General features: G+C 37.0%; 3 protein-coding genes and 52 non-coding genes across 56 annotated transcripts; 1 reads left to right on the plus strand and 54 right to left on the minus strand.

The window, feature by feature from the left end:
• Nucleotides 1–5970: 5970 nt before the first annotated feature.
• LOC120471754 (serine/threonine-protein kinase PAK 3) lies at nt 5971–60552 on the minus strand. 2 transcript variants are annotated; one of them, XM_039661656.2, is made up of 16 exons: nt 60334–60552; nt 32739–32929; nt 30781–30881; nt 29323–29476; nt 28422–28459; nt 23710–23772; nt 20709–20861; nt 19756–19930; nt 17974–18037; nt 15972–16020; nt 15768–15880; nt 13900–14017; nt 13705–13804; nt 12898–13094; nt 12075–12212; nt 5971–9930 (listed from the first exon to the last, which is right to left on the minus strand). In XM_039661656.2, the coding sequence occupies exons 2-16, from the start codon at nt 32905–32907 to the stop codon at nt 9841–9843; spliced, it is 1722 nt and encodes a 573-aa protein (XP_039517590.2). In that variant the 5' UTR covers nt 32908–32929; nt 60334–60552; the 3' UTR covers nt 5971–9840. The 2 variants fall into 2 exon arrangements, with proteins under 2 accessions (XP_039517590.2, XP_039517591.2); XM_039661657.2 differs by lacking the exon at nt 23710–23772.
• A 7139-nt stretch (nt 60553–67691) lies between these two features.
• Nucleotides 67692–67764, minus strand: trnal-uag (transfer RNA leucine (anticodon UAG)). The gene has a single exon. It is a non-coding gene; the product is annotated as a tRNA-Leu (tRNA).
• A 446-nt stretch (nt 67765–68210) lies between these two features.
• trnar-ucg (transfer RNA arginine (anticodon UCG)) lies at nt 68211–68283 on the minus strand. Its single transcript has one exon. It is a non-coding gene; the product is annotated as a tRNA-Arg (tRNA).
• Nucleotides 68284–68618: 335 nt separating this feature from the next.
• On the minus strand, nt 68619–68691 carry trnar-ucg (transfer RNA arginine (anticodon UCG)). The gene has a single exon. It is a non-coding gene; the product is annotated as a tRNA-Arg (tRNA).
• A 131-nt stretch (nt 68692–68822) lies between these two features.
• On the minus strand, nt 68823–68895 carry trnar-ucg (transfer RNA arginine (anticodon UCG)). The gene has a single exon. It is a non-coding gene; the product is annotated as a tRNA-Arg (tRNA).
• A 131-nt stretch (nt 68896–69026) lies between these two features.
• Nucleotides 69027–69099, minus strand: trnar-ucg (transfer RNA arginine (anticodon UCG)). The gene has a single exon. It is a non-coding gene; the product is annotated as a tRNA-Arg (tRNA).
• Nucleotides 69100–69230: 131 nt separating this feature from the next.
• On the minus strand, nt 69231–69303 carry trnar-ucg (transfer RNA arginine (anticodon UCG)). Its single transcript has one exon. It is a non-coding gene; the product is annotated as a tRNA-Arg (tRNA).
• Nucleotides 69304–70263: 960 nt separating this feature from the next.
• trnaq-uug (transfer RNA glutamine (anticodon UUG)) lies at nt 70264–70336 on the minus strand. The gene has a single exon. It is a non-coding gene; the product is annotated as a tRNA-Gln (tRNA).
• Nucleotides 70337–70671: 335 nt separating this feature from the next.
• On the minus strand, nt 70672–70744 carry trnar-ucg (transfer RNA arginine (anticodon UCG)). Its single transcript has one exon. It is a non-coding gene; the product is annotated as a tRNA-Arg (tRNA).
• A 552-nt stretch (nt 70745–71296) lies between these two features.
• trnar-ucg (transfer RNA arginine (anticodon UCG)) lies at nt 71297–71369 on the minus strand. The gene has a single exon. It is a non-coding gene; the product is annotated as a tRNA-Arg (tRNA).
• Nucleotides 71370–71500: 131 nt separating this feature from the next.
• On the minus strand, nt 71501–71573 carry trnar-ucg (transfer RNA arginine (anticodon UCG)). The gene has a single exon. It is a non-coding gene; the product is annotated as a tRNA-Arg (tRNA).
• Nucleotides 71574–71704: 131 nt separating this feature from the next.
• On the minus strand, nt 71705–71777 carry trnar-ucg (transfer RNA arginine (anticodon UCG)). Its single transcript has one exon. It is a non-coding gene; the product is annotated as a tRNA-Arg (tRNA).
• Nucleotides 71778–71921: 144 nt separating this feature from the next.
• On the minus strand, nt 71922–71994 carry trnaq-uug (transfer RNA glutamine (anticodon UUG)). Its single transcript has one exon. It is a non-coding gene; the product is annotated as a tRNA-Gln (tRNA).
• Nucleotides 71995–72329: 335 nt separating this feature from the next.
• On the minus strand, nt 72330–72402 carry trnar-ucg (transfer RNA arginine (anticodon UCG)). Its single transcript has one exon. It is a non-coding gene; the product is annotated as a tRNA-Arg (tRNA).
• Nucleotides 72403–72954: 552 nt separating this feature from the next.
• trnar-ucg (transfer RNA arginine (anticodon UCG)) lies at nt 72955–73027 on the minus strand. The gene has a single exon. It is a non-coding gene; the product is annotated as a tRNA-Arg (tRNA).
• Nucleotides 73028–73158: 131 nt separating this feature from the next.
• Nucleotides 73159–73231, minus strand: trnar-ucg (transfer RNA arginine (anticodon UCG)). Its single transcript has one exon. It is a non-coding gene; the product is annotated as a tRNA-Arg (tRNA).
• Nucleotides 73232–73362: 131 nt separating this feature from the next.
• trnar-ucg (transfer RNA arginine (anticodon UCG)) lies at nt 73363–73435 on the minus strand. The gene has a single exon. It is a non-coding gene; the product is annotated as a tRNA-Arg (tRNA).
• A 144-nt stretch (nt 73436–73579) lies between these two features.
• Nucleotides 73580–73652, minus strand: trnar-ucg (transfer RNA arginine (anticodon UCG)). Its single transcript has one exon. It is a non-coding gene; the product is annotated as a tRNA-Arg (tRNA).
• Nucleotides 73653–74204: 552 nt separating this feature from the next.
• trnar-ucg (transfer RNA arginine (anticodon UCG)) lies at nt 74205–74277 on the minus strand. Its single transcript has one exon. It is a non-coding gene; the product is annotated as a tRNA-Arg (tRNA).
• A 549-nt stretch (nt 74278–74826) lies between these two features.
• trnar-ucg (transfer RNA arginine (anticodon UCG)) lies at nt 74827–74899 on the minus strand. Its single transcript has one exon. It is a non-coding gene; the product is annotated as a tRNA-Arg (tRNA).
• Nucleotides 74900–75030: 131 nt separating this feature from the next.
• On the minus strand, nt 75031–75103 carry trnar-ucg (transfer RNA arginine (anticodon UCG)). The gene has a single exon. It is a non-coding gene; the product is annotated as a tRNA-Arg (tRNA).
• Nucleotides 75104–75234: 131 nt separating this feature from the next.
• Nucleotides 75235–75307, minus strand: trnar-ucg (transfer RNA arginine (anticodon UCG)). The gene has a single exon. It is a non-coding gene; the product is annotated as a tRNA-Arg (tRNA).
• Nucleotides 75308–75655: 348 nt separating this feature from the next.
• Nucleotides 75656–75728, minus strand: trnar-ucg (transfer RNA arginine (anticodon UCG)). The gene has a single exon. It is a non-coding gene; the product is annotated as a tRNA-Arg (tRNA).
• Nucleotides 75729–75906: 178 nt separating this feature from the next.
• trnar-ucg (transfer RNA arginine (anticodon UCG)) lies at nt 75907–75979 on the minus strand. The gene has a single exon. It is a non-coding gene; the product is annotated as a tRNA-Arg (tRNA).
• Nucleotides 75980–76110: 131 nt separating this feature from the next.
• Nucleotides 76111–76183, minus strand: trnar-ucg (transfer RNA arginine (anticodon UCG)). The gene has a single exon. It is a non-coding gene; the product is annotated as a tRNA-Arg (tRNA).
• A 131-nt stretch (nt 76184–76314) lies between these two features.
• Nucleotides 76315–76387, minus strand: trnar-ucg (transfer RNA arginine (anticodon UCG)). Its single transcript has one exon. It is a non-coding gene; the product is annotated as a tRNA-Arg (tRNA).
• A 144-nt stretch (nt 76388–76531) lies between these two features.
• Nucleotides 76532–76604, minus strand: trnar-ucg (transfer RNA arginine (anticodon UCG)). The gene has a single exon. It is a non-coding gene; the product is annotated as a tRNA-Arg (tRNA).
• Nucleotides 76605–76939: 335 nt separating this feature from the next.
• On the minus strand, nt 76940–77012 carry trnar-ucg (transfer RNA arginine (anticodon UCG)). Its single transcript has one exon. It is a non-coding gene; the product is annotated as a tRNA-Arg (tRNA).
• Nucleotides 77013–77337: 325 nt separating this feature from the next.
• trnar-ucg (transfer RNA arginine (anticodon UCG)) lies at nt 77338–77410 on the minus strand. The gene has a single exon. It is a non-coding gene; the product is annotated as a tRNA-Arg (tRNA).
• Nucleotides 77411–77758: 348 nt separating this feature from the next.
• On the minus strand, nt 77759–77831 carry trnar-ucg (transfer RNA arginine (anticodon UCG)). Its single transcript has one exon. It is a non-coding gene; the product is annotated as a tRNA-Arg (tRNA).
• A 562-nt stretch (nt 77832–78393) lies between these two features.
• On the minus strand, nt 78394–78466 carry trnar-ucg (transfer RNA arginine (anticodon UCG)). Its single transcript has one exon. It is a non-coding gene; the product is annotated as a tRNA-Arg (tRNA).
• A 348-nt stretch (nt 78467–78814) lies between these two features.
• On the minus strand, nt 78815–78887 carry trnar-ucg (transfer RNA arginine (anticodon UCG)). Its single transcript has one exon. It is a non-coding gene; the product is annotated as a tRNA-Arg (tRNA).
• A 144-nt stretch (nt 78888–79031) lies between these two features.
• On the minus strand, nt 79032–79104 carry trnar-ucg (transfer RNA arginine (anticodon UCG)). The gene has a single exon. It is a non-coding gene; the product is annotated as a tRNA-Arg (tRNA).
• A 131-nt stretch (nt 79105–79235) lies between these two features.
• On the minus strand, nt 79236–79308 carry trnar-ucg (transfer RNA arginine (anticodon UCG)). The gene has a single exon. It is a non-coding gene; the product is annotated as a tRNA-Arg (tRNA).
• A 131-nt stretch (nt 79309–79439) lies between these two features.
• Nucleotides 79440–79512, minus strand: trnar-ucg (transfer RNA arginine (anticodon UCG)). The gene has a single exon. It is a non-coding gene; the product is annotated as a tRNA-Arg (tRNA).
• A 348-nt stretch (nt 79513–79860) lies between these two features.
• trnar-ucg (transfer RNA arginine (anticodon UCG)) lies at nt 79861–79933 on the minus strand. Its single transcript has one exon. It is a non-coding gene; the product is annotated as a tRNA-Arg (tRNA).
• Nucleotides 79934–80485: 552 nt separating this feature from the next.
• trnar-ucg (transfer RNA arginine (anticodon UCG)) lies at nt 80486–80558 on the minus strand. Its single transcript has one exon. It is a non-coding gene; the product is annotated as a tRNA-Arg (tRNA).
• Nucleotides 80559–80906: 348 nt separating this feature from the next.
• Nucleotides 80907–80979, minus strand: trnar-ucg (transfer RNA arginine (anticodon UCG)). The gene has a single exon. It is a non-coding gene; the product is annotated as a tRNA-Arg (tRNA).
• Nucleotides 80980–81110: 131 nt separating this feature from the next.
• Nucleotides 81111–81183, minus strand: trnar-ucg (transfer RNA arginine (anticodon UCG)). The gene has a single exon. It is a non-coding gene; the product is annotated as a tRNA-Arg (tRNA).
• Nucleotides 81184–81532: 349 nt separating this feature from the next.
• On the minus strand, nt 81533–81605 carry trnar-ucg (transfer RNA arginine (anticodon UCG)). Its single transcript has one exon. It is a non-coding gene; the product is annotated as a tRNA-Arg (tRNA).
• Nucleotides 81606–81736: 131 nt separating this feature from the next.
• Nucleotides 81737–81809, minus strand: trnar-ucg (transfer RNA arginine (anticodon UCG)). Its single transcript has one exon. It is a non-coding gene; the product is annotated as a tRNA-Arg (tRNA).
• A 348-nt stretch (nt 81810–82157) lies between these two features.
• trnar-ucg (transfer RNA arginine (anticodon UCG)) lies at nt 82158–82230 on the minus strand. The gene has a single exon. It is a non-coding gene; the product is annotated as a tRNA-Arg (tRNA).
• A 348-nt stretch (nt 82231–82578) lies between these two features.
• On the minus strand, nt 82579–82651 carry trnar-ucg (transfer RNA arginine (anticodon UCG)). Its single transcript has one exon. It is a non-coding gene; the product is annotated as a tRNA-Arg (tRNA).
• Nucleotides 82652–83203: 552 nt separating this feature from the next.
• Nucleotides 83204–83276, minus strand: trnar-ucg (transfer RNA arginine (anticodon UCG)). Its single transcript has one exon. It is a non-coding gene; the product is annotated as a tRNA-Arg (tRNA).
• Nucleotides 83277–83407: 131 nt separating this feature from the next.
• On the minus strand, nt 83408–83480 carry trnar-ucg (transfer RNA arginine (anticodon UCG)). The gene has a single exon. It is a non-coding gene; the product is annotated as a tRNA-Arg (tRNA).
• A 348-nt stretch (nt 83481–83828) lies between these two features.
• On the minus strand, nt 83829–83901 carry trnar-ucg (transfer RNA arginine (anticodon UCG)). Its single transcript has one exon. It is a non-coding gene; the product is annotated as a tRNA-Arg (tRNA).
• Nucleotides 83902–84032: 131 nt separating this feature from the next.
• trnar-ucg (transfer RNA arginine (anticodon UCG)) lies at nt 84033–84105 on the minus strand. The gene has a single exon. It is a non-coding gene; the product is annotated as a tRNA-Arg (tRNA).
• A 131-nt stretch (nt 84106–84236) lies between these two features.
• On the minus strand, nt 84237–84309 carry trnar-ucg (transfer RNA arginine (anticodon UCG)). Its single transcript has one exon. It is a non-coding gene; the product is annotated as a tRNA-Arg (tRNA).
• Nucleotides 84310–84440: 131 nt separating this feature from the next.
• trnar-ucg (transfer RNA arginine (anticodon UCG)) lies at nt 84441–84512 on the minus strand. The gene has a single exon. It is a non-coding gene; the product is annotated as a tRNA-Arg (tRNA).
• Nucleotides 84513–84643: 131 nt separating this feature from the next.
• trnar-ucg (transfer RNA arginine (anticodon UCG)) lies at nt 84644–84715 on the minus strand. The gene has a single exon. It is a non-coding gene; the product is annotated as a tRNA-Arg (tRNA).
• Nucleotides 84716–84846: 131 nt separating this feature from the next.
• trnar-ucg (transfer RNA arginine (anticodon UCG)) lies at nt 84847–84919 on the minus strand. Its single transcript has one exon. It is a non-coding gene; the product is annotated as a tRNA-Arg (tRNA).
• A 335-nt stretch (nt 84920–85254) lies between these two features.
• trnar-ucg (transfer RNA arginine (anticodon UCG)) lies at nt 85255–85327 on the minus strand. Its single transcript has one exon. It is a non-coding gene; the product is annotated as a tRNA-Arg (tRNA).
• Nucleotides 85328–85458: 131 nt separating this feature from the next.
• trnar-ucg (transfer RNA arginine (anticodon UCG)) lies at nt 85459–85531 on the minus strand. The gene has a single exon. It is a non-coding gene; the product is annotated as a tRNA-Arg (tRNA).
• A 1861-nt stretch (nt 85532–87392) lies between these two features.
• zfpl1 (zinc finger protein-like 1) lies at nt 87393–92902 on the minus strand. Its single transcript, XM_089129872.1, has 8 exons — nt 92768–92902; nt 92309–92417; nt 91790–91901; nt 91429–91622; nt 90787–90862; nt 89766–89927; nt 88764–88887; nt 87393–87722 (listed from the first exon to the last, which is right to left on the minus strand). The coding sequence occupies exons 2-8, from the start codon at nt 92408–92410 to the stop codon at nt 87536–87538; spliced, it is 957 nt and encodes a 318-aa protein (XP_088985998.1). The 5' UTR covers nt 92411–92417; nt 92768–92902; the 3' UTR covers nt 87393–87535.
• A 1123-nt stretch (nt 92903–94025) lies between these two features.
• On the plus strand, nt 94026–101896 carry rwdd2b (RWD domain containing 2B). Its single transcript, XM_089129873.1, has 5 exons — nt 94026–94163; nt 97269–97534; nt 97619–97686; nt 100485–100850; nt 101443–101896. The coding sequence occupies exons 2-5, from the start codon at nt 97340–97342 to the stop codon at nt 101681–101683; spliced, it is 870 nt and encodes a 289-aa protein (XP_088985999.1). The 5' UTR covers nt 94026–94163; nt 97269–97339; the 3' UTR covers nt 101684–101896.
• Nucleotides 101897–103957: the final 2061 nt, after the last annotated feature.

Genomic DNA, 103957 nt, shown 5'->3' on the forward strand with positions numbered 1-103957 from the left:
CTGTGCATAATGTTCTTTGAACATTCTGAAACATTTAAAAATGTCAGACGAACATCCAACTAATATACACACACACACACATATATATATATATATATATATATATATATATATATATATATATATATATATATATATGTGTGTGTGTGTGTGTGTGTGTGTGTTTTAAAGGGATACTTCACTTTGAAATAAATTTTTGATATATGTTTAAGCTTACCTCAAGGCCATCCATGATGTAGGTGTCTTTGTTTCCACAGTATTTTCAATTTTGACATTTTTTTGGTCAAAGCGTTGTTGTCTGTCAGTCATACACTGGAGGTTAAGGGGGTCCTCCTTCAGTTCACCTCAAAGAGCATGCACAGAGAAGTCAAAATTAAACATGATTTAATGACTCGTAAATGTAAGTACACATTGATGGCCTAAGACACAAAGATAGCGGTTTGTGTGAGAAAACGAACAGTATTTATATCGTTTTTACCTCTTTTTAACAGCCGTCGAACTGATCAGATGTCCAACTGAACCGAACCGATCTGAACCGTCTCTCCAACGTTACGCCGGAAGTGATCTCTCGCGCGTCGAGTTCACATTTCGGAAGTTTTACCTTTCACTAAACATATTTAGATATACAGGAAATCGCAATGGAAGACGATTTGGATATATCTAAATATGTTTAGTGAAAGGTAAAACTAACAAGAGGTAAAAACGATTTTTTTTTTTGTGCAAAAACACAGTACAAATCACATCACAAAAAAATTAACAAAATATACATTACAATATACAGAAATATTTGAAAATGCTGTGGAAACAAAGACACCTACATCTTGGACGCCCTTGAGGTAAGCTAAAATTAATCAAACATTAATTTCAAAGTGAACTATCCTTTTAAAGTGCCATAAACAGCGTAGATAATATTTCTGTAAAGTTTTGATATTATTATAGACCATATATTTTTGAAAAAAAAGTTCTATTAATCAGGGAGAACATTTGTTCATAACTTTAAGAGAACCTTGCCAAAACTTTTGGGAATTTCTGGGAATATTCTGTGTTTGCTGGATTCATATAGGTCAAAAACTTTCAACAAGTCAGGAACAATATGTGGAAGACATCGGTGCGTCTTATTATGTGAGCTTCTGTGAAAAGGGCAGTGAGCTGTTCTAGCGAAATCTCCTGAGATGACATCTGACATCTTTGTGTAGCTAATTTTGACCAAAACAATGAAGAAAACCACTGTGTCTAGTTGTAAATAACAAGGGTAAACTGACTGTTCACTCATAGTAGATTAAGAAAAAAGAACAAAGTACCCAACTACATCATTTACAGTAACAGTGTTGTGTTGTGCTGACATCTAGTGGCATAGACTTGGCATGATGCAAAAAAAAAAATTAGTTACCATAGGGCAAACACTATATAATTACGCCCCCTCTGAACATATTTCTAATTTTAGTGATAACTATTACCATAATTCATGGGAAAATCTGTAAAATAGGTCCTGGATGGGTGCAGGATGACCTCTTTGCGTGCTCTAATGTTTGCTGAGGACGGTTGCTCAACATGTAAAATACTTGTTTACCGCAGGAGTTTCACCTTGGGAAAGTATCATTGTCATGTTGAAAAACTGCCCAAGAATGCAGATGCTTTGTTTCCAAATTTTGTGTGAATTCATGACGTGAATCTCCCTTACAACTTATAACATACTTTACCACATCATTTTACTGTGGAAAACAGACACTTCTCACTAGGGTTGGGTATTGAGAATCGAGTATCGATTGGAACCGAGACTAACTTTTCGTTTTTCCCGGAATCGTTCAAAAGTTAAAATTTTGATTCCTAGTTTCGATATTCACAGGAAGAAGAAACCGCTGAACAACACCAACGAAGAAGCGTCTACCGGAAGTGTTGGCATAACCACGCGAGTCGAACATGAGTACCTTACGTCGGCGATCCTTCGCTTTTCTAAAAATAACGAAATCTCGGCAAAATGCAAAATTTGTGACAAAAGGAGTATTTTTACAGAAGGAGTATTTCCTTCAGAAAGGATTATTTCCTTCAGAAAGGCCGTTGGTTAGCAAGGTTAGCTAAACTTTTTTGACCCTGACTCTTAAAAGAATCGGAATCGAGAATCGTTAGGAACCAGAATCGAAACAAGGAATCGCAATCGGAATCAGAATCGTTCAAATTCAAACGATACCCAACCCTACTTCTCACTGCAATATATTTTGGATAGCTGCCCCAATTTACACACTTAGGGACCTTGTCCACAGTTACATTTCTTTTGCTACCATGTTCACCCTTAAAACATGGATTTGGTCATCCTCTTGTACCATTGTCCCAAAGAAATCTCCTTAACCAGTCTAGTCTCCTGACCAGTGCTGGCAAATATGTAGCCTACTGTGTGTCCATTTGATGTTCCTCATTGCATTTGTTTGTCATCTTCGCTTTATATTGCTTCGCTTCAGCTATGATTATGAGACATCCACTCTTGCATTGAGTGTTTGTGTGTTTGAAGGCAGAGCAATGAAAGGAGGGGTCTGTTTGGGTTGATTTCAATTATCAACAGTGTTTCTCAGAAATCACTTACTGCACTTTTAATATTGTTTAAAAGCATCAGTATCTTGTGTTGTTGGTTAAGGAACAGATTGTTTAGAACTGTGATCTTGACAAAGGGAGACACATTTTAAACGAGACCATTTTGATTTGATCAACTTTTTCTTTTCAATTCTCGAAGGCCTTTGTTTTCTCACACATTATACATGTTATTTTATAATTGATGGATTTACTGTTCTTCTGAAATGTAGAATATATAGAATAATGAGTATGCTCTCTGTTTTTCTCAACTTCAGTCCTTGAGAAAATTATGTTATGTTTGATTATGTTCCTGAAAATGACGATCGTAATTTAGCTCTCTTTGCTGCGCATTTTACGGAAGACAGCTTCCAGAATCTTCATTTTAAATGTATTTGCATGTATAATTCCAGACATAGCCTTGTGTTTTATTTTTTTCAAATGGCAGCGCTGGCTTTAAATGCTATTTATGCTATTTTGTGTGTACGACAAATGCGTACAAACATTATGAACCTGAATTTTGTATAAGTACTAATGTTTTAAATGTATTTTTCATGTATGCTTTATGACGTTATTTTCGATATGATCAAGAACGTAAACTAATGCACGCTATTTGAGTATAACATTAGCAGCCAGTATTGTTGCCAGTCAGATGCTTTTGTGTAAAACAAACGTGTACAAAGTTAAAAAATGATAAAAATTATAATTCAGAAACGTTTACTAAGAGCCGTGTGTGGTGAGGTTCTTCTGACTCTCTTCATGGCTGCTTTTTCGGTCTGATTCTGGCTCATTCTGAAACTGCAGTTCGACTTCGACACCATTATTTACATCTGGACCGGAGCGCATGCATGTTTCGCCCGTAAAGGTAATGGGCGTTAACCTTCCGGACAACGTGAGCAACAGTTTAGCCAATCACCACACACCAGCCCAAACTAACCAATTGCTGAGCCCACTGCCTGTTTCTGAGGGAGCGGTTTCATAGAATCAGGAAGTCAACTGGTCGTTCAGGGGACAGAGGAGAGTTTATGAAAAACAATACTTCTTAAAAAAGAAAAAACACGAATACATGTTATATAGCACCCCATAAACAGAATCATGCAAAGAAAACATGAAAGAAAGACATAAATGTCTTTCTTTCATGTATAATATAAATGTCCCCCCCCCCCCCCTTTAAACATTATATTTATGTACAAAATCAATAAATTCAAGTTAAATGACTGGCTTAAATGAAGTAACAGAGCAGCAGCCGAATAACATAGGCTACACTAGAACTGTAGAAGGTATTGTGCTTTGGATTGGTGTATTTTGACTAAAAACCAGCATTCTGTTCAAAATTTTACCTTTTTTTATTATATATATATTTTTTTGAATATTTCAGTCCAGTTCCGAAACTGTAGCTTTTTTGTTTTACACTCAAGACACAGCCATGCACAATTTAGAATTCAAAAAGTATATTGCTTCAACCACAATTTAAAATAGCTTATCCAAAACAATAGTTCCCGCCTCTCTCGTACGCCTCACGTCCAGCCTAGTTTCAAAGCGGTTCTCAAATGTCGTAATCAGAATAATAATTTAAAGAGAAAACATTTGAGTTCGTAAGCACGTACAGTCTTGTTTCTTTCTCATATTAGACACCAATAGAGGGATTTTGTCACAGCACGTGTACAGGGTTCACACATTCAAAAGAAAAAGGGAATTTACAAGAGACGAGAGGAATCCTGGAGTGAGTCGCTTTCCACATTCGTGGTGCTTTTCATGTGCTCCTAGTTCACATCAGGGCCGAGCCCTGATTAAATACGAAGGGTCTTTTAATAACCAAGTCCACAATCTAGAAATAAATTTGCATTGTGTTTTGAGAGTGTGTACATCGGCTCCAGTACACAGGTGAAGGCTGCAGTATAGTGTGTATGATGGTCGTGTTGGTCTGGTTAATGGGGCTGTAGTCTCCGTGACAGGCACAAGATGCTGCTATATGTGGGATTTGCACAACCATGTCCATCATCGATTTGATCTGTTGTATTTCTTGGAACCAGGGTGCACAATATTTACAAATACATATCAAAGAGCAGCCTGTCGTAAGGTTTCATTAAAAAAAAAAAATAATTAAAACACAACAATGTACATTAAATATCATCCTCAAAATACCTCTTGTAATGCTAACTTATCAAAGGTTATCAGAGCTGAAGGAAAGTAATTCAGTAATGTCATGCATGAAACTGGTTCCTACAATGAACTCCCATTGACCTGCTTTGATTCTCACTGTAGGCGGGGGGTCGTGACATCCATTGCGACATACACTGAAGCCGTAGCACTACAGATATTGCTACTCATGCCTTTGGATGTCTATGGTTGTCACTAACTACTGTTCTATATCTACTCTAGTACCCTTCTGTCTATGGTAGGGTAGTCTAGGTGTAGTATCCTGAATTTTCACAGTGATTTGAAAGACGGACTAAAAGCAGGCTGAGGTTATCCTATCTACGCACAAACATAGCACAACTCGCACACAAACACTCATTTGTAAAGAAAGATACCAAATTGACATGATCTATCAGACACCTACATCCACTACAAGGGTGTACACTTAAGACTTCTACTCATGTACTGTATTGAATCCATATTCTTAAACCAAGGGAGAGTTAAGATAACCTCAGCGAAAATCAAACATCTTTGATTTGCGACCGTAGTTGGAAAAAGGCATCAGAAATAGCACCCCTGTTGATGTTTGTTGCAAACCAGAAGGTCTTAAAAACTAAAGAGCGCCAACAGTTGGGAAGGGGGTTGGATTTACAGACTGTTCTCTTATGCCCTGTTTGGGTATTACAAGAAGCGTTTTGGTCGATCGGATCACAAGTAGAAGAGGGACATTTCTCTTTACGCCTGTTTTAATCCACTTTTGTCCACTTCCTGATTCCTTCAAGGGGAGGGTCTATGGGCTGGTGTTTTTAGATCTTGCGATCTAATAGCCAAAATAAGTGAGCACAATTTACATATGAACACACCGAAGACGACGGCAAAACATACGGAGAGCATCAGCTTTTGTTTCTACGCTGAGTCTGTGTTAGAAATGCTGAGAGAACATTGTGCTTGGTACGTTTTAGTCTTCAAACCAAAATTGGGTCTCCAGCTAACAAAGCTTAAATCCAGTCTGGCTATAGCCTTCGCCATACTCGTGAGTCTGAAACGAGTGTTGCTTCTTTCACTTGGTCCTCCATGTGTGCAACCAAAGGTGAAACCACAACGACCACGGGCTTTTCATTACGCCCCATCTTCTTAGCCAGCTGATGAGTTACAATTTTGCCGAATCACGCAAGAAGGACGGCAAAAATATCTTTCCTATCGACAAATGCCTTGATTGCAGTTTTCTGTGCATCTATTAAAATTAATGCGCAGTAAATTTATTTTACAACATCCACGATAGTGGAATCTACTGTATACATCTCAATTCTCCAGCAGATCACCTGTCCATTATCGTATAAAGCCCGCCCTGGCAATCTGATTGGCCCGAACATTTTTTGACTGATCATAATTACTCCTCGATGGATCGGGTCAAGGGTGAACTTGGTCCAGACAAAAAATGTTGTGGGCGGGGTTCGGGCTGGCATCCAGGCTAGTGTGCTTCCCATAATGTTTACGCATTAGATCATTAGGCGGAGAGTAGACGATCTTTTGTGGCTGTTCGACCTTTTGAACGCTTACACTAGAGCCCCCTTCACACAGCGCGTTGATCCCGGAAAATCGCCAGAACGCCTTTTGTGTGAACGCAAACATGACCCGGTGTTCTGTCGATTTTTGCTGCCTTGTCGAAAAATGCTACCGTAGCGCGAATTGATCACAGAATGCTGATTAAAGTCGTATGAAATACAATTCTAATACAATTCTAAGTTATGAGTAGCTACTGTAGACTACTGTTTTTATTTTTAAAACGGTGTGAAAAGTAAAAATTATCATCAAATATTCATCTTTGACTTGTCAAAGTACACCTTTTCTTATAGTAACTGAAACTTTCAGTTATTCCTTTTCAGCTGGCTGACCGTACAAATATTCATATGGTAGTAAGCATTTTTTAAAGGGAAATTATACATTATAACAGGAAAATGTACCTTTTGTAAAAAAAAAAAAAAAAACTGTGAGTCTGCACATGCGCATAACCGGTAAGTATGAAATCTCGATGGGTAGCATGAATTGTCAGAACACCGGGATTGATACCGGCATCGATGCCAGGTTGGGGACCTATAGTAACATTGCCGGAATCAGTCCCGGGAACGCGCGCTGGTGAACAAAAGCCAGGACCAATGCCGTAAGGGGTGTGTCATAGTGATGACGCTCGTGCCATCGCGCGACTCTGTTGCTCTTAGAAGAAAGTTTGTGTTGGTCGTCAACAAAGAAAGGACGAACAAATGTCTGCAAACTGTAACGAAGCAGAGACGAGGAGCTCCTCACTATCCGTGCTGAAGCTGAGATCGTTCACCAGCTTTGTGAAACGATATGCATGTGTACGTGTTTGACACGTACGTTACACGTCTCGTCCTGACGTCATGTGTCTTTTGTGTGAACGCACTCACAGATCCCGGCAAATCACTGGCAGTGTGAATGAACCGAAATCAAACAATCCCGGGACAAATGCCGGGTCACATTATCCGGAATCTCTGAGTGAAAGGGGCTTATGAAAGCAATACGTTTTCGACTACCTCTGAAAGTGGTCGAAAGTGGACAAGCTCAAAACGTTTTAGACCCTATACTTGCCGTCATCCACTTGTGATCCGATCAACCAAAACGCATCTTAATACCAGGTGTAAAGAGGGCCTTAGGGACCATTCACACAAGATACGATCTAGTGTTCACAATGGAATGGAAAGGAACTGTTTGCAACCCAGTCTTGGGCAGAGCATTCTCTACGCAAGTATGCAAACACATTACAAATGCACGCTCTCAGTGCATATGCTAAATGTTGAATACGTACAATACATTATTGTGTTACTGATGCTTTTATAAACCTCAATTTTCTAGGCAGTGAAGTTATCTTTAAATATCGTTCATCAAAGTACCTGGCTACATAAGATGCAATTTGCCCAGCGAGATTCCCTTAAAATTGCACTCCTTGTGGTAATGAGAATGCAATGTGTACTTGGCTTTGTATTACGAAGTGCGTTCTGACACTGGAATCGGGCTAGCGTGGCTTGAAGTGTCCGCGTAATTGCGTAGAGCCTTGAACAGGAAAGCCAAAGACTGACGCCAATGTGTGCCGCATGGCCAACCATGAAAAAAACAATAATGAGTCTTATGTGAATGGCCCTTCATCATGCAAATATTTTCAGCCAATCACTGCTCTCTGAAAGATTGTACAGAATGTTTTCTAATAGTGTGATGAGCAGATATCAAAACACCAGCATGGATTTCATACTCCATAATGCCCAAGAGTTAGCTCATTATCTGCTCTACATTTGGCTTCTCATGGCTTGGTTTTCAGCATTTTTCATTTTCATTTTAAAATGCATAGTATAGACCTATATGTTGTGGTATTCATGCCTAAATGCTGGGTTCTATGGCAGAAATATTGCGTAAGAAAATGCAGTCTGTGAATCCATTCTGAGAGAGTGACAAAAAGAGAGAGAGGTGCTTTCTAGCAACGTCAGGATGCTCTTCAAATGATTTTTATCTGTGTTTAATCCAGTAGGGGTTTACATAACGAATCTTTGAATAAATATTTTGAAATATTTCAAGAACACGTCCAGGTTACATTCGCAAGAAATATGAATTATATACTTTGCTTATAGAAAATGAAGCCTGTTTTAGGAACCAAGATTTATTGAATAGTTCAATTATTTTCATAATCAAAGATGAAGTGCGCATTTTTTAATAAAAAAAAATGTAAGTATTTATAATTCTTTTTACTATAATGAAAAAATATCCTCATCAGTTTGAAGAAAAAATAAATATCATACGATCATGTTTTTAATTTATGACTTGTATAAAAAAAAAACTCAGAGTTTCAAATGTTACACTGTAAAAGAAAATATTTTCAAGATTTGTTAAACAATTTTTCTTTTGTCAAATCAACTTAAATAATTTATTTAGTTCAGATAACTTATTATTTTGAGTTTCTGATGATTACACTAATCTCCTTCATTGCATTAACTCACTTTTTCCAGTTCAATCAACTTAAAATTTGAAGGCAAACAGGTTACTTACTTTTTTTAAGTTAAACCAACAATATCTTTTTACAGTGTATGCAAAAAATGAAGTAACCTGGTTGCCTTAAAATTTTGAGTTCATTGAAATGGAAAAAAATGAGTTAATACAATGAAGGAGATTGATTTAATCATCAGAAAATTTTAAATATTATATTATCTGAACTACATAAATTATTTAAGTTGATTTGACAAAAGAAAAAAAATGTTGTGATTACAAATCATGATTTTTTTTTTTACAGTGATAAAAAAATGATTACAGTAATAAAAAAAAACATTTTGGAGAAAAATCTATTACTTTTTTGTGTGTTTGACTTTGTTTGAATGTCTTAATCCAAAAATCTTAGTATTAATAGTCCTGAAAATATTCATAATTTAATTTATGCTGAATAGTTTTTTATTTTGGGACGAAATATGACCTGGACATGTTTTTGGTGAGATTAATCTTTGTTCTTATGTCTCTTACTCTCAAGCTCTCTCTCTCTCTTTCTCTCAAGCATACTGTCGTGTGCTCTCTTATTTAGCGCACACAGTGTAGAAAGGAAATGATTGCTGTGAATAGCTGTGGTAGACAGTCATGCAGATGTCTTGAGGAGATCCCGAGATTTGGAGGTACACTTCTTCAGGCACAGGAAAAACTGTAAAACCCAAAGAAGGTTGCTTGTAATCCAAGAGAGTACAGAATAGATTAAATAAGAGATTGGATGATTTTAAATGTCTACTGTAATCCATATCATCTTTCATTTCGAGGAGAAGGAAAACAGGAGTTGTTTTTCAGTTTGTCTCCTTTCCAGATGTGTAGAGGTGAACACACACTGATGGACTGGTGCGGCAGTTCCATACATCACAACGTGTGTGTGTGTGTGTGTGTGAGGGCAGGCAGCAGGGGCCAATCCCATCCCAAAGGCCTTGAATTGCTGTCAATCACCCTTATAAGGGTAAGTGCATGTGCAAGCATGTGCTTATGTTATTGTGTGTGTCCAGATTCAGATATTGTGTAATTGTGCTATGACACATAAACACACTGTACCTGCACTCTGTGTGTATGAATGTGTATGCATGTGTGTGTGTGTGTAGGGGGAAGATCCTAGCGGCTGCTATTCTTGATGGCTTCCTTGGCAGCTACAATCAGCGGACTCAAACTGGAGAGGGGTTTGGCAAGCTTCAGGAATGAGTGCTGGAAAGAGAAAAAATACATTTAGGAAACTTCACTTTTTTTATTTGAATGTCAGTTTTTTGTCAAAATTAGTTTTTTTTAGTAAATTATTATTCTATAACATCTTGTTTATCATCTTTGAATATAACTTGGGAAAATTAGTTAGTTTAGTGCAGAAAAATAGCGATTTATCATGTCCAGATGAAAAGACTGTGTTTCTCTTTAACAAGGGGGAAACACAAATCTCCCGTTTAGCTCTGCTTCTCTTAACACTACAAAGACAGTTCACCTATCAAAATAAACCACATAACAGAATAAAATCCACTCCTGGTTGAACTACAACGGCACGCAAGTTTTTATTTATTTATTTTTATCTAGCGTTACCATGTGATGTGATGCAGAGCACAAGAGAACAACAGAGTTTGAAGCTGCTCGTCTAAAAGACCTTGCTCGCCTCTCAATCGTCCAATTTCAAAACGGTTTTCACAGTATGAATTTTGAGTTCGTAATCTTTCGAATGATACCTAATCTATGATGATTACTAAAATATGTGATATGAAAAAAAGGGAGCGCCAGTCGTCGAGCTAGCAGGATGTTATTTAAACCTGTTTTTCTCAAAATTCTGTTTCTGAAAATCACAGCGATCAGCCGATTTCAGATAACCATAACTTTTGTTACAGACAACCGATAAAATAAATTAAAAACAGATTTGGAAGGGCTTGAACCCAGCTTTAATATGGTATCAAAACCAGTAATATGTCAAATTTCACCATGTGGTGGGTTTTTCCCAGATCGCATCACATATATATTCCTTTAAAACCTTGGAATTACAGTAGTCAACATTTGAAGTGGATCAACAAAGAGTATTTTTCAAAATTCAGGTATAATTTTGATGAAATGTTTTGATCCACTTAGTTAGTTGACTACTGTAGTTAGATTTCTAAGAGAGTATTGCAGATGGATTAAGTTCATTTGCATGTGTCTCCGGCCTAAGCAGCATGCTCTTCTGAGGTTTTAGTCTTAGACTCAAAACCCGCACACACTGGAGCCTCAACGGGGCCAGAGTGGCATCCATACACATCACGGAGCCATGGCCAAAAAAATGGATAAGATTTGCCCCAAAGCAAACCTAAGGAACTGCCTGTGTATCTGGATGATCTGAATATGAAAATATACAACCTTCAGATTGATCGTAACAAACAAATCTTGGGTTCGAATTTCAGATCCCAATTGCCAAGTCACCTGAGCTCTTTAACCCTCTGAGGTCTAGGGTGTATTTGGGGTCCTTGAGATGTTTTGAGATGCCCTGACATTTGTGCTTTTTTCAGTTGCTTATAAACCTATTAGTGGCACAGGTGAAATTACACTATATTTAGCACAAACAGGGCTACCATAATATGTGAGCAACATGTATGTAAATGTTTGTATTTTTGAGAGAATATTGTTTATGCGTGGTTATTGAAAAAACTAAAAATGAACGTTTCTGAAACAAGGCCACAAAACACATATGAAATATATGTCCACAAGACTTTTGACTAATGGATGTTGTGGCCTAGAGTTTTTTCACAACCTCTACACGTCTTTTCCAGCAGCAAAGGCCAGGACATCAAGTGGGAGCTGAGGTTTGCCAGAGATCAGTCGCTTCTTTTCGACCACCAGCATCTCCACATACCACTGTTTCGCCAGTCTAAAGCAGCGAGATTAGTAGCCAAAACACTGCAAACACTCATCCAGCTTAAATTGAGCCTGAGGCTGTGCTGATTCATCCCAATCCAGACATTTTATCCATTGCATCTTTTATCTGAGTGTTGCATTAAAAAAGACCACATCTGTATATGTGCTTTCTTATGGTATACTTATTATAAGTGTTTCCAAATGATTCATTTATTAGTGACTTTTCATTTAGTAGTGCATTTGTTGGAATCAGTGGAAAGCAACACTAAACAAACACTAACAGTTTTACATAAGGGCTTTGGCTGACGATGTCAGTGTTTTCAGCTTGTCAGTTGAACAACTTAGTGTAAACAATGGGGTTAGAGGAACAACTATTTCTATATATCTGTTAAGGTGCTAATATAGAGCAGTATGGGGTAATGCATAATGTGTACAAATGTAGTTAAAAAACTATATTACATAATACAGATGTCTGAAGCATAGTTTGTTACCTGCAGCAATTCTTTTGCTGACCCTCTCCGGTCTACATCCATCTCCAGACAGCGGTTAAGGAAGTCTCGAAACACTGAGGATAGCCGTTCGGGATTTTGTAGCTCTGGAGTTCCATTGGTTGCAATTAAATACAGGGCCTACCATAAAGGAAAAGCATTAATGTAGTGGAACAATTCTAGAAAAGTCTGCATATCTGAACCAAGTTACAATACAGACATTAAAGGAGTAGTTCACTTTTGAAAAAACTTTGATCAAAAAGTTTGAACAAAAATGAACGAATCTTTTTCCGAGTCATTTGGTTCATTCAACGAACGAATTGACTCGGAAAAAGATACGTTCATTTTGATGACCAAGTTCGAACATGAGAGTCATGAACACGCATCACAGAACAGAGCAAGGCGACCATTTGAGCTTATAAAACTTAAACTTTATTTTTTTTAAATGAGCGATCGTTTCGCTTGATAAGACCCTTATTCATCATCTGAAATCATTTAAAGCCCTTTGAACAGTTTGCAGTTTGTACTGAAACTGTATTTTGGACCTTGAACCGTTTAGTTACCAGTAAAGTCCATTATATGGAGAAAATCCTGGAACGTTTTCATCAAAAATCTTAATTTCTTTTCGACTAAAGAAAGAGAGACATGGGCATCTTGGATGACATGGGGGTGAGTAAATTATCAGTAAAAGTTTTTTTAAAAGTGAACTACTCCTTTAACTACTGTACTTTAAATTGTTTTAGGAAATTCCTGCGTTTAGGATTAGTTGCCATTTTTAAAAAGAACATTTATTATGTGTCTGTTACAAAGCTCTGTAAGGTCTTACCCTGAGTGGGTTCTCATTCAGGTATGGCGGTTCTCCCTCCACCATTTCAATAGCCATGATGCCCAGGGACCAGATGTCCACTTTAGGGCCATAGGCCTTCCGGGTTACGACCTCTGGGGCCATCCAGTAGGGTGTACCCACCATAGTGCTACGCTTGTTCTGCTCAGGTGTGATCTGAGCACAAAACCCGAAATCCGCTTTAGAAAGAAAGAGAGAGTGGGTTAAGATATTGGTCTTGATGCATAACAGGAAATTACATTAACATTTCTGAAGAATTTGTTTGTTCACATTTGGCACGTTTGGTTGGATTAAAACGAAACCCTGGTGTGATTGCTGTGTTAGTGCGGTTCATTTGAATAAGTGTGAACCGAGACCGCTGGAAAGATAGGTCAAATGAACTCTGGTGTGGTTTGAATGAAATCTGAACGCAACACGAATGATAAAAAGGACAGAATGCTTAAGCAAACCTGTTTTTTTCTTGTTACAGTCGTCTCCTCACAGCACATCTTCATCTGAGTGTGTGATGGAGGGATTCCTGCCGCTGTTTTGACTCCATTACACATTTCATAATCTCTTCACGAGTTCTCAGCTGGTCAAAATACCATCAGGCTATGCACACACACCGAGCGCAGTTAACACATATCGCTATGCCTCTAGGGTCTGTGTTAAAACGCCAATGTGAATGCCAAGCAAACCAGGACTAAATGTTTTATTTTGGTCCAGACCAAGCGAACTGCACTATAAGTGTGAACGCAACTAAAAAAAAGGAAGTTATAAAATGTGGGGGGTTTTTTGTGCGTTACTTACTGAGTTTTACAGAACCATCCATGCCCAGGAGAATGTTGTCACTCTTGATATCTCTATGAATCACCTGATTAGAATGGAGGAAGTCCAGAGCCTGTAGACACTGTGAAGACAAATACAGAGTAAGATCAGATCTTCATAGTAATTCAGACACTGTAGGTGTGTAAATCCGCAGTGTAATTTGAGTGTATGTGTTACCTCTCTGCACACTGCAGCAATCTGTCCCTCATCCATGCAGGTCTCGGTTACCACATCAGTTAGTGAACCACCTGCCAAATACTCCATCACCACCCACAACTCATCTCCTACTAGATAACTGAGACAGAAAGATGAACACCATTCAGATTACAGGCACCAACCTGACCACTGAATGAGAAGTTAGATGATAGTAACACGGTACCTGCAAAGCCAACCACATGACAGTTTAACTTAATTTTATGTCAAGTTGTCATGACAAAGACACTGACAGGTTATGATGTATTGGTTTATGTCAAGGTGTCATAACAAAGACATCTTAAACAATGTCATATTTGCATTCAAAATGTCATTATTGAGCGAAAGACACTTAATGACAGTTGTCATAAACATGCATATTCAAGACATATGTCATGTCATGGTTATGAAGGTGTCATGTCAGTCTTATGCACACCCCTTCAAGTAAAGTGTTACCGAAACGTTAAATCCCAGGGAGAAAACTATTCATAACAAATATTTAGGGAAAAAATAAAGTAAAAAGGGAAATCAACATTATGGCTATCGATAGAATAAAATAACCAATATTAATCAAGTTTTTGCCATTGTCATGATTAATTTCACATTTTGCCTCCAAATACGTATTTTTATCATTTGTAGTCAATTTTCTCTTTTCAGGAAAGAGAAGGAAACAAAATAATATGTAAAAACTCCACATAAATAATAGCAAATTGCAAATAATTTCATAGTAATCAGTTTTACCCAAACTGTCACAATGTATTTGAGAATGCTTCCATGAACAATTTACACAGACTTAATGAATAAAGACAGTCTTTAAAACAATATTCGAAAAAATAATAATGTTTTTTGTAAAAAATTGCATTCATTGAAATGTTAACGCATTAATCAGTTAATATACACTACCGGTCAAAACTTTTAGAAAAACTAAAAAGTTTTAGTTTTATCAGTAAGATTTTTTTTTTTTTAATGTTTTTAAATGAAGTTTCTTCTGCTCACCAAGGCTGCAATTATTTAATGGGAAAAAAAATGACAAACAGTAATATTGTAAAAATATTATGACAATTTAAAATGACTGTTTTCTATTTTAATATATTTTAAAATGTCATTTGAAAGCTGAATTTTCAACATCATTACTGTTGCTGTTGCAATTTTCAGTGTCACATGATCCTTCAGAAATCATTCTAATATGCTGATTTTATGCTCAAAAAACATAAATTATTATTTTCAATGTTGAAAACAGTCGTGTACCATTTTCCCCCCAAAATTCAAAGTTCAAAAGGACAGCATTTATTTAAAATATAATCTTTTCTAACATTATAAATGTCTTTACTGTAAATTTTGATCAATTTAACTCATCCTTGATGAATAAAACTATTTTCTAATTTCTTTCCCCCAAAAATAAAAAAAAATAAATTCTTACGGACCCCAAACTTTTGTATGGTAGTGATTAATGTCACAAAAGCTTTCCATTTCAGATCAATTCTGTTCTTTTGAACTTTCTATTCATCAAAGAATCATGAAATAAAAATGTAAAAAACTGTTTTCAACACGGATAATAATCATAAAATTTTCTTGAGCATCATATTATAATAATTCTGTAGGATCATGTGACACTGAAGACTGAAGTAATGGTGCTGTAAATTCAGCTTTGATCAAAGGAATAAATTACACTTCACATAGAAAACCGCTGTTTCAAATTGCAATAATATTTCACAATATTACTGTTTTTTTGTATTTTTTTATCAAATAATTGCAGCCTTGGTGAGCAGAAGAGACTTCTTTTAAAAACATAAAAAATCTTACCGATCTAAAACTTTTGACCGGTAATATAATACTACTTTTGAAGGTTGTACCTGTCCAGGTAGTTGACTATATTTGGGTTTTTGTTTTCCCTCATCACGAGAATCTCGTTAATAATGAGCTCTTTCTTTGGCTGCTGTTGCAGATTCATCTGTTTAATGGCCACCTGAACAAAGTAAAAGGGAGAGAGGTCAGAAAAGAGCAGAAGGCGATGCGGAGGCTTTCTTTAGATCGAAACGTACGGTAATCTGGTTTACCTCTTGTCCTGTGGCAATGTCAATAGCTGTGTATACTGTCCCAGATGCCCTAAAAACACACAGTGGAGAAGCAGGTTAAAACTTTTCTATACTGTAGTGACTTAGTATGGACTCATCCATTATTCAGTGCCCAATAGAGGGCAGCTCTGGATTTCTCATGCCCTTAGAGAAATATGTACATGTATAAGGGTGGGTGGGTAGTTGACATGTCCTGCTGTGTGATATGCTAAACAACATTTTTCTAATTTAGCTTTAATGACCTCACATGGCTTGGAAGACTACATTTGTGCTTTTATAAATGCACGTCACTCACAACTCAGGACCATTTAAAATGAACTAATAAAGGGCAATACATGATGATGGTTGAGCAGTCTTAACCTAAAAGATACACTTCCCAAATACATTCGACATATTAATAAAATATTATATGTCAATCATATCCATAAAAAAAACAGTTAAATAAAAATGTAAAAAAAAAAATATGCTTATTTTGATTATTAACTCGTTGGCAGAGAGTGATTGATTTGTTTTAATCTCCACAATGTAAATGCTTATACCAACACAAATTCACAGGGATATAAAATATCTAACCTTTGACCTCTACACCCACAACCATAGTAGTATACTGGTGTATTACACAAGGCTGAAAAAAAAAATTGATGCATGAAGATTAATATAATCTCACCAGTGTCATCAGTGTATAATTCCCCACTATCTAATACACACATATAAGAGTAACACATACATGTGTAAGCTTGGAGAAGCGGCTGCTCTACTTGATATACGAGGCTGTTTATCTCCTTTGTCAATCCACGAACACACATCTTTTCTCTCTTTCTAGGGCATCAGGCCACAGATTATTATCAGGGTGCATAAATAATAGAGCAAGGGTGCAACTGGATCAGGTGCATTCAGGGTAAAGCCACATTGAAACACCCTTGGACTGATCCTGGAGCAGTATTTGCTGCTTAAAATACAGGGACCACCAGCAACTGATATGAATATGAACAGGTCTGACATCATTTGTGCACGAGCACAAAATATAAGCCAGTTTATGGGTTTAATTGAATGCAATAACTTTACAGAAAAAAACAGACTAGTACACTAAAGTTAAAAAAGAGAAAGTAAATGTTTAAGTAATATTTAAAAAAAAACTGCCCACTCAAATGAACTCACCCTCATGCAAAGATGAATGGAAAATCGTATAAGGCCACGTCCACACAAAGCCGGTGCGTTCCCTATCTGATATTTTTTTTTCCTCCTTCTAAAAAAAAAAATCTCTTAAAACGTCGTCGTCTCAAGAAATATCTGCGTACACACAAAACCACTGAAACCAACTGAAAGTGGTGTAGTATATATGCCAGACCAGTATGGGGCGCTGTAATTCTGCCACAGAGATACACTATACACTATAGCACGCGCATAACCTTGCACGCTGTATACGAACCAAGAAGAACAAGACGAAGGTGGCGTGTGACGCAGCCGACACGTGATGTGATGACATCATCGTTTCACAAAATATACGGATTGGCTGTGCATACGAAACCGCGAGGGTGTCGTTTTCAGATTTATCCACGTTGGGACCCGGTTTCAAAAAATAGCGTTTTCGCTCTCCCAAAACGCCGGATCCGTGTGGACGAAACGCCAATACGATAAAAAATTTACACGTATACAGCGAAACGCGTCTTCGAGTCACAAAAGATACTTTTTTGTAATAAGAATTTTATGCCACTTTTTTGAAAACTTGCTTTAGTTTGTTTGAGAGGAGGTCAGCTGATGACCTCAAAACACACTCCCTCTCTTTGGCCTGTAGTCATGTCTGAATTAAATTTTCATTTGCTCACTTTATTCTTGACTTCTTAAACCTGACATCCAACCCTTTCTTCTCTGTTGAAGCAGTCTTGATCTTCTCATATCCACATGTCTTTAAAATATGAATGAGAGGTGTGGTGTGTGACTTTGGGTGGGTATGTGTACATAGATGATGACTGTATAAACATACCCTTGTCCAATTTTCTCAAAACGTGTATATTTCTTCTTGGGATCCCCGACACTAACAATGCTTCCTGGAAGAAAGAGGAGAACCTTGTAAGACTATATGCACAAAGAAGCAAAGGCATACAACCAAAGCTTTTGGTCAGGTAACTGCTGAAGAGAGATGCATGATGAGTTTGGTTATTCATAATTGTTAATGACGTATATCTGTTTGAGTGTGTCTGTTGGCAGAGTAAGAACAGTAATCTCTATCTGTTATAAAACCTATAATCTCTGTTTTAGTGCTTAGTGCTGTCAGTAATCTGGATCACAAGTGTAGAGTCAAATGGAAAAAGGACAATTATTCACAGAGTCCACACAAAAGAGACCAGATCTGCATTCCTAATACATTTTTTTTTTCGAAAGAAATGTGTCCACACGTATAGGAATTTTATCCGAATTGGAAACCAACTGCAAAGGATCCTAATGGTATCGAATGAGATTTATCTAAGAGTGAATTGGGTGTTATTCAAAATTTCTTATTTGCTATTGGAGAAGAACATTTAAAAATGGGAAACTTTCAAGCAACTTGACAATCATGTATTAAAGGGATAGTTCACTTTGTCTGTCAGTCATATAATGGAGGTCTTTGGTCACCACCTCCAAGAGCATGCACAGAGAAGTCCAAATTAAACATGATTTAATGACTCGTAAATGTAAGTACACATTGATGGCCTGAGACACGAAACGAGCGGTTTGTGTGAGAAAATGAACCGTATTTATATCGTTTTTACCTCTTGTAACCACAGCCACGTCCAACTGATCTGAAGTGATCTCTTGCACAGTTGCAAAAAAAAAAATAATCGACTTCTATTGCAATTTCTTGTATATCTAAATATGTTTAGATATTCACAGTGAAGGATAAGACTTCTGAAATCTCTGTGTAAACAATGAGTGACGTACACGCGTGAGAGATCACTTCCAGTGCTTGCGCAGACCGAAGCGCCCGCGCCCTCAGATCACTGGGATGTGACTGTGATTACAAGATGAAAAACGATATAAAAACTGTTCGTTTTCTCACACAAACCGCTCGTTTCGTGTCTTAGGCCATCAATGTGTACTTACATTTACGAGTCATTAAATCATGTTTAATTTGGACTTCTCTGTGCATGCTCTTTGAGGTGGTGACCATAGACCTGCATTATACGACTGACAGAACGACGAACGGTTTGACCTAAAAATATCAAAATTGAAAATGCTGTGGAAACAAAGACACCTACATCTTGGATGCTCTTGAGATAAGCTAAAACATATCAAAAATTAATTTCAAAGTGAACTATCCCTTTACGTATTGTGGCTGAAACAATATTACAACACAGTTCTGTCATTCATGAATTTTGTCTCTATTCCATATCACACCACATGATATGAAGTACTCCAATGAGGTATCAGCTCATTGAAATATTATCACTAATACTTTTTGGATTTCTGAGTAGATGTATAACTTTTTATAGGGTAAAGTTATGGATGGTCCACTTTAGAGATTCTACTAACTATGAGTAACTTTGCAACTACATGTCAACTAACACTCATTCAAGTATAATATAAGTAGACTATAGCAGACTGTTAGGGTTCGGGTAAGTAGAATAAGTTGACGTAGTTGTAAAGTTACTTATAGTTCGTAAAATGCCTAAAGTGGACCATTGAAATAAAATTAAACCAAATATTGCTATAGTATCTTCTTACAGTTCAAATAAATAATATTCTACCACCACATGCCTAGCTAAAATCAACACTCTTGACCACATACTGAGTTTTTCCAGTATTTCCTCATCTGTCATCTTGGATTTCTTCCTCTGTCGGTCAGTGTGACGGTACAGCGTACTAGACGTGTTCTCCGGCTGGACTTGCGACTCTGGAGGGGTCGTGACCTCTTTGACAGAAGCAGGAGGTGCAACTGGCTCAATAACAGAGCGTGTGAAGATCTACAAAAAAATACAGTGATAGAGTAAATGCATAGAAATACATAGGAGAGAGAAACAGACAGGGATGAAAGGAGATTTCTTAATTGTTTCTCATAGACACAATGATTAAATAGAGACTTTAAAGGGATACTCCACTTTTTTTGGAAATAGGTTCATTTTACAACTTCCCCAGAGTTAGACTGGTGCGTTTTACCGTTTTTGAATCCATTCAGCCGATCTCCGGTTCTGGCGGTACCACTTTTAGCATAGCTTAGCATACATAATTTAAGTGGACAAGACCATTAGCATTTCTCAACAAAAAATAAATATCAAAGAGTTTAGATATTTTTCCTATTTAAAACGGTAAAATAAATGCTTCGTGTCGTGACTTAGGCCATCAATGTGTACTTACATTTACAAGTCATTAAATCATGTTTAATTTGGACTTCTCTGTGCATGCGCTTTGAGGTGGTGACCATAGACGTCCATTATATGACTGACAGACAACGGTTTGACCGAAAAATATCAAAATTGAAAATACTGTCGAAAACAAAGACACATACATCTTTGATGCCCTTGAGGTAAACTAAAACATATCAAAAATTCATTTCAAAGTGAACTATCCCTTTAATTGAACCAAACCTGCCAAATGTGAACACAGCCTAAGTTCCCCCCTTATCTCCTGAGAAAGTACCCTAGTAGTCTAACATCTCACTCTAGAATTGTCTACATTATTTAACACGCTTTTTTTCACAGTGTATTATATATCTAATCTACAGAATAAACATGCTGTACTAACGGATTTGGTGTGCTCAGGCCGTGGAGCGATGATGGGTGGAACCTCATCCTCATCCTCATCATCTTCTTCTTCCTCTTCATCCTCCTCTTCCTCGTCTTCTTCTTCAGACACCGGAGGTGCAATAGGAGGTTCAGAAGTTGTCTTAGCCCCTTGCTGCGCTCCCACACACACACACACACACACGAGTAGAGTGCAAACAGGGTTGAGCACTTAATCCGCAATCAATAAATATCACATTTACTGCTCATCTGTAACCTTCATAACTAGCAAAAGTGCAATGTTATACATATATACCTCAAGCGGTCATGGTTAGGCCTGTAATACTTTGTTTCAGTCATTTCAACCTCTAGAGGGCGACATCATAAACAGTAGACCCGGGGTAAACTTAGGCTATTCCAGTTCATGGCTATCTATGGAATTGAATACTAGTTTATACTAGTGAATACTGTTTACGGTATATGTCCATTTTACATAATACACAATAACAGTTTCAAACAATAATATTTCAATTTATCCAGTTATAGTTATATTAAATAAATCTAAGGTTAATTTTTTTGTCTGATCAAATAATGAATGCTGCAACTACTTCTGGTTCATTCATCACACATTAAAACAAAGTACAGCACGGTGTGTTTAATTGTATTCTTCACATTTTGCAAACGTAGCAGGCCATCTGTGTTTTTTAATGTGTATACTATGAACAGTATACATACGTTGCAGTTTTACAATGCTAGTTTGCTAATTCTTTTATGTGTTTTTTTAATTTTCTGACAAGACTTGGCTAAAGGACTATTATTATGCTGTTATTGCCATGCTATGTCCGATTGGTATGTGTATCTGGATTAGGGTTCTACAGTTAAAGTAGTTCATAAATACGCCATAAACACTTTAATAATTTCATTGCTCTTAGTCTCAGCTGACTTTGTAAAGGCATTATCATAATGGAATGGATACTCAGGACCAGTGAAAACCCAAAGATTTACTATTATTTACTATCAAACGTAGGAAAATCTAACCCATTTAGTCCAAACATACATATCAACAACACAAGTGAGGTTTGGGATCAACATCCTTAAAAGCCAGATCCGATGTTGTGATTAAATTATGAGAGGATTTTTTATCTACACTCTTAAAAAATAAAGGTTCCCAAAGGGGGTCTTCGCCACAATACAACAGAAGAACCATTTTGGGTTCCCTAAAGAACGTTTCAGCGAAGAGTTCTTAAAAGAACCCTTTGTGAAATCAAATGGAACCATCAATGCCAATTAATAACCTTTATTTTTAAGTGTACGATCTTTCAATTGAGAGCACTTGTTTTGTCAGAATGCATGGGAATTAAAACAGCTGAAACTGAAAACATAGAATACTTCTTCCTAAAGAGTAAGCATTAAACAAACCTGTATGCTCTACAAGGTGAATCTGAATTAAAACCGCAGCCTTATTGGCGTAAAGGTCACACTTACATGATTAAGCATCACATGCACTCTGCCAAATAAAAACTTGGAGAGAAAAAAAATCTAAACCTATAAGGAAGAGATTCCAGAAGCGTCCAGCACCTGTTGGTATGAGATGGATGGCGAAAGATAAAAGACACACATACACACACTTGCATGCACGTGACGCTGTTGTATGTTTTCATACTGTACTTTAGGGAGTATTTAATAAGGCAAGCAGCAATTGTTTTTTTAGCTAGCAAGCAAATCTAAATGGAGCACTACAGTATAAATCAGAAAATTAAATCTCAGAGGGGAAAAAAAAATACCAAATTGACCTAAATTGAGGTCCATTAAAGGAGTAGTTCACTTTTCAACTTTTGCTGATAATTTACTCAACCCCATGTCATCCAAGACGTCCATGTCTTTCTTTCTTCAGTCGAAAAGAAATTAAGGTTTTTGATGAAAACATTCCAGCATTTTTCTCCATATAATGCACTTCCATGGGAACCAAACTGTTCAAGGTCCAAAAGACAGTTTCAGTACAAACTGTAAACTGTTCGAAGGGCTTTAAACGATTCCAGATGATGAATAAGGGTCTTATCAAGCGAAACATTTAAAAAACAAACAAAAAAAAGTTTAAGTTTTATAAGCTAAAATTGTCCATTTAACGCCCACGTTTCTAGATACAATAAATTCCCATTGGCCACAGCCTTGTTTTTTCACATTAAATTTTTTTCAGTAATGAACCAAATGACTCAGAAAAAGATTCGTTCATTTAGATGAACGAATTCGAACAGGAGAGTTACAAACGCGCGTCACAGAACAGAGCTCATAGAACTTTTTTTTGATTTATTTATTAAATGAGCGATCGTTTCAGTTGATAAGACCCTTATTCATCGTCTGGAATCGTTTAAAGCCCTTTGAACAGTTTGCAGTTTGTACTGAAACCTTCTTTTGGACCTTGAACCGTTTGGTTCCCATGGAAGTCCATTATATGGAGAAAATCCTGGAATGCTTTCACCAAAAACCTTAATTTCTTTTAAACTGAAGAAAGAAAGACATGGACATCTTGGATGACATGGGGGTGAGTAAATTATAAGCAAAAGTTTTTTTTTAAAGTGAACTACTTAATACAGGAAATAAATAATTTCCTGAATACAGGAAAGACAAATTCATTCATCAATCAATTTCATGGGGTATTGGTTAATATGTTGGTGTATTATGGACTAGCTTTGTTGTGCATCCAACCTAAATTTCCATTCTCATTTTAGATGAGAAATAAAACATTGTGTAGAGATATTACTGAGATTACCTCAGGCAAGCCTTGAGTTTCCAGTGAGATTTTGAAATTAGTTTGCAGCATTGCAAAACTTTGTTCATCTCACTGCAGTGAGTACAAAAACTAGCTTGTGGAAAACCACAAATTTGGGCTGTTGGGTCCCAGTCTACAGTAATGTGTTTAGGTATCAAATGCCCAAATATTGTGTCTGACTCAGTAGAGGCATTAGCTATGCCAAATGATGCAGCTTCCTTAGTGCCGTACAGTATAAAAGTGAAGGTGTTACCTTGTCAAAAAACGCGCTGCAGGTTCTAAGGCTGACAGGTGGCCCGGAAGACAGGAGGCGGTTCTGAATGATGATAAGGTTGAGAACGGGAGGATATTTTACTTGACACAAAAAAAACCCACAAAGTATTCAAACACTACAAATGGATTCCAGGCAACAGAGGATAGGAGGGAAAGTGTGACAGGAGGGAGGAAGGTAAAGGAGAAAGGTGGCTTGGAGGTGAGATTCTTGTGAAAATAATGGGCGAGGAGGAAAACACAACTAAGAAAAGGAGTGAGCATCTTCATTATTGTGGTCTAAACATGGACATTCATTTGCCACCACTTTACAGTTCCCGGCCACCAAACATGAATCAAGCTGTCAAAGTTTTCATACAAAGATCAGATAAATCGGCCCAGCAAAACCGGATTTTCTGCCAGTTAACACGTCAGATGAAGAGCTTTTCAGTGCGAGATAGACGCACATTAATCTGGGGAGTGTTTAACTGTCATTTGAACATCTTAAGGGTCCCTGACACTTAAATAATCAATGCTTTGATGAATCGTGCATCACAACACACACTTCTGTATGTAGTCTATAATTACTGAGAGATGAAAAGCTGTAACCACTTACAGTATTTTCTGAAATATCGGTTGCAATTTTTGAATCTGAAATTGACTTAAAACGTCAAGCAACCAAAGTGCACGTAAACATTCACACAAACAAAACCTATCAGTTCTTGCATTGCTAGCTTGACATCACAGCCTATTTCTTCATCAAACAAAAATGCAGTTGATTAAAGGGTTAGTTCAACCAAAAATGAAAATTCTGTCAGTATTTACTCTCCCTCATGTTGTTCCAACCCCGTAAGACATTCGTTCATCTTCGGAACAAAAATTAGGATATTTTTGATTAAATCTGAGAGCTGGATCACGCCTCCATACTAGTCCATAGACTTCTTGAGGGATTGAAACTTGCCGGCCCCGAAAAGTTATTAAAGACATCGTTAAAATTGTCCTACAGTGGCTCAATCTGAAAGGACAAGTTAGGTATTTTAGAATTAAAGCCCTGTTTTAAGATCATTTCTGATGAAATAGGATGGTTAAGATTTCTTTTTAGACAGATGATGCTTTCCCGAGAATTTTCAGTGTCTGTGGTCGCACCCCCACACCTCTACAATGGTTGCAAAGGTGCACAGGAACAATCCTTTGTAAAACGCATAAAACTTTAGTTTACAAAGACGTGAAACTTACCTAGTGGTCTGGGGTGTTCACTGATTTGCGCACACAAAAATCGCTGCAAAAGACGCTTTGCAACAGGTTTTATCGTAGTTTTTGTGCTCCATTGGACTTGTATTGTAAGTTCTGTGATGTACGGTATTACTCCGCCGCCAGAAACGTAAATGGGGTTGTTTGTATTCTTTCTGTAGTCTAATGTAGTCGTGGTATCGTAGGCTACACTATTGAAGTGGTTTGCTTGCAATTGGCAAAGGTGCATTATCGCCACCAACTGGGCTGGAGTGTCTATTTTTCAAGCCCTCAAAAATGTACGGTTGCGAGGCGTTCAGAAAAATAGGTCTACAGTTTTACAACGAATGGTAAAACACCTGTTGGAAAGCATATTTTGCAGCGATTTTTGTGTGAGCATATCAGTGTAAACTTTGTAAACTAAAGTTTGATGCGTTTTTATGAAGAATTGTTCCTGTGCACCTATGCTACCATTGTAGAGGTGTGGGGGGGCAACCACAGAAACTGAAAATTCTCAGGACAGCTGCATTTGTCTGAAAAACAATCCAAACCATTCTATTTCATCAGAAACGATCTTAAAACAGGGCTTTAATTGTAAAATACCGAACTTGTCCTTTAAGTTTATCAAATGACGAGAATAGTTTTTGAGGCCAAAAACAAACAAAAATAATGCCTTTATTTCAACCATTCACTTCCTTCTGTATGGGCCTCTAGTCAGTTAACATAGTGTGACAGCATAGAGCTACATCACACGTAGCCTCACTATTGGCCGACGCTGGTCACGTGTGTGATGCGTGTGACATACAACAACAGAAGCTTACGCTGTTACACTAGTGAACTCACTCGAGGCCCACAGAGAAGGAAATTAATAATTGAATAAAGTTGTTATTTTTGTGCAAAAAGTGTTCTCTTAGTTTGATAAAGTTAAGATTGAGCCACTGTAGTCACTTGGACTATTTTAACGATGTCTTTTTAATTACTTTGAGGCCGGCAAGTTTCAATCCCTCAAGAAGCCTATGGACTAGTGTGTAGCAGTGATCCAGCTCTCGGATTTCATCAAAAATATCTTAATTTGTGTTCCGAAGATGAACGAATGTCTAACAGGGTTGGAACAACATGAGGGTGAGTAAATACTGACAGAATTTACATTTTTGGGTGATCTAACCCTTTAAGGCCCGTAAACACCGGGACGAATATTAGCGCGCGTTATTCGTCAGCGTTTTTCAACGCGTTTTTTGTGTTCACACCCAAATGCTTTTCGCTGACGATGAGCCGAGTGAACATGCAAATTCATTCCCTGACATTAGATGGCGCCAATTTGCTCTGCAATACCACTCCATATCAGTTCTATTTTATCAAGATGCTTGTAGTCGCTGTCGCGTTTGTCATATAATTCTTTATGTTCTAACACCAACGAGACCAGCAGCTCTACATTCATCTTATCTCGCATCTTCCTCGTCTTATTTCTTCCTGGCTGTATAGATGGCGACGCTACTTGGCGTATCTCTTCTTCGCCGTTGCATATGTGTTTTGTGTTTGAGCGCCCCCAAGTTGTGTTTTACTGTAACTTCAGAAGCTCCAAACATGTGAGCAAAAGCGCCAATCTCATTGTTCGGATAGTTTTTGACGCAGAGCGTCAAACAAAAAAAAAAAACGAACCCGAGGCGTTTTTTTAAAAAAATGACGCTTTTACGCGTGGCGTTTTATGCATCGGTCTGCACATTCACATTGACGCCCTTTGTTTAGTCACGAGGCGTTAAACGTCGGAAATAACGCACACTAAATTAGTCCCGGTGTGAACAGGCCTTTAGTCTTCATTAATAATAAACTTCCCCTGTAAGAAATACAATGTTTTACTGCCCCTAGTGTTCATTTGTGACTTTTTCTTTTCTTTTCTAAAAATGTAGTTAGAGGCACATTTTTTTCTAATAAGCAGGGTTGCACAAAACTGTTCTTCTCAACCAAATTCAACTCAATTTTAAGCCTTAAATATGTTGAATTGGATTTATATTACCAAGCTCTAAAAGCTGTTTTGTGCGTAAATCTATAAAAGATAAGCGAACACACAGGGCCAAATTAAAGCATCACCTCATCGCAGGAAAGTTTAAAAATTAAGCACTTGTGAAGCTGAATCTTTCCACTGCTTTAAGGGAAAAATAACCCATCCAGATTCACACAGATACGACATGGAATCTGATTCAGGTGCTGAGGTCAACGGAAAATGTACTTGTTTTTAAAAACAAAATTTGAAACCTCCATTTTAGCAGTATGCCATCTACTCTCAACACAAAATTACTTAAGGTATCATTATGAAATATACTACATTAGTCTTGACCATTACTACTGTAACACTGCCGGAAAATTAACCAGTTTAATCTGGCCTTGCAATGTGTCTAGCTGGTCTACATGGTTCATTAGCTGTATACTTAACTGGTAGAGTCTATTAGAATCTCTTGGTGAAGATGTTTATACCTTATAGCCCACCAAACACAGCTTAACATGCTATCAAACACATGTATAATATATACGTACATGTTTAGTGGTAACTTATTACTTTTTAGTGGGTGGCAAATCAAATCAGAAGACTAAGCATTTTGAAGATATGAGTTTGCTTAATTCTGTGGTTTAAAATCACTTTTGAATCATGGTCAACACAACAGTTTTGTCACTGTAATCTGGCAATGATGGAGGACACCATCAATAACATTAATGTTAGAAATGGTGATGGGGAAGATATTGAATCAAAGCTAACTAGATGCACACAATCTTTATCATCACAAAATTATAGCAAAAAGTGATCTTTATTTTTATTTTACAGAGTCTTTTTAAAGTCACAATTACATTTAGGGCCAGATTTACTAAACAAGGAAAATTATCGTGAGCGTAATCCCATAAAAGTGCTGATGGGAGTGAAACGTTCACGATCATTTCCACAATGACCAATGCAAACCACCAAGAGCAGCGCAAATATAGCCCCTGGTTTAAGACATGCTTTTTTGGGTGTTCAAAAATGGCGCAAACACCAGTAAATTGACGAGCGCAAACCTTAATAAATCACTTGATTCATTTGAAGACTCTCCTCCAATAAATCTTGCGTCCTAAAAGGAAACTCCTACAAATGCATATGCAATAAGGTCAACCGCAAAAATAACCATGTCCTAACCTTTTCAGTGCTAACTTTACAGTCACTGCATGTCTAGTAAATCCTTCCAGTAGTTTTTTAACTCTGGAGAAAGTTGTTCGCAAATATGGACCTTCATCTGTTACTAAGGAATGGCTCAAAAAATACATAATGGCTACATAACTCCAAACACAACGTGCAATTCAGCTAGTCCATGTTATTAACGGTTATGTTTGTGAGGGGCAGACATGGCATTACTGGATGCTTGAATCATGAATCCTTTAATTCATGAAGATGAATTGGTAAATTGAAATAAAAATGTCAAACTGGGAAAAAAAAAAGAAAAAGATAGCAAAAACACTCACCAGTGTATTGGCTGCAAGGTAACCATGAGCAGATTTATCTGGAAGCAAAAAAAAATACATCGGTCAGAGTTTTACTCAAGCAACCCAATTTAAAATGTAATATATAAATGCAGTATAAATCAAATCCAAATTGCAGTCTGTTAATACCAATTCTAAAGGTACTTGTTTTGGTATAGCTATTTGTGCTAATTATACTAATATGTCATAGTAAGTTTGGTATTCCTATAATTCATATATTCATACTTTGTTACCTCCAAGAAGTTTTAAGGTTACTGAACCACATAATTTTATTTCCATTTAATGGTGTTTGTTACCAAGAATAATTAATAGATTTTTAATTGATCACTATTTGAACCACTGAATGTCATATAATATCTATAAAAAAGTGTCCTAAAAAAACTTAATCCTGTCAATTTCATACAAATTAAGTTATAGAGACATACTATACATAACAAAACAGGCACCATTTCGTCAGAATAACCCATTTATGCAGGGGCGTTACGATACATTTTTCAAGGTAAGGCCCAGGGATTTCATTTGGAGTTGGCAAAAGAAAAAGAAGAAATGCCAGCCTACTTAAAATCTACAGAAAATGAGAATATCTAACCATGACCATGTATAGCCTTTATCTATATACTTAAAAACAAAGTATTGTAAGACACACACATTTACTACACTTCTTACACTTCTATACCACACGACTTAGACCCTATAAGCATATTTTTTGAATAAAGTGGCTAATATTAAGCACTAAAAAATGAATTGACATCTAAAAAGGAAAGGTCGATTGTTATTGCGATCAGAAATCTTTGTGCAACGGGGGTTGCCGGAGGGGTTGTCAAGTTTCACTACATGGGCCACCATATTTGCATGTGTATTTGAGTGGGTGTGTGTGCCTCACCTCCTGACGTGAAGCTCATGTATTTCTGGTTGTTGACAGTCTCTTTGGAGTCGTAGAACTTGAGAACATCTATAACAGCCTGAGGGTTTTTCTTCTGTTCCAGCTTAGTAATATTAGAGGTCTGCAATAAACGAGCCCATTGCTCTGGAATACCCTGTTTATGTGTGCATTGGAAACAGAAGAAAAAAAGAAATATAAGAAAATCATGCATCTTTTGCCACAATAACAACAGTAGCGAAAACACAGTCACAGTGAACAGGAAAATAGATCAATACTTTCCCTATAACACTGCAGAAAATAAAAATGCCACAAATACAATTATTTATGGTCACATGACTCCAACCATTCACGTTTTTTGACAAGATGTTTTTTCATCTGCATTTAGCATTATCAATCAGCATTTAAGAGAATTTCATTAAGCAACATTATAACTGGGGAAATCATTTGGAGATGATAACTTATTGAAATTACTGGTTAATTTTGTTTTCTACTCATGATGAGGGCATTTTGATAATTATGTACATAGTTTGTTTTTAGTAGAAACGTATTTTAAGCAAAATACTGAAATGGTTCAGAATTCAAGAGGAAACCCTGAAAACCCAGTAATTCTGTCTAAACATGAAATATCTGAGCTTACATTTTAATATTCATATTCAATTGGGCTGAACTGATGATTTTATTATTATTATTATTACTCTCAGACATCACTGCTTTGGATCTGAGGGCCCAATATACTCATCTTTGATTAATCAACTATTTTCTGCCCAGATGGAAATTGATAACTATTCCAAAAAAGTATTGTCTAGACCTCCGCAGGGAAGGAAATTTAGAGACCAGACCTGCAACTTTAAATGAATACCCCTGATCTAAAAAAATAAAAATAAAAACATTTGTGAACCTATTAAACTAAAGTTGCAGAAATGGCAATGCAGAACTCTATATGTGATTACAATAGTTGCATGAATGATAAATACATGAATTTGCAACAATACTTTAAAATTTATGGCACTGGTGACAAACATGAAGTTGATTACATCTTTATGGGTCATTCACACAGGACTCATTCTTTCATTCAAGTGCAAAGTGTTTTAATAGTTTAAAAAAAGCAAAAAACTTTTACCCCCTTTTTTAATTATTTGAATTAGATTTGACCTAAAATATTTTACATATCGCATTTCCCAGTTGTATTTTTAATGATTTTCAATCAAAATTTAGACACACACTTGCAGAGAGGGGTCAAATTTATTTCAGCACATTCTGTCACTAAACAACAATATCATTATGGCTTTGTTCTAAAAATCCTCCATATAGTTTCTGATTTTCATTACTTATGCTATTATTTATATAAACACACGCCATATTCATACATACTGTAAACACGTCAAATGCCATTAAAGGACACCATTCGCATGAACCACAAATGAAACACCTAAAACCCCAGAGACTGGGTGAACTCACAGTGAACTCCCCCGTTACTGCGTCAAAGCCTACATGGATGGTGTGCTCGAAATCAGAGGGCAGGGATATCTCTGGACGCTCTTTCTCTTTCTTCTTATTGGCTGTTGAATAGAAAAACAAAACACACTTTTAAACCTTTCGGATCAGCTCACCATTCGGTGCTGGTACAGTATAGCCATTCAGGGTCTCTGTTGGTTTGCTTAAAGGGGTGATGAACTGAGAAATCAAATTTTCCTTGAGCTTTTGGCATCTAAGAGGTCATCATATTATAAGAATATCCTGTAAGTTTCAGAACTGAAAACGTCCGTTAGTCCAATAAAAGCTTTTATTGACACCAGGCTCAACGAACGACTGGTTTTTCAAAGTGGGGAACTATGATGTCAAAGAGGATAAAACACCACCCCCGCAGAAGAAGATCAACGCCTACTTCAACACGGCCGGTTTAGCCCCGCCCAACGATTTGCGCATTACACGCATAGATAAATAACATAGATGCCTACCTCGTGATGACAAACTGGATCGAGAGTGAAACTCATTATAATATGCAAAACTGTTATCCACTCACAGCAGTGGGCGTTTACTTCCAAGTCTTCAGTGCGAGACGTCCATAAAAACAGAGCGTTTTTTCAGCTAGGCTCAAAACTAGGGTACAAAATAGCCTATTACTTATTCATTTTGATGGTTTTTAATGTAAAAACCAAGCGAACGTCATAAGTTGACCTCAGACAACAATATAAAAAAAATAAAAAAGCCAGTTCATGACCCCTTTAAACCAGTGTGGATTATACTGGCTAGCTAAGGAAGTCTTGTTGGAGAGGCTAGTTAGCCAGTTAACCGTCAGTGTCCTGGCAGTGGGACGTTTGACGCACTTTAATTATTTTAAGATAAATGAGGTATCATTCGAAAGTTAAACGCTCAAAATGAATCCTGTGAAAACCATTTTGAAATTGGACATTGTGTTACCATGGAAACGGTGGTTTACAACCTTTTAGCAGGCTAAAATATGTATGATCTTAACTTCAGACTTGGGGCCCGTTCCACACTACTGCGTTTTCGTTTAAAAACGGAGAATTAAAACGAAAACGATCTCCGTCCACAGTAGCGTTTTACCTGCGTATTAGAATTTATCTCCGTCCACAAAACGACTGAAAACGTGGATCACGTGACCATTCACCAACACTGGGCATGCGTGCGCCGGTGTAAACAGTGGTTGGCGAATCAGGGAAGGACACGTCATGACTGATAACATCCAATCATAGAGCCGAGTGTGAGCCTCTGCGTCATCGTTTGTAAACTCCTCCGTTTTGTCTCGTCCACACTAAAACGCCCTCCGGAGATTCAAAACGCAAAACGCAGCTGCAGCGTTTCTAAACTTCTCCGTTTTAGGTCTTCGTTTTTCCCGTTTTAGTGTGGACGGGAGGTGCAAACGTAGCAAAAGGTCTCCGTTTTTAAACGAAAACGCAGTAGTGTGGACGGGGCCTTGGAAGGCAACTTGGTTAAACATATTGCTTGGATCGAAGTTATTTTGTAAACAACTTATTTAGCTCAGTACATTTGAATGACAGTAAACTGAAACTTCCATAACTTTTTATACTTTCATTGAAGTGTACATCTGCAATAAAATGCTGAGTGTCTTCTTTAAAAAGGCCGTCCAAAGCGTTCATGAATTACAACCATTTAAGTTCAGATTTAGGCTCAAGGTCGCGGGACAAAAAGAGACCATTTTAATTTTAAGATTAAGAATCTGCGCCCACAGTACACTGGAAGAAACTGTAGAACGTAATGGTCTGTCATTTGTAAAGTTCTACCCATCCCTTATTTTGTTTTTATTAAATATTTTGGCTAATTTATTACGCTTTAAGCATTTTTCTATATTTAAATACATTCTGCATATTTTCCCCAACAAAAAAGAACACACAAAAAAAGTGAAAACTAAAGTGTCAAGTGGGTGCACTTACTTTTGTCTCCCCCGGGAAAGATGGACCTGAGACGGGCTTTCTTGTTCTTCTCTTCTGGAGCCATTGGAAGTGGTTTGGAACTGTGTACTGAGGAAGGGTCACGGGAACTACTGTTCATTCTCAAGGGGGGGGCAGGTGGTTTTTCTTCAATATCGACACTATCGGACATCTTTAGTTGCACTCCCTATGGCCTGCAAAGACAGAAAAGTACATTTTTCAGATACATGATCACTAAAAAAAATTGGTAGAAACTTTCTCAAGGTTCTAAACATTACAATACCCCTGCTTTAGTCAATAATTGTATCCCTTAAAACTCATCTTCCATCATTAAAATTACATATTTAAAAGTTTTTCTTGTGAAAAAAATTATTCAAACCTTAAAATAGCTTGAATGTAACTCTACACCCTTGCTTCATTTAGTATACACAGATCCATATGCAAATTAGCCCCACCTCCACGCACTCATACAGGGTCATCTACAAGTACATGTATCAGAATGGTTATCTCTACAACATCGGACACATAACTTAAAAGCTTTGAACAACTCAGAACGTCAATGGAGAAAGGCATATAGTTCACTATAACATCATAACATACATCATAATTAACCCGCTATATTGCTAAATGTACCCGATTTTTCAGAAAAAATATACCGGGATGACCTGGCTTCTCTTGAGACTCCCCTTGCTTCAGAGCATAGTTACTGCATGAACGTTGAAAGTATTGGTCACAACATATTTGATTTGACGATTTCAAACAATGTTTTTGATTCACTGCAGTTTTAAGGAGAATATATTCAGCGATGGTGTTTACTCATGAATTTGCACTTTTTTTAAAGCATCTTAAAAACACCACATAGACAACATTAAAAACATGATTTTCACCACAAAGGACCTTTAACATATTATATAATCTTAATATCAGATATATCATATGTAACCCATGTATTAAATTATATATATATATATATATATATATAATTTATTTATATTTTATTTATATATATTATATTTAATATATATATGTTTGTATGCTGCACTTTGTAATGTATAATGTTGTATGCATGCCTTCTCAAACCCATTAATAAATGAAACCCAATATATAGCATATCTGTCTCATATCATCATATCACAATAACCCTCTCTTATATTTTTCATTGATTTATATCATGTCATCCTCATAACTTAAATTATACTCAGTTTGCCAGCCCACTCCGATTATGCAAATAAGCTTTATTTCAGGATTATATATATATAATGATGCAAAAGCCTCTAAGTGCCATTTGAAATTTTCTTCTAGAATGATAATTTTTATCAAGCTTGTATATTTAGGTTCAGTGATTTCACTTAAATGGCAATGATAATTACCTATTAATTGTTATTATGAAATTACTGAACTTAAATATACAAGTTGAAGTTCAAATCATCATTAAAGAAGAAAATTTCAAATGGCATTTAGAGGCTTTTGCATCTGAACTCTTCATATATATATATATATATATATATATATATATATATATATATATATATATATACTGTATATATGCCAATTTGTGTAGGAAAACACACACACAAACATATACACACACATATATATATATATATATATATATATATATATATATATACACACACACACACACACATTTATATATATATACAGTATATATACATATACACACACACACACACACACATACATACACATACATATACATACAATACTATGGTTATAATATTTCCAAAGTTTGTCTTTCTTCTCTCATTTGGGAAAAATCAAAGGCAAATTTCACTACTTCCTCCCTCACTCGAGCAATCTCCCACTCTGGGAAAAATCCTTAAAAACTTTCATTACACTGCATCTGAATGCTGATTTAACAGCTAAAGGCAATACTACAATTAGAACTTTGCTGAACAAAGGTTTTTAAGATAAGCTATACTGACTTTATACTGAGGTATTGATTGACTGACTCTTGCATTTACATTATTCCATAGCTTCATTCCCTGCATTTTTTTCTAAGTTTCATTCATTCACTCTTCGGTTTCCTTGGCTGTGTATGTGTGCGATATTGCGTGTGTTTGTTTATATTTAGATTAGTTACTGTGCTTCTGTAGAATAGTTAACAAATTTAAACTACATAATCTTGTGTGCACATTCCCTCAAGGTTGTTGAGTGTTCACTGCTAACAATATTAATGTCCCAAATAATCCAATTATGCTACATGCTCTGAATAGTCCTGTAAACAGGAAGAAATTTATTTTCCTGGCCAGATATGATGATTACACTGAATATTTTCTGGGTGATGAACATTTTGCTATACATTTTTACAGCGGATACAAACATTTTCAAATCAATAATGATGATTCGTAATTAATTATTTATACCTCCCTTTTTACTACACTATGAACAGAAAAAAAAAACAGGTGATGTATCTGAGAGTGAAATTATTGGTCAAAAAAAATAAAATAATGCACACTCAATGCATTTTTTAATGCACTAACACCACAGGGCTCCAAAGCAGACAACTACCTGACAGCATACACAGCATTAGGTCACCAAAGAGTGAAATCAGACGACGGACACATTCGGACGGCATTTGGGAGAGGGCCAGAAGATGCTGGCCCAAATCCGTTCTTTTGGTTTAGAGCAATTTTGAAAGAGTAGTTTTTTTTAGAGAGTTACTCTTCAGTAAATAAAGATACTACTGGCTTATTTCTGGTTGTCTGTGCATTAGTCAAGCAGAACATACTATAGAAAAAGAAAACCACCTTTGAAAATCTTTTTGTGCACCTCTAATCCAACACTCCCAGAAAAGAAAGGGATATAAAAGATGTCAATGGGGTGGAACCCTTTTAAAAATGTACCATTAGGTAAAAAAAAAGGACAGTTACCACCAAAACGACAGGCTTTTTCCCCCTTGAAAATGATTAAGTTAAAAATTAGCTAATGTTAATCAAACACTGAACAGTCATAACATTCCCAACATTCACTGGAAGGAAAACACTCACACACCCACACAAACAAACACAAATGTGGTTTCATCTTTTCAAAGTAATCAATTGTAATTAGCCTGTGTCCCTGTGGATGTCATAGATTTTTGCCATTCATTATGAAAACATACCGCAGAAATGACATCCATAAGCCTGTCAGTGTAGTGTATGTACACTATACAATCTAGCAACAAAATTTGTTGGTTTGTTTTTCCAATGTCACCATTCCACATACCAATATGTACATACAACCTTGTGCCACAATATCAGCATTTAGATAAAAAATTAGATTTCACAAACAATTTCTTTCATTATATAGCAAATTTGATAAGCCGGTAAGCATCACTTCCGGCACTTTCCGGCACTTCCGCAGACCGAAGCGCCCGTGCCTTCAGATCAGTTGGATGTGGCTGTTGTTACAAGAGGTAAAAACGATTTAAATACTGTTCGTTTTCTCACACAAACCGCTCGTTTCGTGTCTTAGGCCATCAATGTGTACTTACATTTACGAGTCATTAAATCATGTTTAATTTGGACATCTCTGTGCATGCTCTTTGAGGTGGACCCCATATACCTCCATTATATGACTGACAGACAAAAACGGTTTGACCTAAAAATATCAAAATTGAAAATACTGCGGAAACAAAGACACCTACATCTTGGATGCCCTCGAGCGAAAACATATCAAAAATTAATTTCAAAGTGAACTATCCCTTTAACATCTTTTCAGACTGAAAGATCCCTAGTTCACCAAGGTGCATCAAACCACCATGCATTTAATTTGATTTCATAACACTGAAGAATGGTGCCATCAACATACTGTACTTGTTTTATAAGGGTAGTGATGTTTTAAAGATGAACTGAACTGAAATTTGAGAAAAGGTGATATAACAGATGTATTTTATTTATTCTCATTGGTACAATTTTTAAAATGGCAGAATTTGTTAAAAGGGATTAAATGGTACATTGAAAGTGTTGTTTTTGTTACACGGGCGCCGCCATGTTGGATTTCAACGTTCGACTACGTCACTGGCATGGTAAGCCACTCCGTTGCCTACCCGCACCAGCAGAACAGCTGTAGCTTGTAAACAGTCTGAGGCGCGCTGACATGGCTGAGGAAACAGATTTTTTAGCGACACACTATTTAGAGATGTGTACTTTCGTCAATGAGTACATGAAACGTCTGACAATGCACGAAATGTTTTATTTACACAAGTTACAAGTTCAATGCATCACGTTAACGTTACTCGAATCCTTGATATTCGGGTGAGGGGGAAAAGATCCCTGATGTATAGTTCACTGTAAAGGATGGGATTTTCTCCTTCCTAAATGCACCCTCGCCCATAGAGTGAACTGCCAGTACGCTGTTAATCTAAACAATCTGAGAAAAGTGTAACAAGTTAGCCAAGCCGTCACCTATTCGTAAAATACCCTGCTACTTATGGGGCGGTCCAGCGTCTCAGCTCGGACATCCATTAGAGTCAGCATCAGCCTCCTTCAAAACGTTTCTCTCACCGAACAGCATCCGAAATGAACGGTGCATGGTGATGCATTTTTCGCCGATCAATAAATGTCCATGTTGACCTCTCTGCAACAGATCGTCTCCGTTCAGTGTCTATGCTCCACAGCGCTCGCGCCCACAGTCACTTTCCCCCAAACGATCCTGTACTGCAAGTGAAGCCTGAAACTGATCGTCCTCCATGTGGTGGTAGTTAGACACTACCGGCCTGTCCCTCACGGGCTCAAATGCGTAATCCATGCCGTTAAAAGCGCTCATTTTCGTCTGTGTATACAGCACCTACAGCTGTTGTCTATGGCGTTCCGCGGGTCCTACCATGCCAGTGACGTCATCGGAACTGCCAGCGCTAACAAGCGCAATTTTGCGTTGCTTAAAAAAGCTATATTAATATATATTTTTTAAAAATGTTTAGTGTAATTTACTTTTAATTGTCATAAACAACACGTTTTCAACGTCGATATTTTTCAGTTCAGTTCATCTTTAAACTCATAGCAGCTGCTTTACAGCCAGTAGCACACACAGTGTTAACTTGATATACAAAAATTGACCACAAGCATAAACAAAATACAACATGTGAGAAGTTATTCTGCTGAAGTCATTATGCTGCTCCATTATAAAGCAGAAAACAGAAGCATAAAATGAATGAAGAATGAAACTTGAGAGCAAAATGTGTTGAATTACTATGTAAATTGCTCACCAAGTCAAGTAACATATTGAAATATCGGTACTAAAAGTCATTTTACATTTTCAATCTGTGGTCCATTCACCTGAGAGAAAGAATTTTGTAAAAGTTGGGAAGGCTGGATCATTCACTTCCACAATAATGTCAAAAAGAAATTAGGGATGCGCCGATATGAAAATTTTGGCCAATACCGATAATTCTTTATATTTGCAAGCCGATAACCGATATATCGGCCGATAAACTTAAATCCAAATTTTTATCTAATTTTGAGAGCCTGATTACAAAAACAAAAGTCTCACAATTAAATTCACGTCCCAAGCACACAATTATAATGATATTCTCATTGTAGTGTTGTATAGCCGAATAAGCCGATATGACAGATTTGCGCTGCCAGATTTTCAGTTTTTGAAGAGATTTCAATCATATTTCAAGAAATTCAAAAACATAAACAGTGCTCAACAAGTGTCTCAGCTGAAGGGAATAATACATTATTTATCGGCTTTAATATATCGGCCACATTTTCTTACCAGGCCGATAACGATAACATTAAAAATGAACATATATCGGCCGATACCGATATGCTGGCCGATATATCGTGCATCCCTAAAAGAAATTCATAGTAAGGGCTCAGAGCAATAACACAGATAGATCCTATCTATTCGTACCTACTGGCCTTTGATAGTTATTGATTCACTTGACAGTGATTTGAATTTAACAAATGACAAAAGCGTATAGATTATGAGAAACTCCTAAACAGCAATGAGTTCATTCATGCATTGAGTCAGTTTGTGTGTATTTTCCCCGGCTGTGTAAGGTGTGGTACTGACTCTTTAACTGTCGTTTTTCTGGCCAAACCGGAGGTCTCACAGTCACACACAGAATGAGAATTCCCCCTGAGAGCCATAAATCACACCCAACACACACAAATATAAACCCAAACGTGCATTAAACAGTTTCTCTCAGTTTACTCCTTTTTTTTCCTGCTGTCATCATCATCTGTCATTTTACAAGACAAAGTGCCATCTCATGCTTCATGCCATCTCAAACTATGCTGGTTTAACTCCACTAGTGCCAAACAAAACCAAAGATAAAGTGATTAAAAAAAAGAAACATCCCTTATTGACAACCCCCACCTGTCACTATCTCTTTCGCTCACCTGGTTTCTGTTTTAAAGTGTTTTACATGGCATGATTAATATTTTTACTTTCAAATTGTCAAAGTATTTTTAGAATTGCTGCATTCAAGTAGCCTGGGTTTCCCCATGCTGCTTTTGCCAAAGCATGATTTTATTAACACTGTTAGGTAGCCTGGACACCATGAACCAAATTTTCCCCTGAGATAGGGAACCAATCACAGAACAGGGAGGGACCAGCTAGACGATGATGATGTATATGCGACACACCAAAGCAGTTTGTTTATATCTATGGATCATGGCAGCGGACGCGAAGTTATCTTTTGATACAGCCTAACGTTTGACATTAAACATATCGGTTCAACTGATTTGCAGAGGGGGGATTTAAAGCTGTTCCCTTTTACTGGTGATTTACTTTTTTTAATTTTTACTTAATATAACGTTAGCCTTTTAAGTTGATCACATATTTTACCATTTCATGTGTTTTAACAGCTATATCGTGTTGCTATGGACGCAGTAGTTCACTCCGGTAATATAATCATATTTAAATTAATACAATATTTTGTGTCAAATTATTGATTTATTTGGTAGGTAGCCATGTTATAAGTGGGATAATGTATAGCGAGGCGGTTGTTACAGCGAATACAAACCTTTCAGGCTGATTCAAGACCCCTCCACTTCGCGTTAGAGTTCACGGGGTTGTATTACGCTACAACAACCGTCTCGCTATATATTATGCCTTACTTTTATTTATTTATTTCTATGAGGGCTGACGAGACAAAATAAGGACTGTCAAGTGTATTTAAACAGTGCGGTACAGCAACCAAACCAGTAGTACAACCATTTTTGCAGCGCCGAAAGTGAACCTTTCACTGTTGTAATGACTCAATGGCGTGCGCTTGCTAGCCTGTTCCATTTATGTGTTCTCCGAATGCTAAAGAGGAGCCTCGTCTAGCCTCTGAAGGAAATGACTTGGAAAGACCCGTCCTGCCAAGAAAGTATCCTTGACATTGAGAAACACGTTTTGACTATACATAAAATCTCATAAATCTCTGACCCTTTGTACAGGCGCATTTGATAGCATTTGTAGCACCCAATAAACGGCTCTGGGCATTCGTAAACCACGCCTCAAATATGAGAAAATGAACATGTGGTTTCCAGATCACGTCTCATTCTCAATGGTGATCTGGCGTTAGCCAGGCTAGCTTTCAAGTAAAACAGTGTCAAATTTAAAGTATAGTGCAAAAGCAACAAAAGAAATTAAAAACAAAAAAACTCAGTGTAAATGACAAACAAATATAAAATATATGACACGATATATTACACATAAAATAAAATTCAAGTTAATAAAAAGTAATAATAATAATCACGACAAAGAGCAATAATAAATTGTGTATAAATAATTTCATTCAATACGGCCATAAAGTCGAGTGTTTGAAAGAAACCCCTTCAGCCATGACTTTATTCACAACAGGGCACGGCTTTGAGAACCTTAATTTGTTTTTAGAAATGCCCAGATAGCAGACTGACATTGAATCAACGTGGAAACGACGTCTCTCATGACATTGAAACAACGTTGATTTTGCTCATCGAATTAACGTTGAACCAACGTCAGACGCGGCATTCTTCAAAGCTAAATGAAAATCGAAAATTGGTTTGCTTTCATAACGTTGAAACAACGCGTTGATTTCAAGTTGATTTTCCGTTAGTTTTGAAAGAATGACGCGTCTGACGTTGGTTCAACGTTAATTCGATGAGCAAAACAATGTCAGATCAACGTTGTTTCGATGTCATATTTCCACGTTGATTCAATGTCAGTTTGCTATCTGGGTGTTTACCACACAATACAAATAAAGCAGAAAAAAATATCTATTAATATGTTACTTTTTTAACTAAAATCATTAAATGCAATCCTCCCACTAAAAAAAATGTCCCTGGAGCAGAAACAAAAATTCATAGGTGTAGCACGCCTTATGTGATGGAGCTCAGATAAAACAGAAGGTTTCACTTGATTTTACAGTACAAATACTGTACTTACCTAACAAGTACAGCGTAATATAAGATAAGTACATTGGGTTTAGGGGGAGTTAAAGGTTGCAATTACTATATTAAGTACACAAAGTATGTACGTGCAAAACAGGACTGTAAAATATAGTGCTACCAAACAGAGACTTAAACGGCCCACCCACATCCTTTAAAGGACGATAACTATAAAGACATAGGCTAGTTCTAAAAGAATGGCAGAGTCCACACACCACAACTAAATCGATGACGGCACAGAGGAACAATATCGCTGGAATAAATTTCAGAATTTTTTTTTTTTCATCTATGAAGGATAACTACCAAAATCAGTTTTGAAAGTTGTGAATTGTGAAAATGATGTGATCTCTTTAGCTTAAACCATATGTGCCATCCTAAAAACAGTAAAACTATCCCTCACAACCTCGTTTTCATCCATGTGGAAATCAATATGGTGCCTAACTTGACTATATGGTATCATCCTTAGCTAAGCTGAGATGAACACAATTATGAAACAATTGTTGATGATTACACATTTATCAACAAAACTCATTTATTCAATCTTATCAACAAAAGAAAACAAAACTTAACTTGGACAAACCTCTTCCACTGGGCAACGACGGGCATCTCTCAAACTATTCATGACAGCCAGTTAAACAAAACTGATTATGACACCATTATATTTCAGGGTTCTCTGGTAAGAAAACATGCCTAGGGAAGGTGTAGGAGCTTATAAAACATGACATGGCAGTAGGAGATGTATGAACGAAGAAGAAATAGGGGGAGATATTAAACAGTCGCTGCAGCAGAAGTCATTCCAATTAAACTGGGCACTGAGGAAACCATTGATCAGATAGACAATACTATAGTAGTATTTCTGCACTGTGTGCATCATCCAAATTAAGTATACATTGAGTAAACATCTAGATTTTCCACAATGTGCAATGGACAAGCAGAACACACTGTGTGAGATACTGTTTCCCACAATGCAATGCATATCAAACATTGTTAGCTTAGCAATATGCTAACACCAGACCAGATATTGGAATCAACTGTTCTATTTCATGAGTAGATTTGCTCATAGATTTTGAAACCGCTAATGTGCATATAATTGAAGGTTTTTTTATGGTTTATTGCGTTTCTGTTCAGATCACTGTGGTCTCCGTATTGCTCATTTTCCTCAAAAGGATATTACAGAGAGGAAAGACTAATAGCTACATCAAGGGAGAGATGTGAGATGCACAAAATCTCTCTCATATTCCCCCTTTGCTGGTCTGTGCTTAGCTTTAAATAGGTCAGAGTTTTAATGCAACAGTCGGGGATAAGGAAACATTACAGCGGCCATATTTAACCCTCCCAACAGAAAAGACTGTCGCTGCTACATATGAACTACACACAGATTTAGGCCACTAGCTCAGAGAGAGCGAGAGAGAGCACATCTCAAAAACTTCACACAACAGATACAGTAATAGATGGGATGTTGGAGAAGCTCTAATCAAATGTATTTTGGTCTTGACGTGGCTTGAAAATGCCACAACAATTGGGGAACACCCACTAGCATCTACCAAATAAAAACACTTGCATGATGTCACCATCACCACCTATGGCCCTGTTTACACCTGGTATTAAGATGCGTTTCGGTCAATCGGGTCACAAGTAGACAAGGGAGACGCAAGGGAGTCATAAATAACAGTTACACATAATTTCACAACACAACGAAACAAATAAACACCTCCATTAACTGGAGTGGACTCAGGCTCTTTATCCGTGGTGGACAACATCAACATGAGATTGGCTTCGCTCCATGGTCCTTCTTTCATGTCAGGTATGTATAATAATTTGCTCCAAACCATTAAAAAGATTTCAAGTCTCATCGTCCAAAACTAGCACTGGGCTAATATATTCCATGAGCAAGGGCAATAAACGTAGCTGCAAGATCCAGATCATACCTGCGGTCTGGTGTTCAATCAAGAGGAAGACCAGGTGAGACGAAGCAATTCTTCATTAAAGGGGTCATATAATGCCATTTTTGTACTTGTTAATATGAATGTTTAGGGTCTAAATGAAAACTTTGTAATATACTTTTATTAAAAATTCTCATTAGTATTTTAAGAAAACACTAATTTTACCTGGTCAAAATCAGCTATGTTTTCAGCATGCCGTTTTAGTGCATACTCCTTTAAATAATAAACCCCGCCCCTCTTTTCTGCAGGCGTAGTAGACACAGCACACGTGGAGTGTTGCTTTGGCAACAGTTGAGAGATATTTTTGAGAGAGAATGGCAGCGGGAGTCTCTGAGGACACATCTGTGCAACCGTATCAGTTTGAACTGGAGTCGCACCCGGAACAAGATGACGGCCGCAAGGAAGTTCGACAATTAAGGCTCGAACAGGACGTTTCTGAATGGTTTGTTAACGTAATGTCACTTTGATCTATCTTTGTATGCCCAGGGTAGAGCAGTGAGATACGAACGCTGTGTGTTTACTGATGTATCCGTTAGTTCATTGACAGATTAACGTTACAACTAATGGTCATAAAAAACTTTTTCCCGCGATTTGCAAAGATTAATATAAACGTTAATGAAACCAGCTTTATACTGACCCTCATTTATAAAGAAATCTACGATTAATTATTCACGCAAACATGAAAGCATTGACGTTGATCGTGGGGAATATTCCCATCGTGGTTCAAATTTAGGAACATCAGAATTAGAGCCAGACCGATATATCGCGATATTAGGCATTTTCCATAATATCGGTGTCGGCAGTTATATATGGCCGATAAATGATTATTTAAAAATTAAAAAAAAAAAAATTGTTTTACAATTTGCAGTATGATGTTATCTATTGCTAAATTATGGCTTATCATAGACTAGCTAACCACAAAGCTAGCTAATGCCACTATCATCAGTTGGAAGACCACTAACGTTAACATTAATGAGCTTGGAAACCACAATGAACTTTTTCTGCCTAAATAAAGTAATTATTACAGTATTTATAACTAGCATATCTCTAGTTACAGTCCCTGCATTGTAAAATGTAAGTTAGACTTGCGAGGAGTGAACATTTAGACATAGAGAAAAAGTATTAAACGTATCTTGTGCAGAAAAGTTAGCTTTTCTTTTACACGTGTGTGAAATCCAACAAGATTTAATAAAAAAAATAAAAAATATCGGCCGATATATCGGAATATCGGATTTTAAAAACCAAAAATATTTGTATCGTTATCGGCCTTCAAAATCCTTTATCGGTCGGGCTCTAATCAGAATGATTTCTGTGTTTGTTATTGCACCCAAGAACAGAACAACACAATCGCTTAGACGCCATTCTGTTCCAGCGTATCAACAATGACGGTCTATATGATGACAGCTCGCTCAGGGCGGGTCTGTGTTGAAACACTGCTGTCAATCAACAACCGTGGGAGGAGCCTCATGCACCGTGCGACGTCACACGGTGAAACGGCTCGATTTGAGACAGGAGAATTAGGGATGCAAACGGTTAATCAATTAACGATTAATTGTCAACAAGATTTACTCGATTAAATTACATTAATTGTCGGCTAATTGAACAATGCGAACATGACACGATGTTCTCACACGAAAGAGCCGACACAAACTTGAGGCGGCAAAACGGAGTGGAGTGCATTGATATTGACTACCAGCTATACAGCGTGCTAACCTCGAAAATCCAGCTGTATTCTTACAATAACTTTTCCCGGGTTTCTCTCGTTTCTTAGCCCCATCTCCTGGACGCCTCCCGGTTAGTTATTTTTCCCGGGAAAACTAGTCTAACTGTCTGTCACACTTTCATACATGGTCAGCAAAAGGGTGTTCGAGGCGCACGGCACATACAATTTAATACTGCCGATAGTTCAACAGGGGGCGCGCAGCTCTTAAAGGGGCCACGCCTTATTTCCACTCGTTACACAAGTTGTACATTTGACTTGTGCTGCTACTAATGTTTCAAGTTTTTTATACAAGTAGTTTACCAGATAGATTATTATGTAAGCTTAATATAGTGTAGGTAGGATTAGCCTACCCCATATAGATTTTTATTTAAAATGTTTTTTATGTTGCTTAATGTTTCAAATGCAACAAGTGAGCATAAACATGCAGCATGAGCATGCAACATAAATGAAATTATTCTGTGACGTATCCCAACTGTTATATATAATAACATGCATTTTTATTCAGTATATAAGCAATAAATTGATACCGTGAGAAATTTACATTCTCAGGAAAATAGGCGCCTCAGTTAATCGACCCGTTAATCGATTGATAAGGTTGATCAACTAATGATTAATGAATTAATCGATAATTTGCATCCCTGAGGGGAATACATATAAGGAGATTAAAACAAAAACACTGGATGTATTTTTACCATTAAATGAAGGTTGTGTAAAGGGCAGGCACTGCAAACACATTGCAGTACAATCAACTTGTAAAAGTGCATGTACCATTATATGACCCCTTTAAACAAAACAAGAGCATAATCCAACAACAAAGCATAATCCAAACAAGTGAAGGCAATGCAACATTGTATTAGAGCACAGACAAACTCAAGCAATGAACTAAAGAGACTGTATAGACTTGCGAACTACATTAGGTGATAATCAATGAGGCAATGAAAGAAAACAGGAGTCAAACGGAAATGACAATAACTAAAAGTCCTTGAAAACTAAACAGACATTAACATTTTATAACACACAAACCCTTTTACAACTTTTTTTTATGAATCCTTTAAATTGATCATTCATTATCTGACTTTATTCAAAGTAAATGAGTTTAAATATGTTATATCACTCTCATTTGCATTATACTAATGTCATTATGTAAATCTGAACTGTGACAGCACACAAAGTGTGAAAACAAATGTTACACAGTATGATAATTAAATCAATCCATAGAAAAAGAGCAAATCACTTTCTTTTCTTAAACTGAAATTTATTGAATAAATTAGGTCTTTATAAAGGTCTTTTTAAGTTTTATCCATCATTCATAATCATGTTAAATGTTACATTTGCAAAAGGGTTTATTTAAAAGGCTGTCTGTACGTTAATATGGGGCATATTAATATTTTAATTGTGCACTGTCTGCCCGAGCATTTAAGTATATTTAATATACAAATAGAGCAGATGACACTGAACGTACAGCATCCCACCAGACAGATGACAGCCCTTTATGACGTCTCGAAAGTCATTACCCTTTCTCTGAAGGTCAGTGAGAAAATGAGGAACCACCTATGGTTCTCTCTTTTCCTCTCGCTCATATTTAAGAATAGGGTACGAATTCATCTTCTCCTATTTCCCCTCACTTTAAATATAAAGAGAGCAACACAGGTATCCTTTGTAATGCATTGTTGATAAGACATGCCACATATTAAGAAAAGATCATTTGGCGAATTCCAATCCATTTTATAACCACTTTGTCTACGACTACCAGCATTGCTTCACACAGTTTGTTGTCATTATTAACTGGTAATGACTTTTAAACCACATTTTAGATCAAACTAGATTTGAAGGTCTCTGTTTAAAACCTTTCCATACCGTACGGTGAAACCCAAAGCAATGCAGACAAATAAGTAACGTCCTGTAAATGTCAATTCATCAGAAAATCATTTTAGTCATTTGAAAGTTCTTTGTGAATTCAAGTAGTGAGGCTGACCGATAAGGATTTTTGGGGGCCGATGCCGACCGATTTAAAAAAAAAAAAAGCCAGATACCGATATATCGGCCGATATTATAATACAGTATCAATATTATGTTTGTCTATTACAGTACAGTACCAGTCAAACGTTTGGACACACTTTCCTATTAGTGTGTACAAACTTTTGATGGGTATATATAGAATACACAGTATAAACAGAATAAATAAACGTTTTCCAGGGATTTTAAAGTATATGCTTGCTGGGTGATTTCGTTTTGGATCCTTGTCTATTCCAACAAATATTATTTTGAAGGGTTTTTTTTTAATAGAGAATGTGAAAATAACCACAATTTATTTGTGAAAATGTGCTCATTGCGAATCATTTTGCTAGCACTTGTCACGGGTCTAAAAAAGACAAAATTGTAATCTTTATCAAAACAAGGAACAATTCTTATTAATCTAAATAATAGCTATTGTAGAGATCCCAATATAGAAATAGTTAAATTACAATGAAGTAACAAATACTACAAAATTCTGTGCCGAATTAAACCTCACGTTAATACTTTTTATACTGGCAAAAAGTCCGTAGCAAACACACACACACTTAAGTCCGTACACAGTCATTTCAGTGATTAAAACTTAAATGTAAGCTACTGTGCATCCCACCCAGAATTAAGATACTGAGTAGTTGTTAGGATAAGGCTGGTCAAGTACAACCATTGGCTACTAGGTTGAGTTAAGCTGCTTTTTTCAACACATCTTTACCAAAATCTCCTCTTTGGTAAATCTGACATGTGGTAACTTGGCATTAGCCACAGCCTCAAAAAGAATTCATCTAATAGTAAATATGGTTTTATTTTTATGGTTTCACAGTATTAAAAACAACTGTATGTTGTTGGTACATTTTCATCATATATTTTAAGGGACAGTAAGTTCCCTCCTCTGTAATTTTGTGACAGATTTCTTAAGAAAAACTAAACAGACAGAATATAGTAGAATTTTTTCTATGCAAAACATGTATCAAACAGGATACATGTAAAGGGCAAAATAAATCAGAAAAATCAAAGTTGGCCAAATGGGTTTTGGCAGAAAGTATTGATGGCTGAGGGTCAGTGCGTGTCTGTGACTCCCTGCAGAGATGGCTGTAATACTGACAAACACTATGGCAGTAAATGGGTCTGCTAAACTAAAGCTAAATCAGCCTAAGGCTAATGAAATCCGTTCCTCAATAGGTTTCATCTACTGCACACATTCTCTCACCCCGATGGACAAAAATGAATATATGCATATGAAAACAACAATTGGCACGCATATGAACTCAAATGCACGCTCATAGTAACAGATGATACCTGCTCTTTCATTAACCCCATACTAACACTGGCAAGGCCAACATTACTCATCTCACTAGAAACTAACCAACATAATTCACATTACTTCACATAACTCTCATCATTTTCAGTGTCAGTTACAGGTTTTATTTAACCCTCAGGTGCTCTTCGTTTCGGAGTCACACTTGTTATCTTCCCGGTCAAAAGTGACCGGACACCTAAAAATTAAATTTCCTCCATCCCGATAAAACCAATGCAATTTATTTTTGTTCTATAATATTTATTCTTTGTAATTTAGTGTTTTGAGACAATTTGATTGAATTTATTAATATTTATGGTCTATATATATATATTTTTTTTTTTTTCAAAAAAATTATTAATGCAGTATTTTAGTTTAATATAGAGTCTAGGCCTTCAGAAAAAAAATTTTTTTTGAAGAAAATTAGCACCATCTGGTTAAAAAGCATAGAATCATGGTGTAACCACTAGATGACATGTACAGCTCTCTATGGAGAAGCATGCGAATTCCCCAGATGTTTATGAACACTTTTTTTTTTTTGGTGGATTTGAATATATAGTTGAAACAATCTCAAAAATGATTTTTTATTTTAAAAAAAATGTGTTAATTTCCAGTGCGTCAAGTGTGTCCAAGTGTGTTCCAATGTGTCAAGTTTGTCAATTTCCCATTCATTTCATATGGGTCGGTCATTTTTGACCAAAGACCACAAGTGTGACTATTTTTTTACGACCACTTAGCATGCTCAGATCATGACCTCAATTTTTTTGTGTGTTCACATACATAATGGCATAAAAGTCACCAAGTTTCTTAACATTCTGATGAAGCTGTGATTTTTAGAAATTCAAAACAGAAAATTTTGCACCTGAGGGTTAAGCATTTGCAGGACAAATGTTCCAATATTAACAGTTATATGATGTTGTGAAATTGGCAAGATGTTCTGAAAGTGCTTAATTGAACATATTTCCCTTTTGTCATATGAAGGAAATTATGTTTTACCAATTAATTACTTTTCTCAAATACTGGTTACACATAGATTTCTTTGTTAGTTTCATATTTGTTAGAGAACCAGACTTTCAATATAAAATATAAAAACACATCATATAAATTTGAATTCCTACATGCTTAAAACTAGGATCATCTAAACATGAGACATTTTTTGTGAAAGTATTTTGTGAAAATTATCAATTTCTCACAAACAATAATAACCAACAATTTTCAAAAGTATACTTGTGTCAGTGAGGAGAAGAGTGAGTGTACTTGTGTGAGGGAAGTGAAGAGCCCGCATGATATGACTTGACACATCTCATGTGTCTTCAATGCGACAACAAACAGCACACACACACTGAAACAGAGAGAGAGGCTTCACTCATATAACCTACTTAATTTGCTTTCTCAGTGCCTCTCTCTCTCCCCCACACACACACACACTGTTAGGGTTAGAAATTGACTACAGGATGAATAAATCAATAGAAGAGAAAGCCCTAGTATGCTCTGAGAAGCAGACAGGTAGAGAATGCGAGTCTGTAAGTGCCTGTCTCTCCCTCAGTTTCTCTCTGCAGGCGTTTACCAGATGGCACTCAATCCTCTATGTTAATCCAGTATAGTAACTGGGGCCCTACTAGCACCTCACAATGCACACAGACAGACAGACACGCGCTTAAAATGCGACAATTTGACCAGTAAAATGAGGGGGGAGGATTTCTTTGTGTTTGCATGCACGTGTGCGTGTGTGTGTGTGCGCATCATATTTCCTCAGGCTCCGACACCAGTGTTAAAGGAATACTCCTCTTTTTTTGGAAATAGGCTCATTTTACAACTCCCCCAGAGTTAAACTGTTGTGTTTTACCGTTTTTGAATCCATTCAGCCGATCTCCGGTTCTGGCGGTACCACTTTTAGCATAGCTTAGCATACATCATTGAAGTGGACAACACCATTAGCATTTCTCAAAAAACAACAAAAAAAAACCTAAGTGTTTCTATATTTTTTCCCCATTTAAAACTTGTCTCTTCTGTAGTTAATTTGTGAATTAAGACCGACGGAAAATGTAAAGTTGCGATTTTCTAGGCTGATATGGCTAGGAACTATACTCTCATTCCTGCGTAATAATCAAGAAACTTTACTGCCGTACCATGAGTGCAGCAGGCGTAATGATACGAGTGCCTGAAAATAGTCCCCAGCTCGGTAACTCCCATTAATAACTTTTCATTAAGCCTGCTGAAACACTAAATACTTTGGTATTTTTTTTTTTTTTTTTTGAGAAATGCTAATGGTCTTATCCACTTCAATGATGTATGCTAAGCTATGCTAAAAGTGGTACCGCCAGAACCGGAGATCGGCTGAATGTATTAAAAAACATGGTGAAACTCAGTTTAACTCTGGGCGAGTTGTAAAGTTAGCCTATTTCCACATTAATGCTGAGAAAACTTTTGAGTATTCAAAAACGATGATGCATATTTAGTCATTTTATATCCAGGTTTATACCGGTATTTTGCTATTCACCAAGTTTCTTTGTACACTCTTCAAAGATGACAGAAAATACACTCGCAATTACTGTCCTGCGGCAAAACATGAGCAGTTGCGTTTTAAAATGGAACATAATGTACGTTACTCCATAACGGCAGATGGAGTAAAACCGTAAATCTTCATTATGAGTCCAAATCATAAATAGAGAGCATGTTCTATTGAGAATAGTTTAAATACATAAAAGAATTATTTAAACTATGTTTTACTTCTGATGTAAACATTTAGATTAAATATGCCATTCTCATTAATGGAGTTAAACACTTAAATTACATGAAATCATTACTGAGAAGTTACAAAAAAAACTATATTCAATAAATAGAAATAGACGTATTTGTTGTGGATGCAATGCTTTTGAACACTTTTCCTCTGGCATGCTGTGTTTTAATGTTTAACTGATAGCTAATAGCAGATTGTCTGAGAAAATTGTTTCGTGCAAATAATGCACAACAAGATCTATCTGTTTCCATTAAAATATAAATCAATTAAAAATACTATTTGGCCAGTGGAAAAGATTGAGAAAAACTTTCTCTGAAATGTATTTAACACTATTTAATTTATTCATTCAAAAACAAGGCAAGGATCGGCTACTAAAAAAAATATGTTTGTAATAATGTGACGGCATTTCATATTTTCCTAACATCTTGTACCGTTAAACTTGGTATCACGTGGATGAATAATCATATGCAAATGATATGCAGATGAGGATATGCATAGTAAAACTAGGCGTTGTAATCTCCATATATGGTTATTTCGGGGAGGAGACGCACGTGCACACAATCTCCCGCTGACTGGGATTTATAAAGTGAATTCTGCGCAGGTTCTGGCGTACGAACGGTTTTATAAATCTGAAAACTTTTGTGCGTACGCAAATTCTGCCTTATGTGCGTACGAACACTTTAAGGATGAAATCTACGCAAAGTTTTATACATGAGGCCCCAGGTCTGAATGATAATCTGATTTTAATAAAGTTTATTGTACATCACACAAAAGATGAAGCGTCAGTTTTACTTCAGAAAATCACCGTAAGAGCTGAGTAAACAATGTAAGTTACAAGAAGTGCGCAAGCTGACAGAGCATTCCTGTGGGCGGACGTTAGTGAAAAAACTGTTCTAATGACGTCATTAAAGAAGGAAGTAGAGGGATGTAGTCCAAACGGGCCGTTCAATGTAGGCTACTTCTGTTAAATAAAATATCTCGCTTGGCATTGAACTTTGAGCTTTATAATTTTGCAGATATTGTTTAGGGCTGGGTAATAAATATCGATTTCTCCATATTAATCGATTCTCATTTTTACGAACCGATAGCGATTCTTAAATCTCAAGAATCGATTAGTCATCCTGTTTCATTTGAATGAATGGGACATTGTATCGCGGCTGCGCGCATCCAAAAAAAAAAAAAAAAAAAAAAAAAAAAAAAAAAAAAAAAATCGCAATAATCTTTGTCCTTTGTTACTATTGATATGAAACAAAGTCTCAATTTTCAAATTACGTCCATTTTCTTTAGAAATTCAAAAACATAAATAAGGTTTTGGCGCTGTGGCGTGAGATCGCTCTGGCTCAGCTCAAGAGAAGCAGCAGGGATGATCCCAGTTACAGCGCGAAATAAACATGAATGAGGATCTGAAAGTGTGTTAAAAGATAGAGTACAACTTATCGAAATCCGTATCATGTCACATTGATTCACTCAATCAGCGTTTCAACCGTGGATAGACGTCAGTTAAACAGCTTGTAATCAATGTCATTGTCATATTTACCTCAGAAAACCCACATAAACTCGTTAGTCAGCTAGAAAAAAAATAACTCCAGAGAGGAGCATTTTGCTAAATATATACACCATATTACATATGCATTATAATCTTAATGTTCTTCAATATTTAATGCATATTAGAATAAATCTGGCAAGTTTTTATGACAGCCACCATTTAAATGTTTATATTTCATATAATCTTCTTATTATAAAAATAAATAAAAGTGTAATTTAACTGTTTGTATAGCTACAAAACAGTTCATTATTACCTTCATATTAGGTTAATGAAGCCTATTGGCTACAACTAGACTCTCATAGTTTACAGCATTTAAGAGATTTGATTCCCTTGAGAAAAATGGCCATTTATTGTAACTGATATATCCAAAATAATCGATATTGAATCGAATTCGAATTGCAAGCTTATAAATCGAAATCGAATCGAATTGTGAAATTTGTCTCAATACCCAGCCCTATTATTTATACTCTAACAACACCATTACACACTAACTAAAGTTTGAAACATGGGATCACGAAGAACGGGAACTTTAATATGTATCGGGAAAAAAACACCGATCTGGCAACACAAGCCACCAGTGTCGCACCGCGGCCGCCGCATGTGTCATCAAGACAAGAAGCGGCATATAGCCGACAAAGCATCGAGGAGGCGTCGCATCATATGATCAGTTTTAAGACAAGGTCGGTGACGATGGGAAATATCTTATGTGCAAACTTTTCCCACTAATAAAATCATTGCTGTTGTTTTTTGTATATGGGTTGTAGCAATAATTAAAAAAATAAAATAGCTCACAACAATTTGGAAAAAAAAGAACTATGAACTAATTAATTTTTTGGAACTGTGAACTTAGTTCAAAATTGTGATGTATGAACCATGAACTGAAGTAGTTCATTTTAAAATTTGTGAACTGAACTTTGAACTAGTTCATGTAGAAAGTGAACTTTCCCAACACTGGGTGTAAGAAAATATTATAAATCCATTTACAACTGCTATGAACAATGAACTCTTATTTAGATTTGTGTTAGCACAGACATCTGAGCTGTATTTTACCGTATTTTGCTTGCAATAACAAACTAACCAAACCGATTCACTAAAATGTCTCGGGTAACCCATTGTTTTGGGTAACCCAAGAGAGAGCCAGTGTGCACTTAGGCAGGCATATTTAATTAGTGTCTCAAATCACTCAGCTATAAAGCTGCACGCATTGCACACAATAACAAAAATAGCAATGTAGTGCATGTCATGCAACCCCATTAAACTACTTACTAAAAAATCAACTTTATGATAAAAGTAGATTAATGAAAACTGCAAAGTAAATTAGTTGCAACTTGGTTAGCCTATCCTCAGACACTCAGCACAAAGTTTTACGGTTATAAACTTTTACAAAACAATTACAATGCTTCTTAACACTATTAGGAGAACCGGTACTTTTAAACAAATACAAATGACTGAAAACCAACACTGTTTAACAGGAAGTACCAAAGCCTGAGGCCAAGTCAGGATGGTGTTGCCTTTATCTGGCTATACAAATTCAAATTTGAATCATGTTTTTTTTTTTTTTCCTTCAAGACTCTTTGCACTTGAAACTACAAATAATTGTCAAAATGGTCTTCTTGGAGAATATTCAACAGAAAAGGTGTCAACATATTAGATCAGTGCATTTGGTCTTAAAGTGGCATCAGCCTAATATGTCATTGTAGTCTCGCGTAGCCAGACTGACAGCAGAGGGTCTGGACTCTATTGCAGCTTTGAAATTAATTGTTGGTATGTTTTAGCTTACCTCAAGGGCATCCAATATGTAGGTGTCTTTGTTTCCGCAGTAGTTTCAATTTTATATAGGTCAAACTGTTCGTGTCTATTAGTCATAATGCAGGTCTATTGTCACCACCTCAAAGAGCATGCACAGAGAAGTCCAAATTAAACATGATATAAATTAGGGATGCAAGATATATCGGCATCGGCCGATACATGTTCATTTTTAATGTTATCGTTATCGGCCTGGTAAGAAAATGTGGCCGATATATTAAATCCGATAAATAATGTATTATTCCCTTCAGCTGAGACACTTGTTGAGCACTGTTTATGTTTTTGAATTTCTTGAAATATGATTGAAATCTCTTCAAAAAATGAAAATACGGTTCGGTACAACATGTGCAGCGCAAATCTGTCATATCGGCTATACAAAACTATAACATGGACATGGATTTCATTGTGAAACTTTTGTTTTTGTAATCAGGCTCTCAAAATTAGATAAAAATGTGGATTTAAGTTTATCGGTTGGCATATATCGGTTATCAGCTTTCAAATTTAAAGAATTATCGGTTATCGGCCAAAATTTTCATATCGGTACATCCCTAATATAAATGTAAGTACACATTGATGGCCTAAGACACGAAACGAGCGGTTTGTGTGAGAAAACGAACAGTTTTATTTCGTTTTTACCTCTTGTAACCACAGCCACGTCCAAAATTGAATGTGAAAACACGAATCAAAATTGAAACTATTGCGGAAACAAAGACACCAACATCTTGGATGTCCTTGAGGTAAGCTAAAACATACCAAAAAATAATTTCAAAGTGAACTATCCCTTTAAGCAAACAATCAAGTCGATGTGACTACGCTAACAGACTAGCATGCATCTAATAAGTTATTCATTCAAGAATGTTACAAGTTTACTGCAACAATGGAGCTGCAAACTTTTGAAAATCCAGTTTAGTTGATTCTGATAAGCGCTCATCGTAACAGATAAACACGACTGCTTTCTTTTCCCATGAGGGGGTTTGCGGCTTATTATACAGAAGAGTTAACAAGTAAAACGAGACACACCTAGTGATACAATAAAAGGGAAACCAATGAACAAAAGAACTACAAAAGGGACTACAACCAGTCACAGAAAACTAAGGCATGAAACAATAAAAGTCATTAAACACAAAACAGGGAAAATGAGACCGGTATCATAACGTAACCGATGTGTTGAGCCAAGTTGGAGCTAAACTCTGCAGGACAGTGGTCCACAAAGACTGAGTTTGGACACCGGCCTGGACCGGCCAGTAAACGTTTGGTTTAATTTGAAGAAATTATGATATATATATATATATATATATATATATATATACACACACGTCATACGTACACATACAAAGTCCACAAAGACTGAGTTTGGACAGCGGCCTGGACCGGCCAGTAAATGTTTGGTTTAATTTGAAGAAATGATGACAGATATATATATTACTGTAGAATGTATTTCTCAAGTAATAATAACAGTTTATTAAAACTTTAGGAATATCACAATTCGTTGTTAATATTTGCATTTAAACTCTAAACCGCTGCTGTGTTGTGTGTGCCAACAAATTAAATTAATTGTTTAAATTTAATTCGATGACATTTTAAAAGATTAATTAAATAGTTGAATTTGTATGTATTACTGCGCAGTGTCTGTGATCTGGAGACGCTATGATCCAGACCAAATGGTCTGTAGGTGTGTGTGCGTGTGTGTCCTGTGATGGACTGACCATCTGTCCAGGGTGTCCCCCTTCTGTGGCCCAAGAAGCTGGGATAGACTCCAGCATCCCTGCGAACCTGGTTCGGAAAATGGATAGATGGATGGATGGTTGTTCAACCCAGTGTAATGGGTTGATTTACGCTAGTTTACATGAATACTGGATTCTTCTTTTAAGTTTACCTCATACAGGGGTTAATATTTCCAAATTAACTTCCAAATGTTGTATTACATTACACAACCATTGCTTTAGATTAATACAGTTCTAAATGGCATATTTTATACAAGCCTATACAAAATAAACTACACTTAAACTTGATTACAAACATTTTATAATCAAGCGATCAACATTTAAAAGTAACATTTTATTTCAAGTGTAATCAACGATTCGCTCGCTGTTATTCTTTTTCCACTAAAATGGTGCTGTGATAGTGATTTGGAAAAATCTGCACCTGACTCCTTATATATATATAGCCTGTAGTACCCCCAAAAAATCCCCCCCCCCCCAAAAAAAAAAAAAAAAACTCCTATTGAGAAAATCCTCCAACACACAAATTCGCATTTGACACACACATTTAGCCCCATCACTCACTCTACACATAATAAATATTTGCCTCCAGTATCCACAGGGCAATCTATCCACAAAATCCCCAGTCCAATAAACCTTGACCTTTGCTACATTACTAGAGAGACACATACACACAGACTCCATGGGGTTACATAAAGAGCTCCGCTAAAGTTTAAACATTAAATCACAGAGGAAACATTTACTTTAAAACATACAGCATCACAAATAAAAACTATGATGAATATGATGATTGAAAAAAAAAATTCAGAAAATTTCATATCACTTAAGATTGTGGTTTGCATCATTTCATTTTAAAAGGCTTCAATATGAATTGGTGGTGCATGTGAGCTAGTTGGTTAGTGTGTATGTCTGTGTGTGTTAGTCATGTGATGGACAGGCCATCCAGGGTGTTTTCCTGCCCTCGGCCAGAGATGCTGGGTTAGGCTCCAGAAATACCACGTCCTGATGTCTGACAAATGTTTACACATTTTAAAATCTATGCTATGAAAACAACAGCCATCTATCAGGACCCTGCTGTGGATTTTTAATCAGTTGAGGGGCCTATGAATGAGTGATGCAGTGCTCTCAGTCAAGGATAGCGCATGGCTTGGGCTAATAGGGCCAGATCACCAGCGCCTCTGACTGTATGGAAGCTTGTTTCCGCCATATAATGAAAATTATAAAAGGTAATTGCAACTTTTTATCTCACAATTGCAAGTTTAATTCTAGCAATTCTGACATTATTTCTCAGAATTGCGAGATGGAAAGTCAGAATTGCGTCATATAAAGTCGCAATTGCGCCATATAAAGTCGCAATTGCGAGATATAAAGTCAGAATTGTTAGATACAAAGTCGCAATTGCGAGATGGAAAGTCGCAATTGCGAGATGGAAAGTCAGAATTGCGAGACAAAGTCAGAATTGCGTCATATAAAGTTGTAATTGCGAGATATAAAGTCAGAATTGCGTGATATAAAGTCAGAATTGCGTGATATAAAGTCGGAATTTCGAGATATAAAGTCGCAATTGCGAGATGGAAAGTCAGAATTGCGAGACATAAAGTCGCAATTGCGAGATATAAAGTCAGAATTGCGTGATATAAAGTCAGAATTGCGTGATATAAAGTCAGAATTGCATGATATAAAGTCAGAATTGCGAGATATAAAGTCGCAATTGCGAGATTTAAAGTCAGAATTGCGTGATATAAAGTCAGAATTGCTAGATACAAAGTCGCAATTGCGTGATATAAAGTCAGAAATTGATGATATAAAGTCAGAATTGTGAGATATAAACTATTCTGAGGTCGAAAAAAGTGAAAAAAGTAGAATTGGCCTGATAACTCGCAATTCCGAGTTTGTATCTCACAATTCTGAGAAAAGATGTCAGAATTTCGTATAAACTCGCAATTGTGAGAAAAAAAGTCAGAATTGTGAGATAAAAAGTCGCACTTCTGTCTTTTTTTCTCAGATTTGTGACTTTATATCTCGCAATTCTGACTTTATATCACGCAATTCGGACTTTTTATCTCACAATTCTGAAAAATAAAGTCATAATTGCGAGATATAAACTCGCAATTGTGAGAAAAAAAAGTCACAATTTTTTATTTTATTTTTATATTCAGTGGCGGAATTTGAAACAAGCTTCCATAGACTGCTAGGCTTACAATATTGAAAAAAGTAAAAGAGATATCAACAGTAAAAACTGCTTAAATGTGTGCCAATAATTGTCAGTAACATTTATTTATGCATTTATATTTTTAAAAAAATGATCAGTACCTTGACAAGTTGCAATTCAAAACAAAATAAATTAGCAATTATGAGAAATAAATTATTTTTTTTTTCAGGGATAATTTTGATTACAATTTTAAAAACAATGTAGAACTGAGTAATCACAATTAACAAATATGGATAAAAGACTACCCATATTTGCCCCTGGAAATAAAAACTGCAGATGCTATTCTCAATTTAGCAAGAGGATGTCAAATGTCTGTTAACAGCAATTGAATCAGATGATGGTTTAGGTTCTGTTAACGTCAACCTCATCTAAAGGTACACACAGTGCTTCCCAGTTTCTTGTTATTATGGTTGTGCTGACCTGGCTTCTTTTGCTCATTATACACGTTCTACTTCAGTTACTGTAAGAGAAACAGGACTAGGGTTGTAGTTCAACGGATGAATACATATAACAGGGAACACACAGAATATGATATCATATGAACCAACAAACAAATGAAGTGTTATGAGAGGGAAACCCCCACACAAAACAAAGCATTATTCTCTGTAGAGGAGCTCTTCCTCTTCCTTGAAGAGGTGTTCTGTAGTGTCTATTATAGTGTGCTGTAAATTAGATATAGGGATGCACAATATGGCCAATTAGCAGTCAATAGAAATATGTATTTAATCAAGTTTGTTTACGTAGATGTTAGAAGCAGATAAAACTGCCTTTACAATTTAAACAGCAGTCATTTATAGCAGACCCTCTATCTTTTCTATTATGCATCATGTTTTTGATGCATAATCACTTTACACCCCACTTTTTTGCCATTGCCCTAAAACATAACTAACCTTTTAAAAAAATAATGAGTTATAATGTTTTGATGTGTAGTTTCACAAAATTCAAATAAAAAATAAAGATAAAAAGATACAGGTTATCTGCCATCATATGGTGATCAACCATAACCTAATCTAATTTTTTGGTTTATCGTTATTGGCCAAATTCCCAATGCCTGTGCATCCCTAATTACTGCATAATTAGTGTAGCTGTCAGGTCTTTGTACAAGCCCCAACACATGATCACACACTCCACCACTCACACACATATAACACCCCTATCCCACAGGACACATATGTTAATGAATGAAATCCCCCACAATGCCATTGCCATCCTCCACCCAGTAAAGATCTACGATCACTGGTCATAGCTCTTTCTTTCTAATACTCTATATCTAAAAAATACATCTATAAGGATGACCTAAAATGTGTATCTGTGAGTGTGTGGTCTGGTAAACCCTATATTATGGGGACAAAATGCCCCTACAAAGATGGCAAGTCCTTGTGGGGACATTTTTTGGTCCCCATGAGGTAAACAACATACATCATACTGTGATGTTTTCGGAAAATGTTAAAATACAGAAAGTTTTGGAGGTTGGGTTAGTGTATGGAGATAAAACATACAGTTTGTACAGTATACAAATCATTATGTCTATGGAAAGTCACCATAAACCATGAAACCACAACGTGTGTGTGTGTGTGTGTGTGTGTGTGTGTGTGTGTGTGTGTGTGTGTGTGCTCTTGTGCGTCTGCGCAGGCTTGGCAGGTGTTAAAAAAAATCATCCTGAAGCGTTCTATATAAAAGACCCAAATCCAGACATGTGCAGTCTAACAAAAGGTCGTATACGACCACCAATGACATCAGTCTGTCTACTGAACCATCTAGCCACCCTTTTCTGCATCTACCCAGCTGTAGCACCAATGAAACAAGGAGCAAGATTCATCATTTGGAATGGATACATCCACATAGAAACAAATGCAGCTTTGAATTTCATTGGCAAAAATAGCAGTGCTTTTTGTTTCCACATTTGCCGCTATTCTATGATTACACACACACACACAATGTTAATTCGTGGCATCAACAAAGATGCATCTGCCATTGGAATTGGGCAGGGGCAGGGGCAGCTGACAGCAGCAACAAACCCCAGGATACAACTGGATCTCCTCGCCACAATGTATTAACACACAGCTTCTCTCTCTTTTCTCCGTCATCTTCCTTTTCATCTCCTCCTTGGAAAGGCCGTATGCTAAGAGCCGAGCAAAAGCGCTCCCACCCTCCCTTTCTCTTTCTTTCTCTCTCTCCCTCATCCGTATTCGAGTCATCGCAGACAGAAAAAGAGCCCTTGAGAAGAAGCAACTCACCTGAAACATGTCTTGACATTCCCTGGCTGTATCCGTGGAAGCCTCCTTCTGTTTTCCATGTACATCCTCCACAGCATATTTTCCTGAAACCTAGTATAAGCACAGACTCTCCATTCTGTGGTCAGACCGGTTCCTGACCCCCAAACCTGGACTCACTGGCTTTAGTCGGCAGCCTGCCTGCCTGCTTCACTGCCTGCCTACTGTTCCCTAGCCCGTGATGTCACAAAGCCCTCGCAGCCTCATTGGCCAAGGGGCTGCATGTTAATGAAGGCAGCTGCTAGGAGAGAGGGAGAGAGGGGGAGGGCGGCAGCCAGAAAGACTGGATCTGCTGTTTCACAGACGAGTGGAAGCAAGGTAGGGAGGGATAAAAATAAAAATAAATCTAAAAAAATAATAATAATTCAGAGTAAAAACATCAGTATTAATTAAAACAAATAAATAAATGAAATAAAAAAACACACTCTCAGTTTTATTTTAAGTTAAAACACCAGTATTCATAAAATAAAATAAAAATCCACACTCAGTTTCATACAGAGTAAAAACATCAGTATTCATAATATATATTTTTTTTAATAAAATCCAGACTCAGTTTCATTCAGAGTTAAAACATTAGTATTACTAACATTTTATGGCTTTATTACAACATTTAATTTCAAGTAAAAGTTTGTTTAATTTTTATGGGCACCACTATAATGTAGCTTGGAGCTCCAAATACCACGGTGTGGTACCATGCTATCAGAAAACATGTATTAAATACAATCCAATAACTAATGTCGATGAGTAAAATAATCAAAAATCATTTCTGACAGCTTTCTAAAACATTTAGAGAAAATCGCAAGCTGGCAAAAGATACAACAAATATTAATAAAAATTAATACCCAATGACATTTTAACCTCCTTTTTCATGGTTAATTAATAGATAATTGAAGAATTGTTCACTTGAGTGCACAGCAAGGCAAGTCACCTCTTTACCCCAGCCTACCCGTGATTAATCTGCGGGCAGTTACACCAAACAAAGACCTGCTGCAACTTGCCCTAATTTGTCTATGATGTCATCTTTTTCCCTCTTGCTCAGCTCTGATTGGCGGATGGCTGCAGCAGCTGCTGTCTTGAGGCGGAGTCTTTTCTTGGCTGCTTGGAATCAGAATCACACTGGTTGTCCTGACAACCTCGCGGTCCTGGGGGGAAACAGGGATGATATGTGATGCTGATCTGTGAAGTAGGGGATGAGAGATGACGGACACTGACAAGCATTTTAAAAAATCTGTCTGTTGTTTTCTGTCTGAGGTGTGGTAAGATGGGGGAGGATGCCCCCCCTTTAGAACAATATGCATGTGCTGAATGATGATGCATCAGCCAATGTGATTGTTAGGAGCATTTTGTTTGATGAAATTATTTAAAGAGGCCATTTTAAGGTAATTTTACACTTTGTTTAGCCCTGCTGGCTACAATTTTACACAATGTGTATAAATGACTTTTGATATCATTCCTATTAACATTTAAAACGTGTCATTAATGTTAAACCAAAAATCAACTATTTTATTTAAAATATTTTTTGGCAGTATAGTTAAATAATTGAACAGCTGGTGGCAGACAAACCAGAATCCTATTTAAAAATGATCTGAAAGATAAAATCATTCTATGCTAAATTAATTTAGCAAGATAGCAATTTACATACACGGAATGTTTCAATTAAAAGTCTGAAATGTACATATAATTTGTGGGATTATTCATTCATAACTTAATTAATAACATTAAGTATTAAATTAAATAAAACAATAATAACACAAGTAACAACGTAACTTAACTTTAGTTTAAGACAACTTTAAGAAAAGTGAAAGCTCTTCAGTAAATTTTCACCAGAGTAAGAAATATGTTTGTTTACATGTTGTAAATATCATATGAAAAGAATTACACTTTATGAATTTGCTTAATAAAATAATGAATTAAACAGTATTGTTGTTATTAATATTTTATAATTGTACATGTATAAAATGATCATGCACTGCATTTTTTAAACGTTATAATGTTCTCTGAAGTCCACTTATAATATTAGCAAATTTGTTTTTGTTTTTTACACCAAAAAATATCCTTTTTTATGGAAAGCGCCGGAAGTGATTTCCTGTATACAATTTCCTGTATATGTTTAGATCTTCACAGAGAAAAGTAACACTTCTGAAATCTCTGTGTAAACAATGAGTGACGTACACGCATGAGAGATCACTTCCGGCGCTTGCCAGTGCTTGCGCAGACAGAAGCGCCCTCGTCCTCGGAGTACTTGGACGTGACTGTGATTACAAGAGGTAAAAACGATATAAATACTGTTCGTTTTCTCACTCAAACCCCTCGTTTTGTGTCTTAGGCCATCAATGTGTATTATGTGTACTTACATTTACGAGTCATTAAATCATGTTTAATTTAGACTTCTCTGTGCATGCTCTTTGAGGTGGTGACCATAGACCTCCATTATATGACTGACAGACAAGAACGGTTTGACCTAAAAATATAAAAATTGAAAATACTGTGGAAACAAAGACACCTACATCTTGGATGCTCTTGAGGTAAGCTAAAACATAACAAAAATTTATTTCAAAGTGAACTATCCCTTTAAGATGCACACCAGTAATGCTGTCTCTAGTCTAAGGCATGTGTATAAAAGCTACCTAAATATCCTCATTGAACTAAGGCCTAACCCTGGCTTAAACTTGTCAGTGCAATCAGGTCCTAATGTATTTGTGAGGTACTTATTACATTATATTAGTGTTTAAAGGGTTAGTTCACCAATGACACCAGAATGGTGTTCATCTCTAGATGAAAAATTTGCCAACTCCAGGGTAAGGCTAAGGATATGCACCTCCCCTTAAAAAACATATAGATTTTCAATAAATAATTTGAAGTTACGTGTCAACAATCTACACATCCCTAAACACTCCCAAAACATTATTTGTTATTTGTCCGTTATTAAAACGGCTCTGTTTATGTGCCAAGCCATGGGGATGGAGTGAGGCCAGAGTCCAGCCTCGGGATTCTCACAGAGGAGCTAAACGAGGACTGACGACAGAAAGAGAACGAGAGAGGACAAGGCTTGGTCTATTTATGTTGTGTTTTATTACGAAGAGGGGGAGAAGTGGGACATCCACCTGGGGTAGCCACAGCCAGACAATGTGAAGAGGTTCTCCTGGCTGGTTGAGGAGCGAACGGCAATGCATTTTTTTTTTCCTTTCTCCCCTCTCTCGTCTCTGTCTCTACTCTTCCTTCCATCTCATTTTACAGCCGCGGTGACTGGGGAGCGCAGTCTCAAAGGAACCCCCCGGCCTGCGTGGGGCAATGGGGGTATATAGCAAGCTTGACGGGGGGGCGAGAGCCATTGGAATGGAGTTTCTCACAGAGGAGCTCCAGGAGGATAAAAGGAGGAGTGACGACAGTGGAGGACGAGAGAGGAAGGAGGACCAGGCCTTGGACATTTATGTTGTGTTTTCATTATGTTTATATGTGACAGTCATCCGTGAAGGGCTGCAGCTTTACTTTCATTTTGTGTCTGTTTATTTTGATAATAAAGTTTAGTCGTCTCCTTCATCCCTGAGCTTTAAACATTGCTACACAGACCATCTATTTTGGGGAATAGAGATTCCCTTTCAATGCAAGCCATAGTCCATAGTGACAGCTTTCCTCCTGATCAATTGACCCATCATCAGTCCTTGACTGTACATTACATTGTATCGCATCTTTGTCATGCCTGACCATAGACTGTAAAAAATATGGACAAAGTGTCTGTGACGTCACCCATAGACTTTCTGAAGAACAATTTTGAGGCTGTTTATGGGGGGTATGGGTGGCGCCATATTAGAAAATCTTGAGAAATACAAAATACAAATGTTCAGAAAGGATACAGAGGTGGTATGACGTGTTGTGTCAGATGGCCGAGATGTCAAATTCCACTCGGTGCAGCCCTTTATCAGCTGTCAATCAAAGTTAACCGCCCTTATTTTTCATACATCTAAATACGATCTAAACTAACGAGTTGGATAACAATTCACCCCCCTCACAGTTGCCAGGCACTTGGAACCTATCCGAAAATACAATAAAAGTTCATGGGACCAACCTGTAAAAGCATGAATTTATGCTGTGAATACGGACCTATGGATATTTTCTCTCTTTTGGGACCTCCCTCTAGCGGATTTTAGATGTATTGCAGTTTTTCGCATTTCCGGGTAGGCTTCATTTTTCAGATTAGAATGTTGCCGCTTGTGCCTGACACAGAACATTTGAAGTGGACGCAAGTTGTTCTGTGAGAAACGATGACCTGGTCATAAAGTTTATGAGGGGTGTGAGAAGTCTGAACCCCCCCTTGCAGATCTACAATACCAATTTTGGATTTGACCTTAATATTCAGTGACATTAGCCCTGTCTTATACGTCACATGGCAGGGAATGCCTGAGCGGGCTGTGAGCTCATTAGAGGCATGGCAACCTCTTGGGGATGAGCGAGCAGAAAGTCTATTTAAGACGTTTGTCTGGCAGCTGGCTGGTCATCGACAAATATCGTCGCCAGATTTTATAACTTGGATATCCTTCGTTTGCGCCATTTGTATTGTCTGTGCAAACGCAGAGGAGTTTAACTGAATTGGAAGCAAAGGCTTTCCCTTTTTACTGGGATGTTGAGTGGTATCAACTAGGTCACATAGACTTGGGGGTGGCAGTTCTGGTGGTGCTTGATGTCCATGTGCAAATGACAAAAATGCTTTAATATAGAATGGTGATTAAATTGACTTGGAACTATCTATGCACTAAACAAATATTGTTGTATTGTTGTATTGCTCACCTTCCAGCCAATCAGAATTGAGTATTTAGACGGACCATGGAATATTTTTAACTTTACACTTGGAAGGTAATGAATTACATATGTATTTTAACTTGTAGAGTTAGTTGAAAGAGTGAATATCCATAAAAGTAACTATTTCCAGTCATTGTTCTGTCTTGATGTCTCAGTAGTTAGCAATTTTACACATTTAAATGAAATGCCATATCACAGCTCAAATCTCAAACATAATATACAACAAAATAATCACATTTATCCTTGGAATTTCTTTTTAATTCATGTGCGCTAGTAATCTTTCAGAACAATGACACCTCTTCTCTGATGATGTGTGCATTGGCACGAGTGCTGGCCAATAATCCTTCCCTCCCCATCTCAAACAAGCCTGTTGCTAGCTAGTTTATCTTTCCAACAATCTAAGGCATTTACAGAATGCTAAATATTAGTTACCAAATGAACGAGACTGATCTGTAAGGCCAGTCGAAGACTCAATTAAACACACCTAAAGTTAGACTTGTGTCCCAAACGACATACTAAGCACTCAAATGTGTTGCGTATACTTTATATAAGGCTATTTTGTCATACAACATCTTTCGGGATACACCCAGTAGCACCATCGTATTTTGATTTCCAACCTGACATCACCTGCAGAATGTAATTAATTCATGCAAATGGGTTAGTAATCAATGGCTGCAATTTGGAAGGTCAGTGGTAAAAGTGGTCGAAATTAAAATTATTTGAACTATGACTATTGTGTTGATCTGCATGCAATGCACCAGGCAAGACTAGTTAATTTCCTCACAGTTACATTGTCACACTCTCATACCAACCACATGGACTCGTTATGTTTTGTCATCACCTGCTTTCGTGTCCGATTACAGTAGGTGGCGGTATGCGCCTAAATGTGTTTTGAAAACCACCATTAATTAAGAGACGAAGAACAAGAAGTTCAGTGTCCAATGTCCGATCTTTAGCTAAAAATGGGTTGAAAGTAAATCAGGTGGCAGTACCAGTTAGCAAAGTAGAAATCAAATCATATATGGAGCACAATTAAAATACAGTGGCAGAGGTTATGGTATAATGGAAAAAAGGAAAAAAATTATACAAGATACAGCAGAAAGTGGGGGAGGTAAAGGCATTGGGTTGACTATTGTGAAAGACTATTGTGTTGATCTGCATGCAATGCACCATATGAAAGACTAGTTAATTTCCTCACAGTTCCATGCATTGACAAACATGAATACAAATTATATAAATAGACATTGATGTGGACAAAATCGAGCATTTACAGAGAACCACCCAGATAGAGTCCCCCACATTCCTCAAATGAATCTCTTACTTACTGACACTCCATGATTTACAGTGAAGAGCAGACAGCATTGACCTTTAGCATAATGACTGTAGTTTACACCAAAGCCCAAAGAACCGTGATTAATCATTCCTATAACAGCCCTACAGTAGATAACACTTTCATTTAAATCTTTCTAAGATTAAGCAACAAATGCATTCAATGTTCTAAAAAGATAAACAAAAATTCCTCAACACAAATACGCACATACGCCAGAAACCAGAATTGTGATAATAAAACAAACAATAAAAAAACATGACAAGTATTCAGACCCTTTGCGATTACATGTTAAATTTAGTTCAGGTGCATCCCATTTATGTGGATCATCTTTCAGATGTTTCTACACATTGCTGAGTAAACAAATATAGGACAAATACAGTCTTCATGTATGAAGCCCTGTGGGATGCTCTGTCAAACTTTGTAAGGCAGCCAAGTGTGCAAAGTAGCACTACTCAAACATCTTAGATAAATATATAGCTACTTTATCTATTGGTTCCTCTTTAAACCTTCCTTCATTAGCTGTGAGGACTAAATAACCAAAAAATAACTCCTTGCTTACCTGTCTGGCATTCATTTGAGCCCATCTCTCTTCTTTACAGAAACCATTGCTTGCCCAACTAAATGAAGTCAGTCTTACTCGATCCGCTCTGAGCGGGATTCAATCCGGGGACTCCGACATTGGAGGTGGGGAAACAAGGACGAGTCTATGTTCATTTGATATTATCCTACCATGTACAATAGAGATCCAATCATATTTACGGAGCACAATTAAGATACAGTGGCAGATTTTATGGGATAATGGAAATAAAGGAAGACATATATACAAGATACAGCAGAAAATGGGGAAGGAAAAGGCATTGGGGAAGAGCAGGAGAGAACAGTGTCAATGCAACTTCTTGACATTGTGGGCCCAAGCCTTAAAGGGTTAGTTCACCTAAAAATTAAAATTAAGTCATTAATTACTCACCCCCATGCTGTACCAACCCCGTAAGACCTTCGTTCATCTTCGGAACACAAATGAAGATATGTTTGATTAAATTTGAGAGCTGTCTCACTACCACATTGGCTGCCAAAGGGACTGGCTCTTGACGGCCCAGAAAGTCAATGAAGAAAATGTTTAAATATTCCAGGTGACTACCGTGACTCAACTATAATTTTATCAAGCGATGAGAATACTTTTCTGCAAGGTCTCAGATGACCCAGATGGGACTCAAACCCACAATCCTCAGCTCCTAAGGCTGATGCCTTATCCATTAGGCCACTGGGCCACAAAATCCAAATAATGAAATGGGAATTTCTGCAAAAAAAAATATAACAATCATAGCATTAAATAATATTTTTAGATATGAAAATGAAGGTTTTTGATTACCTACAAGTAGAGTTCAGTAAATTGCAAAATGCTGAGCTCCAAAGACTTGTCCCACAATTGTAGTTTTACTAGAGCTGTGTTCCTGTTTTTGAGCAGTACTGTCATTTTTATTATCTGTACGTAGATTGTAGGCAACTGCCAACACGAAAAACCTTTTAAACAATGCAAGTGTGAATCAACCCCACAATACTCTTTTAGAAGACAGATATTTCTTGGAAATCATTTCAAATTTCAAGCTGAAATGACAAATATCTTGAAATATGTGCAAGAATCATTTCAGCAAGTGGCAATTAAACACTGTGACATTATTGGCCTCATGCAAGTGATTTTCTGCAAAGTCTCATATGACCCAGATGGGACTCAAACCCAAAATCCTCAGCTCCGAAGGCTGATGCCTTATCCATTAGGCCACTGGGCCACGAAATCTTGAAAGCGAAATGGGAATTTCTGCATGAAAATATTACAATCATAGCATTCAATGATATTTTTAGATATTAAAGACTGTGACATTATTGGTCTCATGCCACTAATTTTCTGCAAAGTCTCAGATGACCCAGATGGGACTCGAACCCACAATCCTCAGCTCTGAAGGCTGATGCCTTATCCATTAGGCCACTGGGCCACGAAATCTTGAAAGCGAAATGGGAATTTCTGCATGAAAATATTACAATCATAGGATTCAATGATATTTTTAGATATTAAAGACTGTGACATTATTGGTCTCATGCCACTGATTTTCTGCAAAGTCTCAGATGACCCAGATGGGACTCGAACCCACAATCCTCAGCTCCGAAGGCTGATGCCTTATCCATTAGGCCACTGGGCCACGAAATCTAGATAATGAAATGGGAATTTCTGCATGAAAATATTACAATCATAGCATTCAATGATATTTTTAGATATTAAAGACTGTGACAGTATTGGTCTCATGCCACTGATTTTCTGCAAAGTCTCAGATGACCCAGGTGGGACTCGAACCCACAATCCTCAGCTCCGAAGGCTGATGCCTTATCGATTAGGCCACTGGGCCATGAAATCTTAAAAGCGAAATGGGAATTTCTCCATGAAAATATTACAATCATAGCATTCAATGATATTTTTAGATATTAAAGACTGTGACATTATTGGTCTCATGCCACTTTTTTTTTGCAAAGTCTCAGATGACCCAGATGGGACTCGAACCCACAATCCTCAGCTCCGAAGGCTGATGCCTTATCCATTAGGCCACTGGGCCACGAAATCCTGAAAGCGAAATGGGAATTTCTGCATGAAAATATTGCAATCATAGCATTCAATGATATTTTTAGATATTAAAGACTGTGACATTATTGGTCTCATGCCACTGATTTTCTGCAAAGTCTCAGATGACCCAGATGGGACTTCAACCCACAATCCTCAGCTCCGAAGGCTGATGCCTTATCCATTAGGCCACTGGGCCACGAAATCTTAATAGCGAAATGGGAATTTCTGCATGAAAATATTGCAATCATAGCAATCAATGATATTTTTAGATATTAAAGACTGTGACATTATTGGCCTCATGCCACTGATTTTCTGCTAAGTCTCATATGACCCAGATGGGACTCGAACCCAAAATCCTCAGCTCCGAAGGCTAATGCCTTATCCATTAGGGCACTGGGCCACAAAATCTAGATAATGAAATGGTAATTTCTGCAAAAAAATATTACAATCATAGCATTCAATATTAGCATTCAATAAAAGATTTCGATATTAAAGACTGTGACATTATTGGCCTCATGCCACTGATTTTCTACAAAGTCTCAGATGACCCAGATGTGACTCAAACCCACAATCCTCAGCTCCAAAGGCTGATGCCTTATCCATTAGGCCAATGGGCCACAAAATCTTGAAAGCGAAATGGGAATTTCTGCATGAAAATATTACAATCATAGGATTCAATGATATTTTTAGATATTAAAGACTGTGACATTATTGGCCTCATGCCACTGATTTTCTGCAAAGTCTCAGATGACCCAGATGGGACTCAAACCCAAAATCCTCGGCTCCGAAGGCTGATGCCTTAGCCATTAGGCCACTGGGCCACGAAATCTTGAAAGCGAAATGGGGATTTCTGCATGAAAATGTTACAATCATAGCATTCAATGATATTTTTAGATATTAAAGACTGTGACATTATTGGCCTCATGCCACTGATTTTCTGCAAAGTCTCAGATGACCCAGATGGGACTCAAACCCAAAATCCTCGGCTCCGAAGGCTGATGCCTTAGCCATTAGGCCACTGGGCCACGAAATCTTGAAAGCGAAATGGGGATTTCTGCATGAAAATGTTACAATCATAGCATTCAATGATATTTTTAGATATTAAAGACTGTGACATTATTGGTCTCATGCCACTGATTTTCTGCAAAGTCTCAGATGACCCAGATGGGACTCGAACCCACAATCCTCAGCTCCAAAGGCTGATGCCTTATCCATTAGGCCACTGGGCCACGAAATCTTGATAGCGAAATGGGAATTTCTGCATGAAAATATTGCAATCATAGCAATCAATGATATTTTTAGATATTAAAGACTGTGACATTATTGGCCTCATGCCACTGATTTTCTGCAAAGTCTCATATGACCCAGATGGGACTCGAACCCAAAATCCTCAGCTCCGAAGGCTAATGCCTTATCCATTAGGGCACTGGGCCACGAAATCTTGAAAGCGAAATGGGAATTTCTGCATGAAAATATTACAATCATAGCATTCAAATATATTTTTAGATATTAAAGACTGTGACATTATTGGTCTCATGCCACTGATTTTCTGCAAAGTCTCAGATGACCCAGATGGGACTCGAACCCACAATCCTCAGCTCCGAAGGCTGATGCCTTATCCATTAGGCCACTGGGCCACAAAATCTAGATAATGAAATGGTAATTTCTGCAAAAAAATATTACAATCATAGCATTCAATATTAGCATTCAATAAAAGATTTCGATATTAAAGACTGTCACATTATTGGCCTCATGCCACTGATTTTCTACAAAGTCTCAGATGACCCAGATGTGACTCAAACCCACAATCCTCAGCTCCAAAGGCTGATGCCTTATCCATTAGGCCAATGGGCCACAAAATCTTGAAAGCGAAATGGGAATTTCTGCATGAAAATATTACAATCATAGGATTCAATGATATTTTTAGATATTAAAGACTGTGACATTATTGGCCTCATGCCACTGATTTTCTGCAAAGTCTCAGATGACCCAGATGGGACTCAAACCCAAAATCCTCGGCTCCGAAGGCTGATGCCTTAGCCATTAGGCCACTGGGCCACGAAATCTTGAAAGCGAAATGGGGATTTCTGCATGAAAATGTTACAATCATAGCATTCAATGATATTTTTAGATATTAAAGACTGTGACATTATTGGCCTCATGCCACTGATTTTCTGCAAAGTCTCAGATGACCCAGATGGGACTCGAACCCACAATCCTCAGCTCCGAAGGCTGATGCCTTATCCATTAGGCCACTGGGCCACGAAATCCTGAAAGCGAAATGGGAATTTCTGCATGAAAATATTGCAATCATAGCATTCAATGATATTTTTAGATATTAAAGACTGTGACATTATTGGTCTCATGCCACTGATTTTCTGCAAAGTCTCAGATGACCCAGATGGGACTCGAACCCACAATCCTCAGCTCCGAAGGCTGATGCCTTATCCATTAGGCCACTGGGCCACGAAATCTTGATAGCGAAATGGGAATTTCTGCATGAAAATATTGCAATCATAGGATTCAATGATCATTTTAGATATTAAAGACTGTGACATTATTGGTCTCATGCCACTGATTTTCTGCAAAGTCTCAGATGACCCAGATGGGACTCGAACCCACAATCCTCAGCTCCGAAGGCTGATGCCTTATCCATTAGGCCACTGGGCCACAAAATCTAGATAATGAAATGGTAATTTCTGCAAAAAAATATTACAATCATAGCATTCAATATTAGCATTCAATAAAAGATTTCGATATTAAAGACTGTGACATTATTGGCCTCATGCCACTGATTTTCTGCAAAGTCTCAGATGACCCAGATGGGACTCGAACCCACAATCCTCAGCTCCAAAGGCTGATGCCTTATCCATTAGGCCACTGGGCCACGAAATCTTGATAGCGAAATGGGAATTTCTGCATGAAAATATTGCAATCATAGCAATCAATGATATTTTTAGATATTAAAGACTGTGACATTATTGGCCTCATGCCACTGATTTTCTGCAAAGTCTCATATGACCCAGATGGGACTCGAACCCAAAATCCTCAGCTCCGAAGGCTAATGCCTTATCCATTAGGGCACTGGGCCACGAAATCTTGAAAGCGAAATGGGAATTTCTGCATGAAAATATTACAATCATAGCATTCAAATATATTTTTAGATATTAAAGACTGTGACATTATTGGTCTCATGCCACTGATTTTCTGCAAAGTCTCAGATGACCCAGATGGGACTCGAACCCACAATCCTCAGCTCCGAAGGCTGATGCCTTATCCATTAGGCCACTGGGCCACAAAATCTAGATAATGAAATGGTAATTTCTGCAAAAAAATATTACAATCATAGCATTCAATATTAGCATTCAATAAAAGATTTCGATATTAAAGACTGTCACATTATTGGCCTCATGCCACTGATTTTCTACAAAGTCTCAGATGACCCAGATGTGACTCAAACCCACAATCCTCAGCTCCAAAGGCTGATGCCTTATCCATTAGGCCAATGGGCCACAAAATCTTGAAAGCGAAATGGGAATTTCTGCATGAAAATATTACAATCATAGGATTCAATGATATTTTTAGATATTAAAGACTGTGACATTATTGGCCTCATGCCACTGATTTTCTGCAAAGTCTCAGATGACCCAGATGGGACTCAAACCCAAAATCCTCGGCTCCGAAGGCTGATGCCTTAGCCATTAGGCCACTGGGCCACGAAATCTTGAAAGCGAAATGGGGATTTCTGCATGAAAATGTTACAATCATAGCATTCAATGATATTTTTAGATATTAAAGACTGTGACATTATTGGCCTCATGCCACTGATTTTCTGCAAAGTCTCAGATGACCCAGATGGGACTCGAACCCACAATCCTCAGCTCCGAAGGCTGATGCCTTATCCATTAGGCCACTGGGCCACGAAATCCTGAAAGCGAAATGGGAATTTCTGCATGAAAATATTGCAATCATAGCATTCAATGATATTTTTAGATATTAAAGACTGTGACATTATTGGTCTCATGCCACTGATTTTCTGCAAAGTCTCAGATGACCCAGATGGGACTCGAACCCACAATCCTCAGCTCCGAAGGCTGATGCCTTATCCATTAGGCCACTGGGCCACGAAATCTTGATAGCGAAATGGGAATTTCTGCATGAAAATATTGCAATCATAGGATTCAATGATCATTTTAGATATTAAAGACTGTGACATTATTGGTCTCATGCCACTGATTTTCTGCAAAGTCTCAGATGACCCAGATGGGACTCGAACCCACAATCCTCAGCTCCGAAGGCTGATGCCTTATCCATTAGGCCACTGGGCCACAAAATCTAGATAATGAAATGGTAATTTCTGCAAAAAAATATTACAATCATAGCATTCAATATTAGCATTCAATAAAAGATTTCGATATTAAAGACTGTGACATTATTGGCCTCATGCCACTGATTTTCTGCAAAGTCTCAGATGACCCAGATGGGACTCGAACCCACAATCCTCAGCTCCGAAGGCTGATGCCTTATCCATTAGGCCACTGGGCCACGAAATCTTGAAAGCGAAATGGGAATTTCTGCATGAAAATATTACAATCATAGCATTCAATATTAGCATTCAATAAAAGATTTCGATAGTAAAGACTGTGACATTATTGGCCTCATGCCACTGATTTTCTACAAAGTCTCAGATGACCCAGATGTGACTCAAACCCACAATCCTCAGCTCCAAAGGCTGATGCCTTATCCATTAGGCCAATGGGCCACGAAATCTTGAAAGCGAAATGGGAATTTCTGCATGAAAATATTACAATCATAGGATTCAATGATCATTTTAGATATTAAAGACTGTGACATTATTGGCCTCATGCCACTGATTTTCTGCAAAGTCTCAGATGACCCAGATGGGACTCGACCTCACAATCCTCAGCTCCGAAGGCTGATGCCTTATCCATTTGGCCACTGGGCCACGAAATCTTGAAAGCGAAATGGGAATTTCTGCATGAAAATATTGCAATCATAGCATTCATATATATTTTTAGATATTAAAGACTGTGACATTATTGGCCTCATGCCACTGATTTTCTGCAAAGTCTCAGATGACCCAGATGGGACTCGAACCCACAATCCTCAGCTCCGAAGGCTGATGCCTTATCCATTAGGCTACTGGGCCACAAATTCTAGATAATGAAATGGTAATTTCTGCATGAAAATATTGCAATCATAGCATTCAATTATATTTTTAGATATTAAAGACTGTGACATTATTGGCCTCATGCCACTGATTTTCTGCAAAGTCTCAGATGACCCAGATGGGACTCGACCCACAATCCTCAGCTCCGAAGGCTGATGCCTTATCCATTAGGCCACTGGGCCACAAACTCTAGATAATGAAATGGGAATTTCTGCAAAAAAATATTACAATCATAGCATTCAATATTAGCATTCAATAAAAGATTTCGATATTAAAGACTGACATTATTGGCCTCATGCCACTGATTTTCTGCAAAGTCTCAGATGACCCAGATGTGACTCAAACCCACAATCCTCAGCTCCAAAGGCTGATGCCTTATCCATTAGGCCACTGGGCCAAGAAATCTTGAAAGCGAAATGGGAATTTCTGCATGAAAATATTACAATCATAGCATTCAATGATATTTTTAGATATTAAAGACTGTGAGATTATTGGTCTCATGCCACTGATTTTCTGCAATGTCTCAGATGACCCAGATGGGACTCGAACCCACAATCCTCAGCTCCGAAGGCTGATGCCTTATCCATTAGGCCACTGGGCCACGAAATCCTGAAAGCGAAATGGGAATTTCTGCATGAAAATATTGCAATCATAGCATTCAATGATATTTTTAGATATTAAAGACTGTGACATTAGTGGTATCATGCCACTGATTTTCTGCAAAGTCTCAGATGACCCAGATGGGACTCGAACCCACAATCCTCAGCTCCGAAGGCTGATGCCTTATCCATTAGGCCACTGGGCCACGAAATCTTGAAAGCGAAATGGGGATTTCTGCATGAAAATGTTACAATCATAGCATTCAATAAAAGATTTCGATATTAAAGACTGTGACATTATTGGTCTCATGCCACTGATTTTCTGCAAAGTCTCAGATGACCCAGATGGGACTTGAACCCACAATCCTCAGCTCCGAAGGCTGATGCCTTATCCATTAGGCCACTGGGCCACAAAATCTAGATAATGAAATGGTAATTTCTGCAAAAAAATATTACAATCATAGCATTCAATATTAGCATTCAATAAAAGATTTCGATATTAAAGACTGTGACATTATTGGCCTCATGCCACTGATTTTCTACAAAGTCTCAGATGACCCAGATGTGACTCAAACCCACAATCCTCAGCTCCAAAGGCTGATGCCTTATCCATTAGGCCAATGGGCCACGAAATCTTGAAAGCGAAATGGGAATTTCTGCATGAAAATATTGCAATCATAGCATTCAATTATATTTTTAGATATTACAGACTGTGACATTATTGGTCTCATGCCACTGATTTTCTGCAAAGTCTCAGATGACCCAGATGGGACTCGAACCCACAATCCTCAGCTCCGAAGGCTGATGCCTTATCCATTAGGCCACTGGGCCACGAAATCTTGAAAGCGAAATGGGAATTTCTGCATGAAAATATTGCAATCATAGCATTCAATTAAAATGGAAATTTCTGCATGAAAATATTACAATCATAGGATTCAATGATATTTTTAGATATTAAAGACTGTGACATTATTGGTCTCATGCCACTGATTTTCTGCAAAGTCTCAGATGACCCAGATGGGACTCGAACCCACAATCCTCAGCTCCGAAGGCTGATGCCTTATCCATTAGGCCACTGGGCCACGAAATCTTGATAGCGAAATGGGAATTTCTGCATGAAAATATTACAATCATAGGATTCAACGATATTTTTAGATATTAAAGACTGTGACATTATTGGTCTCATGCCACTGATTTTCTGCAAAGTCTCAGATGACCCAGATGGGACTCGAACCCACAATCCTCAGCTCCGAAGGCTGATGCCTTATCCATTAGGCCACTGGGCCACGAAATCTTGAAAGCGAAATGAGAATTTCTGCATGAAAATATTGCAATCATAGCATTCATATATATTTTTAGATATTAAAGACTGTGACATTATTGGTCTCATGCCACTGATTTTCTGCAAAGTCTCAGATGACCCAGATGGGACTCGAACCCACAATCCTCAGCTCCGAAGGCTGATGCCTTATCCATTAGGCCACTGGGCCACAAAATCTAGATAATGAAATGGTAATTTCTGCAAAAAAATATTACAATCATAGCATTCAATATTAGCATTCAATAAAAGATTTCGATATTAAAGACTGTGACATTATTGGCCTCATGCCACTGATTTTCTACAAAGTCTCAGATGACCTAGATGGGACTCGAACCCACAATCCTCAGCTCCGAAGGCTGATGCCTTATCCATTAGGCCACTGGGCCACGAAATCTTGAAAGCGAAATGGGAATTTCTGCATGAAAATATTGCAATCATAGCATTCATATATATTTTTAGATATTAAAGACTGTGACATTATTGGCCTCATGCCACTGATTTTCTGCAAAGTCTCAGATGACCCAGATGGGACTCGAACCCACAATCCTCAGCTCCAAAGGCTGATGCCTTATCCATTAGGCCAATGGGCCACGAAATCTTGAAAGCGAAATGGGAATTTCTGCATGAAAATATTACAATCATAGGATTCAATGATCATTTTAGATATTAAAGACTGTGACATTATTGGTCTCATGCCACTGATTTTCTGCAAAGTCTCAGATGACCCAGATGGGACTCGAACCCACAATCCTCAGCTCCGAAGGCTGATGCCTTATCCATTAGGCCACTGGGCCACAAAATCTAGATAATGAAATGGGAAAAAATATTACAATCATAGCATTCAATGATCATTTTAGATATTAAAGACTGTGACATTATTGGCCTCATGCCACTGATTTTCTGCAAAGTCTCAGATGACCCAGATGTGACTCAAACCCACAATCCTCAGCTCCAAAGGCAGATGCCTTATCCATTAGGCCACTAGGCCACAAAATCTTGAAAGCGAAATGGAAATTTCTGCATGAAAATATTACAATCATAGGATTCAATGATATTTTTAGATATTAAAGACTGTGACATTATTGGTCTCATGCCACTGATTTTCTGCAAAGTCTCAGATGACCCAGATGGGACTCGAACCCACAATCCTCAGCTCCGAAGGCTGATGCCTTATCCATTAGGCCAATGGGCCACGAAATCTTGAAAGCGAAATGGGAATTTCTGCATGAAAATATTACAATCATAGCATTCAATATTAGCATTCAATAAAAGATTTCGATATTAAAGACTGTGACATTATTGGCCTCATGCCACTGATTTTCTACAAAGTCTCAGATGACCCAGATGTGACTCAAACCCACAATCCTCAGCTCCAAAGGCTGATGCCTTATCCATTAGGCCAATGGGCCACGAAATCTTGAAAGCGAAATGGGAATTTCTGCATGAAAATATTACAATCATAGGATTCAATGATATTTTTAGATATTAAAGACTGTGACATTATTGGTCTCATGCCACTGATTTTCTGCAAAGTCTCAGATGACCCAGATGGGACTCGAACCCAAAATCCTCAGCTCCGAAGGCTGATGCCTTATCCATTAGGCCACTGGGCCACAAAATCTTGATAGCGAAATGGGAATTTCTGCATGAAAATATTGCAATCATAGCATTCAATATTAGCATTCAATAAAAGATTTCGATATTAAAGACTGTGACATTATTGGCCTCATGCCATTGATTTTCTGCAAAGTCTCAGATGACCCAGATGGGACTCGACCCACAATCCTCAGCTCCGAAGGCTGATGCCTTATCCATTAGGCCACTGGGCCACAAACTCTAGACAATGAAATGGGAATTTCTGCAAAAAAATATTACAATCATAGCATTCAATATTAGCATTCAATAAAAGATTTCGATATTAAAGACTGACATTATTGGCCTCATGCCACTGATGTTCTGCAAAGTCTCAGATGACCCAGATGTGACTCAAACCCACAATCCTCAGCTCCAAAGGCTGATGCCTTATCCATTAGGCCACTGGGCCACGAAATCTTGAAAGCGAAATGGGAATTTCTGCATGAAAATATTACAATCATAGCATTCAATGATATTTTTAGATATTAAAGACTGTGAGATTATTGGTCTCATGTTACTGATTTTCTGCAAAGTCTCAGATGACCCAGATGGGACTCGAACCCACAATCCTCAGCTCCGAAGGCTGATGCCTTATCCATTAGGCCACTGGGCCACAAAATCTAGATAATGAAATGGTAATTTCTGCAAAAAAATATTACAATCATAGCATTCAATATTAGCATTCAATAAAAGATTTCGATATTAAAGACTGTGACATTATTGGCCTCATGCCACTGATTTTCTGCAAAGTCTCAGATGACCCAGATGTGACTCAAACCCACAATCCTCAGCTCCAAAGGCAGATGCCTTATCCATTAGGCCACTGGGCCACAAAATCTTGAAAGCGAAATGGAAATTTCTGCATGAAAATATTACAATCATAGGATTCAATGATATTTTTAGATATTAAAGACTGTGACATTATTGGCCTCATGCCACTGATTTTCTGCAAAGTCTCAGATGACCCAGATGGGACTCGAACCCACAATCCTCGGCTCCGAAGGCTGATGCCTTATCCATTAGGCCACTGGGCCACAAAATCTAGATAATGAAATGGTAATTTCTGCAAAAAAATATTACAATCATAGCATTCAATATTAGCATTCAATAAAAGATTTCGATATTAAAGACTGTGACATTATTGGCCTCATGCCACTGATTTTCTACAAAGTCTCAGATGACCCAGATGGGACTCGAACCCACAATCCTCAGCTCCGAAGGCTGATGCCTTATCCATTAGGCCACTGGGCCACGAAATCTTGAAAGCGAAATGGGAATTTCTGCATGAAAATATTGCAATCATAGCATTCATATATATTTTTAGATATTAAAGACTGTGACACTATTGGTCTCATGCCACTGATTTTCTGCAAAGTCTCAGATGACCCAGATGGGACTCGAACCCACAATCCTCAGCTCCGAAGGCTGATGCCTTATCCATTAGGCCACTGGGCCACGAAATCTTGAAAGCGAAATGGTAATTTCTGCATGAAAATATTGCAATCATAGCATTCAATTATATTTTTAGATATTAAAGACTGTGACATTATTGGCCTCATGCCACTGATTTTCTGCAAAGTCTCAGATGACCCAGATGGGACTCGAACCCACAATCCTCGGCTCCGAAGGCTGATGCCTTATCCATTAGGCCACTGGGCCACAAAATCTAGATAATGAAATGGTAATTTCTGCAAAAAAATATTACAATCATAGCATTCAATATTAGCATTCAATAAAAGATTTCGATATTAAAGACTGTGACATTATTGGCCTCATGCCACTGATTTTCTACAAAGTCTCAGATGACCCAGATGTGACTCAAACCCACAATCCTCAGCTCCAAAGGCTGATGCCTTATCCATTAGGCCACTGGGCCACGAAATCTTGAAAGCGAAATGGGAATTTCTGCATGAAAATATTGCAATCATAGCATTCAATTATATTTTTAGATATTACAGACTGTGACATTATTGCTCTCATGCCACTGATTTTCTGCAAAGTCTCAGATGACCCAGATGGGACTCGAACCCACAATCCTCAGCTCCGAAGGCTGATGCCTTATCCATTAGGCCACTGGGCCACGAAATCTTGAAAGCGAAATGGGAATTTCTGCATGAAAATATTGCAATCATAGCATTCAATTATATTTTTAGATATTACAGACTGTGACATTATTGGTCTCATGCCACTGATTTTCTGCAAAGTCTCAGATGAACCAGATGCGACTCGAACCCACAATCCTCAGCTCCGAAGGCTGATGCCTTATCCATTAGGCCACTGGGCAACAAAATCTTGAAAGCGAAATGGGAATTTCTGCATGAAAATATTACAATCATAGCATTCAATATTAGCATTCAATAAAAGATTTCGATAGTAAAGACTGTGACATTATTGGCCTCATGCCACTGATTTTCTACAAAGTCTCAGATGACCCAGATGTGACTCAAACCCACAATCCTCAGCTCCAAAGGCTGATGCCTTATCCATTAGGCCAATGGGCCACGAAATCTTGAAAGCGAAATGGGAATTTCTGCATGAAAATATTACAATCATAGGATTCAATGATCATTTTAGATATTAAAGACTGTGACATTATTGGTCTCATGCCACTGATTTTCTGCAAAGTCTCAGATGACCCAGATGGGACTCGAACCCACAATCCTCAGCTCCGAAGGCTGATGCCTTATCCATTAGGCCACTGGGCCACAAAATCTAGATAATGAAATGGTAATTTCTGCAAAAAAATATTACAATCATAGCATTCAATATTAGCATTCAATAAAAGATTTCGATATTAAAGACTGTGACATTATTGGCCTCATGCCACTGATTTTCTGCAAAGTCTCAGATGACCCAGATGTGACTCAAACCCACAATCCTCAGCTCCAAAGGCAGATGCCTTATCCATTAGGCCACTGGGCCACAAAATCTTGAAAGCGAAATGGAAATTTCTGCATGAAAATATTACAATCATAGGATTCAATGATATTTTTAGATATTAAAGACTGTGACATTATTGGTCTCATGCCACTGATTTTCTGCAAAGTCTCAGATGACCCAGATGGGACTCGAACCCACAATCCTCAGCTCCGAAGGCTGATGCCTTATCCATTAGGCCACTGGGCCACGAAATCTTGAAAGCGAAATGGTAATTTCTGCATGAAAATATTGCAATCATAGCATTCAATTATATTTTTAGATATTAAAGACTGTGACATTATTGGCCTCATGCCACTGATTTTCTGCAAAGTCTCAGATGACCCAGATGGGACTCGAACCCACAATCCTCGGCTCCGAAGGCTGATGCCTTATCCATTAGGCCACTGGGCCACAAAATCTAGATAATGAAATGGTAATTTCTGCAAAAAAAATATTACAATCATAGCATTCAATATTAGCATTCAATAAAAGATTTCGATATTAAAGACTGTGACATTATTGGCCTCATGCCACTGATTTTCTGCAAAGTCTCAGATGACCCAGATGTGACTCAAACCCACAATCCTCAGCTCCAAAGGCAGATGCCTTATCCATTAGGCCACTGGGCCACAAAATCTTGAAAGCGAAATGGAAATTTCTGCATGAAAATATTACAATCATAGGATTCAATGATATTTTTAGATATTAAAGACTGTGACATTATTGGTCTCATGCCACTGATTTTCTGCAAAGTCTCAGATGACCCAGATGGGACTCGAACCCACAATCCTCAGCTCCGAAGGCTGATGCCTTATCCATTAGGCCACTGGGCCACGAAATCTTGATAGCGAAATGGGAATTTCTGCATGAAAATATTACAATCATAGGATTCAACGATATTTTTAGATATTACAGACTGTGACATTATTGGTCTCATGCCACTGATTTTCTGCAAAGTCTCAGATGACCCAGATGGGACTCGAACCCACAATCCTCAGCTCCGAAGGCTGATGCCTTATCCATTAGGCCACTGGGCCACAAAATCTAGATAATGAAATGGTAATTTCTGCAAAAAAATATTACAATCATAGCATTCAATATTAGCATTCAATAAAAGATTTCGATATTAAAGACTGTGACATTATTGGCCTCATGCCACTGATTTTCTGCAAAGTCTCAGATGACCCAGATGTGACTCAAACCCACAATCCTCAGCTCCAAAGGCAGATGCCTTATCCATTAGGCCACTGGGCCACAAAATCTTGAAAGCGAAATGGAAATTTCTGCATGAAAATATTACAATCATAGGATTCAATGATATTTTTATATATTAAAGACTGTGACATTATTGGCCTCATGACACTGATTTTCTGCAAAGTCTCAGATGACCCAGATGGGACTCGAACCCACAATCCTCGGCTACGAAGGCTGATGCCTTATCCATTAGGCCACTGGGCCACAAAATCTAGATAATGAAATGGTAATTTCTGCAAAAAAATATTACAATCATAGCATTCAATATTAGCATTCAATAAAAGATTTCGATATTAAAGACTGTGACATTATTGGCCTCATGCCACTGATTTTCTACAAAGTCTCAGATGACCCAGATGTGACTCAAACCCACAATCCTCAGCTCCAAAGGCTGATGCCTTATCCATTAGGCCACTGGGCCACGAAATCTTGAAAGCGAAATGGGAATTTCTGCATGAAAATATTGCAATCATAGCATTCAATTATATTTTTAGATATTACAGACTGTGACATTATTGGTCTCATGCCACTGATTTTCTGCAAAGTCTCAGATGACCCAGATGGGACTCGAACCCACAATCCTCAGCTCCGAAGGCTGATGCCTTATCCATTAGGCCACTAGGCCACGAAATCTTGAAAGCGAAATGGGAATTTCTGCATGAAAATATTGCAATCATAGCATTCAATTATATTTTTAGATATTACAGACTGTGACATTATTGGTCTCATGCCACTGATTTTCTGCAAAGTCTCAGATGAACCAGATGCGACTCGAACCCACAATCCTCAGCTCCGAAGGCTGATGCCTTATCCATTAGGCCACTGGGCAACAAAATCTTGAAAGCGAAATGGGAATTTCTGCATGAAAATATTACAATCATAGCATTCAATATTAGCATTCAATAAAAGATTTCGATAGTAAAGACTGTGACATTATTGGCCTCATGCCACTGATTTTCTACAAAGTCTCAGATGACCCAGATGTGACTCAAACCCACAATCATCAGCTCCAAAGGCTGATGCCTTATCCATTAGGCCAATGGGCCACGAAATCTTGAAAGCGAAATGGGAATTTCTGCATGAAAATATTACAATCATAGGATTCAATGATCATTTTAGATATTAAAGACTGTGACATTATTGGTCTCATGCCACTGATTTTCTGCAAAGTCTCAGATGACCCAGATGGGACTCGAACCCACAATCCTCAGCTCCGAAGGCTGATGCCTTATCCATTAGGCCACTGGGCCACGAAATCTTGATAGCGAAATGGGAATTTCTGCATGAAAATATTGCAATCATAGCATTCAATTATATTTTTAGATATTAAAGACTGTGACATTATTGGCCTCATGCCACTGATTTTCTGCAAAGTCTCAGATGACCCAGATGGGACTCGAACCCACAATCTTCGGCTCCGAAGGCTGATGCCTTATCCATTAGGCCACTGGGCCACAAAATCTAGATAATGAAATGGTAATTTCTGCAAAAAAATATTACAATCATAGCATTCAATATTAGCATTCAATAAAAGATTTCGATATTAAAGACTGTGACATTATTGGCCTCATGCCACTGATTTTCTACAAAGTCTCAGATGACCCAGATGTGACTCAAACCCACAATCCTCAGCTCCAAAGGCTGATGCCTTATCCATTAGGCCACTGGGCCACGAAATCTTGAAAGCGAAATGGGAATTTCTGCATGAAAATATTGCAATCATAGCATTCAATTATATTTTTAGATATTACAGACTGTGACATTATTGGTCTCATGCCACTGATTTTCTGCAAAGTCTCAGATGACCCAGATGGGAGTCGAACCCACAATCCTCAGCTCCGAAGGCTGATGCCTTATCCATTAGGCCACTGGGCCACGAAATCTTGAAAGCGAAATGGGAATTTCTGCTTGAAAATATTACAATCATAGCATTCAAAGATATTTTTAGATATTAAAGACTGTGATATTATTGGTCTCATGCCACTGATTTTCTGCAAAGTCTCAGATGACCCAGATGGGACTCGAACCCACAATCCTCAGCTCCGAAGGCTGATGCCTTATCCATTAGGCCACTGTGCCACGAAATCCTGAAAGCAAAATGGGAATTTCTGCATGAAAATATTGCAATCATAGCATTCAATGATATTTTTAGATATTAAAGACTGTGACATTTTTGGTCTCATGCCACTGATTTTCTGCAAAGTCTCAGATGACCCAGATGGGACTCGAACCCACAATCCTCAGCTCCGAAGGCTGATGCCTTATCCATTAGGCCACTGGGCCACGAAATCTTAATAGCGAAATGGGAATTTCTGCATGAAAATATTGCAATCATAGCATTCAATTATATTTTTAGATATTAAAGACTGTGAGATTATTGGCCTCATGCCACTGATTTTCTGCAAAGTCTCATATGACCCAGATGGGACTCGAACCCACAATCCTCAGCTCCGAAGGCTGATGCCTTATCCATTGGCCACTGGGCCACGAAATCCTGAAAGCAAAATGGGAATTTCTGCATGAAAATATTGCAATCATAGCATTCAATTATATTTTTAGATATTAAAGACTGTGAGATTATTGGCCTCATGCCACTGATTTTCTGCAAAGTCTCAGATGACCCAGATGGGACTCGAACCCACAATCCTCAGCTCCGAAGGCTGATGCCTTATCCATTGGCCACTGGGCCACGAAATCCTGAAAGCAAAATGGGAATTTCTGCATGAAAATATTGCAATCATAGCATTCAATGATATTTTTAGATATTAAAGACTGTGACATTACTGGTCTCATGCCACTGATTTTCTGCAAAGTCTCAGATGACCCAGATGGGACTCGAACCCACAATCCTCAGCTCCGAAGGCTGATGCCTTATCCATTAGGCCAATGGGCCACGAAATCTTGATAGCGAAATGGGAATTTCTGCATGAAAATATTGCAATCATAGCAATCAATGATATTTTTAGATATTAAAGACTGTGACATTATTGGCCTCATGCCACTGATTTTCTGCTAAGTCTCATATGACCCAGATGGGACTCGAACCCAAAATCCTCAGCTCCGAAGGCTAATGCCTTATCCATTAGGGCACTGGGCCACGAAATCTTGAAAGCGAAATGGGAATTTCTGCATGAAAATATTACAATCATAGCATTCAAAGATATTTTTAGATATTAAAGACTGTGACATTATTGGTCTCATGCCACTGATTTTCTGCAAAGTCTCAGATGACCCAGATGGGACTCAAACCCACAATCCTCAGCTCCGAAGGCTGATGCCTTAGCCATTAGGCCACTGGGCCACGAAATCTTGAAAGCGAAATGGGGATTTCTGCATGAAAATGTTACAATCATAGCATTCAATAAAAGATTTCGATATTAAAGACTGTGACATTATTGGTCTCATGCCACTGATTTTCTGCAAAGTCTCAGATGACCCAGATGGGACTTGAACCCACAATCCTCAGCTCCGAAGGCTGATGCCTTATCCATTAGGCCACTGGGCCACGAAATCTACATAATGAAATGGGAATTTCTGGATCCCTTCCCATTCAAGGGATTGGGTGCCAAACATCTCCCAAGCTTCAAAAGATGTATTTTAGTTTTCTCAAGCTTGACACCTTATCCAAGTCAATCTCCTCTAATTTTTTCTGAGCCAAAACTGACATTTACTTTTCACTCATGAGTTTATAGTTAATTGTTTTGAATTCTGGGCAGAACATTTCTCAGTCTGGCATTGTGTTGCTCTAAAGTGGAATCCTTGACTGTTGCATTCATTGGGATTCACAAGGGCAACCCTTCAAGGAGAACCTAAACAGTCTTAAAATTATTAAATGACTCTGAGATGATATATCAAGGCCCCTTTATCTTGGATATGTACCGCTGGTAATTCTGTTGTAACATTAATAAAAAGAAAATATTTTAATAAATAATTTAATTAATGTTGCACATCTTTGTTTTTAAATTTTAAACCAAATATATGAAAAAAAATGTGGTTTTGCCATACCAATACACTGAAGTAATCACAAAATTATGATAAAAATGGTCAAGCAACCTCCATTGTAACACTTGAGATGGGTTGACCCAATATTATCACAGTGTATATTATAACAAAAAGTGGAAATCCACGTCGGACACAGAGAAGTAAATAAAATAAAAACATGTTATAAAGTTGAACCACAACCAGAGATGATGTAAATATTATTGTAGGCACTCCAGTAAGCAATCACTATAGGGAAACCCAGATGATCGCTTTCTTGAGATACAGTTGGAGCTGAAGGATAAAGACAACCCCTAAATGCTGTAAATTACTGCTACAGTCAAGAAATGCAACAAAGATATTTAAGAATGGCAAATCATAATGTTTATCTCCAGATACAAGTAAGCTTTGGGTTGCTGGGGTGGGTTTTGCAAACATATACAATACACTTTAAATTCTCCTGTACAAAAGCTGTTTGTGTGAATCAGTCAAGAATATTTTTGGGTCATATTTCAGATCAAAAGAAAATGATAAATATCTTTCCCTAAAGAATAAAAATATAATAATGAATCATATTTAGCATAAAGAACAAAAATATCAATTTCTGAAAAAAATATATAATTTAAATTGTACAGTACATTAAAAAGTACTTTTGAAGGTATGCATTATTGTATAGTAATGCATTTAATTTGTGCTGATTAAAAAGTGTTGATGATTGTAGACCTTTTTCATTACTGTATTGAGGTTTTTTCATAACAGTAATGAAAATATTGAGACCATATAATTGTTATAATAATGTCACAATGTAAAACAAAATGTAACAGCCCTAAAATAGGCTTAATTTCTGTAACTCAAAATATAATTTTTGAACGAAATACGGCCCAGACACTTCATTCACCAAGTACAGTTTGCATCTGTCTATTTAAGGCTGTATCTACTAAAGCATTTTGTAATTTGCCAACCAAACCCATTTTCTAAATGCTTTAGTAAATCAGTTTTACAGTCCACTGCAAATATAAGTATAAATCAGCAAAACCTATTGACAGGCAGGGGTCTAACTGAATCAGCAATTAATAAAAGGCAATCAACTAAGAAAAAAAAGACACCTCATAACCATGTATACTCAGAAGCAATTATCTTACCAATTCCATGTATGATCCTATTGAGTTCTGTGGATATTATAAGAAATAATTAAAGATTTCAAAACAATGACATTAAATCTTTGATCCCAATTTTAAGAAGGGCATGTCAGGGAATTACAGTACCGAATGAAACACAGTTGCACACACTTTTATAGAGCCTATATCATCTCACTCAAGAGAAACAGCAGATTTGTTGTGAAACACCTTCTTGGCCATCTCCATCTCTTTATCTTCTCTCGAGTTGACCACAAAGTCACACTTTCCTTGCACAATCCAAACAGCAGTCTCTTCACACTAGTCCCAGAACCTTGAGGAGCGTTCCTTCTCCAGCATTTCCAGTTCGCTCCACGCTGAATCCACACATTGAGCTTTAGCTGGAAGTTGATCCGTTACATGTTCCCTACCCTGATGTTGGGATTCAGCATGGGATCCAGGTTCGGGTCTGACTCAGCGGAGGCCCGGCCCAGTTTAGCCATGATGATGATGAGGGTGAAGAAACCAATCACTCCGACTAACAGCAACATGAAGATTCGCTGTTTCAGTGTGAGGGCCTTTTTCTTAGTGTTACTACGATTCCTAGGAAAAAGAATAAATGCACACAACCATATTTGTAAATATTATGTAAATACAATTTTTTTTTTTTACCATAATAAAATTTAACCCTTGTGCCTCATTTAAAAAAAGGTACACATCACTCCATTGAGGACAAAAATGTCCACGTGATTAAAGCTTGTTTTGTCCGTTTTTATTTTATTTTTTAAATATTCATTTATCGGCCGTTATAACTGCCGATACCGATATTATGGAAAATGCCTAATATCGGCCGATAATATTGACCGGCCGATATATCGGTCTGGCTCTACTCACAACCAATGATCAAAATGCACATTTTTCAAAACTTTAACCTATTTCTCAAAAGCTTGGATACAATACACATACAACTTAGATTGTTTGTTCATATATTAAATCACCTGTTCAATATGACACAACTTAACATCAAAATACAAATATTACTAAAGGCAATTGACACATTACATTTCAAATCTCTATTAATTTCCTTACAATGATCTAACTATCAGCTGATACAACTGCTCAAAATGATAAGCAGTGACAGTAATGACAGTTAAGCGGTCTTTGATAACGTGATGATTACATCCCTGAAGATCACCTGTCCATCATCATATAAAGCCCGCCCTGGCAATTTGATTGGCCCGATCATTTTTTGTCTGATCATAATTACTCATCAATGGATCGAGTCCAGACCGAACTTACCAACCAAAAAATGTTGTGGGCGTAGTTCGGGCTGGCATCCAGGCTAGTGAAATAGTAAAATTACAATAAAAATACACACCTTTGCCAAATTTTATGCAGTTAGCAAGCATTAACACAGGGAAAGTGATAAAAAAAAAACCCCTGAAAAGTCCAAGATTCTCCCTAAGGAGGCACAAGGGTTAAATCAACAAAAAATAATTGCATGGATTTACATGTACTGGCTGTATAAAAGAAATGCTGTCAAAACTGCCAGTGAAAATATATTACAGCATATGACAAAATTTGATTAGGCCAAAGCAAACATTTGCAATAAATGAATTTGAGCCACAGACTGAGGACACTCACTTTAGGAGCTGTGCAAACCAGCTAAGGGCAGGTCGTCTGCGGTATTTATCGTCATCAAAGTCAATCTGCATCACTTCACTGTTTCCTGAATCCCGTGTGTCGTACACCTTTCTTGGGGACGTAGCTGAGAAGATGCATTGCAAGAAATCAACAAAGAATATATTAGAGACTATACTTTTTCATACACCTACAACACACTACGTGAGATACTATATCCCACCATGCAATGCAATCAAGTTCGATTTCTTGAGTAACAAATAAATACATCAAATGTGATTTTAAACCTGTTGTTCTTGACACACCATGTGATGGACTGCCGAAGTGGAACAATTTATAAATGAAAAAGGATTACAAATGGTCAAAAAGTTGATCAATAAATCACTCACATCATTCACTGTATTAAAGGGATACTCCACTTTTTATGGAAATAGGCTCATTTTACAACTTCCTCAGAGTTAAACCGTTGAGTTTTACCGTTTTCAAATCCATTCAACCGATTTTCAGATATTTAGAAGAATATCAGTAACCAGACAGTTTCTGGTCCCATTGACTTCCATAGTATATGTTTTTTTCTTAATATGGTAGTCAATGAGACCAAAAACTGTCTGGTTACTGATATTCTTCTAAATATCTGAACATCAGCTGGATTTGAAAACGGTAAAACTGTTTAATTCTGAGGGAGTTGTAAAATGAGCCTATTTCCAAAAAAAAGTGGAGTATCTCTTTAAATATTCAAAGCATTAATGTGACAATGTGTGACAAAAAGTATTCTACTGTCTGAAATGTGCATATTCATTGTTTATTGTTGCAACAATTATTTCATATGTAGTGTGCATTATTAACTGCATAGTATACAGTAAACAAGTATTCTAGTCTGAAAACAATAATCCCAACACAATATCACAATTTTTATTTTATTTCTGTTTTTCAAAAATAAAAATAAAAATTAATTTGTTAAATAGTTACATATTCATCCCAGATTACGTCAGCACTGGAGGATACCTGTGTTAATAGTGATTGAGTCGGTGGTAGAGGTGGTGCTCATATTGATGACAGAGTGTTTCTGGGCACTCAGTTCTCCATTATTGTGGATGTGCTCCACATCCTGATGGGGTGGTAGACTGGTGAGAGTGGGGATTGACATTGTCATATCCACTGCAGGGGCTAGAACATAGATATGTTTATTAAATAAGTTTGAAGAATTATATGTATCACTTTTTACTCTAAATATTCAAGTCTGATTGGTTGGAAGGTTTGCAATACAATTCTGTCAATATTTACTCATCCTCAAATTGTTTCAAATCTGTATGAATGTCTTTCTTCTGCTGAACACAAAAGATATATTTTTTTGTTCATACTATGCAAGTCAATAGAGCCCATCAACTCTTTGGTTACCAATATTCGTCTAAACATCTTCTTTTGTGATCAGCAAAAGAAAGATATGCAAATAAATAACAAAAATAAAAACACATCCCTGATGAATAGTTAGTTGTATTTGACATAGGGCTGTCAAACGATTAATCGCGATAATCGCGCATCCAAAATAAAAGTTTGTGTTTACATAATATATGTGGGTGCACTGTGTATAATTATTTTATACATATAAATACACACACATTCTTGTATATATTTAAGAAATATTTTAATGTATATACTGCATATTGATTTATATATCATTTATATTATATATAAATATAAATATTTTATATATAAATAATATTTTTTTCTGAAATATACATGCATGTGTGTGTGTATTTATATATATACAAAATAATTATAGACAGTGCACCCACATATATTATGTAAGCACAAACTTTTATTAATCGTTTGACAGCCCTAATTTGACACCTATTCTTAGTACTGACCGGTAGGAGTGTTTTCCACAAAATGATTATAGTAAAATATGTTTGTCTAATCTTCCATGACATTTCCGTGACTGGAAAACTGCATCACAGATTTCCATGTTTCCCAGGAAGTGTGGGAACCCTGCTAAAAATGTAAATTACAATTATGACAAACTCACTCTCAAAAGTTGACCATTCAGAGTAACACGTAACATCATGTGTTGAGGTTTCCTCCCTCTCTGGTGGGTCTTCAATCTGAACAGAAAAAAGTCCAGAGGCAAACGCAAATTAATGGATAAATCAGTGTTAACACTTAATGTTGAAAGACAAATGTCTTGGACAAGATAAGATGATGTAAGATTTACTCAAAAGGTTTGCTGTGAATATTTATTATATCTTCAAATTCGGTTTGTCCCGTATTTACATGTCGCATTCAGTGCCAATGGGCCTTTAAACCTGCGTGATTATTTTGACAAGTCACTAAATCCTACTGAATTGATTAGTTCAATTTTAAACCAATTTAACGTCTCACAGTCCTACTCCAATCTTGTTTTCAAATATCAATCAGTCTAATGGCTAATGCTTGATCTAAAGTCTTAAATATTTAAAATTAAAGATGCACCTCATGATAGTGAATGAATTAATGTGGAACGTAGAAGCTTAAATATCCAATCCTTTTATTACATAATTCCTTTTCTTCCATTTGTGGAAATACTGATCATTTACTATTACTATGTATCTACTATTTAACTCAGGTGTGGAAAAAGTAGGTGTCTATAGTCGTTAAGTGGTGTTTCATAACTCATGGCATGTTTCCTCACCAGCGGAAGGCCCAGTCCTGCTCTAGCCCAGTTGACGGAGGACAGTAGTTCTCTCAGCATGTCTGCAATAGGACTGGCCAGGTTTGGGGGTGGAAACACAGGACCCTGGCATGTTGGGCACTGGTACCCAGCAGGTGCCGTGTAGAGAGGCTGACGGGAGGCCAACTCATTCAGACATGACCAGTGGAACAAATCTGACATGGTAAATAATGAAAATGATCAAATAATAATCCCAATAATAAAGTATATCCCATAATATACCAAATGAAAGCCACACCAATTAATATAGACTACTGTGTAAAATTACATTTTTTTTGACTCAAAGTTCACTAGAAGAGATTATATCTCTGTAGCTTCTCACCGTAACAAACTAGTCGAACAGTATCTTGGGAATCTAAAGGCTGGCTGCACAAGCTGCAGTTGGAGTTGTAATCGCTGTCTTGTAGCCACTGTAGGTATGACTGTACAATACACTGTACAAATAAAGAGTAACAGGAAACAGAAGTGTGTTTATCTGTGTATAAATCTTCCAAATGTACTGTATATTCTTCCAGAAGGGATAGTCCACCCAAAAGTAAAATTTCTGTCCTAGTTTCCTCACAATTGTGTCATTCCAAACCTGTATGCATTTTTTTTTTCAAAGGAAAAAGATTTTTAAGAATTTGTAACCAAATATTTTTGTTTTTCTATGACTTCCATTGTATTTTTTGACCATACAATAGAATTCAACAGCAAACCTATTTCATTACCAACATTTTTCCACTGAAGAAAGAAAGGTTTGGCACAACATGAGAGGGAGTAAATGATGACAGATTTTTTTATTTTAGGGAGGACTATCGCTTTTCAGTCATGATTTTTAACTAAATATTAAAGCACTCACCTTGTTGTGATTGGATACAAGGCAGTGCTCACACACGTTGACACGATGTTCAAAGCAGAACAGGTTCGTAACCTTCCTCTTAGGACACTTGCACAAACCCATGATCACCCTGTCAAGCAAAAGATCCATATATAATCATCCAGAATCCATATATTAACTCGAGTACAATAAATTACTTGATTCGAGGGTTTATTCTAAATACTCTTAAAAAAACTATTTTTTTGGTTTGTATATATATATATATATATATATATATATATATATATATATATATATATATATATATATATATATATATATATATATATAAAGTGTGCCATGGCTTAGTAAAATTCTGTCACACCTAAGGTAAATGTAAACATTACCGAGCTGACAGTGACCGTCCACGGATCCGCTCTACAGTATCAAACTTCCCGCAAACTAATCAACATCCTAATAGTGAAACAATATTATATTTACCTGAAAATATCAAAGGATATACCAGTCAACCACAAGCTGAAGCAAATATCAACACTCTCGAATACTTTCCTCAATTTTTTTTTTTTACATCTCGTCAGAATGCTTTTTTTGCCACGTCTCTTCCGCTACCGTCGCAGAGCAATGGCGTCACTATAAACAATACATCATTCGCATAACAACTATTTCGTATCAATATTTTAATTTGTGAGTTTGTGATCTGTACTGGCTATTTTATATATTGATTTTGTTGTAAATATCGTCAGCCAAAACATCCCAAGATTTACAAACAAAAAAAGCTAATACTCTTATTTTGAAACAACTACCCTGAATCCAAATATTGACAGAGCCCGTCTAGCCTTGGCACTTGATTGCAGTTCCATTATAATTCCACTGGAGGTGATCGCGGGCGAGTGCAGAATGAATGGGAGTCTATGGAGCTAAACGGCTAAATGTGTCTTTCTCCTGCTTGTCGTTGAATCAACATAGATTTTATTGTTGATTCCGCAAGTTCAATATAGATTATAGGCCAAAAGTTGAATGAACGAGTACTTATGTCCTTTCGATTTCTTACAGGTTAGGCCGTTGTTAGGCCATTCTGCTATTGTGTGACGTCATCACATTTTTGAACGGATTTTTAGAACAGACAAGTGAACTTAAAAATGCAATTTTCAGCTGAGTATATTATATTATTTCTCCATTTTGAATGCAACTTTCCAATTACTTGACAAAAAATTACATCCTGAGAAAAGTGGATTTCTGGGGGTGAAACCATAGACAGTAAAAGAAACCCCATAGACTCCCATTCATTCTGCACTCGACCGCGAGCGCCCCCGCATGGACAGAGACGTGTTACTGCAGCCAGTATGGATACCAGGCCAGCCCACCAGTGTGCTAGCCCACGCCGGCCACGCGTGGAGGGGGATGCTGGTGAATAATGTTTAAGATTCCGACAAATGTGGGAACAGGACATTGGAACTCAATTCCGTATTAAAAGAAGGAATCAATAATTGCAAGTTTGTAGAGGATTGATTGAATGACAATTTAACGAAAAGCATCCTGTTGGGAAATGTAAATTCAATGAACAAGAAACAGCTGAGCTCTCAAATTATAATATAATTTGGCAATTTAGTGGCTAAAAATATGGGAAAATCCCTATGAATTATTTTGGGATTCTTAAAAACATTAGGAGTCGAATGGTGGCGGTAATGCACCAAAAGGTCTGCCAGCCGCCAAAAAAAAAAGAAAAGAAGAAGCGAGCTGATGATTTCTGAACATTGGAGTTTGCACGCACCATCGCATTGGACGGCATGGAGAAGCTGGGTGAATGTGTGAGCTTTTCCTGTGAGTTGTCCACGACGGGATAAATCACGAAGGACGGTGTCTGATGCTGAAAAAGGTATGGATAAAGCCCTGTGTCCGTTTCAGAACTTCGGACTACTTCACGTAGTGAGTGACGCGTGCATGTGTTTGCCAAATGCCAACCCTACCACCCTTTCATTCAGTACTTTATGCATTGCGTAATAAAACGCCGCATGTAAAATAAAAAAAGTTCAGCATATGCCTATATTCAAATTCCAATACAGATAGGTCTATATTTTTTAATATAATATTTAAGTAAGCATAACATAAGTAATAAAAACAGTTATTTGTGAGCAGTAGTGCAACTGAACAAAAGTCAGCTGCCACGAATACGAAAAGCAAAGATATGTGAGCAAACTGCAGGTTTTGAGCGTCACCTGCCGCATGATTTCAAAGACTAAAACAGTAGGACATTCTAATAAGCTTAATGTGGAAAAATTAATAACGTGCCTAATGCAACTAAGACCGTAATTTTAAAATATGATATTAAATATTAGAGCTGCTCAATTATGGGTATCGAGAATCATGATTTGTGTTTGCTTAAACTGTAGAGATCACAATTCTCTGTCGATTTTGAATACACGAATATACAAAACATGTTCTGATTTGAGTGCAATCTACTAAAAAATGTAATCATATATATATATATATATATATATATATATATATATATATATATATATACATATACATACATGCTGTATATTATAAATCGGTTTGAATGAATGATTCAATGACTCCTTAGTAAAGACTTCGCTTAAGATCACTTATGGGTGTAAGTGATACAATCTTTTTTAAAGCTGCTGTACGTAGCTTTTTTGGGGTTAAAAATGATCCAAAATACATATTTGATAAAATACATAACCAGCCAGTGTTAAAAACTATCTGCTTGCTTTAGCTCGATTCAAAGAGTAATTACAAGTAAGCTTGTAATAATGTTTTTAATTACAGTGGTACTGGTGGATTTCCGCAGAAGATTTGAGCATGTCTTTGTGTCCTTGCGTCAAATCTACACATAAAAAGAGTCTCAGCTTGTAGGCTATATTGCGTGTGAGGATACTGGAGGTGGAGATTTATAGCCTTTTCTCACAGCACTTGAAATGATTAAAGGGGTCATTTGATCATTTCAAATATGACGTTCGCTTGGTTTTTATATTAAAAAAAAACATCAAAATGATTATGTAATAGGCTATTTTCTACCCTAGCTTTGAGCCTAGCTGAAAAACGCTGGGTTTTTATGGGCGTCTCGCATTGAAGACTTGGAAGTAAACGCCCACTGCTCTGAGTGGATAATAGTTTTGCATATTATAATGAGTTTAACTCTCGATTGGGTTTGTCATCACGAGGTAGGCACTAGCTCATGATGACAATAACTAGGCATCTATGTTATTTTCCTATGCGTGTAATTTGATTTCTCAGTTCATCACCCCTTTAAACTCATCAATTTGATGGCGGATACAGAAAGGTTAAAACGACAGTCACCAGTGACAACAGATTCACGCGCTGTAAAATGCAAAAGAGTTGTTCGGACTTCGGACTGGCTACAGGAAAAAAGAGGCTGCAATCGGATCCATGCGAAAACAAGGATACAGATCGGAAAGGACATTACATGTAGTCACGCAATACTGACGTTGTTAACATTAAAAATATGAGAAGAATGTATAATTTGCACGGTTTTGTGTGATATGATAACTTATAAGCGATTGTTAGATTTAATCAGTGCGATTTACTGCAATGTCAGAACCAGAACAAAAGTGGCTGTTTCTTACTTGTTCAGATTATATTTTCCGGTGAAAATTCTTTTGTTGGTCATATTTCCAAAAATAATAATCTGTGATTCTGAATGAAAGTATCCACACCGGCGCGGTGACTGACAGCTGAGCTGTACATTCTCCTCAAACATTGGGTCTCATTCATGAAACACGAGCAGAACGAATTTTTGTATAAATCGTGTGTAAAGTGGTTCTGGCGTAAATTTTCGGATTCATTAAAATGTTCGTATTTTCCAAATGTTAGTTGGTACGCAAAAAATCTACACCTGCTCCCAGCCACACGTAAATGGTGCGCTTAATACATCCAAATGTTTTGCTCATTAATAAGGCTGCATTTTAATTCACCTTAATCGGGTACATATTCAAACAGCATTTTGAAAAAAATATTTTATATGGTAATTACATGCGATTTTTTTTTCTTTTTACTTTTATAATGAGAACCAGTAATAACCGATCTGGTGATCGATGGCGGTCCTTCTCCCGTTTGAATACGATTTTTCCGAAGTGAACTAATTAGTTTTTTGCTGTCAAGCTTAATGTCGAACCATTTACTGCATCTGTAATATGCTGCCAAACTTCCTTTTTTTAGGACCTGATACGCCACTATGTAGGCTACGCTTAAAAATAAAATGTGGCGTTTTGATCATTCTGATAATTAAACTTCAATTTCTGCATCGGAGAAATCTTTCTTTGTCATTCGCATTCATTTTATTATATCCCTCCCTATATATAGATATCAGTCGGATATAATGGGCGGGATTTATAGTAATTGAGAATGAACCTGCACGCGCATCCCATTTACGACTGGTTGGAATTCATTAACACACACACATTTCACTATCACATCTGACGTTTACGAAGTATTTGTGAATCAGGAGAAGAGTTTTCGGGAAGGTCTCTTTACGCGCAAATCACTCGTATATTTACGAACGTTTCATGAATGAGACCCATTGTGTTCTTCTGTGCCGTGTCGAGGGTGTCGAAGTACAACTCGCGTAAAGATAATTCCGCGAATGACTGCAATTGCAGATTTCGAACAGAGATGGCGACAAAGATGAGAAACGCTGGACTGCAGCTTTAAGAAAATGAAAGTGTCTTGATTTCTACCGAGGGATTTCTACCGTCACTGTTTTGATGCATTAGGCATTTTCTTTATAATAGTTTTCTATGGAAAAAGCTGTGTTCTTGTTCTGGGCGTATCGGTTTGCCTGTATAAAAATTTAGTCTTTTAGTATGTTGGTACAAAACTGGTGAAAATAACTGGCATTTCAAGGTGGGGAAATTCTATAATGGCACGTGAAAATGTAATTATGAATTATGCTTGCGTCCATTCTAACCACTAATTCTATTTTTATTTTATTTTTATGTAGTCTTGGCAGAAGTGTGTGGACAAATACTCTGCAAGCACATTGGATTTGAGTTTGAAACAAATGTTGGAAATATGACTTGCTCAGAGGAAGCAGAGGCACAATTAGCAGAGATAGATCTGCTATTAAGCATGTTTCCAAGTGAAGAAGAGTTACAAGTGGACGAGCTCTCCCATGCAGAGCTCAGGGCTTACGTGGAGGGCTCTGCTCACACTCCCCCCAGTTCCAGACCCCAATTCAACATCAAGCTGAAGGTGGAGAACCTTGCAGTAAGTGTGGGAAATACATTCAAATGCACTCTTTGTTCTTCATCATTGAATTCCTACAGTATGTCAATCTTTGTTTTCTGACAGGTGAGCATTACATTGTTGTGCACTTACCCAGCTGACTACCCGAAAGTGTTGCCAGATATCACTGTCAGGTATTTCAATATTTTGAGTTTCCAATTACCATTTTTGGGAACACTTTACTTGCATACGACTGTCATGACCCCTTCATAATCATGACAGGACAGAGTTCATGAATATGAAGGAGGGTTTATGCATGTTCATGACAAATGTCATTAAGTGTCATTCGCTCAATTATGATATATGCAAATATGACATTGTTTGAGATGTCTTTGACACCTTGACAGAACCAATACATCATAACCTGCCGTTTCTTGGCCATGACAACTTACTAAGACAACACAACCTGTCATAAATATGTCATAAACATGACATGGCAGATTATTTATCAAACTTAAGTAACCAATTAGCTTTATGGGTTAACATTACATTAAACTGTCAGGTAGTTGGTTTTGACATTAGCTGTCATGAGACCATTATAACATTTTAATGACAAATTCAGTTTGTGCCCTACAGTGGCAAAAATGTTATAATGGTCTCATGAAAAATATTCATAGGCCAAGAAAAATATTCATGACAGTTTTAATGGCCTCATGACAGCCAATGTCAAAACCAACCACTAGACGGTTTAATGTGAAGTTAACCCATAAAGCTAAGTGGTTCCTTAGGTTTGATAATTAATCTGCTATGTCATGTTTATGACATATTTATGACCGGTTATGATGTATTGGTTTATGTCAAGGTGTCATAACAGACATGTCAAACAATGTCATATTTGCATTAAAAACAGACAGTTGTCATAAACATGCATAAAACCTCCTTCATATTCACGACATACAGTATGTCATGATTATGAAGGTGTCATGTCAGTCTTATGCACACCATATTTTTCATAAGCTGTTTTGATTGATTGTTTACTCAGTGACATACTTGAATACACACTGACAGTTTCTATTGGACTTTCTATGATAATTTGATAATAGTCCTGAAAAATTCCAGTGGGATCAAACCCAGACAGCAACAGTGTCAGCAACGTACCAGATGTGGGCCGGACCTGGGCCGACGGTATACCCTCAGGGAATAAGTGTTTAAAAGTGAAATAAATTAGCACTGAATTAAACTTAAATCGGTAACACTTTACAATGAGGTTTCATTAGTTAACATTAGCTAATTACATTAACATAAACTAATGATGAACTGCTCTTCTACAGCATTTATTAATCTTTGTTAATGTTAATTTCAACATTTACTAATGCATTTTTCAAATCAAAAGTTGTTAACATTAGTTAGTTAATGCACTGTGAAGTGACATTAACAAACAATGAACGGTTGTATTTTTATGAAATAAGGTTAATGGAATTTAAATTTGCCAAAAAAAAAAAAAAAAATCTTTAAATGTCTTTTGATGTCTTCTAGTAATATTTTGTCCAATTGGAAATTATAATAGCCTCCTGGGTACAGATAGAATTTTGAAAATTCCTTTGATTTTAACCATTACGTTTTCGAGGTTTAAAATGTGCTTAAATTTTGAACATCACGCTTGTAAATGCTTGATTATTTTTTTCTTAGAACGTCCAGTGTGATCTAAAAAGAAGAAAATATGACTGAATAATATGACCCTTAAATGACCTGTGCATTGTGAGTCTCCTTACTTTGATCATGTCATGCAAGCACACGTAGAAGTACTCATTATTGAAGCAAGAACATTTAGGAATTAAAAAAAAAACACTAAAGCTAAAAACAGTGCAAAAATAAGACATTGATGTTTGCGCTAATAAATTCCTACCAACCACTCTAAATGTAGAATGAAACTGATTTTTATTCAAACTTAAAATGCTACTACATGCAGTAGAAATAATTTAAAATTTTATTTCCATAATGTAAAGATAAGCGTGTGGAATAATGAAATCTAGGCATTAGGCAATGCATTTAGCTGTTCTAGCGTTAGACGCCAAACACTGCTGTCATGCCAATGAAAGGCCAGAATGCATTAAAAGTTTACAGTTAAAACAAGTTAATAACTAATTATTTTTCCAATGGAAGTGAATCAATCAAGAATTTACTTAAGCTGGACAATGACTTTATTCAAGAGCTGCTGTAAAGCCAAAATAATCTGTTACTTTAATTTCCTATTATCACTGTGAAGCTGCTTTGAAACAATCTATATTGTTAAAAGCGCTGTATGAAGGGGATTTGACTTGACTGACACTGTAAAATCTTTAGTACACTCATTTACTTTGCACAACTATTTGCAATGCATTCTGAAATTGGTTGATGAATCTATATGTGTGTGATTTTTTTTCTTTTGCTTTTATATCATTAATTTACTTTTTATTAAACAAAAATTTCCAAATGAATACATAATAATAGCAATAGCCTGTAGCTAATTCAATAATGCATTTTATTTTTATTTTAGAATAAGAAAAAATCTGTATGGTTTTGTGAAACGATTCATTGCAAAATGTATGTTTATGCTGTTTAAATATAGTAAGAAGACAGATGCTGTTTTCTGCAAGTGTTTTTTCTCCTCTGACACGCACCAAACATTCAGATTCAGTATTCCTCAAAATTAACAAAAAATGCGCAATAGAATACAAATACAGAATTATATGCAAACATGCTATAATTTAATACATAAAACAAGCTTTATGGATTTCTCACTTAATGTCTTTGTTACTGACCTATTTTGATCATACAAATCACCACAAATGCCTTTACTTTAGTGCTTGAATTTCACTCTTATAAATCTGTACGAACCCTGAGTGCCTCCAGGGCTGGATCTGAATTCCCATTAGGATCAAAGTTGTTATAAATATTTCAATTGGATTCCTTCTGAATTTTTACTAGGATTGTAATTTTTTGCCCATTTTAGGTGTTCTGAGATCAGTAGATCACAGCAGATGCTGCTTCACGCCAACCTCAACACCTACCTATCTGAAAACTGCAGTGGTGATGTGTGTATTCTGTCCGCTGTGCAGTGGATCAATGAAAATGCACAAGCATACATCAGTAAAAGTGCTCCTGTCCGCGATCCCAAGAAGGAAAATGTTTCAATACAGTCAAAAGAGACCTTCACTAGACTCTGGATCTACAGCCATCATATCTACAACAAGATGAAGAGGAAGAACATTCTGGAATGGGCAAAGGAGCTGAACCTTTCTGGGTTCAGTATGCCGGGAAAGCCTGGTATTGTGTGTGTGGAGGGTCTGCAGTCTGCTTGCGATGAGTTCTGGGCCAGGTATGAATTGAAATCTAAACCAAATCAGTAGGTCTACTACACTTATTCTTTTGTGAACACAACTCTAAATACCAAAGACGGGTTTAATAATTCCTATTTGTTTGTGTGGCGGTGTGTGTGTAGGTTTGACTATACTTGTGAGGATCTCATTTATTATGTTAGGGGCCTGTGTGTGTTTAGATGACTGTTAAACATTTCTTGAACTTAGACATATATTTAAGTGTTTCGGTTTGCAAATATAAGTGAAAACCCCTGATATAGGCAAATTCATATACAGTAGATTAACTTTTAATTTTAATGGTTTTATGTTCTCTGCAACTAATAATTGACCGTACTTTATGGTTGACGCAAACCATTTTAATTAATTTTTTTTTAATTATATTATATTGGATAAAAATGTTGAAGATTATTTGTTTTGAAAGAAGTCCCTTATGTTACATTTATTTGATTAAAAACAGTAATATTTGTGAATAAAATATTAAAATTTAAAATAACTTTTATATTTTAATATCTTTTAAAATATAATATATATTACTGTAATGTTAAAGCTGATTTTTATTATTGGTGCTTTTTTTTTTAAATGTATTTTCAGGGTGAAAGTTTTAACATGGAAAAGAATTATGATTCGACACAGAGAGGATGTCCCTTTGGAAAACGATTCGATGGAGGAGAGAACTGACTCCCTTCGCAAGTTCACTGGATTTCATGAAGCCATTTTTGACCCTCACGGGACCAGAGGAAACCACATGGACCTTGGACAGCTTTATCAGTTCCTCAATGACAAAGGATGTGCTGATATCTTTCAAATGTACTTTGGGATTGAGGGAAGATAATAGTTTGTCTGTGTCTGCATCATTTCTATTTTTGCCTTATATTTAGGCATAATATTGACAGCATTACACATTTTAAAACAGGAAAACAATTTTATAAGACAATGAAATGTGCAATCCACACTGGGTTGTAGTTCTGCATCACTGTTTTCTCAAAAGGATGCACCAGTGGAATCAATCCTCAAATTTCTCATCTTCATAAAGATGGTTTACCTACAGTACCTGTGCTGTCTGGAATTTTGTGTTTCAGCAACTCACTTCAAATGGAGTTTATCTTCCCTTTGTGGGACACAATTTTGTTCGGACATCGTGTTCTCACTTTTATGGTGCATTAGTGCATGCCCACTTTTTCAGCGGTGTGGATTTTTCCATTCATCTTTTCATTGGGACTTTTAAAAAAATTCTGTTAAAGTATTATGAGCAATGAACCAAACCAACCAGCTATAACGTGAATTGTAACATCGCAAATCGCTTTAATTTTAATCAAAAAAGGTAGGCTATTTGAAAATTGGACAAAATGCAAAGGTACAATAATGTACTTAATGGCTATTGAGAAGAAAAGAACTACAATCCCATGAATCATTATGAACAAATATTTAAGTGTATTTTATGCATATAGCGAGGCTGACTTGATTACATCCTTCATAGTGCTTGGCAGTGAGCAGAGCTAAAAAGCTCTTTTCGGCGTGTTTTGCTTCTCGTGGCTCTGATTGGTGGAATTTTCTGAACAGAAATCACCCTGAAATTATGGGTAATGTAGTTTTTCCACCACAAAATCCACCGTTAAACACAATTATTTTAGAAATAATTATTTTAGATACTGGTTGCAATATTGCAGGATGATGGTTTCAACAGAAGCAATAACATTCTATTAACAATGTTGTTGCTCACAGTAGAGCTGTTTTTTTAAGTTTTGCCAAAATTCTTAAAAGTTTAAGTTTACGCCAAAAATCAATTTCCCAATGGATATTTATTACTTCCATATCCTGACTGTTGCCCTCGATTGCAAGGACTCTGGAGATCACTCAAATGAACAATTGATAAAGTTTGGCTTGCTGAATATTAGATCCCGTTCTATTAAAGCACTTGTTAATTGTTAATAATAGGATCACAGATCACATGTGCTCAGTTGGACAGCTGTGCCCCATACCCGAGTACTGCCAAATTTACTGCTCCACCCATTTATGCATCTCTCTGCACCTCCTGCTAACTTACACTAGCAGGCGTACTGTAGAGACCCATTCATGTGGACATGTTAATTACCATATGTAGATAGTCACAGACCCTGACCCATCAACATTGTGCATACTGGAATTAGTTTTATGTGTATCGGACGCCCTTATGACACAGCAGTTTTGACTCTCCGGACCTTTATCACTCCTTCCCCATCTACCTAAACATGCCCTTTTGATTCTTCCTCTTAATCAAAAGATTCCTCAAGGAAATTAATTATTAAGAAACAAGCAACCATTGTATTCTGAAGGCATATTGCTATACTGTATTATACATCGAGTATTTGTTGTAAAGAAGTTGTGTAAAGACGGTACTGTATCTGAAGGTTGTAGAAAGGCAATTTCTGTCCTTTAGAGACATCCCTTTTATTGTATGTGTAATAGAAATCAATTCTGTTAAAGTACACTTCCTTGATATGTGGGTACAGAAGAACGAAGGTTGTTTGACTACTACTCTGTTTACTAAAGAGACTGATCGTAACACACTGTTACTCGCTACCAGTTTTCATCCTATTTTTCTAAAAAAAGGACTGCCTAAGAGTCAGTTCTACAGATTGAGGAGAATTTGTCATTCTGACTCCGACTTTGTAGAGAAATCGAAAATCATGAAAAATAATTTTTTGAGCAGAGGTTACCCTTTAGATTGGGTTGAGGAAGCATTCAATACAGCCTTTAAAAAGACATGCTCTGAACTGTTAAGAAAGAAGACAAAAAAATCAAAAAAGTACTCTTTTTCCTGTATTACAACACATTCACCTAAGTCCTTTATGATTAAATCAATTTTTAAAAAACACTGGCATTTGCTGTCATCTGACCCGGAGTTGAGTGATATCTTTAAACATCCTCCTTTGATTGTATACAAACGGGCTAGGAATTTAAAATATTAATATTAATATTAAAAGGCAGCTTAGTACATGCTCGTTTTCAGAGTACTAGTCCTCATAACATCTCAGAGCCTACTGAGACCTATACAGAAGGGCAACTATCGTTGTGGTAATTGTGCCCAGTGTAACAATACTTTCAAAACATCATTTTTCTGTCACCC

This window comes from Pimephales promelas, chromosome 4 (genome assembly GCF_988280905.1).
Source record: "Pimephales promelas chromosome 4, fPimPro1.hap1.1, whole genome shotgun sequence".
Classification (NCBI taxonomy): Eukaryota; Metazoa; Chordata; class Actinopteri; order Cypriniformes; family Leuciscidae; genus Pimephales; species Pimephales promelas.

Coding starts and splice junctions, on each gene's coding strand:
- zfpl1 (XM_089129872.1), bottom strand. CDS start 92,410: ATGGGTTTGTGCAAGTGTCCTAAGAGGAAGGTTACGAACCTGTTCTGC. Junction 91,902..92,308: donor TTGTATCCAATCACAACAAG/GTGAGTGCTTTA, acceptor TTATTTGTACAG/TGTATTGTACAGTCATACCT. Junction 91,623..91,789: donor TGTTCGACTAGTTTGTTACG/GTGAGAAGCTAC, acceptor TTACCATGTCAG/ATTTGTTCCACTGGTCATGT.
- rwdd2b (XM_089129873.1), top strand. CDS start 97,340: ATGACTTGCTCAGAGGAAGCAGAGGCACAATTAGCAGAGATAGATCTG. Junction 97,535..97,618: donor TGAAGGTGGAGAACCTTGCA/GTAAGTGTGGGA, acceptor GTTTTCTGACAG/GTGAGCATTACATTGTTGTG. Junction 100,851..101,442: donor TGCGATGAGTTCTGGGCCAG/GTATGAATTGAA, acceptor ATGTATTTTCAG/GGTGAAAGTTTTAACATGGA.
- LOC120471754 (XM_039661656.2), bottom strand. CDS start 32,907: ATGTCCGATAGTGTCGATATTGAAGAAAAACCACCTGCCCCCCCCTTG. Junction 23,773..28,421: donor ACCTTGCAGCCAATACACTG/GTGAGTGTTTTT, acceptor ATCATCATTCAG/AACCGCCTCCTGTCTTCCGG. Junction 12,213..12,897: donor TGAATGAGAACCCACTCAGG/GTAAGACCTTAC, acceptor CCTTTATGGTAG/GCCCTGTATTTAATTGCAAC.